Below are 144,179 nucleotides of genomic sequence, written 5' to 3' on the forward strand. Positions count from 1 at the left end.
TCCCAGAGGATTGGAATTCATTACATTATGAGGTTTAAAACACAGATATGTACTAATTCTATTCTACTTCAAACGACAAACCACATAATTTGTAAGAAACTTTGTCTATTTAGTTTCAAAAAAATATCACAAATTTTGATAAACCTGAACGGTTTAAATACAGGTGGAACGACCGATATCAAGTTATGGAATATATAGGGGTATTGAATAACTAAAACCATTATAAGAAGTCTTAATTTTAACTGGTTTGCCAATATTATATACAATTAACATGCCACAGACTAATAAAATGATCCTAGGGTTTCATCATTGTACATACCTTTCATACAATCACCAATCATATAGAGCAGAAAGCTGCAGCGAGTATGATTAAGTCAGAACAAACATTCGTGTCAAGAACACAATCAATTCCGTTCATCATAGAAAACATTGTTGATCAATTCGAGTACCGACCAGCGTCAACTGATTTGATGCAACATGATCAATTTGTTCTTCAGCAATCACGATCGAGTAAAGGGTATGACTGACTTCGGTTCAAATCGTATCATGTCAGTTCATAGCGTTGCGACGATTGCTTGAATAGAACGAATGTGTAACTGCTGATAAGCTAACAGTACAGCTTAAATCCTCTGCTGGATTGATTTTAATCATGTGTGGCGAAAAATGTATGACCTTTGAACATGTGCGCATGTTATAAATTTTTGATACATAAAAACATCTGTCAGCATATGGTATGTATAGTATGAAAACTTGCCACCAGAACGCTGACGAACATTTCAATCTTTCAGGTATGAGCATAAACTATTTACGGATATTTGACGGTTTGATTCGTGCACATGAATCGAACTGACAAAATCAGACAGAGTAACGGATCAATATTTGATTATGGAAAAATAAATGATTACTCGTTGCAGTTCTCTGATATGGGGTAAAGTTATGCTGATGGTCGAAAATCTCTTTATACACCTTCAACCAGTTGGCACAGAATATTATAGCAAACAAGATAGATATAGGGTTATATCTATATATATGTATATAAATGATGAAATCTGGTTGACTGTCTGTCTATCCGTCCGTGCAAGCTGTAACTTGAGTAAATATTGAGATATCTCGATGAAACTTGATATGAGAGTTCCTTATTACAAAACAAGTAAGGAAGGGCTAAGTTCGGGTGTCGCCGAACATTTTATACTCTCGCATGATAAAGTGATAATCGAGATTTCATTATACGTCATTTACATATTTTTCAAATACCGTATTTTTGTAAAGTTTTATTCCGCTATCATCATTGGTTCCTAATGTACATATTATACAGAGAAGGCATCAGATGGAATTCAAAATAGCGTTATATTGGAAGAAGGCGTGGTTGTGAACCGATTTCACTCATATTTCGTACATGTCATCAGGGTGTTAAGAAAATATTATGTACTGAACTTCATTGAAATCGGTGGAGTAGTTCCTGAGATATGGTTTTTGGTCCATAAGTGGGCGACGCCACGCCCATTTTAAATTTAAAAAAAAGCCTGGGTGCAGCTTACTCCTGCCATTTCTTTCATAAAATTTAGTGTTTCTGACGTTTTTTGTTAGTCGGTTAACGCACTTTTAGTGATTTTCAACATAACCTTTGTATGGGAGGTGGGCGTGGTTATTATCCGATTTTTTCCATTTTTGAACTGTGCATGGAAATACCTGAAGGAAACGACTCTATAGAGTTTGGTTGACATAACTATAGTAGTTTCCGAGATATGTACAAAAAACTTAGTAGGGGACGGGGCCACGCCCACTTTTCCAAAAAAATGACGTCCAAATATGCCCCTCCCTAATGCAATCCTTTGTGCCAAATTTCTCTTTAATATCTTTATTTATGGCTTAGTTATGACACTTTATAGGTTTTCGGTTTTCGCCATTTTGTGGGCGTGGCTGTAGGCCGATTTTGCCCATCTTCGAACTTAACCTTCTTATGAAGCCAATAAATACGTGTACCAAGTTTCATTATGATATCTCAATATTTACTCAAGTTACAGCTTGCACGGACGGACGGACGGACAGACAGACATTCGGATTTCAACTCTACTCATCCCCCTGATCATAATAGGGTATATATAACCCTATATCTGACTCTTTTAGTTTTAGGACTTACAAACAACCGTTATGTGAACAAAACTATAATACTCTCTTTAGCAACTTTGCTGCGAGAGTATAACAAAAAAAAATCGAGGCCTACAAATCGCCATTAACCGAAAACATATAAAGAGCCATAACTAAGCATTAAATTAATATATAAAACTTTAATATGATACAGAGGATTGCAGTAGCAAGGGCCCCCTGTGCGCAAATTTTTTTTAAAAAGTGGGGGTGAACTCGCCTTCTAACAAGTTTAATGCGTCCCAAATCACTTATGTAAGCTACAACAGCCAAATTTGTTGAGTTCAAATCTTATAGGAACTTCTATCTACCTTGCACAAATAATGTCTTTAGTGTGTGCCACCTTATGACCAAAAATTGTTTAAATCCGTGTTTTACTCATAACAGTGTATTTTTGTGCATAAAATAGATGAATTTGAGCGAAAACTTAGCCTAGCCCCTATATAACTAATATCAGGACTTTCGAACATCCAGCTAACTTTCCTCTATATGATTGGTTTTACACCTTAAAGTATTTCCCCGCCTTTGATTCTTGAGCATAAAACGATCTGTTTCACCCAACCTTAATTTTTCCTTACTTGTTATTAGTTATATTTTTTCTTTTCATTGAGATAACTCATTTCATTGATACTATATAATTCATACATATGCTGCTGAAATCAACCAAAAGTGCGAAAATCTTTATATTAGCTATACGGTTGCTTAGGAAGTTAACGCATTTTTGATACATACACTTTTAATTATATATCTCACACATTGACCGATATTTTTGGTCAAAATTCAACTATAGGTACTGAGATCCGCATATTCGGTACCTAGGGGATTGAACAGTGCTTGTTCGATTTGGACAATTTTTGATCATAAAGTGGCATGCTTAAAATGGACGTTACAATTTTTATCTCGTTATACGAGGTCTGTTCAAAAATTAAGGTGAATTTTTAAATTTCTCGGAACACGTACGCAGTTATAATTTTTTATACTCTTGCTACAGACACATTACATTTTAGTTTTGTTCATTATTGAGTAAAAATTGATATTTCTTAATGAAACTTAGTACAAAAAAAAATTACGAGTACGTGGGCTTAATCAGACCACGATCAGATGTTGCTTTAGCAAAAAGTGGTGTGTTTAGGTGGCACCAGACCTTTTTGGAGGGTTTTGAGTGATTGCTGATGAAGACCATACTGGGAGACCTGCGACTTCGGCAAACACCAATAATGTGACTCGTGTATGCAAAGTTTTGAGCTCAGACCGTCAACTAAGTATGTTAAATTTAACAAAATCCGTGGTTCATGACTTTGTGACTGTCACTTAATCACAGGTATCGAGTCATGGATCTTTGAGTATGATGCCGAGACAAAGAGGCAATCTTCCGAGTAATATGTAATATATTTTAGGAAAATTATTTAAAGCCATCATAATGGATTTACTATATTTAGTTATTGTCGAAAATGTGTGAAATGGTCAACGAATTACTTCAGCTCTCATACATTTTATGTTCATATACATACTTACATATGAAGTTATTGAAGGCACAAGAAAGGGGCCGACATATTCGGACAAAAGTCTGCCAGAATAACAAATATTAATGTACATATTCATGTATGTTTTTTAAACAGATGTGGTTTAGCGTTGAATATGAATAAAATAAAAAGCTCTTTTTTCTAATGCAATATTCTCGGTTTCGCTGTTTGACTTTTTCCTCATGTACCAAATATATTAACTTTAGCCACTTTGGTCAAGGGTTTCCTGAATTGTTTATTCATAGGGAAACAATTTTTATAGAAAGTTTTGTATGTGCTTGTATGTACATATGTATTTCAATGGTTTACATTCTGGCAAATTGCGAGAGTACAAAATGATCGGATACATCCAAACTTAGCGTTCCTTGCTTGTTATACTCTTGCAGCGTGTTGCTTCAGAGAATAATAGTTTTGTTAACCTAACGGTTGTGTCTATCACCTAAAATTAATCGAGATAGGTATGGAGTTATGATATAAATGTGGGATGGCAACTCTATCCTGAGCGAGCTGTTGCATCAACTCAATGAATGGAGGATGACGAGGAGTAGGAGACGAGGCGGCGAGCGCGACTGATCGAGCATTAAAAAGAAGCCTTGTTACTTTTGAATTTTTCGTTCACTTTTAATTAAAATATATTTTCTTGTTCAAATAAACTTAAAAGCTACTTTCAAATAAACTAAAATCTACATAAATGACTGGGATGTCCGCCCGCCCGTCGGTCACTTAACGGTTGTTTTAGCCTACATATACCTAATATCGAGATTTTCGAACTTTCAGCTGCCTTTATGACATAATATGTCAGCAAATGTGCTAGTTATATCAATGAAATTGAGAGAGCGTATAATAACAGTGCATCTTTGTACCTCAAATGAATTAAATCGAGCTAAAACTTTACTTAATATACGTATATATTTATAAAATCGCTTGAAAATCTATTTCTCAGCCTACGGTGATTTTAGTATAATTTTCGTTGATGGCAAGTAAGATACACTAATAAAACTAAGTGAGACTATATATGACCTTAAAACTTAGTATATATAATACCAAATTTGATTGAAATCTATTCACGATTTCGCCGCAAAATTTTCTAATATTGTCAACACTTGAAGGTATTTTCACAGCTTTGTCCTTGCAAGTTGCAAGAGTATGAAATGTTCGGTTAAACGCGAACTTAGCCTTGCTTACTTGTTTTTACAATACACGATTTATTACAAATATAGGGTAATTATTTCGGCTCCATAACTTTTCTCCCATAAATGAAATCAATGGCAATATTTGTGCAGAACTTACATATTCCAGAGTCTCTTTAATAGCTAGTTTGGTTTGGATTATTCCATCAAAACACCGCCGCCACATTGCTGCGTACCATCATAGTTGACATTCCATTGTTGTTTCCACACTGCCACATTATTGTCAAATAGCAAAGCTCCTGCAGAGTTGGCTATTGGAATGTACCTGTGCATACATGCACATATGTACAAATGTATGTATGTATGCACATGCTTGCACATACAAAACATTCCCCCTCCTTGGTTTCTTGTTCTTCGTGCTAAGTAGCGAATGCTTGATTTCGCTTTCCGTCTGGTCTGCTTGATTCCACGTCTTAACTTGGTATTTCGAGTTTCATTCCTGCCATGCCACATTTGATGAATGCTATGTTGCGCTATGCCACTCAATTTAAAGCCATTCTCTTCCAACTGCTTGCTTTTGTCCTCATCGTGAATTGGAATCTGTAGGGCTCTGTGTCCAGGCATTTCAATTTTATTTATTCTTTGTAGTACATGGCTTTTTTATTTCCACTTTTATTCGCACTGCTGGGACTTCTTTTGTGGTTGTTTTTAGCTGTTTTATTGCAGCTCCTTTGTGCTGACTATTGTTGCTGTTGGTTTTAATATAATCGTTTTTGTTGGTGTTGTATGCCTGTAAGCCAATTATCGGTTGCTTGTTTTTCAGAATCTTTGCATTAAGCAAAATTTTTAAAGTTTAGATTTTTTTGCCTCTGTATCTTATAACTCTTACTATCGATTATTGAATAGCGATATTGCGATTTATCAATAACTGTGATTTCAGTGATTGCTATTTTTCGATCGCAACTAAAATAACGAAAATATGGATACATTTGTTCTCTTTTTTCATCACATAAATAAAAAAAAATCATATTTGGTTTTAACCATAAATAAAATTAAAAATATCATTAATTTGAATATAAAAATTTCTTTAGTAGTTGCACCCTTCTGATTACTTCTTAAAACTTATATACTTAGAACATGTTTTTAACATTCGCATTTAAAAATGTTGGCAATTTGGCCTTTTCATCATCCAGGCGACCGTTAAAAATATTGGGCAGTAGTTCCATTGCCTATTTTGGATAAATTTCTTTAAATTGGTTAACGATGTTTTTTGATTTCATGTACAACTTCAAACATCTACCATACTTCATTTATATTCCCTGATAAATTACTTAATCATAAGAACGCTACACTTAAAAGTTAAAACCACTATGACAAAATTGGCATATGCGTATTTACCATATCTCCTACTTTTATGCTTTATTCTATTCTGCTATTACGATCGAAGTAACCCTATTAAACTGAACTATTAAAAATCGCAATTTCACAAGTTTTTTGTGAACTGCTATCGCAATGGTAATTTACAAATTCGAACTGCTATCACAATTCACAGAACTTACAGGATTGCTATTTAAAAAAAGTGATCGCGGTTGCAATATGCGATTTTTCAATAGCAATAAAAACAAGAAAAAACGTTAACTTCGGTTGCACCGAAGCTAAATACCCTTCACAGGTGCATTTCTGTTAGTAACTATGTGTTCAGTTTGTATGGAAGCTATATGCTATAGTAATCCGTTCTAAACAAGTTTTTTAGAGATTACATTGTTGCCTTAAAAATAACATATACCGAATTTCGTGAATATATCTTTTCAAATGTGAAAGTTTTCCATACAAGAACTTGTTTCCGATCGTTCAGTTTGTATGGCAGCTATATGCTATAGTTAACCGATCTGAACAATTTCTTCGGAGATTACATTGTTTCCTTAGAAAATAACATATATCATGTTTCGTGAATATCTCTTGTCAAATGTGAAAGTTGTCCATACAAGAACTTGATTCCGATCGTTCAGTTTGTATGGCAGCTATATGCTATAGTTAACCGATCTGAACAATTTCTTCGGAGATTACATAGTTGCTTCAGAAAATAATCTATACCAAATTTCTTGAATATATCTTGTCAAATGTGAAAGTTTTCCATACAAGAACTTGTTTCCGATCGTTCAGTTTGTATGGCAGCTATATGCTATAGCTAACCGATCTGAAAAATTTTTTTCGGAGATTATATTGTTGCCATAGAGAATAACATATACCAAATTTCGTGAATATATCTTGTCAAATGTGAAAGTTTTCCATACAAGCATTTGATTCCGATCGTTCAGTTTGTATGGCAACTATATGTTATAGTGGCCCGATATCGGCCGTTCCGACAAATGAGCAGCTTCTTGAAGAGAAAATGACGTTTGCAAAATTTCAAAACGATATCTTAAAAACTGAGAGACTAGTTCGTATATATACAGACAGACGGACAGACGGACATGGCTAAATCGACTCAGCTCGACATACTGATCATTTATATATATACTTTAAGGGTGTCCGACGATTCCTTCTGGGTGTTACAAACTTCGTGACAAACTTAATATACCCTGTTCAGGGTATAAAAATCACTGGTAGTGAAATATCGCTCATAACTACTATCGACCGATTTGCGTCTTCAGTGCAGTTGACACACTATTGCATATTTTTTTAACTCTAATATTTTTTATAAATTGTTTTAATTTCTTTATATGAGGTTTCTTATACATGTACGAACCGTCTTCATCGCGATATCTCAACTTTTATTCAAACTTTCGATTTCATGGGCGGACGGGCAAACAAACAGTTACCAGGATTTCAATTTGTATCATAATTATATTCTTGGTACGCCCGTTTCTTAGTAAAAAGGATGGGTGTAATCGGAGGACTGCCATGCAAATAAAGCGTTATTAACCGAAAACTTATAAAGTCCAATAATTAAGCACTAAATTGAGATATAAAACTGTAATTTAGCATAGGGGGTTGCAGTAGGCTTGTCCCCGTACTCTAATAAGTTTAATGTTCATATCTCCTAAATTACTTAACATACAAAAACTAAATTCGCCTAGTTCAAATATTATAAGAACTGACGGGATATAATTTTCATTAATAATTGCTTTCAAGTATGCCAACTTAGGACCAAAAATTGTCCAAATTCAACCAAAACTGTTCAAGTAACAATTCAGAGAGAATTCTCTCCTTACAATATTATCTTTGTCTATAACATACTTCCATGAGCCCCAAACTATGAAGATTTTCAAACTTCCAGGTGGCTTTATTCAATCACTGAACATATTTTACTCATAACAATATATCTTTGTGATGAAAAGATACAAATGGGCGAAAACTTGACCTAGGACTCATATAAATGCTCCACATGACTGGCGATTGTGTGAATGGCTTTGATTCTTTCAAGTTGAAAGAATATAAATGGTTCGGTTACGCCCGAACTTAGCCCTTTCTTACTTGTTTGCTTATATATAATTCTAAATCTAAAGTAAAGGCGAGTAAATATCTTCAGGAGTTATCAAAACTGTATACCTATTAAACTTTTCAGTCGTAAGCCGTGCCCTAAAGGCACTCTTTGCACAAAGTTTAATTCTGATGTATTTATTGGTGATTAATTAACTGTTAAGGGAAAGAACCATAACGGGATTTTGGGACAAATTAACACAAAGTTTAAATTGCTACCATTTTAATTAATTTTCACATTTGACTAAGTTAATATACAATTCCGACTATATTTTGCAGGAAATTTTCTGACTGCGACACTAGATATTCTCCATTAAGATCTGTATACTTTTGTATGTGTTTCAACCAATTGTCGAAGCACTACTCTGATACAGGTATCTCCAAAATATGCGTTCTGAACGCATCAACGCCTATTAAGATGTCGACTACGTAAATATTTTACTATTTACGCACGTAAATAAAAATAAGTCATTCGATGTCAACTCACGGGGGATGACTTATCAAATCGACGTTTAGAATGAATTCGCATTATCGTGGTGAAGGGCGATCCGTTTACGTCGGTTGGTTTTCCAGACTTTTTTTTAAGTACCAGGATTTACATTTTTCCCAAAAAAAAGAACAAGGAAACCATTTGCTTGAAAGTGCTTTTGTTGTTTCAACAACTGTTGCCATGATGCATCACCTGTCACAGCGAGTTTGGAAGCACTGCTATCGTATTTTTTTTACATTTCTCCCGTCTAATCGACACGAGCCTGTTTTTGAGCGATTGACAAATTGTGCGGGATCAAATTAGAACAAATGTTTTTACAGTCTTATGCTCATGTAATACTGAATGTATAGTATGCTGGCCAACTAATGGCTATAGTTGCTTAGTCTCATGATGGGCCAAATTACGATCTTGCAATATGAGTTTACGCTTATTATCAATAGTTTCTTGAACATGAACTGATTTTGGACAAACTTCACAAAATTATTCATGAAGTGATCTACCACCTCGATTGGATTCACCATACCATCAATAAACAGTGGTCCTTGATGGTGCTTCATCTTTAAAATTGAATTAAGTTCACCGAGAAAACCTCACAACTGATCTGTGAGGTTATTTTTGCTCAAACCTCACAAGAAAAAACCATAAAAACTCACCACATAAGGTGAAAATCTGTGAATCAGCTGTTTTACAAAAACAAACAAAACCAAATAAAGAAATGAACAACCAGTAAAAGTGAGTAATTTTGCAAATCTGTTAAATTTGGTGCATATGTAATAACTTCATTTATTTTTAGTTTTTTTAATTTAAAAGAATAACCCAGGAGAAGCTGCAGTGTGTATATGGGAGCTAGGGGTAGTATACACCAATTTAATCTAATATGCCATGAATGAATTTTATTAAGGTATCTCACATACCATCACCAATATATGTACATATAGAAGAAGTAAAGTCAACCAAAAATTTAGTTATACTGGAAAAAAGGTTAAAAATTTCATGCTACTGGTTATATTTATATATTAATTTCCAGTGAGGTTTAACTAACTTTCTTTGTTTCAGTAAATGCTTTAATTTATATCGGCTTTTTAGAAAAAGTATTATTCTATTATCCACTATAACATATAGCTGCCATACAAACTGAACCATCAGAATAAAGTTTTTGTATGGAAAACTTTCACATTTGACAAGATGTATTCACGAAATTTGGTATACATAGATTGTTTTCTAAGTCAACAATGTAATCTCCGAAGAAATTGTTCATATCGATTGACTATAGCATATAGCTGCCATACAAACTAAATGATGGGAATCAAGTTTTTGCATGGAAAACTTTCACATTTGACAAGATATATTCACGAAATTTGGTATAGATTGTTTTCTGAGTCAACAATGTAATATCGGAAGAAATTGTACAGATCGGCTCACTATAGCAAATAGCTGCCATTCAAACTGAATGATTGGAATCAAATGCTGGTATGGAAAACTTTTGCATTTGACGAGATATATTCACGAAATTTGATATAGATTATTTTCTAAGGCACTAATGCAATCTTTGAAAAAATTGTTCAGATCGGTTAACTGTAGCATATAGCTGCCATACAACCTAAATTATCGGAATCAAGTTTTTGCATGGAAAACTTTCACATTTGACAAGATATATTCACGAAATTTGGTATAGATTGTTTTCTAAGTCAACAATGTAATATCGGAAGAAATTGTACAGATCGGCTCACTATAGCATATAGCTGCCATACAAACTGAATGATTGGAATCAAATGCTGGTATGGAAAACTTTTGCATTTGACGAGATATATTCACGAAATTTGATATAGATTATTTTCTCAGGCACTAATGCAATCTTTGAAAAAATTGTTCAAATCGGTTAACTGTAGCATATAGCTGCCATACAAACTGAACACATAGTTACTAAAAGAAATGCACCTGTGAAGGGTATATTAGCTTCGGTGCAGCCGAAGTTAACGTTTTTTCTTGTTTTTTGCTGTCTTTCTCATAAAAAATATTTGTTCAAAAATGCGAACAGAAAATGATTTAGTGTACTTGTACGTGCAAATGTTCTGGTGGAGTGTTCTATTGATTGAAATGATTGTGATTTTTGCAAACACTTGTAAAAAAAGTTAATAGAATTGTTTGTTGATATGGAGAAGCAAAACTCTTAGCAATACAAGTATAATGGTTACTACGAGATACTATTTTTTTCCACGATTCGAGAGTAATATTGATTTTCGTTGGGCCTTTAGAAACTATGCACAACAATAACAAGTGGAATATTTCAGTAGAAAAGGAATCAACATTGTATAATTATAACAACCGGCCAAAAATAGAATATATTTATGTATTGATTGATGCTATCCCAACTTAGTTTCCTACCTATTACCGGTTTAAATTTCATTTTACTTTAAATTTATAGGTACTCTTCTATTGAATAATCAGCTAAGTGTAAGTTATAAACATTGTATACAAATATGTCAGCTACAATACCAAACTTTATCAGGAAAAGCGTAAAAAAATAATAAAAAAAACTAAACAAAATAAGCCACAGCCGGGTGGTTATCGCGCCGTTTGAAATACTACAAGTTCGATGTGAAGGCGCAACGAAGCTCGAACAAGTGGTCAGCAGGGCAGCAACAAAAAGCACGAAGCTGATATAAAAACTATTGAGAAGAAGTAAGGAGAACAAGTAGGAATGACTCATATATGTTATGCTTCTCTTGGCATTTTGTTTACCCTTCACACACCATGTACGTTATGCCCATTGGTTGTGCGTTTGAATAACAATAAAAAATGTTGTATGTAATTAAAGACGCAGCTGACTCTAGGTGCATGGCTGTATATGTGATTGTTGTTAAGTGTTTATTCAAAATATAAATCTCTTGGAGTAAGTCACTAGATTTCCACTTGAACTGCCTTAAGCAAAGGTTCCTGTGGCAGCTACATATATACATACATACATATGTACATATGTACATAGCTATATTCCTTTTCTGTCCTTTGCAGCATTATGCTTCATTGTTCAATGCATCCCATCGAATCTTATGGATTTTCTTTTCTACTATTTAAAAAATTTTGAAACACTTGGGCAGATTTTACATTTAATATATAAATAAACAAAGACGGTCTTCTTATTCAGGGCGTTCATGAACCATGTTTCATTAGGATATTTTAATTTTTATACTAGTTATCATTTTCACGGGTAGGCACACATATATAAGTATGTATATAGTATTTCTTGTCTGTGTGTCCGTTGGTCTGTTTGTAATCAGTAAATTTTAAGATATCTTAATAAAATTTGGTACACAGTTTCCTTGGTGACAGACAAAGTTTGATATTGTATATAGGCGTAGTCGAATCACTGTACGGATCAGATTACGCCCACAAAAATGTCAATAATAGAAAACCTATAAATTGTCATAGCTTAACCGCAAATTAAGATACAAAACTGCTTTTGGTACAACCTGTTGTTTGAAAATTTTAAATTTTTGTTACGTCAATATATTCCTGCGCCAATGCGCTGCAAAAATTGCCAACTTCTTGGTCATACAGCAAAGCGCTGTAGTCGTTCCTCTCTTTGTGTTAATTGCTCACTCCCCTCCCATGCCCCATCTGATTGCGAACGCATTTTTTGCATCAACTGCTTCCAACAACACGCATCATCCTCCAAAGACTGTACCAAATTCTTGCAAGCAAAGGAGATAATAAAAATTAAAACAATAAAAAAATGTTCAATGCGCGAAGCAATAAAAATCCATAAGGAACAAACAACACCAGCTTTTCTATCCAATAACACATATGCTTCAATAGCGTCCAATTCCAACGAAAATATCGAAGCAACAAACACTAACGTTGACTCTTCCACCACCATAAACACTAACAACATTAGTTCTCCCAGCAACACTCAAAGATCAAGTTGACCAAAAATCACCAAAAATAGCACTCAATCAAAAAGCATTTCTCCTTTACAGCAAACCAATATTTCCAAATCGCCCATAGTGGAATCCACTCAAGCATTAGAAAGGAACATTTCAACGACTCTACGGACAAACGGAACTAATCTCTCTCGCCGCTCCATAAACTCTGATAGTCCACCAAGACTCTCTGCCTGTTATGATCTCACCACTAATCTCACCACTAATAATAGCCCACCTCTTTCTCAATACAAGCCATCCACTCAAATGACTTCACCATACCAAACAAACCCACCACTCTCGCCGTCTTCTCAATTCCAATCCCTACCTTTCGAACCTCTTCCATCCCTTTCTCTAGTACTTTCCAACACTCAAGAATTAATTACATCCGAAGATGAAATTTAATACAAACGATATCCGAACATACTATATAGAGATAAACAAAAACTTTTTTTTTCTCTCTGTCTTATTAATAACGCTTAAAATCATCCAGTGGAACATAAACGGGTACAAGAACAATTACATATGATGAACTCTTATTACTCATAAAAGAGCAAAACCCAGACGTTATTTGTATTCAAGAAACACATATCTCAGTTAACCCCAGTAACAACATTTCCTGTTCTAGGCAATACAGCGGTTATTTTTCGAATTTACAAAACATCGAAAGCAATAAGCAAGGCGTTTGCATTTTAATAAAAAAAATCATAACACATGAAATTATCGATTTAAATTCCACACTATCAACAATAGTTCTCAAAATCAATTTAAATTTTAGCTTTACTATCGTTAACACGTACATACCACCACAGCAAGTTTTTACCGAAACTGATTTGAAAGATTTACTTTTCCAACTACCCCCACCGGTTTTATGGACGAGGGACTTTAACGCGTGGAATACACTTTGGGGTTCCCGAAAATCAAACACAAGGGGTGCATTCATAGAGAATTTCTTATTGAACAGCAACCTAATTCTTCTGAACAATGGCGCCCTCACACATTTTTCTACCCATTCCTCCATAACGAGCGTCGATCTTTCCCTATCCTCTCCCCAGCTCTCCCCCAGAATCAGTTGGGAAGCTTCCTCTATTCTCAGAGGTAGTGACCATATATCGATTTCACTTCAAACAAACTTCCACTTTGAAAAATATAAGCATCTCCCAAAATTTATTATTTCACGCGCAAACTGGAATATATTTCAAAGAGAAATTTTAAAAAGTTTACCCACCACTCCAATCGACAACATCAACCAAGCCACATCTGCATTCACAAAACTGATTCGTTCTGCGGCAAAGAAGTCGATCCCTCAAACCAAGCGCAAGTCTTTAAAAGTTTTTCCGATCTGGTGGATCTTGGTCATATGCGTGACAAAAAAAATGAATACTGGAATACTTTCAAGATAACAATGTCTGAATATAATCTGAATAATTATAAAAAAGCAAACGCCCTCTTTAAAAGAGCTATAAAGACGGCTAAAGGGAAAAGTTTGAGAAAGACTGCTCTGCGTGCATAATATAATTTTCCAGAAAGGATTCTACCCACAAAACTGGTGGATAGCCACCATTATCCCAATTATTAAACCAAATAAACCATCGAACCTAACTACTTCTTACAGACCAATCTCCTTGCTATCCTGCTTAAGTAAAATTTTCGAAAAAATCATTGCTAGGCGACTTTCATGGTTTGCTACAAAAAATAATTTTATAAATCACAACCAAACGGCTTTCAAAATTCAATGGATTCACTTATTCAACTCCAACACTATGTATCTGACACTCTCTCCACCAAAAACCATGCAACTATCTTGGTCACCGATTTCGAGAGAGCTTTTGATCGCATAGGAATTCATGCAGTGCTAAGCCAATTAGCAGCTTGGAAGACCGGTCCAAAAGTTTTTAAAATAGTAAAAGCTTTTATGATCCTAAGAAAATTTCAGGTTCGCATAAACAATGTTCTATCTAGTTTGCATCCTCTCAAAAATGGTATACCGCAAGGCTCGCCACCATCGGTGATGCTTTTTATTATAGCTTTTGATAAATTAACTGAAATATGCCTTAAAACTAAAGGCATTAAACTCATTATGTACGCGGACGACGCTATTATTTATTGCAATATAAAAGATCCCCAAACTGCTAACAATATTTTTAAGAAAATACTAACAGAGTTTAAGAAATGGGGCATGAAATCTGGTGCAACAATTTCCATTCCAAAATGTAAACTACTACACATTTGTATAAAGACAAAATGTATGTATATATCCACAGTAAGTTTTTGAAAATATTGTAATAGAATCCGTAAGCAATTTAAATATATTAGGAGTATATTTTGATAAAAGATTTAATTTTCGGTATCAATGTCTTATCCTAAGAAATAACTTAACAAAAAGACTACACATAATAAAATATTCAACTAGTAAACGATCTTTTATTCATCCCAACTCTCTAATAAACGCTACAAGAGCTTTAATACTCGCTAAAATCGACTACGGTTTACTTATTTTTGGATGGTGCGCAGACTCTAATTTGAAACTTTCGGAACCTCCTTATCATGCAGCGAGCCGTCGAAGTATAAACGCTTTCTCTACATCACCTATTAAGTGTATCTTGGCGGAATGTGGCCTACCAACAATAAAGGAAAGGGTATACGAACGAACGATGCAACTAATTCCAAAACTGATATACTCTCCAAATGCCAGTTTACATAAAACCGTAATTTACGCGTCACGACATAAACGGAACTTCAGGCTAAAATCCACTTCCACCAAAGTACAAGAGGGTCAACAAACAGCCGGAGTGGTTGTTAAAAAAAGAAACTATTAACATGTTCCTGCACACCTTCAAAAAGAGTAACACCAGTAATATAATATTTCAGAAACTCTTCTTAGAGTTAATGAAAACCTATGAAGAAAACAATTGGACTGAAATTTACACAGACGGGTCCAAAGCGATAAACACAGCTTTTGCTCTCACCAAACCAAATGGAGAAGTTATTACAGGCGGGATTCTTCCTTTTTACTCGTCGATATTTACAGCCGAGGCTTTTGCCGTTTTCAAAGCACTAGAATATGCGATACATAGCAAAGGGAAATTTGTTATTTGTTCGGACAGCTGTTGCTGTTTGTAACATTCGCAACACTGCCTCACTTATCTCGAATATTCGTGACCTGTGCGTTAAATACAGTCATAAAGGTGCACTACTCTGGGTACCAGGATATGTTGGTATTATGGGAAATGAAAATGCAGACCACGCAGCTCGATTTTTTGAATCAGCGCCAACCCTACAATATGAGCCACACGGCAGAAACGACCTCTGTAATATGCTGGACCGCTACGTTCACGGAATTAAACTTACGGAATGGAAACGTTTCGACCATCGGTACTCTACCTTCAATCCCACATGGACAGGGATATATCTCGCTTACTAGCTACCATCTTCACACGTCTAAGGATTGGCCACACGCAACTCACACATCAGCACCTTCTTACTGGCAAAGAAAAACCACCTTGCCCTCTCTGCGCAAGCACGCTATCACTTCATCAAATCTTTAACGAATGTTCGGCTTTAGCGATCATTAGGCAAAAGCACAACTTTTTTCCAAACTATCAAGAATTGTTAAAACTTCCTTCGTTTGCAAATATTATAAGCATTTATAATTATACTCTCGCAACAATGTTGCTAAGGAGAGTATTATAGTTTTGTTCACATAACGGTTGTTTGTAAGTCCTAAAACTAAAAGAGTCTGATATAGGGTTATATATACCAAAGTGATCAGGGTAACGAGTAGAGTCGAAATCCGGATGTCTGTCTGTCCATCCGTCCGTCTGTTCGTCTGTCCGTGCAAGCTGTAACTTGAGTAAAAATTGAGATATCATGATAAAACTTGGTACACGTATTCCTTGGCTTCATAAAAAGGTTAAGTTCGAAGATGGGCAAAATCGGCTTACTGCCACGCCCACAAAATGGCGGAAACCGAAAACCTATAAAGTGTCATAACTAAGCCATAAATAAAGATATTAAAGTGAAATTTGACACAAAGGATCGCATTAGGGAGGGGCATATTTGAACGCAATTTTTTTGGAAAAGTGGGCGTGGCCCCCCCTCCTACTAAGTTTTTTGTAAATATCTCGGAAACTACTATAGCTATGTCAACCAAACTCTATAGAGTCGTTTTCTTCAGGCATTTTCATATACAGTTCAAAAATGGAAGAAATCGGATAATAACCGCGCCCACCTCCCATACAAAGGTTATGTTGAAAATCACTAAAAGTGCGTTAACCGACTAACAAAAAACGTCAGAAACACGAAATTTTACGGAAGAAATGGCAGAAGGAGCTGCATCCAGGCTTTTTTTAAAAATAGAAAATGGGCGTGGCCTCGCCCACTTATGGACCAAAAACCATATCTCAGGAACTACTCTACCGATTTCAATGAAATTCGGTATATAATATTTTCTTAACAGCCTGATGACACGTACGAAATATGGGTGAAATCGGTTAACAACCACGCCTTCTTCCAATATAACGCTATTTTGAATTCCATCTGATGCCTTTTCTGTTTAATACGAGTATATACATTAGGAACCAAACATGATAGCGGAATAAAACTTTACAAAAATACGGTATTTGAAAAATATGTAAATGACGTATAATGAAATCTCGATTATCACTTTATCATGCGAGAGTATAAAATGTTCGGTGACACCCGAACTTAGCCCTTTCTTGCTATTTTTTTGTTTTTTTTTGCACTCTCGTAACTGCAACTGCGTTATTGCTGCTTGCCTTCATTGCTATTCGAACAATATATGGAAAGGCAGAGCTGGACGACTAGACTCAAATTAACCACAAAGAAATCGAGAGAGATTTGTTGACGTTCCAGACGATGTTTGTGCGTCTCAGAAATTTATACTTAGAATAACAGTTTGCTTTATTGTAATATATGAAGTGAAATGATCAGTGCAATTGCGAGGTGTATTTATTGTTGTACTTAAATGAAGTACAATACAATAAAACAAGTTTGGTGTCTACTACACACAGCACACTTGGTTTTGTACCTATCTTATGCACGAATTGACCAATTTATTTCCTTATAGCTTGCAGACCCCAAGTCCAAAATATGTTTGGCTGTAACCTTGCTTGTTGCTAAGTCATCAAATTAGTGCACTTTCACTTTAATGATAATTCGAGTGGTTGAACAAGGTGTGGCTCGTTCCGTGGTGTTGGTTGGCCGTGAAGAAGTGGATGGCGCACGTGATTCCACACAAGACAATCAATAAAGAACAGAATGTTTCTTTTCTCATATATGTATATTAAAATAAGTTGTGTTTTTGTCTGTTCGCTATAGCTAATTAAACCTTGCATGATATGAAAAATGACCTGAACTACTCTGAAGATAATCCAATGAGGACGGTTTACAAAAAAAAAAAATGAAGAAAATGTTCATTTTTAACCGACATACGAGCTTAAAATCAAAACAAGTCATTACTTATTTATAACAGAGATTATTAAATTTAAACAGAGAATGTAATTTAAAATCTAGCTAAGCTGGAACACACTAAAAAGCGCAACTTATAGTGTGAATACTCATAATAACAAAAACAATATTTCTTTTTGGATGCGCCAGGGCACTGGCAAAAACTTTCCTGCAAATTTAATACTTGTTAAAATAACACAATCAGGGAAGATAGCGATAGCAGTTGCTTCGTCAGGAATTTCTGCAATCAATATGTTCTATCCGCAAAAATGGGCCTCTTGATTACCTATTGCAAGACCCCTCATTGACTATGAGGGATAAATACACCAAATTTACGGACGAATATGAGGGCTCATCCTCATGGAACGACTGACGGTGATTTTCCTCAGCAACGGCTTAAACTTTGGGAAGGATTTTTTCCCACTCCAAACTTAAGGAGTAATTGTAATATTCTTATGGATGAGTTCTAGGCCAAATAGTCCATAGTTTAGAAATTTTAATAGATGCAGTATACCTTGACATCGAGAATTTGCACGAAAAGGAATTTCATTGATTGTGTTCTAGGGCAATAGTGTCACCCAGGAATGATAGTGTCAACGAAATAAACGATTTAATTATTCAAAAAGTTTCCGGCATAAAATAGAAATCGATAGACAGTCCGTTATCCACATGAGTTTTGAAATTCATGAAACCCTTGAGGACTGCCTCCACATGAATTGGCTTTAAAAAAAATGGAATTGTCATTCTCCTTTTGAGCAATTTAAGTCTTCCAAGCATGTGCAACGGGACGAGGATGCTTATTATGGAACTGAACGACAATTTAATCAAAAGCATATAGATAGATAGATAGATAGGATTATTGAGGTTCTGCACCGCGACCTAGGGTCTATTATGCCCTCTCCTGTATCACATGACCTCCCAAAGCCCCAGCAGTCTGAAAAATTCCAGTAGTTTGCCGGGCGCTAGTGTGGTGATGTGATCCCTGCTGATAAAGATGGAATCCAGGGCCTTAAGCCTTTTTCCACAGATTGCTGTGCAATCTAGGATAAGGTGTACTGGTGTTTCCTGTTCCAGGTCGCAGAACCGGCAATTAGCACAGGAGATCATGCCCATGTTGGACAGGTGCTTCCTGAGCTTGCAGTGCCCTGTGTAGACTGCGACGAGGATTCGGAATTTCTCACGGGGAGGTTAATTAATTCCTTAAACCTGGAGAGGTTATATCCTCCTAGGAGCAGCTTGGCGTGGCGCATACTTGCTGCCTGCCGCCAGTGCCGCTCCCTATCCTCTCTCTCCTCCGTGCGGAGCAGCTCCTTAAGAGTGTGGGGTCCTACTGCTACGGACGGCTCTGGTCCCCACATCTTGGACGCTGCCGCCGTGCGGGCCAGCTCGTCTGCCTTCTCGTTTCCTTCTACTCCCTTATGCCCTGGTACCCAAATTAGGTGCACCCGGTTGCACAGGGACAGGCGGTTTAGCCTTCCTATGCATTCTTCTACTAAAAGCGATTTGGTCTCGTACGATGAGATCGCTTTTAGTGCCGCTTGACTATCGCTGAGAATAGCTATGCGCTGGTTGCGATAGTTGCGGCTGAGGTTGATTTCAGCGCATTGACTGATGGCAAGAACTTCAGCCTGGAAAATGCTTGGGAAGCAGCCCATAGGTATGGATAGCTTGGTTCGCGGACCTGCAATACCTGCCCCAATGCCTTCCGGTGTTTTCGAGCCATCTGTGTACCACTGAATGGTACTGTCTTCCAGCAGTCTTTCCAGCGTGGAATCGTTCCACTCCTTCTTACTGCCTAGAGTTACTTTGAAATGCTTTTTGAAGTTTACTTTCTTTGTTGTGCCGTCTCTTGGGAGGAGGGCCAGCGGTGTGCTCTCCGCTAGAGCGTCCATCTGCCTGGAGGACATTATCTTCCCTCTCCCGCAGCCTTCTGCTGACATTAGCAGCATGGTGTGCTTTGCTGCTAGCTTGATCACCTTATGCAGCGGTGTGAGCTCTAATAAGACCTCCAGTGCCACTGTGGGGCATGTGCGCATTGCCCCTGAAGCACAGACACATGCAAGTCTTTGCAGCTTTGACAGTCTCTGAATCACAGAGGACTGTGCTGCTTTGGTGGCCCAGGCAACCGCTCCATAGGTGACGATGGGCCTTACTATCATGGTATACAGCCATCTCATGATGTTTGGCTTGCATCCCCATGATCTGCCGGCTAGGCGTCTGCAAATCATAAGTGCTCTTGTTGCTTTGGACAGCGTTAAGTCCAAATGCCTGCTCCATTTTAGTGTTGAGTCTAGGGTGACGCCAAGGAATTTGACCTCCTAGACATTTCCACCTCTGCGCCTCCAATTGTTAGGGTCCTCAGGCCCGGAAGAGATCTCCGCCTAGTGAATGGGATCACGGTGGTTTTGCTGGGTTGATGTTTAACCCTACCGTGTTACACCATTCCTTCGCCAATTTTAAGCCCCTTTGAACAATGTCACAGAGAGTGTTCTCAAATCTTCCTCTAGCCATTATGACAATGTCGTCCGCGTACCCTTGACAGCGGATTCCATTGCTGGTGAGCAGCTCGAGTAGTTCGTCTACTATCAGGCTCCAAAGCAGAGGGGACAGTACTCCACCCTGTGGGCAGCCCCTCGTGGTGCCAAGACGAATTTTACTTCCTCCAACTGTTGTTTCTGCAACCCTAGTGCGCAGAAGGGCTTCCGTCCATCTGCGTATAGAGGGATTTACGTTCCTTCTCTCGAGTGCCTTGATGACGCTAGTGTGAGACGCGTTATCAAAGGCCCCTTCGATATCAAGGAAGGCGCAGATCGCAACCTCGCCATTATCCAGCGAATCCTGTAGCTCAGACGCGAGTTGGTACAGAGCGGTATTTGTGGATCTACCTGCCCTGTACGCGTGTTGTCCGGCATGTAGGGGTGCAATCTTCAGCGCTTCCGATCTAATATGGTTGTCTATTACTTTTTCCATCCCCTTCAGCATAAAGGACGTGAGACTAATAGGCCGGAACGATTTGGCTAACGAATAGTCTCTCCTCCCTATCTTGGGGATGAAAATCACTTTGCTATTCTCCACGGTTCGGGGATATACGACATCGCCAGGCTGTCTCTCATCAGCCCCAGCAGGTGCGGTAGGAGGATATCCATACCTTGCTGCAATAGGGCCGGGAAGACGCCGTCCACTCCCGGTGATTTGTAGCTCGAGAAGGAGGCCAGTGCCCATCTGACTGAGTCAGCAGTGAACAGAGTCCTTGCCGTCAGCCAGTCTGAGCGATCCGGCCTGTGTGTGACCAAGGTTGGGGTTAGGTCAGCTTGAGCCGTCTCCGGGAAGTGCGTTTGTAGGAGCGTTTCTGCCCTCTGCTCCGCGCTTGTCGTATATGTCCCGTCCTGTCTCTTTAGGGATAATACTGTGTCCGTCCTACCCTTCGACAACGCCTTGTGCAGTCAGAGCTGCCTCCGGGGTCGAGGAGACGCTATCACAGAATTTCCTGAAACTGTTTGACTTGGCAAGCCTAATCTCCTTGTTGTAGGCTGTTAGGTGCCATTTGTAGTCCTCCCAACTGCCTGTGCGCTTGGCTTTGTTGAACAACCTACGCACCTTCAGTCTGAGGGCTGAGAGTTTACTGGACCACCATGGGCAGCCTTGTTTGCTGGTGGTCGCTTTCAGTGGACAGGCACAATGATAGGCGTCCACAATGGACTGGGTTATGGCACTCAGTCTGCTCTCCAGTCCATCTGTGGTGGACCTAACATCCGCCTGCTCCACTACACTTATGCTTCTACTTAGGGTCTCTTTGAAAGTGCCCCAATTTGTATTTCTGGGGTACGAGTTGGAGGTCGGTCCCCGACTACCACCCTCAGAGCAAAACGAATGATTCTGTGATCTGACAGTGAGGGCTCTTTTGATACCCTCCACTGCGAGATCAACCCGATCATGTTGTCATTGCTTAGGGTAATGTCTAGGACTTCCCTGCGGACACTTGTTACGAAGGTTGGCTCGCAGCCCACATTCTCTATGTTAATATTATTACTAAGTATAAATTCAAGCAGTGACTCACCCCTCATGTTGCAGTTCGTGCTACCCCATTCCGTGTGATGAGCATTTGCGTCACAACCTATGGTCAGGGGGAGATTGTTGGATTTACAATACTCCACCAGACCAAGTATCGATGGGGGGGGTGCTGTGGCTGATTCTCCCGGAAAGTATGCGGATGCAAGGACGAAGTCCGATCCTTCCTTGTCCTTCACTTGCACCGCCACCAGGTCTTGCGTTAGAAACTCTGAAATACAGAAAAAGTCTATATCGGCTCTAACGACTACACAAGATCGGGGTCTCTCGCTAGAGAGATCCCAGATTACCTTGCTCCTTCTCATGTTGAGGCCTCTTACCTCTCCTTTGAACACCCAAGGTTCCTGGATTAGAAGGATGCCCAGGTTATCCGAGATGAACCTCTTCACGATGACTGCCAAGGCTGCCGATGCGTGATGTAGGTTCACCTGGGCCACTTCTATGCCGGTGCTGGAGCCTACAGAATCGGTTCTATGAGAGACAGGTCCCCGTCTTCGTCCCCTTCATCGACCTGCTTCTCCAACCCTTCCAGAAGCTCCTGGGTGGATGGCATCTTTTCTTCTTGCCCGTTGCTCTCGTCTGCATCCGCGGCGGTGGTCGCAGCCTGCCCAGCCGAGATGAGTCCGCTGGGGGATTCGCTATCCTCCCCCGAAACCACAGATGCAGTCGCCTCCTGCTCCTGGGTGAATGACATCTTTCCTTCCTGCCCGTTGCTCTCATCTGCATCCGCGGCGGCGGTCGCAACCTGCCCAGCCGAGATGGGTTCGCTGGGGGATTCGCTGTCCTTACCCGAAGCCACAGCTGCAGTCGCCTCATGCGCCGCTGGGCGGGCTACGGGAGGAGCTGGTGCTACGTTCATCCCCGTCTTGGCCTCTTGGCTCGTGGACGCAGCCTTGGGCCTCCATGGCCGCATCACAATCTTGCCGAAGCGGAAATTCAGTTTGAATCCCTTCAGCCTTATAAACTTGTAGGACTCGTCGTCCATCGTGATGTTGAGGTTCCACCCGGAACCCACAACACTGCTTGCTACGACTTTCCACGCCGAGGTACTTAAACCTTCGTTCTGGTTCCTCACCAGACTAAGCACGAAGTCGTAGCTATCCTCTGCACTTCTCGGAAAGAACGCTACCATGCTGTGTGTTCGCGGTATTTCCTCCCTCTTTACACACAGGGCCGGGCCCTTCCAACCCTCGAGCCTTGGCGTGATCTCCTTCAGCCAGGTGGCCGACTTCTCTTCCTGGCAGTCGACCAGCAGCATGCCGCCCTTAAAGAATATGCCGTTAAAGGCACCGGTGAACTTATTGCCTATGGATAGGGCCTTTACCAGGCAGTTCTGTAGGGCTGTAAGTTGCTCAGACTCTAGGGCCTCTGCCGGGTAATTGCGGGGCACCACTGCCATACGGATGCTACTTACAGCCTCCGAGTATTTGCGGCTTTCGGTACTTATAGGCTGCTGGTTGGGGTAGGAGCGCCTACCACTGGCCTCTTGTGGTTTATCTTCCCGTATTCTCTTGGGCTTAGGTGGCACCTGAGGCGTTATTTGGCCACCCTTCCTCTTCTCCGATCGACTAGGTGCCTCCTGGGTCGCCGGCCTTGCTGCGCTCTGTCCCTCCGACGAGGCTGCTTTAGCACGACGACGCCTTCGGTTTCTGCGTTTTGTCGCGGCCGATCCACCGTTGGTACCTGCGTGTCGTACATTGTTAGGAGAGGGGTCTTTCCCACTGCTCCTGCCCAGAGCCCGCCTTTCGGCTGACTCCGGGGTCATGCCGTCCTCAAGGAATCTTAGGTACCACTTAAGAGTGGCTCCACTCATTCCCAATCTACGTGGGTCGTCATGACCTCCTGGCTGTCCTGGCTCCGGGGTACATGGAATGTTCCCTCGTTGCCGTCTTCTTTTACGTTCACCCCTTGATTCCACTTTCGTGAAACCACCCTCCTCTCCGCAGTCGATCCTGCTCGAGGGGGTTGCGGGGGTAGCGTTTGCGCGAATTGCGGTTGACGCGTTGCGTTGAGTGCCGCTGCAAGAGGGCACATCGTCGTCGTCGTCACGAGCGTGCTCTTCAAAGAGTGCACGTTCTTCCGGCGACAGGGCGTCCAAGAAGCTAAACTTACGCTTAGCCCCTGGGCCACTCTTGCCTGCGGTACTGTTGCTGCTGCTGTCCTTGTTCACCGTTTTTATTGTCGTTGCTTTGGTCGTTGCCGTTGTTGTTGTTTGTTGTTGTTGTTTTTGTGGTTGTTGTTGTTGTTGTTCTTTCATCTTGTTCGTACGACCGTTCGGCTCGTGTTGTAAGCCTCCCGGTCTAGTCTAAGGAAGGGGAGTCTAAAAGTCCACTGCGCCAGAGCCCCTTGACGCAGTAAGGCCACCGTTACTTCCCAAGGCGGCCCGGTGTTGGGAAGGCTCCGTGCGAATACAGCCGAATTTACCTCCTGGCTGCAAATCATCCAATGGGCACGGGTCGCATAACACCCTGGATTAGGAGGTGGTAGCTCTTGGTCACCGTGCACATGCAGCCTCCGACAGCCACCGGGGGCGATGCTCTGCAGCAACATCTCCGGTAGCTGAGAGATGCTGTGCTGTGCTGCGGTTTAAGCCCCTGCACCACGACAAGGTGCCTACCATTCGCAGGGGGATTCCGATGTTCCCAAGTTATCTTCCAATCCCATTTAAACGGCTTAAATTTCCAGTGAAAACATCTTTCACTCTAACTTCACACAAGACCCAAGGCCAAACTTTCGAATTGTTAGGGATTGACCTACGAAAAGAATGTTTTACTCATGGCCAACTGTATGTTGGTCTATCGCAAGTCGGAGGTCTTGAAAATCAATTTATATAGCTGCTATTAAACAAATTAACATCAAATATCGTTTACAGGATAGCTCTGACTAAATAAATTATTTTTCGGGAGCAGAGAAAGTAAAATCCTTTTTACAAAAAAAAAATAATAATAAAAATATAAAAAAATATACTCTAATGTTAATGACCCCACGCAAAAACGAGAAAGTATGTGTGGTAGAGTGTGTAGAAAATTATAACTTTTGAAATGAATGTTTAATGCCCGTGTGAAGCCGGGGCGGGCTGATGGTAATATATATAACTTTATTATAAACAAGTAAGGAAGGGCTAAGTTCGGGTGTCACCGAACACTTTATACTCTCGCATGATAAAGTAATAATCGAGATTTCATTATCCGTCATTTACATATTTTTCAAATACCGTATTTGTGTAAAGTTTTATTCCGCTATCATCATTGGTTTCTAATGTATATATTATACAGAGAAGGCATCAGATGGAATTCAAAATAGCGTTATATTGGAAGAAAGCGTGGTTGTGAACCGATTTCACCCATATTACATGTCATCAGGGTGTTAAGAAAATATTATATACCGAATTTCATTGAAATCGGTCTAGTAGTTCCTGAGATATGGTTTTGGTCCATAAGTGGGCGACGCCACTCTCATTTTCAATTTTTAAAAAAAGCCTGTGTGCAGCTTCCTTCCGCCATTTCTTCCGTAAAATTTAGTGTTTCTGACATTTTTTGTTAGTCGGCTAACGCACTTTTAGTGATTTTCAACATAACCTTTGTATGGGAGGTGGGCGTGGTTATTATCCGATTTCTTCCACTTTTGAACTGTATATGGAAATGCCTGAAGGAAACGACTCATATTTACCACGTCTGGATCGGACGAGATGTCGCAAAGGAAGGAAGGGGGCAACTTTTTACCAATTAATATTTGGTTGCGTTCGAACTAAAACTTCGATGAAGCAATCGCTCTGCCGACATAGACGTGGCAAAAGAAATTGTGCGGGGGGCGGCGTCAACATTCACTATAAATTGTCTATTATTTAAATAAGACTCCAATGTTTTATACAATTTTAAAAGTATAATTTTTTTAATCTTATAGATATAAAAGGCCTTCATGACACACTTTATTAAACGCCTGAACTACATCCAGAAATATTGCTGAAAAGTACTCCCTGCGCTCAAATGCTTTCCTTATTTCGTTAGTAATTCTAGTAATTCTATTTACTTGCTCTATCAAGATAATCTGCGACTTTTTCCATGAAAATGCATAGTATCCGAAAGAAGAATTGCATTGAAGAGCGAAGAGAGCACCTCTACTTTCTTCTTCTCTTATTTTTTTCCATGAAATTGGATGGTATCCGAAACTAAGGATTGCATGGAAGAGCAAAGAGAGCCCCTCTACAGCAATAATTGGTAACTTACTTTTTGGATTAAGTTTTTTTATGATTCCAATAATTTCAGGAGGTGAGGTCTTAAAAGACTCTTTAGCTGGTTTGGGTAAGAGTTTTTCTGAAACCAAGGAGCTTATAGTTTTTGTTTGGTTTTGCTAAGACAGCTGCGTTAGATATTTATTATATCATTGAGTTCTCTTATGCTTTCGTCAATATCTCTTCCTGTATTTATTTTGTTCTCAATATTATTTCTGCTCCTCACGTTTGTTTTATATTTTAGCTAATTCGTTTTATAAGATTTTAGACCCACTTTTGGATCAATGCATATGGGTTGTTCACATATCATTAGTACAGGAGAGTGATCAGAAGGTTGGTCAGTACATGTATCAGCTGTTATGTGCGATTTATCTATATTTATACTCTCGCAACAAAGTTGCTAAGGAGAGTATTATTGTTTTGTTCACATAACGGTTGTTTGTAAGTCCTAAAACTAAAAGAGTTAGATATAGGGTTATATATACCAAAGTGATCAGGGTGACGAGTAGAGTTGAAATCCGGATGTCTGTCTGTCCGTCCGTCCGTCTGTCCGTGCAAGCTGTAACTTGAGTAAAAATTGACGAAACTTGGTACACGTATTCCTTGGCTCCATAAGAAGGCTAAGTTCGAAGATGGGCAAAATCGGCCCACTGCCACACCCACAAAATGGCGGAAACCGAAAACCTATAAAGTGTCATAACTAAGCCATAAAAAAAGATATTAAAGTGAAAGTTGGCACAAAGGATCGCATTAGAGAGTGGCATACTTGGACGTAATTTTTTTGGAAAAGTGGGCGTGGCCCCGCCCCCTACTAAGTTTTTTGTACATATCTCGGAAACTACTATAGCTATGTCAACCAAACTCTATAGAGTCGTTTCCTTCAGGCATTTCCATATACATTTAGGATTGAAAACACGTTGTTTATACCTAATCTTTATTAAGAGCAATGAATTATAAAATTAACTTATGTTGCGATCCTCACGTGCGAAGCGATTGGCAGCTGCTATCCAAAAAAAAGGGCGAATATAGAGGCAAACGTAAGGACGAATGAATGACAATGCGCGAATACAAAAATAGCGTAATGTCAAAAACAAGTGTAATAGAGTGATTAGTGTTGTAAAGCGATCATAATAATAAAATTATAAGTTATTGTAATTAGAATGTAAAAGATCGAAATTATGAAAATATAATTTAAGAATCTCGTTATGTTGGTACGCCACATTACTCCCCTCTTAGAAGCCGGGCAAGGTAGCCACAAAGGCGGGCTTGAGCCTATCGATTGTGGTTTTGATATGCTTGCCTCCTATTTCAATGATGTAGTACTTTGGTGTCCTATGTAAAATTTTATAGGGGCCCTTATACGGCGGTGAGAGCGATGGTCGAATGGAGTCATCTCTAATGAAGACTTGCTCGCATGATTCCAATGACGGATGAACGAACACTTTGTGTGTTGAGTGCCACGAAGTGTCTGCTGGTTTTAAGTCCTGCATGACTCGCCGAAGTTCGGTAACCATCTCGTGTTCTAGTTATTTGCTGGTTTACTATTCACCCAAAATTCCGAAGGTAATCTAAGTGTTGTTCCATAAACGAGTTCGGCGGGGCTAGCCATTAAGTCGTCCTTAAAAACTGATCGTAGTCCCAGCAAGATCAATGGCAAATATGCCGTCCACCGTTCGTGTTTGTGGCAGAGAATGGCTGATTTTAGAGTACGGTGCCACCTCTCAATCATACCGTTTACTTGAGGATGGTATGGCGTCGTGCGAAGGTGGTTAATCCCGAGGAATTTCAGAAGTTCTCGAAACAGAGCGCTTTCAAATTGTCTGCCCAAGTCGCACGTTATATTTGTGGGGATACCAAATCGGGAAATCCATGCATTCACAAGGGCTTTTGCTACTGTCGGCGCTGTAATATCCGGCATAGGAATGGCATCGGGCCATCTGGTAAACCTATCGATTATCGTTAGGCAATAACGGCTGCCATCGGATAAAGGGAAAGGCCCAACGATATCAATGTGGAGATGCGAAAAGAGCTGTGTAGGCATTGTAATTCGCTGAAGCGTTGCTCTGTTGTGACGGACAACCTTTGACCTTTGGCACTGGATGCAATGTCGTGCGGATTCTCTGCTGTCACGTTGGATGGATGGCCATACGAAGCGCTCAGACATAAGGCGTGCAGTAGTTCTTGTTCCTGGATGAGCTAAATCGTGAATAGCATGCAAAGCGTTTGATCTGAACTTCTGCGTGATGAATGGACGCACCCTGCTGGTTGAAGAATCGCAATAAATTCTTCGCGAACTGGAAGGAACAGCAAATTTCGTTAGTTTAAGTGAATGAGGCTTATCACCTGACAACAGAGATAGGAGCTCTGTATCTGTGGTTTGGTCCTCAGCTAGTTGATCGTAATCCATGGGCGTGAAGTTTATTGAATTAATACGTGACATCAAATCAGCAGGCGCGTTCTTTTTACCATCAACGTGACGAATATCTGTTGTAATCTGGGAAATGAAATCAAGTTGTCTCACTTGGCCGGTCCGATGCGCTTTATCAAGGCGTTGTTGAAATGCGTAAACTAAAGGTTTGTGATCGGTGTAGATATGACACTGCCTACCTAAGACCATGTAGCGAAAATGGCGAAGGGACAGGTACAATGCTGTCAGCTCGCGGTCGTACGTGCTGTATCGCACCTCTGCCTTTGTAAATTTTCGGGAAAAAGAAGCCGAGCGGTTGGAGGTGGCCATTAACCACTTGATTAAGTACTGCTCCCGCGGCGAAATTTGACGCGTCCACCCATAGCGATAACTCCGCATTGGGAACGGGGTGTGCGAGCATAACACAATTAACCAGTTGCATCTTGCAGGACTCAAAATAGCGCGTAGCTTCGTCGGACCACGTTAAAGGAGTGGAATCATTACGCGTGTTTGCTCCTATCATGTCAAAAAGGGGCCCTTGAGTTTCCATTGCGTGTGGCAGAAATCTACGATAAAAGTTCAACATTGCAAGAAACCGCTTTAGCTCTTTTGCTATTTTTGGTCGTTCAAAGTTCCGAATAGCCTCTACGCGATTCTCTAATGGTCGAATACCATCCTTGGTGATGGAATGCCCCAAAATTCGAGTTTCGTAACACCAAATTCCGATTTCGCTGCGTTAATTGTGAGGTTATGCTCTCGTAATCTTTAAACACCTGTCGCAGATGTTTTCGATGTTCCTCATTCGACTTTGAAGCTACACATACGTCGTCTAAGTATGTAAAAACAAAGTCAAGGCCACGAAATACTTCATTTATTATGCGTTGGAATGTTTGGGCAGCATTTCGAAGGCCGAAAGTCATCTTAGTGAACTCATAGAGTCCGAACGGCGTAGTTATAGCAGTTTTGCACACGTCGTCGGGGTGTACAGGCACCTGATGAAATGCCTTCTGTAGGTCAATTTTTGAAAAAATTGTATTGCCTGCTAACACATTTGCGAAATCCTGCAGAAACGGTAAGGGGTAACGGTCCGGTATTGTCTGTGCATTAAGGGCTCGGTAATCCCAGCATGGCCTCCATGTTCCATCGGCTTTCCGCACCATGTGCAGTGGACTGGACCAGTTACTGCTGGATGGACGGCAAATGCCCAACTTTAGAAGATAGTCGAATTCGGCTCGAGCTGCAGTTAATTTCTCTGGCGAGAGTCGTCGTGGCCGCGAAAAACGGGCTGGCCATTCGTTAAAATCCGATGAGCTACAGCGGAGTTGGTTGACGTGCCCATTGGAGGCGGTCTGGTGATCTCTACAAATTCGTGAAGAATATCGGCGAAATTTGTGTCTGCGTTGATCGTCTTAACACTTACCCCAAGTGTTCTATAAATTGTGCAAACTGATTTTAAATCGGTCTTGCTATCACATAAACATCTCTGCTTGAGATCTACCAAAATACCGAAGTTACTCAAAAAATCTGCGCCGATAATGGCATGAGAGACGTCGGCGATCAGAAAATTCCAAACGAATTCGCGACGTAATTTTAAATTTAATTTTAATAGAACTTCACCGTATACTTTAATAGGTGAGCCGTTCGCGGCAAACAATTTCAATCCGGTGGTGTTGACTCTAGCTGTCTTCGTATTTGACGGTATTACGGACACATCAGCGCCAGTATCGATGAGAAAGCTAATGTTCGACGAAGAGTCAAAGATACGAAGTCGGTGGTTGTTGGCGACCTCAGGTTGCTTGCCAGTACCTGAAATCGTTGCAGCTGAGCAACATTATTGTGACGATGGCTTTTTTGACAAAACTGCAGGGCTCACGGCACTTCGTAGCTTTGTCAGCAAATTTTCGATGGTACCAACAAAAGTTCTCCGAAGTATCACGTTGTGCGCTATGTCGTACTCTTTTAGTTCGTGAAGGTGACCTTGAACGAATACGGTCATTCTTAAAGTTAAGGTGCTTTTTCATACAGCGCGTTAATTCTGCGATTTCGGTTTTCAGGATAGAAATGTCGTTATTTGCAGATACAATGTCTACATGACCGTTTTGCCAACCGATGGATTCCACGATGGAGTCGGCAATTTGTGCAATTTGTGCTGCTTGTACGTACGGTGGGAGACGCGTTACCCACAAATCGTTCAACAAACTGTCATTGAGGGTGGTGCCGGCAACACGCTTCATCTCGCTAAACAGCTCGCTGGGTTTTCGGTCACCCAGGGGCATGTCTTTTAAAACTTTTTGCAAGCGTCGTTGCTGACTATCGGTGAAATGATCAGTTAGCTTTTGTTTAATGAATATTTGTATTTGAATTTTTCAATGGAAGGCGCTGCTTCTATTATTGGCTTTAGCTCCAGAAGTTTATTTGGCGGAAGGCTCGCCAACACTATGTGAAATTTTCTAGTGTCGGAATATACGAGCGACGCCTGAAACCAAAATTCTAAAGCGTAGAAATAGGCCTCGATACTGTCTTCATTCATTTGAGGAAGCGGAATTCGAGGTACAGTGCTGTAACTCCCAGTAAGCGTAGCTTCCCCACCGCTGTTGCCAACTGCCATGCTGTCGTCCAGAGACATGATGTGGGAAATTTTCGAATTAAACAGATTCAAAAGCGAGGTTATACACGAGATGTTGCTTCAAAACGTAGGCTCTTGCACACGAATGGATGAATAGAAATACGAGTGAGAGTGTTCCTGCCACGTGCAGGCTCTTGCAATCGGATCAGCCGATGTAATTAGCGGGATGCGGCAACTTCTAACGAGCACCCCAAAATGTGCTTATGTGACTTTTTCTCAACCGCGCGCCGGCGAAGGCCTTTGCAAACGAGCGGCTTCCTTTTAATTGTGGTGCACAAACGACTGGGGGTCATCAATTTAGGATTGAAAACACGTTGTTTAAACCTAATCTTTATTAAGAGCAATGAATTATAAAATTAACTTATCTTTGCGATCCTCACGTGCGAAGCGATCACAGCTGCTATCCAAAAAAAAAAAGGGCGAATATAGAGGCAAACGTAAGGACGAATGAATGACAATGCGCGAATACAAAAATAGCGTAATGTCAAAAACAAGTGTAATAGAGTGATTAGTGTTGTAAAGCGATCATAATAATAAAATTATAAGTTATTGTAATTAGAATGTAAAAGATCGAAATTATGAAAATATAATTTAAGAATCTCGTTATGTTGGTACGCCACATACATTTCAAAAATGAAAGAAATCGAATAATAACCACGCCCACCTCCCATACAAAGGTTATGTTGAAAATCACTAAAAGTGCGTTAACCGACTAACAAAAAACGTCAGAAACACTTAATTTTACGGAAGAAGTAACAAAAGAAAGCTGCATTCAGGCGTTTTTTAAAAATTGAAAATGGGTGTGGCGTCGCCCCCTTATGGACCAAAAACCAAATCTCAGGAACTACCAAACCGATTTCAATGAAATTCGGTATATAATATTTTCTTAACATCCTGATGACATGTACGAAATATGGGTGAAATCGGTTCACAACCACGCCTTCTTCCAATATAACGCTATTTTGAATTCCGTCTGATGCCTTCTCTGTATAATATATTCATTAGGAACCAATGATGATAGCGGAATAAAACTTTACACAAATACGGTATTTGAAAAATATGTAAATGACGTATAATGAAATCTCGATTATCAGTTTATCATGCGAGAGTATAAAATGTTCGGTGACACCCGGACTTAGCCCTTCTTTACTTGTTTTATTACAGCAAAATCAATTAAATCTGGTATTTTGTTACGATCACTAGGCCAATATATCTGTTTACCAGGTTATTGTGCCTATTTATAATAGTTTGATACAGTTGTCGTATTTTCGGATTAATTAGTCGTTAGCCCCAATACATGTGTTTTACATTTTAATATCCAACAGCTAGAAATTTATGACCTAACGTTCCAAAAAACTCTTTAAATTGGTTGTCTGCAATTCTAAACCGAAGCACTCCATATACAAATGTTCAATACACTAATTTTTTACTTAAAAAAGTTTGCAACATTTGGTTTTGTGATTTGATTATCTCTTGAATCACATGTTTCATTGTAGACATAAATTGTGTCATACATTGGGTAAGGTTGAAAATCATAGTTTCAACGCTTCCATTTGGTAGGTGCCCCAAAAATTGCATTTGTGCAGTTTTGCCTTTCACCAGATTTGCATAGCTTTCTTGTGTAGCATTATTTTTAATAGTACCCTGTTTTGAAAGGAGAGGAGAAAGATTTCAACATTTTCGCTGGGAAGAATATTTATCATTTGATTACGACGTGCTTGAATTCCGACAGGCAATTTAGTTTTTAAGTCTTTATATATAGTTTGCAGTGTGATGTGCATCCACAATTACTACATTTTTTATTTAAATCCTCCTTCTTAAAGGTATATAGGATAGGATGCAATACGATTTCGTGTGTCCATACTCTTGACAGTTTGTACATTGTACTGGACTATTTTTTTGTATGGTTCCTTAAAGGTAACTCTGCGGTAGAGCAGATATTTTAGGTTGTAATTGGAATGTGTGGGATATGTAGTCACCGATGATCAGAGCATACTTAAATTATGAAGGGAACACTTATCCAGCCTGCTAAATGGCAGTGAACGTAGGCTGCAGAATGGCCAGGAAAAGGCGAACCCGATTCCCCAATCGATGACGATGGAGCATACGTTCCATTGCCCGACCATGAAAAAGTTCGAATAGCAAATACCCGCCTGAAGAACACCAAAGCGGCGGGGGCCGATGGATTGCCGGCCGAGCTATTCAAACACGAAGGCGAAGAACTGATAAGGAGTATGCTTCAGATTCTTTGTAAAGTATGGTCGGACGAAAGCATGACCAACGATTGGAATTTAAGTGTGCTCTGCCCAATCCATACAAAAGGAGACCCCACAATCTGCGCCAACTACTATGGGATTAGCCTCATCAACATCGCATATAAGGTTCTATCGAGCGTATTGCTTGAAAGATTAAAGCCCACCGTCAACAAACTGATTGGACCTTATCAGTGTAGCTTTAGACCTGGCAAATCTACAACCGACCAGATATTCACCACGCGCCAAATTTTGGAAAAGCCCCTTGAAAGGAGAATCGGCACACACCACCTCTTTGTCGATTTCAAAGCTGCTATCGACAGCACGAAAGGAGCTGCCTCTATGCCGCGATGTCTGAATTTGGTATCCACGCAAAACTGATACGGCTGTGTAAACTGACGTTGAGCAACACGAAAAGCTCCGTCAGGATCGGGAAGGACCTCTCCGAGCCGTTCGATACCAAACGAGGTTTCAGACAAGGCGACTCAATATCGTGCGACTTCTTCAATCTGCTGCTGGAGAAAATAATTCGAGCTGCAGAACTTAATCGAGCAGGTACCATCTTCTATAAGAGTGGACAGCTGCTGGCGTATGCCGTTGACATTGATATCATCGGCCTCAACACCCGCGCCGTTAGTTTTGCTTTCTCCAGACTGAACAAGGAAGCACAGAAAATGGGTCTGGCTGTGAACGAGGGCAAGACGAAATATCTCCTGTCATCAAACAAACAGTTGTCGCAGCCGGGACTTGGCTCCCACGTCACTGACGACAGACATAACTTTGAAGTTGTAGACAATTTAGTATATCTTGGAACCAGCGTAAACACCATCAACAATGTCAGCCTGGAAATCCAACGCGGGATAAGTCTTGGAAACAGGTGCTACATCGGACTGATTAGTCAATTGAGAAGCAAAGTCCTCTCTCGACGAACAAAAACCAAACTCTTTAAATCACTCATAATTCCCGTCCTGCTATATGGTGCAGAGGCTTGGACGATGACACCAACTGATGAGTCGACGTTACGAGTTTTCGAGAGAAGGGTTCTGTGAAAGATTTATGGTCCTTTACGCGTTGGCCACGGCGAATATCGCATTCGTTAGAACGATAAGCTGTATGAGATATATAACGATATTGACATAGTTCAGCGAATTAAAAGACAGCGGCTACGCTGGCTAGGTCATGTTGTCCGAATGGATGAAAACACTCCAGCTCTGAAAGTATTCGACGCAATACCCTCCGGGGGAGGCAGAGGAAGAGGAAGACCTCCACTCCGTTGGAAGGACGAAGTGGAGAAGGACCTGGCTTCGCTTGGAATATCCAATTGGCGCCACGTGGCGAAAAGAAAAAACGACTGGCGCGCTGTTGTTAACTCGACTATAATCGCGTAAGCGGTGTCTACGCCAATTAATAAGAAGAAGAAGAACCGTCAAACGTATTGCTATTGCCATTGCCAAATCTGTATGTGGGCATTTGCTATCATAATATAATCATTTGCAGAAAGGTGTAGGGTAGGTAGGTTCGAGCTGATGTAGCGAATGCTTTGAGCACTTGTATAATTTATTTTATCACTTGCTAAATGAATTCGGGTAGGTAGCTGATGTAACGCACGTTACAAATAACTTTTGTTGGATATATTTTGCCATGAGATGCGTATTTCAGGCGCTAGGTAGACAATTTCACGACTTTAGGCGAATTTCCGAAATTTCAAGGCCGTTGTTGGGGTTGAAGATGCAATCCGATCTCAAAACAAAAAGATGCATTGAAATCAGGAAGTACTAAGGCAACTTTTCCGCACTATTAGAAATCCTGAATCGAAAAAGTCCGGAATCGACCCACCCTAATGTACACCTTTTACACTGTAATCGAATTCTTTTGTTTAATATGAAAGGATTTACGTTCTCGTTAGCGCTTTTGTCGCTACAGAACCGGTGTACGCGTATATCGATGTACGTGTTCCAACTGAGCTAAGAAAACAAGTACAAGCCCAGTTTCACCTTCCCTCTTGTAAAAATGGAAGAAAAAAAGTGTGGTGTCCTCATCAGTGGTGACATGGTGTGTGGTTGTATATGTAGCGATGTGTGGTGCGTGGTGTTCCTAAGTGTGGTGTGGGGGTGTGTCAGTGATGTGTTTTTTTTTTCTGATTAGCGTGTTGATGTGGTAAATGCTGTGTTGTATATGTTTAAGTAGATGTCCACTTCACTTTTGTCTTTTGACACTTACCACTTCCACTTCTTTAACTAAAACACCCGGTTAACTTGTAAGGGTAATTCAAGATGGATTTAATTAGATTTTTTAATTTCTTTACAAATATGGAAAATGAGGTTCAAGTTACTTTTAATTCTTATTTCAATTAGAACAATATTGCGGAAATAAGGGGTAATCAACAGTTAATTTATCTCAGGCGGTTTATCTCATTTAGCCAATATTGAAGTAGGTTATTTCTGGGAGACTTAAGTACATTTCGACAAATTGTTTCCATCGTTACATCGTCGCGTGCAGTATTAATAAAACAAACACTTTCCAAAATTTCAAATGTTTTTGAAAAATTGTTCAATGTCATCTATTCTAGTCAATATATGTTTCATAATATTGCATCTGTAGTGAAATTTGATATTCTGTATAAAGCACTGGTCAAGGGGCTAAGAAACGGATGTTGTAATAGCAGGTAAAAAGATTAACTTTGCGTAATTAAGTTTAATATCTCGAGGGTGAGATGTGGCGTTATCAAAAACTAGTAAAATTTTTCGCTTTTGAGAGCCCATTTTCTTATCAAACGTTAGTAGCCCACATAATTTCACGAGACATCCAAGCTTTCGGATTTAATTTCCATTTAATTGGCAGACTTCTTACATAGCATGCTGCTTTTTATCTCCAGCCATATTGGCACACAATAGCACTGTCAATCTTTCTTTCAATAATTTACCTCCAACTCATTTTTCGTTCTTCAAGGCAAAAGTCTTACTTGGCAAAGCGCGGAAAAAAGTCTAGTTTCATCTGCGTTAAATATATCTTCTGCTCTCTAGCCCAATAACATGTCTGGCAACTTTTGTTTAAATTGATGCACTTCCCCGGGATTAACCTCAGCAGATTGCCGACATACGATTTTGAACGTCACATTATACCGTTTCCGCCATTTTCCCAATCATACATTTGATGCCGAAAAAGTTTGAACTCCTAATTGACCAGCAATTTTTTTTTGCTTTTTCCTTTATAATAATATATGTAGATATAAATGGTATATTTGGATTTCTGGGTTTGACAAACCACTCAAAACACTAATTAAAAACTTTTTCCCATAAGTGATTTTGAGACATATTCAAGCAAGCCATGTGATTGTGAGAAGATAATAGTTTTAGTGAGAACAAGTTTGAGTGAACAATGGAGGTGATTCCTGAAGTAGAGGGTATAATCATAAGCCAAGTTATTCACTGCAGATCACTGATGTGTACTTCTATTGGTAAGTATGCACTTTTGATATATCACATAAGTATACTATATAGTATACGTTTGTATGAGAGTAAAATGTTTTGATAATAACCCAGCGGGATAATGGTTCTCGAAAAAGCACATGAGAAGACTAATTAATAATTAAGAAAGTGAAGCACTTTAATGCGTTACTATTTGACAAGTTTTTCGTGTTTTTATCACTGAATGAAATTCATAACTATGTATATACGGTTTCAACTTTTTTTGTAGAATGTGTAAAAGTAGAAGCTACACCAAATCGGAATATGCCACTCGTTGCCTGGAAAAAACGAAAAGAGACTCAGTCACAAAATTAAAAGAAATTCATTTTTTTATACATAAATACTTATTTTCATAACGAAATACATACATGCACTTTCATAAATAAAGCAAAATTAATATGCACTTTTTTCTATTCTACTATTGAACTTGGCATAGAAGAATTCTTCATAAACTTTGGCATCGAAGAATTCTTCGTCCCTATGGTAAGCGAAAGGGGTGATCTGTTACTTTTCCTAGGACATCGCCGTGTTAATTTTTATCGATCGGAGTAAGCGATACAAACATGCTGCATCGCTTTCCTCGCTCTCTTACCAATGTCTACCATATCCCGCTGGGAAACTTTTAACTGCTGAACACATAGAGTGCGACACGACATGAGTGCACAAAACAACACAGCTGTCCATTTTGTATGTACACAATTTCGTTGTTGTCATACTAACACCATTCACTTCAATAGAATTTTAATATTTTGTTCAAAGTATAATTTTTTAGATTATCAATTCTTATTACAAACTAGCTGTTACCCTGTGTTTTTCGCTACACCTAAATCGATTAAAACTCTTAAGGGTTTTTACTTTGTGTTTTATTTATTGTTGTAAAACTGTTACTTATTTATAAAGCATTTATAAAACATATTGGTATACAACATTTTTGGTTTTTCCACCTGGCGCGTAAATGAATAAGCACCTTGGTGTTCCCACTCTCGAGCATGCGACGAACAATTGGCCGTGGGAGAAGCACGGTTCTTCCAAATTGACGCCGCACACTTGAAACGTTTTCCCTTGCGATTTGTTGATGGTCATCGCAAAGCCAAGACGTACTGGGAACTGCAAGCGCTTAAATTCAAACGGCATGTCCGTTGGAATCATGGGAATGCGTGGCAAGAGTACAACTTCGCCTGCTGCCTTGCCATTTAGTATTGTTGCTTCAATCAAATTTGGCCACAATTTTTTGACTGAAAGTCTTGTGCCATTACACAAAGTCGGTGGCTTCAGATTTCGTAGAAGTATAATGGGTGAACCGACTTTCAGAACCAAACGATGCTGCGGCAGACCGGGGGGATCCAAAGAATTCAAGAATTCAGTTGGATAATTGACTACTTCATCTTGATTCAAAACGCTATCCATCGATGTACATGTTGTAGCTTCTCCTGTCAGTTTTTCTTGAATGGCAAAATTGATTTCGTTGACGTGTACATTTTTCGGTGCCAATATTGCGTAAATAATCGTAGCGTTGATAGTGTTGAACAATATTCGGAAATACACTTTCAATCAATTCTTCTTTCGATTGTAAAAGTGTACAAAGGTTGTTCGGCAATGTGATCAAACCGGTATCAACGATTGGTATTTTGCCTTCGCCAATGTCCAACAACTGCTTCGACAACGCCGCTGCGGATCGATCATTTTGCAATTGGACTCGCATGTTGATGGTAAGAGTCAGCCTTTGAACATGTCTCCACAAAACTGACGATTTTAAACATGCGTTTATTTCGTCGGCAGGAGTTGATCGAGGAATGATTGACATCGTTTTCCGAAAATCTTCTAACAAACGCATTCGCTGACATGCTTCACGATACGTCGCACACAACTGACCGTCAACAGTTTTCAAATCATCAACCGATCTTGGTCCGCGCACGTTGACTAATAGCAGACGCAAATAGAAACATTCGGCGTTGTTCGGATGGATGGTGTAAATGCGTCTTATGGCATCGGTTTTACGGACATTTGGATAACCGTCATCACGCTCTCCTTGCTTTCGTCGTTGAAATGTTTTCGATGATGAATTCCAATTGAAATATTGTGGTATTTCGGAATATAGCAATGTTCTTGCAAATTCATCGTTTTCACACAACTCGAAAAAGGTAGTTAGTGTTGTCCCCGGTGGTCGTACTAGAGTATGTATATTTGAAGTACATAAATAAAAATGGAAAAATTAACTTAAAACTACATCTTAAACTATGTATTTTACCCTCACACGCATATGCAATAAGACCCACCAACAGTGTGATGTAAAACCAACAGTGTATTTGCAAACCGCATGAAAGCACTTACGAAACAATAACAATACTCACTTGCTTTTTGTGTGTTGCACGGTCAGCAGAAAAACACAAAATCGGTTCGAATAAATGTAGCAAATCGATGGAAATAAATCTGGAAAAAACACACAATGTTGAAACACTTTTTTTTTACACACACTGCGCATTTTCAAGCGACAATCGAACCGCATGGCATCACATACGAAACAACAACAATACTCACTTGCTTTGTGTTGTACGCAGAATGTTAATCACGTTGAAATCTGAGAAAAATACACACAATGTTGAAACATTTTTTTTGATGCACTCAGTGCAGCGGAACACTTACGTTCTGTATGTCTTGTCTGCTTGACAGTCATCCATAGAAAGAACGAATGACAGGCAAAAACGATCAACATGCGATGTCAATGTTTTTTATTAATTGTAAACAGCCGCCAGTTGTTTCTGTTTATTAGTAAAAGGCATTTGACAGGACTGCCAATCTTGCGGCAAAATATTATTTCATGAGAATTTGTATAGGCGGGATGTAACATTTTTTTTTTTTTTGCAAAACGTGCAATGTAACACACATTAAATTTCTTATGTATACCCTCCAAACAGACCCCAATCACCCCAGAAAATTTCATTGAAATCGGGCAATTTTATATATATAGATGATAGATGATATAACAGAGCTATTTTATGCTTCTCTTTGTAAAATAACATCAGGTGTGTTAGAGCTTTGAATAATTTTACATATAACATATTAGTGGTATACTCAGCTTTCTCCTCTTCTCTCTACTGTCGTTGGCAAATTAAGAAATATTTTTAAACTAGCGAGAGCGACAACTGACAGCCAACTGTCGTGTAGTCGTGCCGCTGTCTAAATAATTGTGTCCATAAGCATGTTCAGCACATTTGCTTAAGCACAATTGCTTCAGGTTAGCGGGTGACGTAACGACGAGTGGTGAACAACTGATTTATACCCGCCGTGAAATTCGGGCGAGTAAACACAATTGTGACGGAGAAGAAAATTAAAACAGAAGTAGTTTCTCAGTATATTTTTTTTCTCATTTTCACTTTTTCGCAAAATAATTTCGTAAATACGTAGACGACCCTTTTTATATTCTTGCAACCAGTTGCTACAGAGTATTATAATTTTGTTCACCCAACGCTTTTACGTATCACTTTAAACTAAGCGAGATAGATATAGGGTTATGTATATATAAATGATCAGGAAGACGAGAAAAGTTGAAATCCGGTTGCCTGTCTGACTGAATGAAACCGAACCGAAAATTTTCAAAGTGCCATAACTAAGCACTAAATTAAGGTATAAAACTCTAATTTGGTACAAAGGTACAGAGCAGCAGCAAAGGACACCTGTGGGCAAACATTTTTGAAAAAGTGGACATGGCCCCGCTCTCTAACAAATTTAATATACATATCTCCTAACTCACTTAAGTTAAAACAACCAAACTTTTTGAAGACAAATCTTATGAAAATTTTTCTGACAGTGTGAGAATGGATAAAATCGGAGGATAACCCAGCTCACTCTCCATATAACTGCACTGATAAAACTTACTCAAAACGCGATAAATCAGTAGCCAGATAAGACAGAGAAACTAAATTTTACAACCGAGATGGCATGAGGTGCTTTATAGTAACCGGCATAAAAATTGGACAATGGGCGTGGCACCGCCTACTTTTTTGTTGAAATCTTCTTTGGTGCATATGTTACATTGCGAAAATGAATGAAATCGGACACCAATCTCGCCTACTTCCCATATATCACTTGAGGCATTCAGTATCCAGTACGCAAATCAAGAAGCAAATATGGTAATATAACGGGATAAAACTGACCAAAAATTGTTTAAATACAATAAAAACTGTTCAAGCCTCTAGGTACCGAATATTTTGACCCCGATATCTATATTTGACTTTTGATCGAAAATGTCGGTCAATGTGTGATATATATAACTGAAATTAAAAGATAATTTTTCCCTTATAATAGTATGTCTGCATGCCAAAAACAGGCGGAATCGGACCAATATTTCCCGAAAAAGAATTTCGAACATCCGGATGACTTCGAACTGCATATATCGCCCAATATGTGAGTTATCCCAATGAAAATAAGATGGCGTGTTTTATTCATAACAGTGTATCTTTGTGCCGTAAGTAGATACATTTGAGCGAAAACGAAGCCTAGCCCTATATAACAAATATCTGGGCTTTCGATCATACGACTGACTTTACTATATAATGTATTATTGGTTTTACACCTTAAAGTATTTCCCTGGAATTGGTTCTTGCAAGTTCGGTTGCACCCGAACTTAGAACTTCTTTACATGTTAATTTGTCAAATTGGCACAACAGTTCGAAAAATATACTTTGAAACTGACGAAGAAAATAGAAATAAACTTAAGTACTGTTACACTCATACAGCAATGTCATATAAAAAACTTATAGCTGAAATTAGATGTATCGGGTGATTTTTTTGAGGTTAGGATTTTCATGCATTAGTATTTGACAGATCACGTGGGATTTCAGACATGGTGTCAAGGAGAAAGATGCTCAGTATGCTTTGACATTTCATCATGAATAGACTTACTAACGAGCAACGCTTGCAAATCATTGAATTTTATTACCAAAATCAGTGTTCGGTTCGAAATGTGTTTCGCGCTTTACGTCCGATTTATGGTCTACATAATCGACCAAGTGAACAAACAATTAATGCGATTGTGACCAAGTTTCGCACTCAGTTTACTTTATTGGACATTAAACCAACCACACGAATGCGTACAGTGCGTACAGAAGAGAATATTGCGTCTGTTTCTGAGAGTGTGGCTGAAGACCGTGAAATGTCGATTCGTCGCCGTTCGCAGCAATTGGGTTTGTGTTATTCGACCACATGGAAGATTTTACGCAAAGATCTTGGTGTAAAACCGTATAAAATACAGCTCGTGCAAGAACTGAAGCCGAACGATCTGCCACAACGTCGAATTTTCAGTGAATGGGCCCTAGAAAAGTTGGCAGAAAATCCGCTTTTTTATCGACAAATTTTGTTCAGCGATGAGGCTCATTTCTGTTTGAATGGCTACGTAAATAAGCAAAATTGCCGCATTTGGGGTGAAGAGCAACCAGAAGCCGTTCAAGAACTGCCCATGCATCCCGAAAAATGCACTGTTTGGTGTGGTTTGTACGCTGGTGGAATCATTGGACGCAACGTTACGGTGAATGGCGATCGCTATCGTTCGATGCTAACAAACTTTTTGTTGCCAAAAATGGAAGAACTGAACTTGGTTGACATGTGGTTTCAACAAGATGGCGCTACATGCAATTCATCTCAAGAAATGGACCCGTAAGTTGGCCACCAAGATCATGCGATTTAACGCCTTTAAGACTATTTTTGTGGGGCTACGTCAAGTCTAAAGTCTACAGAAATAAACCAGCAACTATTCCAGCTTTGGAAGACAACATTTCCGAAGAAATTCGGGCTATTCCGGCCGAAATGCTCGAAAAAAGTTGCCCAAACTTGGACTTTCCGAATGGACCACCTAAGACGCAGCCGCGGTCAAGCATTTAAATGAAATTATCTTCAAAAAGTAAATGTCATGAACCAATCTAACGTTTCAAATAAAGAACCGATGAGATTTTGCAAATTTTATGCGTTTTTTTTTTTAAAAAAGTTATCAAGCTCTTAAAAAATCACCCGATAGTTCCCTAATCGTCAGCTGACAGTGTTCCATTTTTAGTCTCTTAATAAAATATTTAATAAATTAGTTTATTAACTAAAATTAAATTAAATGAAGACTGCAGTGTAGAAAAAATCTTTAATTAAAAGAAAACTGTAAATTAGATAAAGTTCATGAAATTTTACAAAAGAACTTATTATTATTGCACTTAAACTAAAATGCAAAAAACAATTCACAAAATATATAAAAAAGTTCAAACTATTTCGACAAATAGTATAAATATATTCAGATGTAAACTAAACTGGTTATTTTCTTTTGATATGCAATTTCAATACATATCTAATAAGAAATCCTACTTTGTTTACAATAAAATATAACATATAGGATAATATATCATATAGACGATTACAGTTATTAAAAAAAATATACTAAAGTTAATATATTTCGACAAAATTAAAATATATGCAATATCAAATAAATTTAATACAAGGAAAGTTAAAAACTAATTTTGTATACATGTTGTTAGTGTAGCGTAGCAGAAAATCGTCTTTAAATTATTTTGAAAAATGCTGTAGAGTCAACTCATAGTTACGCCTTGATTCCTTTCTAAAAAAGAGAAATGAATATTGAAAAATTATTCTAAGAATTGATAGTCTCCGAATTATGCATGAATATTATTGTGGGTTATCGATAACATAAAAATCATAGGATGATAAGAAATTCAATTTTATTAAAAAGAAATTCAGTAGTTAGCTTTTAACTCAAAGTTAAAATCACATACATATATAACTCTGCTTGTTAAAAGTGTTGTGCGTAATTGGCGTGCTAAAAAAAATTAAATAAGTTTGGTGGGCAAAGACAGACAATTTACATAATCTACTCATCAATCCGGAGAATCCAAAGCACGGTCTTCAGGTGTATTGGAGTGCAGAAGCAGTGACCAGCGATAAAGGGATGTCCAACTTATACCAGTGTGAGAGCGTTTCAAAGTTAGCGTTTTTATAACATTTTCCGTTATTGCCAGATTGGACAAAATAATAATTTTTGGGCATTTAAATTAAAACACCCAACATTTCGTATGAATAAAAATCACTATATATGTAGTGGTTAATTAATATTTACAAGGAGCGTTCCAAAGTAAACAAGAAACTTGTTGAATCTAGCTCTATATGTCGACTGGTGCGTTAAAATCTGCTATCCTTATCGATTGTCTAGTGAGAATTTCATGACATTTCTTTGATTGGAAGTGAAGTTATTGCGTTTTAAGTGTAAGTTGGTTTGTGTTATCGGTGCGAAAATGAGCTTCGAACAAAGAGCCAACATTAAATTTTGTTTTAAAAATGATAAAACTTTTACCGAAACGTTTCGATTGATGAAACAAGTTTATGGCGATGATTGCCTATCCCCTAGCAAAGTGCAAGAGTTGTTTCAACGTTTTCAAAGTCGTGTGGACATAAATGACGATCAACATGGCCAATCAAAATCCGTGTTTACCAGAAATTCCATTGAAACTGTGTGTGAATTCATCAAAAATCAGCCGAAATCGTCATAGGTATGGAATTGAACCTCTCCAAAATATCGATTTATCGCATTTTAACTGAAAATTTGGGCTTAGGAAATGTGTGTGCACGGTTTGTTCCGCACAAATTGACTGACTACCAAAAACCTTCTCATCGATCGACGCTCCCCGTATTCACCTGATATGGCACCGTTCCACTTCTTCCTTTTCGGAAAAATGCATTTGCCCATGAAAGAAAAGCGTTATGCAGACGTAGAGACCATTCAAAAGACTTGCACCGGCATACTGGCGGCCATACCGGCCAGCGAGCTAAAACACTCCTTCGACATGCTTTTGAACCGTGCAAAAGCTGTATTGAAGCAGAAGGAGATTATTTTGATTAAAATAAATTGATTTTGCCGAAACAAACATTTGTTCTGTTTTTTTTGTAAGTCCTGTTTACTGTGGAACGTACCTTGTAGACAAACTATTTAAATCTTTTTATGGTGTGTTAATGACTTTTGACCTTTCAATACCCAATAAAAGCATTTAAGCTTATTAGCTCACAATCAAAAAATGTTTTTAATAATTTTCCATTAAAAATAATACTGTGATGCTTGACTTTACAAAACATTTCATCAAATACGTTTAAATTTCACAAATCCATTTAATATTCATTGTTTCACATTTTTTAAAAGTGGTCTTGAACAATGTAACAAATACTTCCATTTACATATTTTTTTGGTAAGATTTCAATCTGGCCATCGCTCGTATTCAATTACTAAACGTCAAAACCTCCTTAACTCGATCAGCTGTCAAAGTGCAGTTCAATACATCTGAATCCCGCGGTTTGGATTCTCCAGATTGATGAGTCGATTTTCTGCCTTTTTCCACCAAAATTATTTAATGTTTTTAGCACGCACAATTACTCACTCTTCTAACAAGCAAAGCTAGATACTTATGTATGTGATTTTTACTTTAAGTTAAAAGCTACTAATGAAAAATCACCTAACAGATATTAATCAATCATGCATTTCTTTTTAATAAAATTGGATTTCTTATCATCCTATGATTACTTATCGATAACCCACAATAGTAATTATACTACATAATTTAGTCTTCGAATTATTATTAAAATAATTATTCAACATTAATTTCTCTTTTTTAGAAAGGAATCAAGGCATAACTATGAGACGCAAAGCTCCGTTCGTTTTTATTCGGCCAAGGACTGTCGACTCTACAGCATTTTTCAAAATAATTCAAGACGATTTTCTGCTACTACAACAACAACATGTATAATTTTGGAATTATCAAATGTGATCGTATAGTGTAAAAAAAAGTTATTTTAACTTTCCTTGTATTAAAATTATTTGATATTGCATATATTTTAATTTTGTCTAAATATATTAACTTGATAATGCCGAGAGCTACCATCGTGACTCTTAAATATTTCGTATGCGTTATGTGCCGCCTCTCGCCAAGAAACATAATAATCAGGTTGTCCTGAAAATTCAGGTTGCGATACCACAGCAAGTGGTTCTTCGCATCTCCTACCAGAGATAATTTTTATTTTTTCAAATTTATTCACCACCGGTTCTTTTGACCAACTACCTATTTGATCTTGCAACCCTTTGAGTTTTCCTCAAATTCCCTTCTCTGAACCCCCAATGCCGCAGTAACAACTGCATTCACTATCTGAGTTAGACTTGATTCGTTCATTTCACTTTTTTATTTTGTTCTTTCTGATAAGTTAATATTCTCAAAGTTGGAAACTAGTTAAGAGAACTATGGGTTCAATAGGACAATCAACCAGGAAATGCATAATTAAAATAAAGCAGATAATCACAGTCCTCTAAAATATGAACTTTGTTGTACGTTTCAAAGTTTCTTTATTCACCAATAATTTGTAAACCGGGAAACCACAAAACTTTATATTAATTTAATCACGCACAATAATGAAGCATGAGTTTCTCAACTTACAATAATAGGTTTCCATAAATGCTGCATTTCCGTTGGAGGATGTGATCTGACAAGTTTAGCATCTTCTTCGGTTCTTCTCTGGTTTGTTGATAGCGATTTCTCTTAGATTTCACTAAAAAAATTTTTTATTAAACAGAACTTTCGTCTATGCCCCACTTTGGGCGCCAATTATTAATAAAAATAGACACTTTTTTGGTTTTATTACAAATGGCTTAATACTAATCATATTTCAGCCTAAAAAATCAGCAAACTACACTCCCTGAAGGCATCCGCTGCCAGCTGCACTGCAGTTTCCTGTTCTTACCGGCGAAAGAATGCCGACTCGGGCCAAGCGCAACTTTTGTCGTAACATTGAACTTTGTAATCATTATTTCGATAACTTCCGCTGACTCAGGCTACGCGCAACTTTTGCCGCAACATTGACATTTTCTTATGATAACTTCTGCTGACTTAGGACACACGCAACCTTGACGTTAAACAGTTTAACAGATAACAAGTTATCATAAGACTTGTATACACTTATGGAATCATTCCTGTAATTTTTGATCTTTTGGCTTATTTATTTATAGATTTATATGCAATCATATTTATTGATTTGAGTATAATTTTGTATAAATGCATTCAAAGTAATATTTATAGTCAATTTGGACTTGCATATTTAATAATTGTTTTTGGTTTTTTCATAATATAATTTATTTATAAATATTTTTGTATAATATTGCTTATTAATAGAAATTAAATTTATTATATTAATATATACATATATTTTCTATCATATTAATCATATGTATGCTCTCATGTATAAGCATATATAAATGTGTATATGTATGTATATGCGCATTCAGAAATTCCAATTAAAAATTTAATCATTGTTCTATGAAAAACAGCTATCGTTTCAAATATAAGCCTTCATTACAAGTGAATATGGAAGTCTAATTATAATAATAATATTTTACATAATTTTTTGTAATATTCACCTTTAATAAACTGCAAAAAAATTTTGTTCATTCATACCATTCCAAAGATATTAAATTTTTTGTACGCCTATCGCTCTTAAAATGTATGGAACAATGTATAATTTTTACATTAAGTAAAAATGAGTCAAAAGAATATACATATTTTGAGCTGCACCGAAATGTGTACTCTTTATTCATACTTTTAAGACTAACTTATTAGATGGTTCTTACTTCTATTTATACTAACTAGTATGATACTTAATTACTAGTTGATAGTTTGTTTAGATATAATACCATATTGTTGCGAATTTACTCCTTACTAGTTTACTTTATCAGGTTCGTATCTCTGGATTGACAAATAAAACCAAAACCCGTTTAATTCAATTTAACAAAATCTCTTTATTTCACAATTTGTCTACTACACCAGTGTTTCCCAAAGTGGGCGATAACGCCCCCTTGTGGGCGCTGCAGGTATCAAGAGGGGCGGTAAGAGACCCAGAAAGAAAATGGGGGCGTTGTGTAGAGGCCTGGGGGCTTATTTGTAATTTTATTTAGCTAGGAGGCCTCTTAGACAACGACTACATGAGCTCTCGACTCTCAACAACACCTTGTGAACATCAACTAATATGAATTAAAAAATTGCTCAAACTCGGTTCTATATTTCTCTCGCGCGTAGTTCATATATCTGTCCTATTTTATTGAACATAGAAAAAATGAAAATCATGTCAATCGGTCGCTCCGTTTCATAACGGGGCATCTCGACAGGATAGAATTTATAGAATACTAACTGTCAAACGTATTGCTATTGCCATTGCCAAATCTGTATGTGGGCATTTGCTATCATAATATAATCATTTGCACAAAGGTGTAGGGTGAGTAGGTTCGAGCTGATGTAGCGAATGCTTTGAGCTCTTGAATAATTTATTTTATCACTTGCGAAATGACGTCGGGTAGGTAGCTGATGTAACGCACGTTTTGAGCTTTTTAACTCCTTAAATCTTTTATGTGAAAAATAAAAAAAAGGATCCTTGTCCTTTCTTACAAATGTATTTCTGGGAAAAATAAGATAATACGAAAAGGAGAAAGATCCTTTTTATACAAATGTATTTTTAGGAAAAATAAGAATTCATATTTTTGGACTACTATATAATAATTGTGCTTAAGCATTCCTATATAAACAATGTAATATTTATTTTATATTCATTTGTGGTTTTGCGCGCAATAGATGAGCATTACTTACGCCTCCTTTACACTACTCGCGAAGTTAAACGTATTTCTCAAAGCAAAACAATGTCGGAAGTACAAAAAAAGAGACGGCAATACTGTGCGGAATATATTAAATTCGGATTCATTGAAAACCCCACAATCCCATCCTCGCCTTTGTGTCTTCTAAGTCTAAAAACAATGAAGCCTTCAAGACTGCAAGATCATTTGAATAAAATGTATCCAGATAAGAGAGACAAGAATGTAGCATATTTTCAAGACCTAGAGAAGAAGCATCTTCTATTCTATCTATATTATATTCGGCGGCTGCTAAGCAAGATGACGACGGACTTCGAGCTTCGTACAATATCTCTTTGTTAATTGCTCAAAAAGGCAAACCACATAACATCGCAAAAGAGTTAATATTGCCAGCAATAAATGAAGTAATAACTACCGTGCTTCATAAACCGGCCGCAGATATTATCCGAAAAATTCCTTTGAGTAATAATTCTCTGCAAAGACGAATTGATGAAATGGCTGAAAACATTGAAGAATCATTGTACGATCACCTGAGGTCAAGTCAATTTTCAATTCAGCTGGATGAGTCCACTTTACCAACTAATGAAGCATTGTTGTTGTCTTACGTGAGTTTTATTAAAGATGAGAAAATATGTGAGGATAGAAATTTAGAGACCGATACAAAAGGCGAAACCATAATCAATATATTGGAAAAGTTTTGCGATGAGAAAGAAATTCCTTTGAAAAATATTATTTCAGTTGCTACGGATGGCGCTCCGGCTATGACAGGGTGCCATAAAGGCTTCATAGCGTACTTAAAAAATAAAATTCCAGATGTCCTTGGTGTACATTGCGTTATTCATAGACAACATTAAGTTGCTAGAAACTTAAGTGAAAAACTATTTCAATCACTGCAATATGTCATCAAAGCAGTCAATAAAATCCGCAACAGCTCTTTGAATGATAGATTATTTCATCAGTTTTGTGTTACTAATGACGAGGATTTCAATCGTTTGTTGTTTCATACTGAAGTTCGTTGGCTATCAAGAGGCAATTGTCTGACTCGATTCTACAACCTGTTTGACTCTGTTATAGAGTTCTTGGAAACTAAAGATACAGAATTTCAAGACAAGCTCACAACATCAAAGAATGATATAGCTTACATGACAGACCTGTATAAATTGTTCAACGACATGAATCTCCAGCTGCAAGGCGATAAACTAAATTTAATTAAAACAAAAAACGTCGTTGCTGCTTTCGCAGCCAAACTGCTTCTACACAAAAAGAATCTGAGCAGACGTGAGTTTCACAATTTTCCGAATTTGTCAGTATCATGCAAAAACGACGAGTTGTTTGCCTACTGCCAACATTTGGAAAACATCCACATTGACTTCACCGAACGATACCAGGACATTTTGAACTTGGAAATACCAGACTGGGTGTTGGATTTGTTTTCAAATGTCAACACAGCAATGTCACCTCAGCTGGAAGAAGAACTTATAGAATTGACAACAAACGAGCAAATAAAAATCAAGTTCAAAAATGGTTACTAAGAATTTTGGCTACAAAAACCGATCTCGCAATTGTACCCTAGATTGTGGTCGGTCGTTCAACGATTCTTGATAGCACTCCCATCGTCATATTTGTGTGAACGTAGATTTAGTGCTGTGACAACACTGCTTGCTAAAAATAAAAATCGTTTGCTTGTTACCGAACGTGACGACTTGCGACTATTCTTGAGTAAATTGGAACCTGATATTAACAAAATTATTAAACAGCATCAGATTCATCCTTCATATTAGTTTTTATATAGGGATCCATTATTTTAGTTTTATTTTTAATAAAATATTCTCTGTTTTAATACTATAAAGTTGTGTTTCAATAATCATTCTTATTGGCAGGTGGAGCCCGTAAGAATTAACTTGAGACCTAAGCGCCGTTGTATGTTACCTACTGCGCTTACGTTTCAAGTTGCTGGTTATAGTAAAAGTTTCGTTTAGAATTCTCCGGTAATATACATACATAGGTCACAATAATTAATTTGAAGTTATAGTGGTTTTTAAATAGGTGAAAATATGGGGGCGCTTAAAAAAGTATTTATTCTCAAAGTGGGCGGTAGACAAAATAAGTTTGGGAACCACTGATCTAGAGGGTAGAGTTAGCAAGCCAGCTTTATATGTAGGATAAAGAAGAGCCACAAATGCCAATGGATTATATACATATAACCGGGAAATTGTCTCCTCCGAACTCATTTGGACAGCAGGATCCCATTAAAACTCAACTTAATAGATTAGACAGAAGGTGCGTTGACTACATGCTGCAGATTTTTAGCCGAAAAATCGGAACAACGCCTGGATATTTATTACCAAAATGTAAGGAGTCTAAACAATCATATTGCGGATATCAGATCAGATAAACTGGTTTGTTCTGTTGATATTTTGTGCTTTGCTGAGGCTTGGGCTTTATCTCAAGAAGAATTTCCAATAGAGAGCTATAATGTTATTGCACGCCTTGATGGAGAAACAAGGTCAGCCCGTCAACGCCCGGCCAACGGCCTTATAATATACTCTAAACAAGATCGGTGCAAATATCTATCAAAAGAATCATTCTCTATTAACGTCACAATTCAGCAAGCGTTTACCAACTATTAAACGTAAACAATTCGACAGTTTCTTTATCACTTGTGTACAGGAACCCCACGTATAGACTGCCAGAATTTAGAGAGCAAGTGGTAAATAATATCCGTCGGATAAATGACCATCAGTAGTCCTTGGAGACTTTAACATATGTCGCCTCATAGCAACTGACGATTTAGAGGCTCGATTACAACAGTAGGGATTTAAATTTACATTGGACAACGCCGCCACAACAAAACAACAAACAGCAATAGATTGGGTATGGACAAACATGAGTCCAGCAATGACCTCATGTATCACATATGAAACACCATATAGTGATCATGACGGAATATTTTTAAGTTTTAGAAATAGATATGTATGTATGTTACATATGTAGATATATGTTAGATTAAATATTTATATAACTTAGTATACTAACATTAGGTGTAAGTCATGGATATGAGTAATGTAATTTATATGGCATAAATATGTATTATAGAAATACATACATATATCTAATATATAAAATTCTCGTGTCACGGTGTACGTTATTGAACTCCTCTGAAACCGCTCGACCGCTTTTCGTGAATCTTAGCGTGCATATCGGCTAGGGTGGAGAATCGGACAAAATCTATTTTGCATCCTCTTAAATGTTAAGGGAAATTGGAAAATTACCAAAAAGTAACATTTTTCCATACAAATTTTTTTTTTCAATTTTTGTTTGTTTTGTTTTTCAATATTTTTATTTGTCAAATATTTGAATCATTCGATTTCGGTCGCATACTTTTTTTATTCCGGCTAAATACTTATACATACATAGAAAGTTGTGTTAGTTACACCATTTATAACTCAAGAACGGCTGAATCGATTTAACTGAAAATTGGTGGGAAGGTAGCTTAGAACCATGGTAAGGACATAGGATACATTTTATCTCTTTTTGTCAAAATTTAATTCAACTCATAAATATAAAGATTATATTTCAAATCATCCTCCTTTCCTTGAATATATGTATGCGTACAATTTTAAACAGATTCTTCCTCAAAACTAATACAATTGCTAAGTATTTGGAATAGTAGAAAAGAACTGCAACCAAATACGCAGTGAAATAGATTATAACTGGCTCAGTAATTCAGCCGATTTTTTCATCCTTCCACGCCTGAAAACCGGTTCATCATGTGCAGTCCACTAGAATGACTGTCGGTTGAACTCCAGTGAGAAATGATGGAGCTATGTTTCTATTGTCACACACCGACGCAAAAATTCGGTTTTATTTCAAACACTTCTCAAAATTAGTTATTCGTTGTTCTGTTGGATTATGAACTTGCGAGGCAACCACTTTGTATAGAGCTTTCTCCTCTTTAGAGCATCATTGTCCTCGGTTCCCCAAAAAGCAATGCTTTATTATTACACGAAATGCTTTATGATCCATTTTTTTGTAAAGTAACACAAGTTGCTTCAGAAAAATGCTATATCTTATTAACGAATAGTTATAATGCAACTAATAGAAATCGTATAGATGGTAGTAGTAGTATTATCTATGTATCAGCCACAGCGAAGCGTGGACGGGTCCTCTAGTTATTATATAAATATATATTATATTTGCTCGGTGTTTTTATAAAGCAAACTGTAAATATATACATGATATACATATATGTAATAATATATAAATATTATAATTTTTTCCATTAAGTTTATGTTAATAATAAATCTTCCTAAAATTTTAAATAACTATAAACGTCTGAAAGATCAATTTAATCAAATTTTCTTTATTAGATAATCTTAATGTTTTTTGCAAATAACTTGGCTAAAAAACCACTGGCCGGTTACGTCTTTAGATTTACTTAAACACATAGTTACTAAAAGTGACCTGTGAAGGGTGCAGCCGAAGTTAACGTTTTTTCTTGTTTTTTTTCTATTGGATGCGCATTGCATGTAAATGCATGTGTCTATTTATGTACATATGTATGTATTTAGTGGACTATATGTGTTTTTATATATTTATGTGTCTGATATTGTATATTATTTTTGTAATTTACGTCACAGCATTATCAATGATAAGCATGTTCAAAGATATTTGAACTTATTGCCGACGGAAAGAAGGTAATTATATAAAATGAGTGGACTGTAGGTGTTTAATACTTAAACTTAATTTTTTTTTAATTTGGTCTTCCTTTTCTGTTTGCAATATCGATGCTTCCATTCCTTGACTTTTGTACCCAATATTGCTACAGTCGTTGGTGTGTATTTATTTCCTCTACCACCAGCACCACGTTAAGGTCTTTTCCCTTTGGTTGTGGTTGCAGAATCATTCGAGTCATCATCCGCTTGTTTCTGCATTTTAATAGTTTCTCGAGCTATACTTATTGGCTGCTTTCAATAGTTTGCAAAATTTGAACTTCCTCATTCTTCCCATATGCTTCAGTATCATCTTCTAAAATGTGGTCGATTATTTCAGGTTCATCCTTATCTTCAAACGGACTTCACTTTCCCACATTTCTCCAAAATGTGAGCCTGCCGAAAGAGATAAATGCCAAGGTACCAATTCAGTTGGTTTTTCCTCAATTATTGAAGCTTCATGAAATTCTTTAAGGGATTCTTCTTCAACTTCATTTTTTTTCTGTCTTCCCCTTTACTTCTCTTGACTGTTCTTAGTTTCAGAAGATATATAAAAGATTGGAACTTTTGTAATATTTTTTAACTCCGAGCGAAAGCGGTAAAAAAATTCGGGTTCTTCTTCTATGGAAAAACTTCTAACAGCATATCACACTGAAGGGAACTATAAGTAATTTCGAGCAGAGTTTAAGATTTTTAAATACTCTGCTGTTATTTCAAAGTACAATTTTTCAATTTCAAGATAAATGTTTGTCAAGTACTTTGTGTGAAAATTGAGCATTTCAAGACACACAAATTTCAAAAGTTTGATATCATCACTTTTTATTGTAATTATTTTGCGGAGATTATTCATTAATTTTCTGAGGAGTTGAATTTTCCTCTTTAATATGGAGATTCCATTATTAAAATCAAGTGTATCTGATTTTATTCGGTCATTTGTCATTTCATTCCGTAATGGCTTTGTTGGAAAAGTGTTGAAAGTGTGCAACACCGTGGTTTTTAGGTGTACAATTCAATACATATGTGTGTGTGTGAAGATGGCTCACAATATATAAAATTGTTTAGCCGCCTTTACCCAGATGTTGCAATAAAACTCCCAACAACAAAATATAACATTTAGGCAGCGAATAAAAAAAGACCTCAAACATTTTTGACTCTTTTTGAGGGAAATTAAAAAAAATTATTCACGCTCACTGTCGACATATAGTTATCAACGATGATTATGGGCAGGAAAATCTTATTTACAATATTTTAACTAATGGCCCGGAATGTGCTTCGCTACGTATAAAGTGAAATAGTAAAAAAGCAAATGATAAACGCACAAGATATTGGAATCGTCGTAATCGTTTAAACATACTTCACCTTTTGATTAAGAAGTGAATATCGTATCTTCAATTAAATTTGGCAATAACTTTTTCTCTGCCAATATGGTGCCATAACACAGTTTTGGTGGATTAATATTTCGCAATAATATAATCAAAGGACCAACCAAGAATCAAGCAGTGCGGTGGCATACCAGCCAGTTCCGATGAATTTAAAAATTCAATTGGATAATTCATTGCCTCATCTTGATTCATAACACTAGCAATTGATTTATAAAAATAAAAAAAATACTTCACCTGGCAGTTTGGCTTGAATTTGAAAATTAATGGCTATCAATGCTATTCCTCGGTGCTAAAATGGCGCGCTCTTTCGACCAATCAAAATTTCTATAATTGTGAAAATTTTTGTATACATCTCCAAAAAACTGATGACTTCAAACCGGCATTTATTTCAGTTAAAGGTTTTGGAGACTTCCTTCTGGAACTTGCGCTAGAAACCAGAGGCAAATCACAAATTATGTATATGTGTTCGACCGCTTGGAGTAGTAGGCGCACAAACCATCGTGGTTACGATCTTGAATAGCGGCACACAAAATACTTTTCAAAAGGAAAACAAAGGCTCCATAATCGACCTCATGTTTGCCAACGACGCTTTTATCAAGCGCATTAAGTGGGCGGTGGCGGACATATTTACAAATAGTGACCACACGCCTATTATTGCTGAAGTCTCATATGCCGGAAGGACGAAACACCGCAGCAGGGGCACATGCCAAAAACGAATCTAGAAACAAAATTTTAGATGGAGTTCAGCAATTATACAAGGCGAAGAAGCCATATACTTGGTATCTGCGTACAATCACAATACATCACAACAACCGGAAGCCAGCGTATTAGTAGAATGAAGAAATAGCTGGACTAAGAAAGCTCTATAATTCAGCTAGACGCCGCCTACAACATAATCAACGTGAAGAAAATTAAAGCAATTTGAGAAAAGTATTTAAAAGTCAGAAGAAGCTTCTGAAGTCAGCCATTGGCCGCAGTAAAAAGAAGTGTTTTGAAAAACTCTGTGAGGAAGCAAACGAAGACTCCTGGGGAACAGCTACAAAATCTGTATGCCAAAATTCAAAAATAAGACACAAAAGCGCATCCTTTATGAGAAATGTCGTCGAAACTTTGTTCCGAAACAACTCATTATTTCTTATGCTAAGCCTCAAACCGAAGTCGTAGAGCCACCACTCCTCATTAGTGAAGAAGATATATTGGCCATAGCCGGAAGAATTGACGCATTATACGATATCGTTGACACTGCGAAATGCGCAGTAAGTGGCAAGCGATGGAAAGGCGAAAAAAAAAATATTGTGATCAGCGCACACATATGCGTGCGTGTGGATGTGAAGAATGCCTTCAACTCAGCAAAGTTGGCAAACATAATCAAGGTTCATTATGACATACGCGCTTCTCAATATCTTATGGAAATTGTTATTAGTTACTTTGAAAACGGACAAGAGTTAGTCTATTTCGAGTGGAGTACTGCAAGGATTGGTACTAGGCCCCCTTCTATGGAACATAATGTGTGATGGGGTGCTACGGAGACCCCAACCGAAAGCTATTAAATTAGTTGCATAGGCAGACGACCTTATTGTGGCGAAACATCTCGATGACCTCCAGAGCAAATGCAATGAGAGCATAAACGGTCTGCGCCAATGGTTCTCCTCAATGAGCTTAGAACTGGCTGAGCAAAAACAAAAGTCTTGCTCATAAGTACAAAAAAAGTGGAGAAAAGTATATCTCTCACCGTAGAGATTCATTCACAGCCACACCTAAAATATCTGGGAGGAATAGTAGACTCAAGGCTAATATTAAAGGACCACCTAGAATACACTGCAGGTAAAGCGAATAAAATTCTGAAATTATCAAAGCCATCTACAAGAGCCAAAAGAAGAGAGAAGGGTGCAGAATATGCAAAAAAAAACGATGAACTATGGGGTATAGGTATTTAACGCAGTTCTTCAGCGTTTCTAATGCAGTAGTCGGTAACTTGTTGTCTCTTAACTTTCGCTTCTGCCTCCAATTTCACTGCCAGTGATAAAGTTCACCTTTGTTCAAATAATGACGTTGTCATTTGAATCTATCTATGAAGCACTCAATAAAATTTTCCATTTGTTTGGCTTTCAAAGCACATACTTTTTCTGGAAGCAGCAAACTCAGTTGAAATCCATTCAATACTTCCCTAGAAAAGCGCGTCTTGAAATGATAAATGTACATACACTCAGATTCTGTAGTATTCTTCGCAAGTTTTCACACCGAAACTTTCGCGGTTTGTTTGTCGGCCGCGGATTCTTGGTTTTTCTTCGTCGACTTTCAGTTCTGCCACAATTATTTTCGAATTTGCATAAATGGATCGAATAATTCCTTAGCTAGTTGCCTTAGATTTCAGAACGTTACATACAGCGTATCTTAGTTAGAGATATCCTAGATAGAGATAGAATATCACATAGGTGAAAGATCCCAAATATGAATTCAAATTTGCACACGGCTGCGATGATTATCGTTGCTTTTCCCGCTGCCATTCATTCTCATGATAAGTATTTTAGGCGAGAAGTTCTAAAACGCTTTTTGTCCCTACTAATTTCTTAAAGTTAGTCGGTTGAGTAGTTCTCAAGCAATCTTGCCACCCGACCTCGAAAACACACGAGAAAAACGCGCTTAAAGACGGCGCACTTAGCTAGGACCAAAAGTTCTCAGGTCTGTATCTCTGAAACTATTATTCGGATCTACTTGAAAGTTTAAAGCAATGGTCTATACATCGTACATAATACATTACCTATGTATAAGTTAATAAGACAATAAAAAAAATTTAATTTTTTGAAACCTGTAACCCACGTAACACTTAAATGTTTCCTGGAGGCATACTTTCTTATTTCTTTACCACAAACATTTCTCGTAAAAAAGGGAATGTGTAATCTTCAGGTGGAACCCAGGGATTTTCGAGGAGAAGCTTTTTCACGTGATCGTCAATACTCGGCCCTAAATAATTATATGCCTACGTTCACTTCAACAACAGAAATTTGGAAATGAGTTGAGATATTCGAGGTAAAGGTACGTCACTGACTGTCACTGGCAAATTCTTCGTCTTCTCCTGCTGAAAGGAACTGTCTGCTTCAGTCATGATACTTGAGTTGTGATGCTGCTGGAAATGAACCATGCAAAACGTTTTCATCTTTTTCTCTTTTTTCCAGGGATGAAGTACGACGAAATAGATGAAGGCGGTACTGCAAATTAAGTGTAAAATTATCATTGTTTTGTTTCTAGCGTCTTACAATTGGATATCGCAAGTTACTTTGAAGATAACATGGGCTTTTCCTAACAGTGCATGCAAAAAAAACATAAGTACTTATCATTTCAGTGTTTATTGGTGTTCATATTGTTGTTTCTTCAAGATAAGTTTCCACTGTAAAAACACGCCCTAAAATGTCAGAATGCTCGACGCACCATGATTTTGGCTGTCAGCTTTTGCCTTTTCTATGTTAGAAAACTTGGAGGATAAACCGTGGAGAATATATCATTCGAATGCAACATCTTTTTCAAGTCCTCTATCAAGCCTCGTCGTTTCAAATTTAGCACTTTCAGTCACGGAGCATGCGTTGCTACAATTTGTAACTACAGTGGTATCTTAGCATTGTTTATTATATTCAAACTTGGAAACGGTCTATAATTTTGTTTCTGAATTATAATGGAAAATTTCTGGATTATATTTCTGTTGCCTTACTATATTAGAAATAGGAGACATTTCCTGAATCCGGGACTGGTATAAATTTGAACTATTCAAGACTCCACGTTTGGATGAATGCACTCAACAATATGTTTAACAAGTAAGGAGGGCCTACGTTCGGGTGCAATCGAACGTTATACTCTCTTGCAACTTACAAGAATCAAAGCCAGGGAAATACTTTAAGGTGTAAAACCAATCACATAGATTGAAATGAGCTGGGTGTTCTAAAATAATGATATTAGTTATATAGGGATTAGGCCAAGTTTCCGCTCAAATATATCTATTTTCAGCACAAAGATACACTGCTATCAATGAAACAAGGTGTGTTCCAAAGTAAGCAGGGCTTAAAAATAAAACATAACAAATGGGTTTTTCGGCAAATCAATTTATTTTATTCCACATAGTCTCCTTCTGCTTCAATACAGATTTTGCACGGTCCAAAAGCATGTTAAACGAGTATTTCAGCTCATTGGCCGGTATGGCCGCCAGTATGCCGGTGCAAGCCTTTTGAATGGCCTCGACGTCAGCATAACGCTTTCCTCTCATGGGAAAATGCATTTTTCCGAAATGGAAGAAGTCGCACGGTGCCATATCAGGTGAATACGAGGAATGATTAATTGTTAAAATGTGATTTTTCGTCAAATAATCAGTCCTTCGAATGTTGAATTCTGAGAAATTTTTGGTCGTCAGTCAATTTGTGCGGAACAAACCGTGCACACACATTTCGTAAGTACAAATGTTCAGTCAAAATGCGATAAATCCATGTTTTTGAGATGTTCAATTGCATTTCCATGAATTTCAATAATAATTTCGGCTGATTTTTGATGAACGCACAGATTCGATGGAATTTCCGATGATCACAGATTTTGATTGACCCACATGTTGATCGTCATTTATGTCCACACGACTTTGAAAACGTTGAAACAACTCTTGCACTTTGCTAGGGGATAGGCAATCATCGCCATAAACTTGTTTCATCAATCGAAACGTTTCGGTAAAAGTTTTATCATTTTTAAAACAAAATTTAATGTTGGCTCTTTGTTCGAAGCTCATTTTCGCACCAAAAACATAAACACACTGACACTTAAAACGCAATAACTTCACTTCCAATCAATGAAATGTCATGAAATTCTTGCTGGACAATCGATAAAGATAGCAGATTCTGACGCACTGGTCGGTATATAGATGGCGCCACCAGGGCGCGCTAGATTCCTGTTTACTCTGGAACGCAACTTGTATTTTCATTAGGATAACTCACAAATTGGCCGATTTAATGCGGTACAAAGTATCCCTAAAATTCGAAAATCTTTATATTAAGTTTATGGGGGCTGAGGGAAATATTGGTCCGATGCAACCCATTTTTTACACACAGATATACCATTATAAAAAATGGATTAGTCCCTTAATTTCAGTTGTATATATCACACACTGACCGACATTTCCGATCTAAAGTCAAATACATATAGGCACTGGGGTCTAAATATTCGATATTCGTGCAAAACTCCATCCCGTTATACTAATGCTTCTTGATTTGTGTATTGGAAACTGAACGAATCAAGTGGAATTTAAAGTTGTGCTATATGGGAAGTAGGCGTGGTTATGGTCCGATGTCGCTCATTTCACAACGTGACATAAAAATATTAAAAAATGCCACGTATCAAATTTTGTCGAAATCGGTCAGTGGGATCCCGAGATATGGGATTTCTCTAAAAAGTGGGGACCACGCCCATCGTCTAATTTTCACTCCGGCATTTAGTTATTGATTTATCGGGCTTTTAGTAATTTTTAAAAATACTGTTATATGGGGAGTGAGCTGGCTTACCCTCCGATTTTCTTCTCTTATAAGATTCGCATTCAGTGTTCTCGGTTATTGGCGATTTGTGGGCGTGGCAGTGGTCCGTTTACGCCCATTTACGAACTCGAATATTTTTTTGTACTAAGGAATCCACACAACAAGTTTCATATATCTCAATTTCTACTCAAGTTACAGCTTGCACGGACAGACGGGCGGACGGATAGACAGACAGTCAACCGGATTTCAACTTTTCTCGTTATCCTGATCGTTTATATATATATATATATACATAAATATATAGATATACATATATAACCCTTAACCCTATATTTATATCGCTTAGTTTAAAGTACAACCCTTAGGTGAACAAAACACTAATACTCTGTAGCAACTGGATGAAAGAGTATATAAATATAAACGCGAAGCAATAATTATCGCTGATAAATTGCTTTAATAGAAGCACTTCCGCAATGAAATGACCGCATGAATGACATAACAACATAACAATTTGACAGCTCAATCTTAAAAAAAATTCAATTTGACACAAAAATGCCCACTAACATTTATTAAATTCATTTGTTACAAAAAATAGGATAAACGAAGAACCGCTCAACCGATTTTGTGTAAACTCCACATAAGAAACCATCTAAAAAATAGCAAAAACATGTGAGTTGGATAGGTGAGCTCGTTCCTAGGTCATAAAATTACAACGAGAAGTGGCACTAATTTTTATATATCGTGTGGCGCAAAAGTTATCCTCCTATCAGAAGATGCTATAAGTTTTGCAATTGATCTCTAATGTTAGTTCTGTTTTGACATTTGTATAGTTAACACATGCGAAATACACGTAAATAAATAATGGTACGCTACACTGCGTGCCACAACCGATATGCTGAAGGATGCATTTCCCGGGCGCCTAATCTCCCGTTTTGGCGATTTGGCACTGGCCAGCAAGATCGCCTGATTTGACCGCTCCTGTCTTCTTTTTGTGGGGCTTGCAGCTCTTAAAGACAATATCCGTCAAAAATGTAAGGACCCATCGTCGGAAGTTCTAGCCAAAGTGATGGAAAATGCCATAAAAACGGCTCAAATGGCAATCTACTTTGACGGCAGCCATTTACATGAAGTCGTATTCGCAGCTTGATATATCTAAATTTAAAAGACCAAATAAAAATAATCTACAATCAAAGTTTTTAATTTTTTAAAAAAAGTTTTTCATTTTCCAAAAAAACGTCGGAAGGTTATTTTTGCGCCACCTGTTGCTACTTAACAACAACGAAAATTTAATTAAAATCATCCCTAAATTAGAAGTTTGTAATTAAAGCTAAACCGAAAAGGACAATTTTAAAATAATGAGTTGGTGTGAGAACGTCTACCCGATGATCGCATTTCACTAGATTAGGCACTTAACGTTTAGACCAAAGCCTCTTCTCCTTTCCGTTGCTTGGCGCCAATTGAGATTCCAAGCGAAGCCAGGCCTTTCATCAACTGGTTTTTCCAAAAGAGTGAAAGCCTTCATATTCTTCTGCTTTTGCCGGCGGATAATGCGTGAAATACTTTCAGTGCAGGAGCGTTTTGTCCGTTCGGACGACATGACCTAGCCAGCGTCCATGTCGTCGTTTGATTCATACAGCTCATCTTTTAATCGAATGCGGTATTCACCGTGGCCAATGCGCAAAAAACTATAAATCTTTCGTAAAACCTTTGTCTAGAAAACTCGTAACGTCGACTCATCACTTGTTATCAGCGTCCATATAACAGGACGGGAATAATGAGTGACTTATAGATTATTCTTTTTACTCGTCGATAAAGGACTTTACTTCTCAATTGCCTACTTAGTCCGAAGTAGCACCTGTTGGCAAGAGATATTCTGCGTTGGATTTCGATGCTGATGTTGTTGTTGGCGTTGATGCTGGTTTTTAAATAGACCAAATTATCTACAACTTCGAAGTTATGACTGTCAACAGTGACGTGGGTGCCTAGTCGCGAGGGAGACGACGTCTTGAGCTCTTTCACCACCAGACCCATTTCCTTCACTGCCTTATGCATTCTGGAGAAAGCAGAACTAACGGCACGGTTATTAAGGCCAATGATATCAATATCATCAGCATACGCCAGCAGCAGTTCACTCTTAGAAGAGTATACTTTCTGGGCTTAGTTCTGTAGCTCGAATTATTTTCTCCAGAAGAAGGTGGAAGAAGTCGCACGAAAGGGACTTGGCTTGTCTGAAACCTCGTTTGGTATAGAACGGCTCGTAGAGGTAGTTCCGGATCCCGGCGGAGCTTTTGATATTGTTCAAGGTCAGTTTACACAGCCGTATTTGTTTTGTGGGTATACTAAAATCAAAGCTTTTTTAACAGCAATCCATCGGCCCCTACCGCTTTGTTGTTATTCAGACGGGTAATTGCTATTCGAGCTTCCTGATGGTAGAATAGTGGAACGTTTGCTCCATCGTCATCGATTGAGGAATCGGGTTCGCCTTCTCCTGGCGTTATGTTTCCACTGCACTCAGCAGGCTGGAGAAGTATTCTTTCCAACTTTTAGTATGCTTTGGGCATTGGGCACAAGATCACCTCTAGGGGTTCTACAAGAGTATGCTCCAGTCTTGAAATCTTCCATTAGTCGCCGCTGTTCGTAAAATTTTCGAGAATTGTTGTGATGTGGTTGATTGTAACTTTGCGAGTTAGGCAGATACCTTCCTTGTCTACCCTGGCGTTAAAATCGCCAAGCACGATTTTGATATCGTCTTTCTTCCATCGCGAATCCCACACAGAATTTTCACTGCTTTATATGGCCACTGTAGTAAATGCTACAAGGATCTACTACTCTCAGTCCTTGTCCCATCCATCACATTGGCGGTGTTGTGAACCTTTACTTTTACGAAGACATCAACCAGCTGATTAGCGGCACCTTCCCAATTAAGAGACCGGACATTCCAGGTGTATTTCGGGAAATCGTAATCCTAAACCCTTCCAGCCATAATTTAAAAACATCATTTAAAAAGTTAAATACACAAAAACAACTTTAAAATACTCACCTTTTTGATCAATTTAAATTCGGGGAATAATAACATAATGGTTATGTCATAATCAATCATGTTAAAACTCATTAATCGAAGCAAAGTTGGGCGTGTCGGTCGTGCGAAAGTTTTGAAGCAGATTATTAAAAAATAATTAGAATACTTAGAAGATAAATTTCAAAAAAATAATTACACAGTTTTACGAACAAATAGTGAAATAAAAAAATAAAAATTAGAAAATATTTTATTATTGTACCGCTAGGAAATAAAAAAATTTGTTGAAGCAAAATGCAAACGGGGGATAGGTGAGGGGAATATTAGCTTACGGAACCAAGGGCATTAAAATCAATTACATTGCTACAAAACTTGATGTTCATCGCAGAATAGTTGCGGCAATACTGACACTGTACACAAATTAAAGAGAGGACATTTACTTCATATCGGATTGTAAAGTTGTGTGAACAAAAAGAGGTAAAAATATCTTGTAGGTTTTAGAGTTTCGCATTAATATTTGTTTTTATTTACCTTTGTATGGTAGAAATTTCTAATCACTGTTAGGAAAAAATTATGTAAGTTATACTTGTATCTATTTTATTCAATAAGAAAACAACACATTTTAAAACTTCACAATACTATATTGTTGTTCCTATTTTGTTCAAATCAATGTAGTATATGTGATAAATCTGTTAATGTTGATGATGCCAGTTGTAAAAATTCATTTTAGTTACAATTGGAAAATCTTTTCTCAAGTTGTGGGCTTTTATACGTACATACATATGCAAGGCAGTTTTATATACATATCTACATATATAAAATAAAAAGATATTTGTGACCATAATATATATTTTCTTTAAACATATTGCAGTTCCATTTAATGAAAGTGCTTATAAAAATATATGACTTGTGATATTTTTCAGTTTGGTTTTTTTGCCAAAATATTCAAAGAATTGAGGTATTTTCATAATTGTTTTATTAAATTTTAAAGATCTAAGTTGCCTCTGGAAATGTATTAAAATAATATTAGGTACTTTAGAAAGGGAACACATATGTTCAAAAAAATAAAAAGCACCAAGTAAAAATATATTTGCGCGGTATGGCATTATTAATTGAGAGTAGCTAAGCAAACAAATAGAATACAACCACTAATAGGTGTGTGCTGAGCGCTCATTTGTGCATTTGTGTTTGCAGAAACTGTGATTCATAAACTGAAGTTATTATAATTGATATCACACGATCTTGGTGGCCAATCATCAAATAGTAGGTTATTAATGGGTTGTCAAAAAAGTCTTGCGGTATTTTTATTAAATTTTTTTTTATTGAAATTGAAATGAATTTTTGATGACTCATGCCCAGCTCTTGACCGATGCTACGGCTGCTACTATGCCGGTCTCTTTCGACCAATTCAGCGATTTTATCGCAATTTTCGACGACCGGCCTTCCGGAGCGTGGCGCATCTTCAACCACCTCTACACCAGAGCGAAAACGTTGAAACCATCGTTGTGCGGTGGAAGTAGAAACTGTACCGGGTCCATAAACTGCATAAATTTTATTGGCGGCTTGAGATGCATTTTTGCCTTTATCGTAGTAGTACTGTAAAATATGCCGTACTTTATCTTTATTTTGCTCCATGTTTGCGACGCTATAACTCACGAACGACTTAAAAGAAACGACAATCAATCAAACATGAGTTAGCATGAAATGAGCTTTCCTCAAAGGGATAGCATGACCCGATGCGACGAATAAAACTAGAACTACGCGCTTTCAGCGCAAACTAGCGAAAATACCGCAAGACTTTTTTGACAAACTATTATAATGTAATAATGGTCGCCACTGACAGATGCGTTCTCATCGTCATCATTTTTGAAGAAACAAGGAGCGGTGATTAAAACGGTCCCCAAACCACACCAAACCGTTTTTTTTTTCTGGATGAAATGGCAGCTCTTGAGTCTCCTAACGTTGCTCCTTGTCCGAAATGCGGTAATTTTGCTTGTTTACATATCCATTGAGCCATAGCTCATCGCTGAACAAAATTTGGCTCAAAAACGTCCGATGTTCTTGGAAGCGATGTCGCTTGGGAATGTCGAGCGGCTTCGGTTCTTGCACAAGTTGTATTTTGTACGCTTTGGTGTTGCGAATTGCAAATTCAACTAGAGAATTGTAAAGAGGAAAAATTTTAGCGAAGTGAAAGTGTTTACAAACGATGTTTTATAACTTCCAGCCAAGCTATTACTATGAATAAATTTGTATAGAATAATGAAAGTGGTATTTTAGATATCGCTCACATTTAATAATTTCTATATTTGTACCTTTATCAGAGATGATGTTTTTGATAGTTCATTTAATTCGAACAGATTCATTGCCTTAAAATCATTTTACAGATTCGAGTGGAACATACTCTTCGTGGTTTCTGGAACAGTTCGGTTTTATACAACATTTCCTCATTGCAGAATATTTATCCCCTGGTAAGTATAATATATGTATACATATGTACTATTCGGACTAATAGTATTGTATTAAAATCCGGTTTTATTGGTAATAATGCCACAATATTCCCCAGAATTCCCAGCTACCTAATTAAATTACGATAGTTCATTAATGTACCTATATATGTACATATTCCGTGAAGTCGGATAAAAGAAGGAAACATGACCTAATTTATTGGAAAATACTCACCACTTTCTTTTCAAATCATACAATAAGTAAAAATGAAAATAAAAAAAGCCGAACAAATCAGTGTACGAGAGATCCCATTTATATGCGTTTCACAATATCTTATAAAAACAAGAAAAAAGTTAACTTCGGTTGCACCGAAGCTAATATACCCTTCACAGGTGTATTTCTTTTAGTAATTCAGTTTCCAGTTTGTATGGAAGCTATATGCTATAGTAATCCGATCTGAACAATTTTTGCGGAGATTATGTTATTACCTTGAGCAGTAATCCATGTCAAATTTCGGGAAGATACAACGACAATTGCGAAAGTTTTCCATACAAGCCCTTGATTCCGATCGTTCGGTTTGTATGGCAGCTATATGCTATAGTTAACCGATCTAAACAATTTCTTTCGATATTACATTAATTCTATGAGCAATAACTCCTACCAAAATTTCGTGAAGATATATTGTCAAATGAGGAAGTTTCCCATGCAAGCATTTGATTCCGATCATTCAGTTTGTATAGCAGCTATATGCTATGGTTAACCAATCTGAACAACTTTTTCAGAGATTACATTGTTGCTTTATAAAATAATTCTTACCAAATTTCGTGAATATATCTGAACAATCTGAACAATTTCTTCGTATAATACAAAATTATCTTAGAAAATAACCTGTGCCAACTTTTGTGAAGATACATTGTCATATGTGGAAGTTTTTCATACAATAACTTGATTCCGATCGTTCAGTTTGTATGGCAGCTAAATGTTATAGTGGTCCGATCGGCCGTTCCGACAAACGAGCAGTTTCTTGAAAGGAAATGACGTTTGCAGAATTTCAAAACGATATTTTAAAAACTGAGGGACTAGTTCGTATATATACAGACAGACCGACGGACGGACGGACAGACAGGCAGACGGACATGGCTAAATCGATTCAGCTCAACATACTGATCGCTTATATATATACTTCATAGGGTCTCCGACGCTTCCTTCTGGGTGTTACAAACTTCGTGACAAACTTAATATACCCTGTACAGGGTATAAAAATATTATTGTTTTTCATACAAATGATATTTTCTATGGTATATCGAGATGACGGTGGTGGTTGGCAAAAGAAAAAAAAAGGTGGCAGGTTGATGCAGAGGATATCAAACAATGAGAACTTGCAAATCGTATTTTGCAGCGATCGTAAATTACAGAGAAGGTCCAACTGCAGCCAAGCGTGTGAATTGTTAAGAGCTAACAAAATACGATGAAAGCTAACAGAGGCGCGTGAAGAGAGCTGAACATTGTATGGAAATTATGTTCAGAAGTTTGCATTGATATTACAGACGCATGTTAGCCTTTTGGGGTATATGTTTATAAGCAATCATTTGTATTGATATCAATATTAGTTTGTGTATATTTATGAACACGTGTCCATTTTATTACATTTTGTTGAAAATGTACTATAACGTGACGCCAATTTAAGATTCCAAGCAAAGATTCCCCTGGCGGATACTGCGTCGAATAATTTAAATGCTGGATCGTTTTGGTCCGTTCAGACGACATGAACTAGCCAGCGTAGCCGCTGTCTCTTAATTCCTGAACTGTGTTAATGTCGTCGTATATCTCATACAGCTCATCGTTCCATCGAATGCGGTATTCGCCGTGGCCAATGCCCGAAAAACCATAAATCTTTCGTAAAACATTTCTCTAGAAAGCTCGTAACATCGACTCAGCAGATGTTGTCATCGTCCTTGCCTCTGAACCATGTAACAAGACGGGAATAATAATTGACCTAGAGAGTTTTGGTTTGTTACTTTTCAACTTCCTACTCAGTCCATAGTACCTGTTGGCAAGAGATAGTTGGCCGATAGACGAAATTATCTACGACTTCGAAGACATGACTGCCAACAGTAACGTTGGAGCCTAGTCGCGAGTGCGATGCCTGTTGGTTTGATGACACCAAATACTTCGTCTTGCCCTCGTTCACTACCTGACCCATTTGCATTGCTTCTTTATCCATTTTAGAGAAAGCAGAACTAACGGCGCGGTTGAGGTCAATGATATTAATATCATCGGCATACGCCAGCAGCTGTACACTCTTATAGAAGATTGTACCTGCTGGATTAAGTTCTGCAGCTCGAATTATTTTCTCCAGCAGGAGATTGAGCAGCCTTGTCTGAATCCTCGTTTGGTACAGAACGGCTCGTAGAGTTAGTTCCGGATCTTGGCGGAGCTTTTAGTATTGCTCAACGTCAGTTTACACAGCCGTATTAGTTTTGAGGGACATTCAGATAGGGCGGCATAAAGGCAGCTCCTTTTCGTGCTGTCAAAGCAGCTTTGAAATCGACGAAAAGGTAGTGTGTGTCATTTTTCTTTTCAGGGGTATTTTCCAAGAATTGGCGCATGATGAATATTTGGTCGGTTGTTGATTTGCCAGGTCTAAAGTTACACTGATAAGGTCCAATCAATTTGTTGACGGTGGGCATTAATCTTTCACACAATACGCTCGACGGAACCTAATACGCGAAGGCTTATCCCACGGTAGTTCGCGCAGATTGTGAGGTCTCCCTTTTTATGGGTTAGGCAGAGCACTTATAGTATTTAACATATGACATATGATGGTTATATTTACATAAAATTACAATCATAATTTATATAAAATCATTTAAAACTTATATATATAAGGACATATCATGGACGTACGTACATATATACATAAGCACACCTTCGCGTATTCAAATAACGATATCATCACTCTGCAGTAAAAAGACATAGAGCGCATTGTTCTATAAGTACATAAGTGTGTATGACATTACCCATCAAATAATGCAAACGCAAACCTATAAACACATATGCATGCGAATGTAAATATGTAACCCACAAAAGCCCCAGACATTGTTAACAGTCAATATGGTCGACGCCCAAATTTATAGAAAAACACATAACAACAACATTTTCTTTCATGAACGCAAGCGCATTTTCAACAAACACACTCGTTTTATTCATAAAAGCAAACACCATTACATCTCCCCGAGCCTTTGTTTATGTTGCTGCTGATGTTTCTTCCAAAATTAAAGAAAGGGTTAAGTTGCAACATAGCTCTTGTCGATTTAAAATATTTTACGCTTGATTTACAATATAAAGAAAATATTTATAAATTTTATTCAGAATAGAATTTTTCTAGAATAGAAACTAGCATAATTTTTCTCATTTAACACTCAATTATGTGCCCCTGATTTACAAGTAACCTGTGGTGAAGCACGCGAATAATTTTTGTGTAATTGTGTCTCTTTATTATACTCTCGCAACAAAGTTGCTAAGGAGAGTATTATAGTTTTGTTCACATAACGGTTGTTTGTAAGTCCTAAAAGTGAAAGAGTCAGATACAAAGTTATAGATACCAAAGTGATCAGGGTGACGAGTTTAGTTGAAATCCGGATGTCTGTCTGTCCGTCCGTCCGTCTGTCCGTCCGTCCGTGCAAGCTATAACTTGAGTAAAAATTGAGATATCATGATGAAACTTGGTACACGTATTTCTAGGCTCCATAAGAAGGTTAAGTTCGAAGATGGACAAAATCCACCCACTGCCACGCCCACAAAATGGCGAAAACCGAAAACCTATAAAGTGTCATAACTAAGCCATAAATAAAGATATTAAAGTGAAATTTGGCACAAAGGATCGCATTAGGGAGGGACATACTTGGACGTAATTTTTTTGGAAAAGATTTGTACATATCTCGAAAACTACTATAGCTATGTCAACCAAACTCTATAGAGTCGTTTCCTTCAGGCATTTCCATATACAGTTCAAAAATGGAAGAAATCGGATAATAACCACGCCCACCTCCCATACAAAGGTTATGTTGAAAATCACTAAAAGTGTGTTAACCGACTAACAAAAAACGTCAGAAACACAAAATTTTACGGAAAAAGTAACAGAAGGAAGCTGCACCCAGGCGTTTTTAAAAATTGAAAATGAGAGTGGCGCCGCCCACTTATGGACCAAAAACCATATCTCAGGAACTACTCAACCGATTTCAATGAAATTCGGTACATAATATTTTCTTAACACCCTGATGACATGTACGAAATATGGGTGAAATCGGTTCACAGCCACGCCTTCTTCCAATATAACGCTATTTTGAATTCCATCTGATGCCTTCTCTGTATAATATATACATTAGGAAATGAAAATACAATTCAATACTCAAAGTACACAAATTGATCTAATCTAATTAATTTTACAGCAAAATAAAAAAAATATGTAAATTATTATCACTTTATCATGCGAGAGTATAAAATGTTCGGTGACTCCCGTACTTAGCCCTTCCTTACTTTTTTTTCTTATTTTAGTGTTACAAAACTAAAGAGTGCGAAATATATGTAAATTATAAATAAAAATAAACACTTTTTTGATTATATTACAAATGGTTTATTCAAATGGAAATGGACTTGTTTCCATGAGTACCAGCTTAATACTCAGCAAACTACACTCCCTGAAGGCATCCGCTGCCAGCTGCACTGCAGTTTCCTGTTTTTACCGCCGTAAGAATGCTGACTCGGGCCACGCGCAACTTTTGTCGTAAATTGAACTTTGTAAACAATATTTCGATAACTTCCGCTGACTCAGGCTACGCGCAACCTTGACGTAACATTATATTGTTAAACAGTTTTATGATTCTTCCCCCTTCCGAAGTGTGGTACGTCCGCGGACCCTCTTGTTGGCGGCTGAGTGATGTTTTGCACTAGTCTTACTATTGGAGCCTGCTTTCTCCGTTTTCTAGCAGAGGTTATTAGGATCAGAAACACGGCAATGACAGTTAATGCTATTAGGATCAATGATGTTGTTGTTCGTCTTGTCTTGTAACCATTGGTCAAACCATTAGTTGGCGATTTTCCAGAGTTGGGTGTCGTAAGTAAGGTAAACATATTATATAGTCCTGCCCAAGGAAGTCCGGCTACTCTTATTGGGATGTCGTTTCGATTTGTGTAGATCGTTCCATTAACGTTAGCTTTACTTGAAAATGTTACTTGGTAAGTACATCTTTTTAGTGAAACAGTAGCGTTGTCATGTGTTACTGTTGCGGTGTGATGGTTTTTAACGACCAGGCCATCATCAATTTCTTGAACAGGATCTAGTTGGCCAAATGATGTTCTGCATTTTGCTATAACCCTGGCTACCAACTTTTGAGCGCACGTCGTAATATTTAGTTTCCTGGAAAGTTTTATAGTTGTCTTAACACAATCGTCCAGGGAGTAGACAGCTACAGCGTTATTTCGAAGTTATAGCATTTTGTTGTTATGTGCACCAGGTGCTATAGTTTTCCTAATACAGATAAGCTTAGGTCTAGGAAACTTAACTAGGAAGTGGAAAAGGTTATTTTCATGAAATACTTTAAACTTAAAAACTAATAACAAATCAGTTACGGTGATCTTGTTGAGTGACTCGGTTTTCAAAATTGAATATATTTCATGGTTATCAAAAATAATCGGGTTTAATAACCCTAGTTGTGCCAGTGCGATTGCTAAAATGCAAGCGTCAAATCGGCATAGGCCGTGAGATTTGTTGTGTGCCTAGTGTAACCGTAGGAGTCCCATAAAACCATGTCATTATCCGTAGTCGGTAAATAGTCCGAGTGAGAGTAGTGTACAGTTTTGCCGTTGGTAAGTTTCGAAACCAAAGAGGGCGCAAGGATTGGTAGTCTATATAAAGAAAGACAGGTGAAGATGAGGAGAGAACTTATAGTTATTAGCTTTAACTAACGCAGATTATCCTTATGAACTATCCTACCATTTACCCTAACCGTGCAGCCCAAATCTTCTTCTTGGACCACACCTTCGGCGTACAAGGGAGTGAGTTTATGTCCTAGGCGTTTATTTGACTTGATGAGAACTGTATCGCCCACACCGAATGTTCTTGTTATGAATTCTTCGTGTTGCCTCTTGGGCTTTTTCCACGATATTTTTGGCCTGCTCAGTTTTTTCTACCTGCGAGTGGAAGACATCCACTGATTTCTCGCCTGTTACTGAGTGAATGCTCTTATTGTATTCGATTGTGGCGAGTAAAATGAGGTCCGTTGTGTCCTCAATCTCCGTTTCCAATTTCAGGTATTTAGCGATTTCTCCAATGGTACTGTGAAATCTCTCCACCTGCCCATAAGAGGTTCTGTGAAGAATACTACCACTTCTCTGGCCTTCTTCTCAATTCTAGCCAAAAAATAATCTTGCAATATTTGCTTAACGTTTTCCTGAGAAGCACGGTGAGCTCTGTTATGCTAATGTGCGATTATTGTTGGGGTCAAAAATGTCTGTAACAAATTTATTGTGTGTTTGGGAACGCAGTTATTAGCCAATGCTGGATCTGTGCTAGCAGAGGTAACTCACAATGAATACTATTAACTACATCATATTTTAATACTTCTGGCGCATTTTGAACAAAGTCTCATTTTCAGTAAATGTAAGGAAGTGACGTAATTTGTTTCCGAAAAGCACAAATGTCTTCTTCTAATGATGATTGCCTGATACCAGAATTTATGGGTTTCGATAGACATTTACCGGTTTAGAGACTATTTCCATAGTGTAGGTAAGTAATTGTTCACTATGAATAGTGGCTTTATCTGACTCGGGCTCAGGATCTAAAGAATGTATAAATTGGCGTGATAGAGCATCGGCTACCAAATTATCTTTCCCTGGCTTATAGAGCTTTCCACCTTTTTTATTTTTGGGTTCGGGTTGCGATCTGACACCGCAAAGGTAAGGGGTTGATGGTCGGTGCAAATGTTTAATTCCTTGACACCATACAAGTAATGCGTAAGGCTTTTGAGGGCCCACACAATGGCTAGAAGCTTCCGCTCATTAGTGGCAAAATGCTCTTCTTTTTATCAAGTGTTCTCGAAATTATTGTGATTGGTCTTCCTCCCTGGGAAAGTACCGCTCCAAGGGCGTGTGAAGAGGCATTGTGGTCAGGTCGTTCGCTTTTCTAAAGTCTGGATAAGCCACCATAACGTCTTCTGCCATAAGTATATTTTTTAGTTTAATAAACGCGTTCCTTTTATCTTGGTCGAATGAGATGTTTATTTTTTTTTTGATTGGGAGGCGGACACCTTACCATATTCGACTCTAAGGATATTGCTTAGAGGTTTTGCAATTTTAGCGTAGTAGCGAACAAAACACCTATAGTATCCTGGCATGCCTAGAAATGACCGAACACCCCTTAAAGTTGTTGGTTTCAGGAAGCTTCGGATTGCTTCAATTTTTTGTGAAAAAGTTTTTGTCACCCCATTTGATATCTGAAAACCAATGTATTGGAGTTCTCAATCATCAATATAAACAAAGCCAATATGTTCCCTAAGGGCGTCATCAATTGCCCTCTTCAAAATACTGGGCGCATTATTTAGGCCAAACACATTTTGGAACGGGGTATGCATCTTCTATTGCTTTTTCGTTAAGTTTAAGAAAGTCAATTACCAAACCGTTCTTTTTACTCCATCTTCATCGAAGTACTCTTTGTCTACTACCCAAATAGGATTATTAAGAGGCGACTGCGAAGGTCGTATAATACCATTTAGGAGGAGATCTCTAATCTCTGCTTTTACGAAATCAGCTACGCCTAAGGGATATGGGCATATACTTATGTTGGCTCGTTATCCCTAGTGCGGATTGTAGCCACAATGTTAACATTGTAAGATAGTTTCTCGTTTGGATCCGCGAATACCCCAGACACGCGCTGTATTATACATAGTATTAAAATCATCCCTTATGGTTACTGGAACGGATTCGGTCTGCAGCTGGAGACTGTCATCATTGCCCTTGAGGAAGTGAATTATTTCATTACCTGAGGCGTGGCGTACTTAATAACGTTTCCCTTTAGATTAATATTTGCGTGCACCCTATTTAGTAAGTCTAGAGCTACGATTCCGTCGAACATATTTAAATTAGGTAGAATAAAAAAATCTGACACTACACCAAAAAAGTCACTTTGCATTTGTTTATTAATCCATGTATTGATTTCACTTTAAATTCCTTATTGATTGGCTTAATACCTATAAGACCCTCCAGAGGCCTAATATAATTTTTAGATACGCCCGTGTCAATAAAAAACTTTATCTTCCGCCCGCCTAATATTTTAACAGCACAAGGCAGGCGAGGCTCTCCCCTAAAAAATTTAGTTCCTCTGCCTCCAAGTCTTCAACGACTGACTCCGCTAAGACTTCATACGATTCTTAGCTTGATTCACTGTCATTATTTTGGGTCAAATGATTTACCCTATAAAATTTTGGCCCTGTCTGACGGTCAGAAGTTGCCTTGGGCTTTTGAAACTGCGCGTTTTCGTTCTCTCTGAGGTTGGTAGGTTGCCGTGGGCGAGATGAGGAGGGATCTACATCCATTGGTTCCTGTCGTGGCTGTGAGTCGACTCGTCGCTACTGGCTCAAGTTGTGTCGGTGACTATATCCGTTCTCGTTCCTTTGGAGGAATTGCTCATTGAATTGGCGGTCAGTCTTATACTGCCTTATGAAATGGGGAGCTTTTTGCATATCCACATTCACCTTATCGTATGTGTTTTGACTGTTGACATATTTGGCACCCCTTTGGCTGCCATTTGTTTTCTTTGTCACGTCGGCCTCTTCGCAAAGCATTCTGCAAATATGTATCGTTCGTGGTTTGCATCGACCTCTTGAGCAAGTGCCAACGCGGATGGCAAGTCACTTGGTTTCGATGCAAAAAGGATATGGCACAGGGGTTACCTAAGTCCGGAAATGAAGACTCTAAAGCATTTGCGCGATAGTTTTCATTAATCGCGTCCGCAATATTACTTTCGTGAGACATCTTTGTCTTGTTGATTAGTGAAGATAGTTTCTTCTCGACCTCGTCGTAGAATTGCAGAACGCTTAAGGAGCCTTGCCTTAGGGTGGATAGCTCTTGTTCAATTAGGTACGTTGGTCGTTTGTCAGAATATGTGAAGTCCAGTCGTGCTATAATTGCCTCGAAATTTAAGATTGTGCTGAAAAATGATAATAGCGCAGCGGCGGATAGTCACAGCTTGATAATGCCGAGAGCTACCATCGTAACTCTTAAATATTTCGTATGCGTTATGTGCCGCCTCTCGCCAAGAAACATAATAATCAGGTTGTCCTGAAAATTCAGGTTGCGATACCACAGCAAGTGATTCTTCGCATCTCCTACCAGAGATAATTTTTATTTTTTCAAATTTATTCACCACCGGTTCTTTTGACCAACTACCTATTTGATCTTGCAACCCTTTGAGTTTTCCTCAAATTCCCTTCTCTGAACCCCCAATGCCGCAGTAACAACTGCATTCACTATCTGAGTTAGACTTGATTCGTTCATTTCACTTTTTTATTTTGTTCTTTCTGATAAGTTAATATTCTCAAAGTTGGAAACTAGTTAAGAAAACTATGGGTTCAATAGGACAATCAATCAGGGAATGCGTAATTAAAATGAAGCAGATAATCACAGTCCTCTAAAATATGAACTTTGTTGTACGTTTCAAAGTTATTTCTTTATTCACCAATAATTTGTAAACCGGGAAACCACAAAACTTTATATTAATTTAATCACGCACAATAATGAAGCATGAGTTTCTCAACTTACAATAATAGGTTTCCATAAATGCTGCATTTCCGTTGGAGGATGTGATCTGACAAGTTTAGCATCTTCTTCGGTTCTTCTCTGGTTTGTTGATAGCGATTTCTCTTAGATTTCACTAAAAAAAATTTTTATTAAACAGAACTTTCGTCTATGCCCCACTTTGGGCGCCAATTATTAATAAAAATAGACACTTTTTTGGTTTTATTACAAATGGCTTAATACTAATCATATTTCAGCCTAAAAAATCAGCAAACTACACTCCCTGAAGGCATCCGCTGCCAGCTGCACTGCAGTTTCCTGTTCTTACCGGCGAAAGAATGCCGACTCGGGCCAAGCGCAACTTTTGTCGTAACATTGAACTTTGTAATCATTATTTCGATAACTTCCGCTGACTCAGGCTACGCGCAACTTTTGCCGCAACATTGACATTTTCTTATGATAACTTCTGCTGACTTACGACACACGCAACCTTGACGTTAAACAGTTTAACAGATAACAAGTTATCATAAGACTTGTATACACTTATGGAATCATTCTTGGAATTTTTGATCTTTTGGCTTATTTATTTATAGATTTATATGCAATCATATTTATTGATTTGAGTATAATTTTGTATAAATGCATTCAAAGTAATATTTATAGTCAATTTGGACTTGCATATTTAATAATTGTTTTTGGTTTTTTCATAATATAATTTATTTATAAATATTTTTGTATAATATTGCTTATTAATAGAAATTAAATTTATTATATTAATATATACATATATTTTCTATCATATTAATCATATGTATGCTCTCATGTATAAGCATATATAAATGTGTATATGTATGTATATGCGCATTCAGAAATTCCAATTAAAAAATTTAATCATTGTTCTATGAAAAACAGCTATCGTTTCAAATATAAGCCTTCATTACAAGTGAATATGGAAGTCTAATTATAATAATAATATTTTACATAATTTTTTGTAATATTCACCTTTAATAAACTGCAAAAAAAATTTTGTTCATTCATACCATTCCAAAGATATTAAATTTTTTGTACGCCTATCGCTCTTAAAATGTATGGAACAACCATCATTGGGCAGTGCGCTGTATAATTTTTACATTAAGTAAAAATGAGTCAAAAGAATATACATATTTTGAGCTGCACCGAAATGTGTACTCTTTATTCATACTCTTAAGACTAACTTATTAGATGGTTCTTACTTCTATTTATACTAACTAGTATGATACTTAATTACTAGTTGATAGTTTGTTTAGATATAATACCATATTGTTGCGAATTTACTCCTTACTAGCTTACTTTATCAGGTTCGTATCTCTGGATTGACAAATAAAACCAAAACCCGTTTAATTCAATTTAACAAAATCTCTTTATTTCACAATTTGTCTACTACACCAGTGTTTCCCAAAGTGGGCGATAACGCCCCCTTGTGGGCGCTGCAGGTATAAAGAGGGGCGGTAAGAGACCCAGAAAGAAAATGGGGGCGTTGTGTAGAGGCCTGGGGGCTTATTTGTAATTTTATTTAGCTAGGAGGCCTCTTAGACAACGACTACATGAGCTCTCGACTCTCAACAACACCTTGTGAACATCAACTAATATGAATTAAAAGATTGCTCAAACTCGGTTCTATATTTCTCTCCGCGTAGTTCATATATCTGTCCTATTTTATTGAACATAGAAAAAATGAAAATCATGTCAATCGGTCGCTCCGTTTCATAACGGGGCATCTCGACAGGATAGAATTTATAGAATACTAACTGTCAAACGGAGGAGGATGGAGTCATGTGTAGAAGTTCACGCAAGTGAGGAAAGTTCTCTGATCGCCATTCACTTGGGAGTGGCCAGAAACGATTATTTTACACATGGCTCAAGCATTCCACTACTTCCGGTCTTTGACCAAGTATCCTCTGGGTAGCCTAAGAACATCCGTTCGAAGGCGAGCTAATGTGAGAAGGCGAAACATCCCCCTGCATAGGGTTTTGCGCTGGGTTTGGAACCCGCCACTTAAAAAAACACCCCTAATGAAAAGGAAATCACAGCCTCGAATGAGAGACCCCCCTTTTGATGACGACCTTGGCAAACGAAATAAGGACTATGATTTGAGGGCATGCATCTGGAATGTCCGGACCCTTAATTGGGAAGGTGCCGCTGCCCAGCTGGTTGATGTCCTCGCAAAAATAAAGGCTGACATCACCGCCATCCAAGAAATGAGATGGACGGGACAAGGACTGAGACGAGTAGGTCCTTGTGACATTTACTACAGTGGCCATATAAAAGAGGCGCAAGTTTGGTGTTGGATTCGTGGTGGTAGAGAGACTCCGTCGCCGAGTACTATCATTTATTCCGGTGAATGAACGTCTAGCCACAATCCGCATCAAAGCGAGGTTCTTCAACATATCGCTGATTTGCGCCCACGCCCCGACGGAAGAGAAGGACGATGTGACCAAAGATGCCTTTTATGAGTGCTTGGAGCGCACTTATGAGGGCTGCCCCCGCCACGATGTCAAAATCGTGCTTGGCGACTTTAACGCCAGGGTGGCCAAAGAAGGTATATTTGGCACTACGGTCGTTAAATTCAGCCTCCACGACGAAACATCCCCAAATGGGTTGAGGACGATCGACTTCGGCGAAATATGGTTATCTGTGGTACTAGATTCCAGCATAAAAAGATTCATCAAGCTACCTGGCTGTCTCCGGATCGAAAAACTACCAACTAGATCGATCATGTTGTGATAGACGGAAGACACGTCTCCAGTGTTTTAAATGTGCGTGCGCTCCGAGGTCCTAACATCGACTCGGACCACTATCATGTTGCAGCTAAGATTCGCACCCGCCTCCGGGCAGCAAAAAACGCACGCCACCAAACAAAAGGAAGGTTCGACGTCGAGAAGCTGCTATGACAACAGACAGACGAACGATTTTCTACTCGGCTTGCACTTCTGCTCACTGAGAGCACTCGTCAACAACTCGGTATAAGGGAACTGTGGGACTGCATTTCAAACTCCTTACGTACAGCTGCAACCGAAACCATTGGTTTTCGGAAAGAGCAAAAGAACAGCTGGTACGACGAAGAGTGCCGTGTCGCAGCGGAGAGAGAAAACAGGCTGCCTACCTCGCCACGTTACGATCGACCACTACACGTGCGGGATGGGATAGATACCGAGAGTTGAAGAGGGAAGCGAGACGCATTTGCAGACAGAAGAAGAAAGAGGCCGAAATGCGTGAGTACGAAGAGCTTGATAAGCTGGCCGACAGGGGTAATGCTCGAAAATTCTACGCAAAAATGCGGCGGCTTACAGAAGGTTTCAAGACCGGAGCATACTCTTGTAGAACCCCCAAAGGTGATCTAGTCACTGATGCCCAGAGCATAGTTAAATTATGGAGTGAACACTTCTCCAGCCTGCTGAAAGGCAGTGAACGCACAACACCAGGAGAAGGAGAACCCGATTCCCCAATCGATGACGATGGAGCAGACGTTCCATTACCCGACCAAGAAGAAGTTCGAATAGCAATTGCCCGCCTCAAGAACAACAAAGCGGCAGGGGCCGACGGACTACCGGCCGAGCTATTCAAACACGGCGGCGAAGAACTAATAGGGAGCATGCATCAGCTTCTTTGTAAAATATGGTCGGACGAGAGCATGCCCAACGATTGGAATTTAAGTGTGCTATGCCCAATCCATAAAAAAGGAGACCCCACAATCTGCGCCAACTATCGTGGGATTAGCCTCCTCAACATCGCATATAAGGTTCTATCGAGCGTATTGTGTGAAAAGATTAAAGCCCACCGTCAACAAACTGATTGGACCTTATCAGTGTGGCTTCAGACCTGGAAAATCAACAACCGACTAGATATTCACCATGCGCCAAATCTTGGAAAAGACCCGTGAAAGAAGAATCGACACACACCACCTCTTCGTCGATTTCAAAGCTGCTTTCGACAGCACGAAAAGGAGCCGTCTTTATGCCGCGATGTCTGAATTTGGTATCCCCGCAAAACTAATACGGCTGTGTAAACTGACGTTGAACAACACGAAAAGCTCCGTCAGGATCGGGAAGGACCTCTCCGAGCCGTTCGATACCAAACGAGGTTTCAGACAAGGCGACTCCCTATCGTGCGACTTCTTCAACCTGCTCCTGGAGAAAATAGTTCGAGGTGCAGAACTTAATAGAGAAAGTACCATCTTCTATCTATAAGAGTGTACAGCTGCTGGCGTATGCCGACGATATTGATATCATCGGCCTCAACACCCGCGCCGTTAGTTCTGCTTTCTCTAGGCTGGACAAGGAAGCACAGAAAATAGGTCTGGTAGTGAACGAGGGCAAAACGAAATATCTCCTGTCATCAAACAAACAGTCGTCGCACTCGCGACTTGGCTCTCAAGTCACTGTTGACAGTCATAACTTTGAAGTTGTAGATAATTTCGTCTATTTAGGAACCAGCATTAACACCACCAACAATGGAAATCCAACGCAGGATTGCTCTTGCCAACAGGTGCTACTTCGGACTGAGTAGGCAATTGAAAAGTAAAGTCCTCTCTCGACGAACGAAAGCTAAACTCTATAAGTCGCTCATAATTCCCGTCCTGCTATATGGTGCAGAGGCTTGGGCGATGACAGCAACCGATGAGTCGACGTTACGAGTTTTCGAGAGAAAAATTCTGCGAAAGATTTATGGTCCTTTGCGCATTGGCCACGGCGAATATCGCATTCGATGGAACGATGAGCTGTACGAGATATACGACGACATTGACATAGTTCAGCGAATTAAAAGGCAGCGGCTACGCTGGCAAGGTCATGTTGCCCGGATGGATGAAAACACTCCAGCTCTGAAAGTATTCGACGCAATACCCTCCGGGGGAGGCAGAGGAAGAGGAAGACCTCCACTCCGTTGGAAGGACGAAGTGGAGAAGGACCTGGCTTCGCTTGGAATATCCAATTGGCGCCACGTAGCGAAAAGAAAAACGACTGTCTACGCCAATTAATAAGAAGAAGAAGAACTGTCAAACGTATTGCTATTGCCATTGCCAAATCTGTATGTGGGCATTTGCTATCATAATATAATCATTTGCAGAAAGGTGTAGGGTAGGTAGGTTCGAGCTGATGTAGCGAATGCTTTGAGCTCTTGAATAATTTATTTTATCACTTGCGAAATGACGTCGGGTAGGTAGCTGATGTAACGCACGTTTTGAGCTTTTTAACTCCTTAAATCTTTTATGTGGAAAATAAAAAAGGATCTTTATCCTTTCTTACAAATGTATTTCTGGGAAAAATAAGATAATAAGAAAAGGAGAAAGATCCTTTTTTACAAATGTATTTCTGGGAAATATAAGATAATACGAAAAGGAGAAAGATCCTTTTTTTACAAATGTATTTCTAGGAAGAATAAGAATTCATATTTTTGGACTACTATATAATAATTGTGCTTAAGCATTCCTATGTAAACAATGTACTATTTATTTTATATTCATTTGTGGTTTTGCGCGCAATAGATGAGCATTACTTACGCCTCCTTTACACTACTCGCGAAGTTAATCGTATTTCCCAAAGCAAAACAATGTCGGAAGTAAAAAAGAAGAGACGGCAATACTGTGCGGAATACATTAAATTCGGATTCATTGAAAATCCCACAAACCCATCCTCCTTTGTGTCTTCTATGTCTAAAAACATTTTCGAATGAAGCATTCAAGACTGCAAGATCATTTAAATAAAATGCATCCAGATAAGAGAGACAAGAATGTAGCATATTTTCAAGACCTAGAGAAGAAGCATAATACTCAGCCAAGTGTAGCAAAACTATTTTCGGCGGCTGCTAAGCAAGATGACGACGGACTTCGAGCTTCGTACAATATCTCTTTGTTAATTGCTCAAAAAGGCAAACCACATAGCATCGCAGAAGAGTTAATATTGCCAGCAATAAATGAAGTAATAACTACCGTGCTTCATACACCGGCCGCAGATATTATCTGAAAAATTCCTTTGGGTAATAATTCTCTGCAAAGACGAATTAATGAAATGGCTGAAAACATTGAAGAATCATTGTACGATCAACTGAGGTCAAGTAAATTTTCAATTCAGCTGGATGAGTCCACTTTACCAACTAATGAAGCATTGTTGTTGTCTTACGTGAGGTTTATTAAAGATGAGAAAATATGTGAAGAACTATTATTTGCTGGAAATTTAGAGACCGATACAAAAAGCGAAACCATATTCAATATATTGGAAAAGTTTTGCGATGAGGTAGAAATTCCTTTGAAAAATATTATTTCAGTTGCTACGGATGGCGCTCCGGCTATGACAGGGTGCCATAAAGGCTTCATAGCGTACTTAAAAAATAAAATTCCAGATGTCCTTGGTGTACATTGCGTTATTCATAGACAACATTAAGTTGCTAGAAACTTAAGTGAAAAACTATTTCAATCACTGCAATATGTCATCAAAGCAGTCAATAAAATCCGCAACAGCTCTTTGAATGATAGATTATTTCATCAGCTTTGTGTTACTAATGACGAGGATTTCAATCGTTTGTTGTTTCATACTGAAGTTCGTTGGCTATCAAGAGGCAATTGTCTGACTCGATTCTACAACCTGTTTGACTCTGTTATAGAGTTCTTGGAAACTAAAGATACAGAATTTCAAGACAAGCTCACAACATCAAAGAATGATATAGCTTACATGACAGACCTGTATAAATTGTTCAACGACATGAATCTCCAGCTGCAAGGCGATAAACTAAATTTAATTAAAACAAAAAACGTCGTTGCTGCTTTCGCAGCCAAACTGGTTCTACATAAAAAGAATCTGGGCAGACGTGAGTTTCACAATTTTCCGAATTTGTCAGTATCATGCAAAAACGACGAGTTGTTTGCCTATTGCCAACATTTGGAAAACCTTCACATTGACTTCACCGAACGATACCAGGACATTTTGAACTTGGAAATACCAGACTGGGTGTTGGATTTGTTTTCAAATGTCAACACAGCAATGTCACCTCAGCTGGAAGAAGAACTTATAGAATTGACAACAAACGAGCAAATAAAAATCAAGTTCAAAAATGGTTACCAAGAATTTTGGCTACAAAAACCGATCTCGCAATTGTACCCTGGATTGTGGTCAATCGTTCAACGATTCTTGATAGCATTCCCATCGTCATATTTGTGTGAACGTGGATTTAGTGCTGTGACAACACTGCTTACTAAAAATAAAAATCGTTAGCTTGTTACCGAACGTGGCGACTTGCGACTGTTCTTGAGTAAATTGGAACCTGATATTAACAAAATTATTAAACAGCATCAGATTCATCCTTCATATTAGCTTTTATATATGGATCGATTATTTTAGTTTTATTTTTAATAAAATATTCTCTGTTTTAATACTATAAAGTTGTGTTTCAATAATCATTCTTATTGGCATGTGGAGCCCGTAAGAATTAACTTGAGACCTTAGCGCCGTTGTATGTTACCTACTGCGCTTAGGTTTCAAGTTGCTGGTTATAGTAAAAGTTTCGTTTAGAATTCTCCGTTAATATACAAGTTAGCACAGGTAACCAAACATCCGGCAAAAATATCACTTGCACCGAATTCGCTGACGGCGCGTCTAAAACTTTACACGTTAAGAAGAACTCAACACCGCATTAAGTATGCATCCGGGCATTATGCTGATCGAACACTTTTAGTCTTGCGCGTGACAACAACAAAATAAACGCAAGACAGCAAAGAATTGGGTAAACAGGTGCTAGTGTAAGCAACTAAGAAGTCACGCGGTCAATAACGTGCAGCTACTAAAGTTAGGGCAAAGTAGTGTAGGTATTTAGACGCTAACGTCGCTCTTATGTAGTCAGTTATTTCAACTCTTCCGCTGAGACCGGCTGCCCTTGGGATTACCAAGGGAAATAAAACTTTCAAAAAACCAATTCTAAAGGAATTGTATTACTGGCGCCCAACGTGGGGCCAAACAAAAAAATCCTTATAAAAGGACACGCGAGTTTGGCCGTGGGTTCGGACCCACCTCCTTACTAGTTTAAATAAAACTATCAGTGCCACCATAGAAGTGCCACCAAATATTATGAACAAAAAATTTTTAAATAAAACTATCAGTGCCACCATAGAAGTGCCACCAAATATTATGAGCTAAAAATTTTAAACCATCAGTGCCACCATAGAAGTGCCACCAAATATTATTTTAAAACCATCAGTGCCATCATAGAAGAAATATTATGAGCTAAAAATTTTAAATAAACCATCAGTACCACCAAAGAAGTGCCACAATAAATAAACCGCCAAGCATTGCGAGAAAATTGTTTAAGTGGAATCATCACTGCCACCATAAAGGGACTACAGTAAAAAAACTACCAAAAAATTTTTTCTGGCGAAACTTGTAGATAAGAACGTTAAGCACCACAATAAAATCATCAATAAATCATCAAGCCACCTGAAGCGTTACTTTCGAGGGTCAATAATCAAGCATCAATCATCCACTGAAGACCGAAAGCAGCTTAATATAGGAATATTTATATAAGTAGAAAGTTCAGCAGCTACTATTCTGAGAATTCCATTCGAGAGTAATATAGTATTCGAATCAGATAATTTGTGTTAAAATAAATACAATTACAAATACAAGATCAGAGATTTTTTTTTTTAATTCTAAACGATGGACTCCCAAACCCTCCAGATCCTTCTTAAAACCGCAATCCGTACGGCAACGGAACATTCAAGGCAGGAATTCCAGACCCGCATAGATGAGTTGACAAACAGGATAGCCAGAATTGAAACTCCAACCCAGGCCGCCAATATGAACCAGTCACAATCCAACCAAACGTAGTGTATGACGAATCTTTGGATCTGGTAAAAACCATGCCAGAATTCAAGGGCGACCCTATTAGCTATGTATCTTGGAGGCAAGCCGCGCACACTGCCTATAAGGTTTTTGAAAATTTCCAGGGTAGCTCTAGGCACTACCAAGCCATGGGCATCATCAGGAATAAGGTGGTAGGCGCAGCAGATGGTGTTCTGTCGTCCTTCAACACCATTTTAAATTTTCATTCAATTATTTCACGGCTAGACTTCGCCTACGCCGATAAGAGGCCTATCCATTTAATAGAGCAGGAACTCTCCACTTTGAAGCAGGGTAAACTTTCAGTGATAGGATTCTACGATGAGGTTGAAAGGAAGCTGACCCTAATAATTAACAAAACCATTATGACCCATGGTGGAAATGCCATCCTAATAGAATCACTCAATAATAAGTATCGCGAAGACGCTCTTCGTGTTTTTATCTCAGGACTCAATCGTCCTTTGTGCGACATATTGTTTTCCTCCAGGCCTAGTGATCTCCCCTCTGCATTAGCTTTAGCACAAGAGCTTGAATCAAATCAAGCTAGGTCAATGTTTGCCCAGTCCTTTAACAGGCAAACAATTCAGGCTCCCAACCAATTTTCATATTTATCACAATACCGAACGATTCGGCCTGACCAACAGCGACAAACTCAGGCACAAAGGGTCGTACCAATGGATGTAGATCCATCGCTCTCAAGGTTCAGACAAAATGGACCCCCACCAATAAACAGGAATGACGAGAGGGTCCATCAAGGAGCCTATCCAAGGGCTCCTCGTCCGGGTATTGGCAACCCCAGTGGCTTGTCCAACCGAAACACCACTCTAACCTTCCGAAAACAGGCACCAGATTTTTTGAGTAGGTAAAGGCCAGAGAAAAGACCACATGGGAGTGGCCAGCAGGCACTAGCAAAGGTACAAAGGATAAACAACCTTACCCATGAGCAGGATGAGTCTGAAGGAGAATATTGGAATAATGACAATAATGATAATTACTACCAGAGCGAGGCTTATGAAGAATTTAAACCAGTCGAATACTAAAACGAAGCAAATGACGAGGTGAATTTATTAGGGCAAAATCCCTCTTACCCTACATCGAGCGGACAATCGCGGGAAGAGATATAAAATTGCTTATTGACACTGGTGCCGCGAAGAGTTACATAAGATATCTCAACGATCTAAAGGGAATCAAACCCGCAAACCGCACCTTTACAGCCAAATCCATCCACGGCACAACTGAAATTGACAAATATTGTACCATCAATATTTTTAACAAAAATTCTTGATTTTTTATCCTACCCAACCTGGACACTTTCGACGGTATCATAGGTTTCGACCTATTAACCGAAGTGAACGGTAAAATAGATTGTAAAAACGGTCTTCTTAGTTATAATGGTGGACAGGAAAGGCTCTTTTATCACTATTGCCCGGACGTGAATAAATTAATAGAAACAATCGTGAGCGAGTTGGATATCCTTAAGCTATTGCAACAACATGCTAAAGTTTTCGCGGACCCCAATGGAGCTCTACCCTAAACACCAATATCATAGGAACAATAAGGACCACCGATGACCTTCCGGTTTACTCAAGAAGCTACCCATACCTCATAGCTTCAGCCGAGTTTGTCAATAAGGAGATTTCGAACCTCTTGCGTGATGGTATAATGAGACCATCCCGCTCTCCTTATAATAATCCGATTTGGGTTGTAAGTAAAAAAGGCGTCGATGAAGATGGCAATAGGAAGTCCAGACTCGTAATAGAGTTTAGAAAACTGAACAGCAAAACGGTTAGTGACAAGTATCCACTCCCGGATACTTCTGTAATTCTGGCTAACATTGGAAATGCCAGGTCTTTTTCAACAATAGACCTCAAGTCCGGCTTCCACCAAATTAAGTTAGCTGAAAAGGATCGGGAAAAAACAGCATTCTCAGTCAATAACGGCAAGTACGAGTTCTGTAGGCTCCAGTTTGGCTTAAAAAATGCGCCCAGCATCTTCCAGAGAGCTATCGATGACGTATTAAGAGAACAGATCGGTAAAATATGCCATGTCTACGTGGATGATGTGATAATTTTTTCAGAAAGTGCTGAGCAACTTTCAAAGGACATAGACCAGGTACTACACAAACTTCAGGCCGCTAACATGCGAGTGTCCGCTGACAAATCCAAATTTTTTCAGAATAGCGTCGAATTTCTGGGCTTTACAGTGTCTAAAGAAGGTATAAAGACATGCCCCGATAAAGTTAGGGACATTTTGGACTTTGCTGTTCCCAAATCCTTGAGAGCCTTACGCTCATTCTTGAGATTGGCCGGCTATCACAGACGATTCGTAAAGGACTACGCTGCGATTACAAAGCCCCTAATAAAATACTTGCGTGGGGAAAATGGAAATATCGGTGCTAACCAATCCCGGAAAATCGAAATAACATTAGATGAAGAAGCACTTAACGTCTTTGGTAGAACCAAAAAGTTCTTGCATCAGAGGATGTACTGCTCCTTTACCCATACTACAAACAGCCCTTTGAAATCCATTAAGCAATGTGTTAACCCGAACTTCTTTAACGGGTTGCTATGCGAACTCCCCACTCTGGCACTAATCCAAAGCGAACTTACCACATCTTTCCCGGGAATAAAGTTCCGTCACACTACAAAACAGGTTATCGACGTTTTCAATAAGGAAGACCAAAGAGAAATCCTCCAAACCGAACACAGTCGCGCACATAGATCCTGTCGCGAAAATGAACAACAAGTCCTAGAGAATTACTACTTTCCTGACTTAAGGAAAATGTTAAAAGAAATAGTTTCAAACTGCAAAATTTGTCACGAAGCCAAATACCGACGACATCCCGCAAACCCTGAAATAGGGTCCACCCCCATACCTTCCTACCCAGGAGAAATCCTTCACGTTGACATTTATTCAACAGACAAAACGCATTTTCTCACAACAATATATCAATTCTCTAAATTTGCAATAGTTTTTCCAATAAAATCTAGAGCCATAGTAGATATTAAGGAACCAATCTATGAACTCCTCAACCTTTACAAAAACACTAAAGTTCTGGTTTGCGATAACGAGAGGTCATTGAATTCTGAGACTATTAGAGCAATCCTAAAAAACCACTTCGGAGTCACGATCTACACCACACCACCGGCTCATAGTACGACTAACGGCCAAGTGGAAAGGTTCCACAGTACATTAACGGAAATTGCACGCTGCCAAAAGCTCGAGACCTGCATTTCCGACACGGCCGAATTAATCCTGCTAGCCACGGCTAAATACAACCGCACCATACACTCCGTAACAGGCAAGAAACCCATAGATGTCATACATGCAGCGCCTGACGGACTTCTTAACGAAATAAAAAACACACTTATATGCACCCAACAAAAGGACTTAAGATCATACAATACAAAAAGACAAGCAAGACAATATAAGTCAGGAGAAAAAGTTTTTGTAAAGACCAACAGGAGAATAGGAAACAAATTTACTAGACTTTACACCGAAAAGTCAGTCCAAAACGATTTAGGTACCTATGTTTTGATAGACGAAGGAAAAGTTCACAAATCCAACTTAAAAAACTAAAACTTCTCCCTCCTCCTTAGGATAACCCTTCTTTTGGCAAAGAACCATTGGACTACCGCAAGGATATTCAACTATACCACCTCTCACTACCATTAACAACAGGAAAAGTAATCCTTCATGAACAATACGAGCTTTTACTACACAAGACAAACTTATCAAAATTCGAGACGATAGCCGAAGAGACGGACACAATATTAAAGCAATTTCCGCATTCCCACGCCAGGCAACTACTTCGAAACGACGCTAACAAAATATTAAAAACTACTAGACGCGGTCAGAGCACATCACCGACATGCGCGAAGCATCAATATCCTAGGGACTGCATTAAAGTACATAACCGGCATCCCGGACTTTGAAGACTTTCAAACAATTGAGACCAGAGCCGAAGCCCTAATAGAAGCAAACGAACAGCAGGCAACAATTAATTTAGTTATACAGAAACAAATAAACGAATTGACGGTGACAGTTAATAAACTTTTAGCACAGGCAAAACGGACACAGATCGACACTGGAAATCTCTTTTCTTTAGTCAGTGCTAGAATTAGAGCGGTGATAATGGAATTAGAAACAATTATAACGTCGGTAGATCTAGGAAAAGTAAATGTTATTAACCCCATTCTGCTTAATGGCATGGAAATAAATAAAACTAGTAATAACCCCCGATAATCGGGGGACTCCGTTATTTAAAATGAAAAAAGTAAAAAAAAAAAATTTTATAAAAACTCAATTTATTCAGGTACTTCATGGAAAACTACATTCGTAGTGGTTTTACTTTGGTCGTAAGTCTTAACTTTGATATCTTGAGAAGATCGTACTCGACTCAATGCGACATACAGCTGGCCATGCGTAAAACAATCCTCCTTGAGGAAAACACCAACTCTTGCTAGAGTCTGCCCTTGAGATTTGTTTATTGTTATTGCGATTGCTACAATTATTGGAAATTGGCGACGCTTTAAAATAAAAGGAAGTGTTGATTCGCTGGGCTGTAAATTTATACGGGGCAATAAAATTTGTTTCCCTTGTGATTCACCGGTTAAAATTTCGACCTCCAAACAATTACAATGTAGTGCTTTTACTATCAAGCGAGTCCCATTGACCAACCCTTCATATGTATTAAGATTGCGGATTAACATCACAACTGTTCCAACCTTAAGCCTTAACTCATGAGGCGCTACTCCACTGAAATTAAGGGAGTTTAGAAATTCTGTAGGGAATCCGACATGCTCTTGAGGATCTTCAGAAACGACAGTATCCACGCTATAATATACCCTTTCTTCACCGGGCAACATATTTACTATTTCGCTATTTATTATCGTACAGTGATCATTTTTTGGACACAAAATTGCCCGATCCTTCAAATGGTATTGACTAATAACACCAGACTGAGGCTGAAATCCCCAATCCACTAAATTTTCATTTAGCAAAATTATCTCTTCTGGTATATTGATTTTCGACTCTGAAGAGAGCTCTCGACCTTCTCCAGCACGCAAAAGAAAACTGTTGTATAAGGATTCTTTAGAACGCATATTCGTTGAGAGTTTGAGACACCTAAAAAATTTCCAAAGTGAGCACCGTTTCAAACAATTACCAACTATAGCGGCGCGTGAGCTATTGGGCACCATAGGAAGAACTTTCCTGAAACCACCACCTAATAAAATAACCTTTCCACCAAAAGGTATTTCATTTTGGTGAATATCACGTAATAATCGATCTAAGCAAAAGTAGCATGCTAATTCGGCGAGCATTGCGATTTTCTTCTCTGGCCCTCTGTTCCTCTTCGCGTTCAACCTGCGCCATATGCTTATACTCATTTGCCAAGGGGTTAATATTTGAAAGCATTTCGTGGATTTCTCTCAGCAAATACCTATCGCAGTTTGAATTATGTTGTGCCCTTACTTATATCAGTTGCTTGATCTGTGTCAAGAATAAACAGCTGGGCGTAGGAGGATTCTGAAGGATGATCTGCATGCAATGGACCTACCCTATGATATATTGATCCATGTATTCAGAAGCAATTTGGTCCGCGCCCTGTAGGCTCCGCAATTTTCGCTTCGAATGATGCAAAAGCAAACGAACTATTTAGCTGCCGAATATTCTCCAAATAGTGTCCCCGCCAAGAGCTCAAATCATTTTCTAACACAGCTTTCAAAAACTCAGGTACACGTAATTCTTGAAGTTTAACTTTTCCGCCATGACAACATGTCGTAAAGCCATTTCCTACCTAGTAACAATTTCAACCAAATATTAAGACAATAAGTTTGTATATACATATATTACGAATATAAAACAATGAAAAGTACAGGTACCTTTTCACTTCCGAAATGTTTTGCTTTACAGTGTAAAGATATATTAGTCAAACCCCCAAGCGAACTATACTCCGGAAGAACTACGGAGTTTAGGGCAGCTTTGAAATAACTTGCCATAGATCCTGCATGACTACGGCTCTAATAAAACAAGTCAATTCATATACATACATACATTAACAATTAAAAATTCCTTTTTATCTATAACATTCACCTCTTCTCTTCGACCTGTTAAACTATTTTTTTGTCTAATTCGCCTTTGGTTTGGCATTTTATTTTTAATAATTAATCTGAATCTAAACTGAAATTCGATGTAGTATGTATGTATTCGCTGGTAATAGCCGCCTTGACTTTTGGAAGAAAACTGAGCTGACTCAAAGCTTACCTAACGCAATAACACTTCTAATCAAAATAACGCCGACAACAATATTTCTGTTAGATTTTCCACTTGCGTCTTCGCCCATACACATGTATATACATACATATGTTTGTAAGTATGTATGTGTGAATATAAAACAAAGTAGAGTGCGCATGTCAAAGCGCAGTGTTCCTTAGCTCGTACATACATATTCGTGCAACATAGAAGAGAGCGCATGTCAAATCGTAGATAGCGCCTTAGCGCATGCATATGCACATGCCAAAGCAAACATTTGTAATTTGTAATATTCGTCATTCTCTTATTGTCATAGATAACTTGATTAGAATCTCTTTTCTTGCTCTCTCGCTTGCAGCTGATCTGTTTTCTGAGCTGGCAAACAAAACACAATCAGGGTGCCGTCAACCAGCAGTTAGTGAAAAGGGCGGGATGCCAGAAAAGCAGCGCTATAATTACTTGACGAAATTAGTGTGAAATGAAACTGTGCGAACATATTTTGGCAAAATAAATGTTTATGTAAATTAATTAATGATTTTGCATTTTAGGATTTACATATATATGTATGTATGCATTTTCAAAGTGTTTAATTTAGTGTTTTTATAATTTATTAAATACCCAAGTTAATATTTTTCAGCAGTGGCATCATTATAAAAAATGCGAGTTTTGACAGCTCTCTCTCGAACCAAAGAGTCTCGTATCAATTATCTATGCTTATTGTCATTTTGCTACCGAGCAGACAACATTGTTGTTGTTAGATTTCGCACTTGCGCCTTCGCGTATGTGGGTATGTGTGTAACGAAAGCAAATGACAGAAACATTTGTAATTATTCATTCTCTTACATATATGCACTTTTCTGTAGAAGCGCTGCTTATATTAGCTTAATGTAAAAATTGAAGAACTTTAAACGCAAATATATCAATAGTGGTGCAATGAATTTAAAATCTGTAAAATTTGTGCAAAGTTTCAGATCGCACACTTTAATTTGATGTATTATTTGTCTCCGTACATTTTGTAGATCTCTGGAAATAAGCGCCTTGTCTTAGAATAATATATAGATATAAGCTGCTGAGCTCTCTACAAATACCAGTATAGCTGACGTACTTTCTGTTTCTAAACTTAAGATATTTCAAAATACACAATTTATTTATTTCATTATTAAATACCCAAAAATAGCTAGAGTTTGTAATAAAGTAAAGTTGCTGCCCGTAATCCAGGAAGGAAAGATTATTTTCTTAGAAACAAATCTTATTGCCGAATGCAACAGAGAATACATCCCACTTTATAATTGCAAGGAAGCCATAATAGCAAACTTCTGCCAACCCTTGAAAGAGAGTCCCTGTGTTCGACAACTATTGAACCAGCACTTCGCGGAATGCAAATCCAAATCCGCCGATCACGTTCCTGCTCTTGAGAAGATCGATAACGGCGTAATTCTAATTAATGATCAACCCGCTGTAATAAAAAATGAAAATTTGACAAGATTAGCTAGAGGAACCTTTTTGATAACATTCAAAGGCGAAATTACGATAAACTCCACCGTTTATAGCAATTGGAATGAGGTAATACTTTCGCATCCTGAAGCAGTACCCGCGCAGCACGTTAACTTTACAGAACATATCGAGTTGTTATCACTCCTACACCTACAAAGAGTTAATATAAAAAACCTCGCACATAGCGCACCTACAGAATCTTATTGAAACCCGCTCCATACAATCGGGAACCACCTTGCTCCTAATCCTAATTGCCACAGCTATGAGCATAGCAATATTTCTGCGAAAACGACAAAGAAATATTGCTATGCTCATAGCTGTGGCAATTAGGATTAGGAGCAAGGCGGTTCCCGATTGTATGGAGCGGGTTTCAATAAGATTCTGTAGGTGCGCTATGTGCGATAACTTGATACGAGACTCTTTGGTTAGAGAGAGAGCTGTCAAAACTCGCATTTTTTATAATGATGCCACTGCTGAAAAATATTAACTTGGGTATTTAATAAATTATAAAAACACTAAATTAAACACTTTGAAAATGCATACATACATATATATGTAAATCCTAAAATGCAAAATCATTAATTAATTTACATAAACATTTATTTTGCCAAAATATGTTTGCACAGTTTCATTTCACACTAATTTCGTCAAGTAATTATAGCGCTGCTTTTCTGGCATCCCGCCCTTTTCACTAACTGCTGGTTGACGGCACCCTGATTGTGTTTTGTTGCCAGCTCAGAAAACAGATCAGCTGCAAGCGAGAGAGCAAGAAAAGAGATTCTAATCAAGTTATCTATGACAATAAGAGAATGACGAATATTACAAATTACAAATGTTTGCTTTGGCATGTGCATATGCATGCGCTAAGGCGCTATCTACGATTTGACATGCGCTCTCTTCTATGTTGCACGAATATGTATGTACGAGCTAAGGAACACTGCGCTTTGACATGCGCACTCTACTTTGTTTTATATTCACACATACATACTTACAAACATATGTATGTATATACATGTGTATGGGCGAAGACGCAAGTGGAAAATCTAACAGAAATATTGTTGTCGGCGTTATTTTGATTAGAAGTGTTATTGCGTTAGGTAAGCTTTGAGTCAGCTCAGTTTTCTTCCAAAAGTCAAGGCGGCTATTACCAGCGAACACATACATACTACATCGAATTTCAGTTCAGATTCAGATTAATTATTAAAAATAAAATGCCAAACCAAAGGCGAATTAGACAAAAAAAGAGTTTAACAGGTCGAAGAGAAGAGGTGAATGTTATAGATAAAAAGGAATTTTTAATTGTTAATGTATGTATGTATATGAATTCGACTTGTTTTATTAGGAGCCGTAGTCATGCAGGATCTATGGTAAGTTATTTCAAAGCTGCCCTAAACTCCGTAGTTCTTCCGGAGTATAGTTCGTTTGGGGGTTTGACTAATATATGTTTACACTGTAAAGCAAAACATTTCGGAAGTGAAAAGGTACCTGTACTTTTCATTGTTTTATATTCGTAATATATGTATATACATACTTATTGTCTTAATATTTGGTTGAAATTGTTACTAGGTAAGAAATGGTTTTACGACATGTTGTCATGGCAGAAAAGTTAAACTTCAAGAATTACGTGTACCTGAGTTTTTGAAAGCTGTGTTAGAAAATGATTTGAGCTCTTGGCGGGGACACTATTTGGAGAATATTCGGCAGCTAAATAGTTCGTTTGCTTTTGCATCATTCGAAGTGAAAATTGCGGAGCCTACAGGGCGCGGACCAAATTGCTTCCGAATACATGGATCAATATATCATAGGGTAGGTCCATTGCATGCAGATCATCCTTCAGAATCCTCCTACGCCCAGCTGTTTATTCTTGACACAGATCAAGCAACTGATATAAGTAAGGGCACAACATAATTCAAACTGCGATAGGTATTTGCTGAGAGAAATCCACGAAATGCTTTCAAATAACCCCTTGGCTTAACCCCTTGGCAAATGAGTATAAGCATATGGCGCAGGTTGAACGCGAAGAGGAACAGAGGGCCAGAGAAGGAAATCGCAATGCTCGCCGAATTAGCATGCTACTTTTGCTTAGATCGATTATTACGTGATATTCACCAAAATGAAATACCTTTTGGTGGAAAGGTTATTTTATTAGGTGGTGATTTCAGGCAAGTTCTTCCTGTGGTGCCCAATAGCTCACGCGCTGCTATAGTTGGTAATTGTTTGAAGCGGTGCTCACTCTATAAATTTTTTAGGTGTCTCAAACTCTCAACGAATATGCGTTCTAAAGAATCCTTATACAACAGTTTTCTTTTGCGTGTTGAAGAAGGTCGAGAGCTCTCTCCAGAGTCGAAAATCAATATACCAGAAGAGATAATTTTGCTAAATGAAAATTTAGTGGATTGGGGATTTCAGCCTCAGTCTGGTGTTATTAGTCAATACCATTTGAAGGATCGGGCAATTTTGTGTCCAAAAAATGATCACTGTACGATAATAAATAGCGAAATAGTAAATATGTTGCCCGGTGAAGAAAGGGTATATTATAGCGTGGATACTGTCGTTTCTGAAGATCCTTAAGAGCATGTCGGATTCCCTACAGAATTTCTAAACTCCTTAATTTCAGTGGAGTAGCGCCTCATGAGTTAAGGCTTAAGGTTGGAACAGTTGTGATGTTAATCCGCAATCTTAATACATATGAAGGGTTGGTCATCGGGACTCGCTTGATAGTAAAAGCACTACATTGTAATTGTTTGGAGGTCGAAATTTTAACCGGTGAATCACAAGGGAAACAAATTTTATTGCCCCGTATAAATTTACAGCCCAGCGAATCAACACTTCCTTTTTTTTTTAAAGCGTCGCCAATTTTCCAATAATTGTAGCAATCGCAATAACAATAAACAAATCTCAAGGGCAGACTCTAGCAAGAGTTGGTGTTTTCCTCAAGGAGGATTGTTTTACGCATGGCCAGCTGTATGTCGCATTGAGTCGAGTACGATCTTCTCAAGATATCAAAGTTAAGACTTACGACCAAAGTAAAACCACTACGAATGTAGTTTTCCATGAAGTACCTGAATAAATTGAGTTTTTATAAAATTTTTTTTTTTTTACTTTTTTCATTTTAAATAACGGAGTCCCCCGATTATCGGGGGTTATTACTAGTTTTATTTATTTCCATGCCATTAAGCAGAATGGGGTTAATAACATTTACTTTTCCTAGATCTACCGACGTTATAATTGTTTCTAATTCCATTATCACCGCTCTAATTCTAGCACTGACTAAAGAAAAGAGATTTCCAGTGTCGATCTGTGTCCGTTTTGCCTGTGCTAAAAGTTTATTAACTGTCACCGTCAATTCGTTTATTTGTTTCTGTATAACTAAATTAATTGTTGCCTGCTGTTCGTTTGCTTCTATTAGGGCTTCGGCTCTGGTCTCAATTGTTTGAAAGTCTTCAAAGTCCGGGATGCCGGTTATGTACTTTAATGCAGTCCCTAGGATATTGATGCTTCGCGCATGTCGGTGATGTGCTCTGACCGCGTCTAGTAGTTTTAATATTTTGTTAGCGTCGTTTCGAAGTAGTTGCCTGGCGTGGGAATGCGGAAATTGCTTTAATATTGTGTCCGTCTCTTCGGCTATCGTCTCGAATTTTGATAAGTTTGTCTTGTGTAGTAAAAGCTCGTATTGTTCATGAAGGATTACTTTTCCTGTTGTTAATGGTAGTGAGAGGTGGTATAGTTGAATATCCTTGCGGTAGTCCAATGGTTCATTGCCAAAAGAAGGGTTATCCTAAGGAGGAGGGAGAAGTTTTAGTTTTTTAAGTTGGATTTGTGAACTTTACCTTCGTCTGATGTATTATTTGTCTCCGTACATTTTGTAGATCTCTGGAAATAAGCGCCTTGTCTTAGAATAATATATAGATATTAGCTGCTGAGCTCTCTACAAATACCAGTATAGCTGACGTACTTTCTGTTTCTAAACTTAAGATATTTCAAAATACACAATTTATTTATTTCATTATTAAATACCCAAAAATAGCTAGAGTTTGTAATAAAGTAAAGTTGCTGCCCGTAATACAGGAAGGAAAGATTATTTCCAAATCTACAAATCTTATTGCCGAATGCAAAAGAGAATACATCTCACTTTATAATTGCAAGGAAGCAATAATAGCAAACTTCTGCCAACCCTTGAAAGAAAGTCCCTGTGTTCGACAACTATTGAACCAGCACTTCGCGGAATGCAAATCCAAATCCGCCGATCACGTTCCTGCTCTTGAGAAGATCGATAACGGCGTAATTCTAATTAATGATCAACCCGCTGTAATAAAAAATGAAAATTTGACAAGATTAGCTAGAGGAACCTTTTTGATAACATTCAAAGGCGAAATTACGATAAACTCCACCGTTTATAGCAATTGGAATGAGGTAATACTTTCGCATCCTGAAGCAGTACCCGCGCAGCACGTTAACTTTACAGAACATATCGAGTTGTTATCACTCCTACACCTACAAAGAGTTAATATAAAAAACCTCGCACATAGCGCACCTACAGAATCTTATTGAAACCCGCTCCATACAATCGGGAACCGCCTTGCTCCTAATCCTAATTGCCACAGCTATGAGCATAGCAATATTTCTGCGAAAACGACAAAGAAATATGGTAGTACTGAAGAACATCATAAAGGAAACCGGGGACGCTTTCACTTCAAGAGGGGGAGTAGTTAGCACAGGTAACCAAACATCCGGCAAAAATATCACCTGCACCGAATTCGCTGACGGCGCGTCTGCAACTTTGCACGTTAATAAGAACTCAATACAGCATTAAGTATGCATCCGGCCATTATGCTGATCGAACACTTTTAGCCTTTCGCGTGACAACAAAAAAATAAACGCAAGACAGCTAAGAATTGGGTAAACAGTTGCTAGTGTAAGCAACTAAGAAGTCACGCGGTCAATAACGTGCAGCAACTAAAGTTAGGGCAAAGTAGTTTAGGTATTTAGACGCTAACGTCGCTCTTATGTAGTCTTCCGCTGAGACCGGCTGCCTTTGGGATTACCAAGGGAAATAAGGTAGGTAGGAGTGCAGCCCTATCGGGCTCAATTAGCACTTGATGTGCCATTTTGATACACTATTCGTAGAACCTCCTGTATCTGCTATTACGTTTCACCTTCTCTCTCAAACCATTTTGAGGTTTCGATGAAACTACTTATGTCCGATATGCTTTTGGTGGAAATCCATTCAAGGTTTGGTGCTTGGTGGATTCCGAGTGTTTTGTGTCGGATCTGTGCTAGAGCTGGGCATTCGCAGAGAAAGTGGAAGATTGTTTCCTTGTTCCCTGCTACTCCGCAGCCACGGCAGATGTCGTTGTAGGGCAATCCCATTTTGGACGCGTGTTCCCCAAATGGCCAGTGCCCTGTTGTGGTAGCTGTTATTCTGTAAATACTTTTTCTTGACCTATTTAATAAGTCACTGGTTCTTTTCCTGTCATATGTTGGCCATAATTGTTTAGTTATGACGCATTTTGTAATGTTTTTCCACCTGTTGTTTGCAATTTGCTGAAATTGTCTATTGATCTCTCCTTTTATCGATCCTAGCGGGCTTGGTATTAGCTCCGCCATGGATTCATTGAGGAAAGCTCCTGCCTTTGCCAACTCGTCTGCTTTTTCGTTACCGAAAATGTTCCTGTGGCCGGGAACCCAGATCAAGTTTAGCTGGAGCTTGTCTTTTATTGAGCTTAGTGCTCTCTTGCAGTTGTGAACTGTACTGGAATTTATCATGGGTGAAGACAATGCCAGGAGGGCCGCCTGGCTGTCCGTAAATATAGTTGCTTTATGTATATTCCCGTGGTTTTCTAATAGAACTTCGCAGGCTTTTTCTGTGCCTAGTACTTCTGCTTGGAAGATGCTAGCCGAGTTCGGTAGACGTATAGAGAGAGATATGCCTAGATCAGCGGAGAATACCCCGTGCCTACTCCACAGTCCATTTTGGACCCGTCGGAATAGATTGAGGTGGTATCTTCCTCTGCTACCATTGAACCTCTTCTCCATTCTCGTCTAGATGGTATCCTCACCTGGAAGTGTCTATTGAAATCCAGCTTTGGGAGAATGTAGTCTGATTTATTAATAGTGAACTTGTTTAGAATTACACTATGTCCGTAGTTCTGCTGATTCCAACCTCCCAATTCTTTTATTCTTATCGCCGCAATAGCTGCTGTTTTGTGAATAAAAATGTCCATTGGTAGTTGATGCAGGATCACATTGAGCGCATCAGTCGGACATGACCTGATTGCACCCGTAACACCCGCACATGCTGCTCTTTGTTTTCCATTTAATTTTCTAATATTGTATTGTTTGTTTAGCGCTGGCCACCATACCAGAGCTCCATATGTAAGTATAGGTCTTATGACAGCCCGTATACATCCACATGATTATACTTGGTTTAAGGCCCCAATTCTTGTTTACGATTTTCTTACAAGTATAGTAGGCCATGTATGCTTTATTTATTCTTTTTCTATATTTATTTTTCCAGGACAGTTTGGTGTCAATCTCCACCCCCAAGTATTTAGCTGTGGGGGATAGAGTGAGTGTAGTACCGTTTAGTACCGGAAGTTGAAACTGAGGTATTTTGGTTCTGCTAGTGAATAGCATCAGTTCTGTTTTGTTCGGGTTAACTCCTAGACCATTGTTTTTAGCCCATAGGTTTAACCTACGAAGTGCTCTTTCCATAATCTCGCTGACACTATATCGTCTGCATACGCTACTGCTTTCACTCCTCCGCCGTTTAGTTGGAGTAGTATTTCGTTCAGCGCTGCAGCCCATAGAAGCGGAGAGAGGACCCCCCCTTGAGGCGTTCCTCTACTCACATAGCTTGTTTGTGTTGCAGCGCCGTTTGAAGCTATAATCTTCCCATTCTCAAGCATCGATAGTATCCATCTGCACACACTGTCGTCTATCCCACCATGTGCCAGAGAATTAATTATCGCATTTACTTCTATGTTGTTGAAGGCGCCCTCTATGTCTAGAAATGCAGCCATGGTGTATTGTTTGTGATGTAGTGATTTTTCAATTACACTTATCACCTCGTGAAGGGCGGTTTCGGTTGATCGGCCATTCATGTACGCATGTTGGGACTTCGATAACTTCTCCGCCATTATTGTTCTTACGTGTAGATCTATTAGCCTTTCTAGTACCTTCAGCATAAAGGAGGTAAGGCTTATAGGTCTGCAAATCTGGCATTCTCGTGTGTTCTTCTGCCTGGTTTTGGGAGGACACAACTTTACTTCTTTTCCAACTTCTTGGGATGTAAGATAGTTGTATGCTTGCTTTGTATATATTTTCTAGCCTTACAACCATTGGTTCTACCAGTTTTGCAGCATTATGGGCATAATCCCGTCAGGACTGCCGCTTTATATGGTGCAAAGCTATTTATATATGCGTATTTGATTTTTCTTTTGTCTACTATTTGGCTTCGATAGTCAGCTGCGTTCAGCGGTGGTTCTGGTTGAACCCTCGTTGAAGGTATTTGCTGACTCCCGGGGAAGTGCGTTGTGATTAGTACCTCCAGAGACTCTTTTGCCGAGGAGGTCCAATCACTTCCCTCCGCCCTTATGTAGGCAGTATTAATATGATCTTTGGATAGCATTTTACTCAGCCTGGCGGCTTCTGTGCAACTTTCTATCGATGTACAGAAAGATCGCCATGAGTCCTTTAGCTTTCCTGACTGCTTTTTTGTATTCTTTCATACTGTCTTTATATGGCTGCCAGATTTTGGTTCTAAAACTCTCATTGAAAGCCTTCCTTAGTTGTGTTCTCAAATTCTTGAGTTCACTGTTCCACCAAGGAAGAGACTTTCTCTTTTTCAAAACTGTTAGCGGAGTAGATTTATTAAAAGTTGTGGTTAGGATTTTTTCCAACTTCTCTACTTCTAAATCTAATTCCTCAGGATTTCTGAAGCTCTTATTGCCTCCCTTTTTAAGGCATTTTGTTGCTATACTGGTAAATTTTCCCCAAGCCGTTCTTCTAGGGTTCCGGTAAGTGAGAGGCGCACTGTACTTCTCGCGGATGCTGAAAAGTATCCAGGATTGATCCGACATGGAAGGCTCATCGGATACCCTCCAGTTATCCACAACGAGACTGTCTGTGTCTGTTGATAGCGTGAGGTCAAGCACTTCCTCCCACCCCGGAAACCTATCCGAGCTTGGGAAAAGAAAAGTTGGCTTATCGCCCTTGTTGCAAATACTTAGATTACTATTCAAAATATACTGCAAGAGTGACTCACCTCTGGTGTTTATTCTGGAGCTACCCCATACGGTGTGCCTTGCGTTTGCATGTCCTAATAGCATCTTCCTTCCTGTTCTCCTCTACTAGTCTGGTGAGCGGGGCCGGTGGTATGTCTTCGTCATGGGCCAAGTAGGCCGAGACCAAGAAGAAGGGCTTATCCTTCTGTTCCACCTTTACCACTGTGATATCTGCTGTGCTGTAATTAGGACAAAGAAATGCATTTATACTTTTATTGATAAGAATGCATGCCCTAGGTTTACCTCTGTTCCGTGTGTAAAACAGGTTATGGTTGCTGCTGTTTAGCCCTTTAATGGTATCTTCATTGACCCAGGGCTCCTGTACTAGGCTGATGTCGATGCCCCCCTCATTCACGAGGGTTGTCAGATTCGCTGTAGCACTCTTCGAGTGTTGCAGGTTTATCTGCACGCATCTTATGTTATTGGGCATCTCGGGTTTCTTCGATGCCCACATTCTTTAGCAACTGGCTGGCGTCGTCGACCTCTTCCGTGTCGTCTTCGTCAGCCGCTTTGTCGCCTTGGAATATTTTTAGTCTGGCTTTGCGGATTCCGAAGCTGATTTTGTAATCAGTCTTCTTCAGAGCCTCAATGGACTCATCACAAATGGCCACTAGTATTGGCTTGCTTGCTTTATTCGGTTTTTCCTCCTTGATTAGCTGCCAATCATCTATACTAGGTATAGATTTGATCTGCAGCTTGATGCACCGCAGGAGTTTTTCGCCTGGCTCCTCTAGAGGGGGTAACCAAATGCGAGCACGAGGTCTCTTCTGAATGTCCTTGGCGGGTATAAGCCTCAATTGGAGGCCTACAAAGGCGTTGTTAATTTTAGCCACACTACCCGTCAGGAAATCCAGCGAGGCCTGGTCCGCGCACTTGATGACCCTGTAGCCCCTGAGGGTCTCAGAAGAGTCAAACTCCGGGTGAGGACCCGCAGGATTGTCGAGTACATAGCTTAGTACCATACTCGACAATCTGACGTCGATCTCCACCCATCTCTTCTGCATTGTGTTCGGAGAGGAGGAATTTCCGTCTATGATGGCCACCTGCAGGCTATCTCTGGCAACATCGCAGAAATGCCTTGCCGTTGTTGTGCTGCTGTGTTCACCTTCGCTTCGCCTCGGTTTTTTGGGCTGAGTTCCGGGTACTTCTGTGATGGAGAGATTTCTCTTCTGAGAAGTGCTCTCTCGCTTGCTCTCTTCTTGAGGTTGTGATTGCTTCCTTTTCAGGTAGCCTTCATATTCCTCTACAATAGTTTTGAGGCGCTTTGTTTCGGCCTCATCAACTGGGGTACCGGCTGCCTGGTCTTTGGCTATCTTCCCTAGTATGAAGACTGCCCTCTGGTACCGGTTTTTCCTTAGCTGATTCTGGGATTTCTTGCGCTTCTTTCTGTTTTCTCCTTTAGCCGCCAGTGCACTTTGGTTGGTGCTCATGGCAGCCTTGGAGGTGGACGCTTCCACCCTTATATCAGGGCTTTACTGCTGTATCTACCGGTATACTTTGGTTGGTATGTCCGGTAGTACTCTTACTCGTCTCCTGGCTGGAGGCAAGTAGCTCTTCTTCTTCGGATTCCGTAATAGGATTCCGATAGTTCATGTCCTTAGTCGTTGCTGTTGTCGTCAATTTGGTTGTTGTAGTTGATGTTGTTGTTGTTGTTGCATTATTGTTTTCGTTCATGTTTGGTCCCACGAGTAATCCGGATAGGGTTGGTCACTCGTCCGCAGAGCCGGTATGCGGAGAGAAGGAAATAAAGTTTTCTAAAAACAAATTTTGAAGGAATTGTATTACTGATATAATATGATAAATTTATGTGCATGATATGCACAACATATGTACACACATATTTTTAAATGCTTACGAAAACAAAACAAAAAAGCATGCACTATGTAACTTTATTTTATTTAGGACTTATCTACACTTAAAAACTTCATCAATTTCGTGTGGGTTTGTGTTTTAGTATCTCGAATATTCCTTGATCAACAACCGCCGTGTATTCAAAGTACTGATGGACCATCTCCAACGCACTAAAAGCTAGCTTCATTGGAATGATTTTTATTTCTGTTTCTGAAATCTGTGCCTCGTCGTCACTGTCATTTCCAGCAAAACAGGTGTCCGCACAATTCTTAACGATATTGTCGTCGGTTTGTTCTCCAGCGGTAGTTACGTCGTCGTCAATTTGAACGAAATCTTCGAAGCTCGGCACTAACATATTGGATTCGTGAGACACGAGCTTAGACCATTCCTCTTTGTTAGGTCCAACTTCAACATCATTTTCCTCTGGCAGGTCTTGTTTATCTGTACTTTTCCAAAACCCAGCTTTCTTGAAGCAGTTTTTAACAATTACGTCACTTACTAAGTACCATGCTTTTCTGGCAAATTTCATAGCTAGAAGTAGGTTAATGTCAGGGCTACTGTTTTCTTCCAGACTCTTAAGAACATGTTTAGCGACTTCTCTTCGATAAAAGCGTTTAAAAGTATGAATGATGCCTTGATCTAATGATTGAACTTTACTAGTGGTGTTAGCAGGTAAAAACATTACTTTTACGTTCGAAAGTGTTGGAAAGTCCGTATGGGCAGCACAGTTGTCAATGAATAACAGATTTTTTTTTCGTTTTATCTTCATTTGTCTGTCAACTTTTTTCAGCCAATCTTTAAATAATGTCTTGGTCATCCAAGCCTTTGTATTGTTGGCATAATCAGCGGGAAGAGTCTTGACACCTTTAGGTCGCTTTGATTTCCCGATGATGAGAAGTGGAAGTTTGTCCGTACTACTCATGTTTACACACTGGAGATGTGTAAGGCGTTCCTTACTTTGTTTTCCTCCATGGCATTTTTAGCCTTTAAACGTAAATGTTTTGTCCGGAAGGCACTTGAAAAACAAAGCAGTTTCATCCGCGTTGTAAATATCGTCTAGTTCATACCCTTCTAAAAGATTTGGCAGATCTTCAGTCCAGTGATTGCATACACCTGGGTCCACAAATTTACATTCCCCAGCTGCTTTTTTGAAAACTATTTCATGACGCCTTTTAAAACCCTCTAACCAGCCGTTGCTAGCGGAAAAGTTCTGGATTCCCAGTTTTGTAGCAAACTCTTTTAATTTTTCTTTAACAAAGGTCCATCTATGGGAATGTTTTTATCGAGAGTTTGTTTTATCCATTCCAAAAGGTACTTCTCGATATTGGGAAATGCGGAATCTCTACTCCTCTTAATATTTCCATGTCCCTCAGAGCACTCTGACTTTATAGAGTCTTTTGATATTATAATCACCGACTAAACCTCGTACTGAGCAGTTGAGTTAGCGTCTTTCTCTGAGGTTATAGCTATTCATATAGCTCTCTTTTGGTGTTTTTTTTTTTGCACTACGGTCTGCTTACTTAAGTAACGCGATTAATACTTATTTTAAGTGAGAAATATAATTCAATACTTATATCAGTGTATTACAATTTTTCCACTATGCTCCGGTGGGCTTCCAGTTCGGGGACAACAGGTTTGCTGCGCTGGCCCAAGGTCCCCAACCAAAACGTAAAAATCGTATCAAAAACTGCAAGATGCTTTTCCTGACTTATCGCCAATAAAAAGTGATGACCCAAAGTATATTGTGATTAAATCCGACGAGAATTCTACACCCCTTTCGAAGGTTTCTTGTTTTCGTGTTTACAATGCCTTACCGTGAGCAAAAACATAAACAAAATTAGTGAATTACGCGACGGCAGCCTATTACTGCTAGTGAAAAATAAGCAAGTAGCAGAAAAGTTTATAAAAACGAAATGTCTTTTCAACATTGGCACTGTTAGCGCTAGCTATCATCAACATCTTAATTGTAACAAAGGCACCATTTATGCTCCGTTTTTAAACGATGTGCCTGAAAGCGAAATAATAGAAGGACAGAGTTCTTACGAAGTTTCCGCGGTTTATAAGTTCACTTGCAAAGTTGAAGGTGTTATAAAGCCTACTGGTGTTATGCTAATATCATTCAACAGTTATTCCCTTCCAAACAAAATAAACATCGCATGGAGGATGACCTCTGTGCGACCGTACGTGCCTAATCCAATGCGCTGCAGGTCATGCCAAAATTGGGTCATACGCAAAAACATTGTAAGGGTTCCCCAACATGCGAAATTTGCAATTTCCCTTCTGCACACGATAATGATTGCATCCGAGTTATGTGTGCAAATTGTTCTGGCGAGCATTGTTCTTCTGACTATACGTGTCCAAAGTATATGCAAACCAAAGAAATTTTAAAAATAAAGACACTAGAAAAGTGCAGTATGCACGAAGCCCTTAAAAAGTATAGAGAAAATACTTCCCTCCCTTCCCTCACTGCTAGCTTTGCACATGTGCTTCAACCTACAAAAGAGGTATCTGTATCCACCACACCAACAAAAATTTCAGCCATCAACAATTCCACAAAATCTAAAAATACTCATAGAATTGCCGACAGTGACTTGCCTAGTACATCAAAACAAAACGCAGAGGTCACCTCTGCACCCAACTCATCAATAAACTCTTTAACTAGAAAAAATCACTCATCAAACGCCAACAATAAACATATTTCCATCAACAAGCCTACATCGATCAGTTCAGACTACAACAACGTCTCACATTCAGCTAAAAATATCAGCGACATCTGTACCCAACAAGCCTCATTCTTAAATCCCAAACTTTTCAGTCCAACAACAGCCTCTCTCATTTCTAACTTAAACAACTCCTTAAACTCGCTTAATAAATATACTGACTTCAACAATACTACTACCAACACTACTGTGCAGTCTAATCCACCTAATCACGAAAATCTCTTTCCAACAACAAGCATTTCCAACGATAATCAATACTCTACTGAACATACTGAACAAATAGAAATTGACTCTGAAAAAATACGCTTAGCTTTTACTCTCTTTTGAACTAGTACTCAATTGGTGACACTCAGCTTCAACTGACTGCTCATACGAGTTGATATTCTAGCTCTTTTCTGTTTCCCTTTTTCTTTTTTTCCTACATAGATCTTATGATTCCTTTATTGCAATGGAATTTAAACGGCTACACTAATAATTACAATGAGCTTCAATTATTAATACAAGATGCCCCAGCTATTATACTCTTAAATGAAACTCACATCTCTTTCAACTTGTCGGCTTTTACTCCTAAGCAGTACATTGGCATGTTTCACAATCTTCCACATATTATTATCTTAGTTAAAAAAATCACCATTATCTGCACCTATATTGCACCAGATGAACATTTTACCAGTACAGACATCCTGCAATTAATCAACCAAGCTTCTACTCCTTTAATTTTCGGTGGTGATTTTAATGCATGGAGTCCACTATGGGGCTCTCCAATAGCCAACAAGAGGGGCAAATGCATTGAAGACGCTTTACTTTCCTCTAACTTAATATGTTCGAATAACGGATCCGCGACACACTTTTCCACTCACTCCACTTTTTCCCATGTAGATCTTACAATGTGCACCGACACACTTGCCACAGAGTGCGAATGGAGTATACTCCATCACTTGCATGGAAGCGATCACTTCCCCATTTTACTAAAATTGCACCTAGGTTCAACAACTAAAAACCACAAAATAAATAAGGTATTCAGAACTGATTACGCTGATTGGGAGAAGTTTCAGACACATTGCGAGATAAATGGCAATAATACCCCAATATCTGACAACCCTAACCAAGAAAGTGCGAGGTTAACAAAAATTATCCGTTCAGCAGCGAATGTTAGCATTCCTCATACAAAGCCAACAGCAAGTTCAAAGAGTGTTCCTTGGTGGAATAAAGAAATCGCTGAATTGTGGGCAAAAAAACAGACAGCTTGGTATGAATACAAACGTGCTCGATCACTAGTAAACCTAATATCTTTCAGGACAGCCAATGCTCTTTTCCGTGGTTCCGCGAAACAGGCCAAGCGTAAATGTTTTCAGGATTTCACAAGCAAAATAAATCCTTCGTCTAGTCCTAAGTTAATATGGAACGCTTTAAAAAAACTTTCTGGAGTGCCTAGAAATCTAACCATTCAATGCGTAAAGGGGCCAACAGGTTTGGTAACCAATCCATCCGATATTTCTGAGTTATTTGCAAACCACTATTCTGAAACAAGCTCAGATATTTCATTCAGCACACAATTTCAAACACACTTCCTACTCTGTCTCCCCTCTTTCTTTTTCTGCTAAACAAATAGAAACCAGCATTTCACTGTCTGAATTCGAGTTCGTTGCATCTACCGTTAAGGGTAAGTCCCCGGGGCAAGATAAAATTTCTTATCCCATTATCAGACATATGCCAAAAAGTCTCAAGCTCCGATTGGTAAAGCTTTATAACAAAATTTTCAATACTGGTGTCTACTCCCAATTTTGGAAAACGTACTGTGTTATACCAATACTTAAACCACACAAATCCTCCGATGAACTTGCTAACTATAGGCCGATTTCCCTCCTTCCATGTATGGGTAAAATTTTGGAAAAGATCGTGGCTAACCGCTTGATGTGGTATGCTCAGCGAAACAAGTTCATATCACGGAATCAAGTCGCCTACAAAAAGGTCAAGGCACGTTAGATGCTTTAATCCAACTAGACTACTTCATTACTAACGCTTTGTCCAGCAAAAAACCACGTGTCCGTACTATCTCTGGACTTTCACAGAGCTTTCGACAAAATTGGAGCCCATATTATTATTCGACAACTTAGAAAATGGAAAATAGGCCCAGAATATGATACGTTTTATTACTAACTTTCTCACAAACAGAAAACTCAAAGTCAACGTAAATGGTTTTCTTTCTTCAACACTCCCGCTTTCTAATGGTACGCCGCAAGGCTCACCTCTTTCAGCCCTCCTTTTATCATTGCTTTCGATGATATTAGTAGGATGATAAAAAATTACATAGGAGTTGAGCACCAGATCTATGCTGACGATGTCCTAATCTACACAAAAGTCTCTGACGTTAATTTAGCTCAATCCTTATTTACTAATATACTCGCCAGAATTGAGACTTGGTCACTGGAGTGTGGTGCTTCACTTTCCTTAGACAAAACACATATCCTTCATGTATGTAGGAAGCAAAATTGCAACGGTATTTCACTAACCCACAACCAAACTAACATCGAATGTTAAACACAGCTGAAAATACTAGGATTAATTTTTGTATTTTTTCCAGTTGTGGCTCCGATTTTATTTAAGAAATTAATCCCAGTTAAGATATCGCTCTTTAGGTTATCAATTTCATAAAACCTTCTTGTGCGCCCAATAGATTACATAATATTATAAAAATATTTTATGAAGGTCGAACCATTAATGGTTCTTACCCTCTTCTTAATTACTAAAGTGTTTTTGTTATTATGTATAAATTCCAGTTCGTATATATGAACTGGTTGCCCCGTATCTATGAAAATTCTAATGATTTGCTCGGTTTTCGTATCTGTTTTATAATATGGGTCAAATCAGACTTTACCCTAAAAAATGGTTTTCACCTATGTTATTAATTCTCTGAATTTTTGGTTCAGCTGTGTGCTTACTTGTGAACTTTCATTTTGTTTCTTTAGTATATTTATTGCTTGATAATTGGTTTGGAAATTGTAGCTGTTACTCCTGGCCTGTGCTTAGATAGTTTGTATAGCCTGTGGTTATTTATTATTTGAATTGATTGATCGACGTCTGGTTCTGAACAATTGGGATATTTTTGGTTCGTATTAGTATTCCTTTGAGGATACCTCAAATTATTTTGAAAGTTTCTATTAAATTGGTATTGTTTTCGGGATATCAATTTCTTGTTCTCTTTACTAGTATTAGAAAAATCAGTAGGCGTAAAAGTAAAAAGTATTTAGTTTAAAGGATAATTTAAACCAGTTATGAATGTTTTAAGCGCAGTTTCTCGATTTTTAATATTTATTTGCTTTGTTATAATTTTTTTTTTTTAATTTGAATTTGTTCCGTGCGTCATTATTGTTTTATTAATTAACAATGTCAAATTCTTATTGACATCATTGTAGTAATCAATTAAGTATTGCGATTCTGTCTCAGTATGCTCATTTCTTGTTCAATTACGTGTAAGAAATATGGCCCCTAAATTTAAAACTGTGGTATCGTGGTTCGCCAAAATGTCGTTAGCAACCCTAACAATATTGTTTCCCCAGTATCGTTAGGGCTAAAAAATATCTCATAATCCTTTCTATATAGAGACTCATTAAATTTTCCGCGGCTTCCCTCCTGCTGACGTATGATCTTCCTGAAAATTCTGGTAAAGATTTTACAATTTCTATATTTTCATTGCATATAATTGAGTCATTAATTGTCTGTGTTTCGTTTCTGTCACCTGCGTAACGGTTATTATGTTTTTTATTTGGTTATTTAGCTAAGCTATTTCAGCTCTTTAGTTTGTAGTCGCTATCAGTCGAGCTACGTTTTCTACAGTAAAATTACAAACCATCATTTCTGAAAATCGTTAAACTTTGTTGTCCACTTGAAAAAAATCCTTATTTCGTTTTTATATATTTTTAATGCAATAATAAAGTTTATCTCGTTTTCTTTTTTATTTATGGTATATATATTTAATACATAAGAATTTATCCCGTTTTCTTTTTTCCTAAACAAGGGAACTTGTGAGTGTGATAATTATTATTCTTGAAATAATCCAATGGAGGATGGAGTCATGTGTAGAAGTTCCCGCAAGTGGGGAAAGTTCTCTGATCGCCATTTACTTGGGAGTGGCCAGAAACGATTCTTTTAATATGACTCAAGCAGCTCACGACTTCCAGTCTTTGACCAAGTATACTATGGGTAGTCTAAGAACATTCGTTTGAAGGCGAGCTAAAGTGAGAAGGCGAAACATCCCCTTCGCACAATTGTGCACTGGGTTTGGGACGCGCCACGTAAAAAAACATCCGCAATGAAAGGAAGCAACAAGCCTCGGATGAGAGATCTCCCTTTTGATGACGACATGACAAACGAAATAAGGACTACGATATTATGGCATGCACCTGGAATGTCCGGTCCCTTATTTGGGAAGGTGCCGCTGCCTAGCTGGTAGACGAGTTTAACGCCAGGGTGGGCAAAGAAGGTATATTTGGCACTACGGTCGGTAAATTCAGCCTCCACGACGAAACATCCCCAAATAGGTTGAGGCTGATCGACTTCGCCGGGGCCCGAAATATGGTTATCTGTAGTACTAGATTCCAGCATAAAAAGATTCATCAAGCTACCTGGCTCTCTCCGGATCGAAAAATTACCAACCAGATCGATCATGTTGTGATAGATGGAAGACACGTCTCCAGTGTTTTAGATGTGCGTGCGCTCCGAGGTCCTAACATCGACTCGGACCACTATCATGTTGCAGCTAAGATTCGCACCCGCCTCCGGGCAGCAAAAAACGCACGCCACCAAACAAAAGGAAGGTTCGACGTCGAGAAGCTGCTATGACAACAGACAGACGAACGATTTTCTACAACTGCAACTGCTGGCATATACCTATGACCTTTATATTCGGCCTCAACACCCACGCCGTTAGTTCTGCTTTCTCCAGACTGGATAAAGAAGCAAAGCAAATGGGTCTGGCAGCGAATGAGGAACAGACGAAATATCTCTTGTCATCAAACAAACAGTCGTCGCACTCGCGACTTGGCTCTCACGTCACTGTTGATAGTCATAACTTTGGTCTATCTTGGAACCTGTACGAACACCACCAACAATGTCAGCCTGGAAATCCAACGCAGGATAACTCTTGTCAATAGGTGCTACTTCGGACTGAGAAGGAAATTGAGAAGTTAAGTCCTCTCTCGACGAACAAAAACCAAACTCTATAAGTCACTCATAATTCCCGTCCCGTCTTTCTTCAACAAGTGAGGAGTCCATGTTGCGAGTTTTCGAGAGAAATGTTCTGCAAAAGATTTATGGTCTTTTGCGCGTTGGCCACGACGAATATCGCCTTCGATGGAACGATGATCTGTATGAGATATACGACCACATTGACATAGATCAGCGAATTAAAAAACAGCGGCTACGCTGGCTAGGTCATGTTGTCCGAATGGACGAAAACACTTCAGCTCCGAAAGTATTCGACGCAGTACCCGCCGGGGGAGGCAGAGGAATAGGAAGACATCCACTCCGTTGGAAGGACCAGGTGGAGAAGGACCCGGCTTCGCTTGGAATATCCAATTTGCGCCACGTAGTGAAAAGAAGAAACGACTGGCGCGCTGTTGTTAACTCGGCTGTAATCGCGTAAGCGGAGTCTACGCCAGAAAAGAAAATGAGTTTTGTGCATTTAACCCGTTAGAGGCGGGGCTAAGCCCATTTTTTTTAATTTCAGACCACAAGTGCCCCTTGCTACTATATATTATTGTTTGGTAGCTCATACCTCCAACGGCACCCTACATGGAGGAACTCTGGAAATCAGAAGAAAAAAACTTTAAGCCTCATTTAAAGAAAACAGCTTATTTGAACCTAAATTTAAGGTGTACGGGCTCAAGGTGTACCGACCTTTACGGTTTTGTAATTTGCTCCAAACAAATTAAGTATAATAAACATAAACAAATAGTGTACGAGACAAATAGAAACAAGTAAGGAACGGCTAAGTTCGGGTATAACCGAACATTTTATGCACTTGCAACTTGCAAAAATCAAAGCCACGGAAATACTTTAATTTGTAAAACCAATCCTATGGGAAGTAAAGTAGGTAAATCTTGATATTAGTTATATCGGGGCTAGGCCAAATTTTCGCTTAAATTTATCTATTTTAGGCACTAAGATACACTGTTATGAATAAAACACGCTCTCTTATTTTCATTGGGATAACTTACATATTGGCCGATTTATGCGGTACAAAGTCACCCTGAAGCTCGAAAATCTTTGTATTAAGTATATGGGGATAAGGAAAGTATTTGTCCGATTCAACACATTTTTGACATACCATTATAAGAGAAATTTACCATTAATTTTAGTAATACATATCGGGTGATTTTTTAAGAGCTTGATAACTTTTTTTTAAAAAAAAACGCATAAAATTTGCAAAATCTCATCGGTTCTTTATTTGAAACGTTAGATTGGTTCATGACATTTACTTTTTGAGGATAATTTCATTTAAATGTTGACCGCGGCTGCGTGGCCTTAGGTGGTCCATTCGGAAAGTCCAATTTTGGGCAACTTTTTCGAGCATTTCGGCCGGAATAGCCCGAATTTCTTCGGAAATGTTGTCTTCCAAAGCTGGAATAGTTGCTGGCTTATTTCTGTAGACTTTAGACTTGACGTAGCCCCACAAAAAATAGTCTAAAGGCGTTAAATCGCATGATCTTGGTGGCCAACTTACGGGTCCATTTCTTGAGATGAATTGTTCTCCGAAGTTTTCCCTCAAAATGGCCATAGAATCGCGAGCTGTGTGGCATGTAGCGCCATCTTGTTGAAACCACATGTCAACCAAGTTCAGTTCTTCCATTTTTGGCAACAAAAAGTTTGTTAGCATCGAACGATAGCGATCGCCATTCACCGTAACGTTGCAGGTCCAACAGCATCTTTGAAAAAAATACGGTCCAATGATTCCACCAGCGTACAAACCACACCAAACAGTGCATTTTTCGGGATGCATGGGCAGTTCTTGAACGGCTTCTGGTTGCTCTTCACCCCAAATGCGGCAATTTTGCTTATTTACGTAGCCATTCAACATTTCTGGTTCATCGCCTCATCGCTGAACAAAATTTGTCGATAAAAAAGCGGATTTTCTGCCAACTTTTCTAGGGCCCATTCACTGAAAATTTCTTGATTGGACTTTCCGAATGGACCACCTAAGACGCAGCCGCGGTCAACATTTAAATGAAATTATCTTCAAAAAGTAAATGTCATGAACCAATCTAACGTTTCAAATAAAGAACCGATGAGATTTTGCAAATTTTATGCGTTTTTTTTTAAAAAAAAGTTATCAAGCTCTTAAAAAATCACCCGATACATACTTCAATGTATATTGCAAAGAATCGAAAAGATTTCTGTATATCTAAAATTATAATAAACCTTTTTATCAACACTCCAATTATTCCGCTTTATCTTTACGTTAGATATCGCGTTTGGTTTGTTATGAATGCATTTGCGTCCTTGACCAATAATCTAGCAAAGTATCCGCAGTGCCTTGACGATGAAAATTCCAATGCCATTTTTTGTTGTGATATTAAATATATCGGACGGGCTCGTCTTAAAAAAAAACTACCTGGTTAAGAAGCAAAATCAGTATAACCCATATACTAAGCATGTTTGGAAATGAAAATTTTTACTTATTTCTTTCTATTTTTGAATGACTAAAATTTTCAAATGATTGTTACATAAATTTTGAACAAATGCTTATGATTTGAAATATAATTTTTGTATTTATGAGCTGTATTGAATTTTAGCATAAAGAGATAAAATGTATCCTATGTCCTTACCCTGCTTCTTACGTTCTTGAGTTATAAACGACTTTCTTTTATATACCAACTTGTACCATACTTGTAAATGCCAGAAAATAGCAAAAAAGAAAAAAAAACAACAAACACATTCGGGAGCTGTAGCACATGAAAATTTTCATTAGCTCTGCTGTGCTACCGCTCCCAATTTTTTTCTACCGCTACGCCAGAGCATAGCGCAGAATTTAATTTTTTGCTCCCGCTCCAGCTATAGTTTTTTACCTAACAAAACTCGGAGCAGAGTAGAGCACATACTTTACATTGTTATGCTACGGCTATGCTGCGGCTCCCGACAAAGTGAGAGTGGTAGCAAGAGTAAAATGAAATGCTACGAGAGTAGCGTAGTTTTTCAAACGCTGGTTACAAACCACCCAAATGGAGAGGCACATGGTGGAACAGCAGTGTTGGTTAGAAAGCAGATTGAATTTATTTTGCTTTAATTAAAAATAAATAATAAAATAAATTTAATTTGAAGCAAAATGCATAAATAAATACATAAATATAGAATAATATCATGATCGAAATGAAGAACAAGCCCACCTTTTCAACATGTATCCAAATTCCAATAGAAATAGACCTAAAGATATCGAGAGTACGCCCAAGACGGTTAGAATATACCAAGAGTCTCAGCTCCGAGAACGCAAAGGAGTATACATACTATACTCGTATGTACATCTAGCCAACCTCCTCACACCAACACATCCATGACGTCGTCAATCGCAGCGGTCGCAGAGACACACGATAAACGGTAATTTTACAATCAGGAGCAATTCTCAAGTGTTTGGTTGATGAATCATGCCAATTCTAGTCTTTCGCAAGGAACCAATCCAAACATCACGCTCGTCATTTCTAATACCTACGGAATAATCGTCATTGTCAACATAGAAGTTCAATGGGGTGCAGTTCTTTCTAGACGATTTGTGCAACACAACGTATCAGGGAGCACATCACTCAAGCTTGCACAATTGTTTAAAAATAAAAATGTGCGTTTATTGTTTTGTACAATTTAGTTAATTTTTATTGTTATTTTTTTTACAAAATTCCAGATATAAACTTACCAAGTTTACCGATATGAAGGGAGCGTTAAATACAAATGTAATGGTAGAAAAAATGTGTTGTCTACGAGCCTTAATTTTTTCCCCGTTTGGATGGCTTGACATCTGTCAAACATGTTAAATAATCAAACAGTCATTAACAAACAACATCAGAGAAAATGATGGAATAATTTGGGCCAACCATCAACATCGACTTTAAGAACAGATCGATTCAGTGAGAAGTCAGTGCTCTATATTTGGAGGGTTTAGAAGGGTGTGTTATATGTATCTTGAGTTTCTAAAAATTGGTGAAACTGTTAATACTAATCGGGCTAGTAGAGACGTCAATGAAATTACTTGGCTTGGAGTCTAAAATTGGGTGCCAGATTGGTTTGCTTAAAAAGACAAACATTTCTGTTAACATGGTATCCACCACTTGTCAGAAAGGTGGTCAAAATGTGTCAAAATCATTGGGAAATACGTTGAAAACATTTTTTTTACTCTCCCATTCAAAATTGGTATTTCACTTTTGCAAAAATATCGGTACAACCGGTATGTTTGGGGGGAACGTATTTATGCCACTGCCGTTTATCACGCATCAAAGTACTAATTTAAATGTACCTTTAAATATAACCATGCTAATTCGAGTGTATAAATCACAAGCTGTATACGTAATTATTATGCTCAATTTCAGTTGCAAGTTATTCTAATATGCAGGCAAATACATATGTATGTACGCTCTTACTACTTATTATTATAATTTTTGTTATAATAAATGTTTTAAATACTTTTACAATTCTAGCTTAATTGGACCGATTTATTACCATATAAATGGAATAACCCTATCGTGGTTCGAAGTCCAGATTATATAAAAGCAATTGAAGAATTGCTTGTCAAATATTCTACACGCGTTGTACATAATTCGATGCTAATTCTTTTTACTCTTGGAATATTGCCACCAGATAATCCAAATCCAATAATATGTACTCGCGCTACAATGTGGGCTCTACCCGATGTAACTTCTGCAATTTTTGTGACTCACCATTCTACAAGAGATATTAAAAACGCAATAAAAAGAGTATAATATAATAATACAACTATTTTCAGTTTATATACATACATATTATTTATATTCTAGACCAATCTTATTTTCAAATCACTCAAAGCTTATTTAAAGCGTGCGCCTTCACTTAAAGGGGCAGCATTAGTTAAACTTTCGTCACTACGAATACAATCTCAACCTTGGAATGGCTTTACTAATATTACTTATGCAGCAAAAGATTTGGACTCTATGGATATATCCTCAGACGACTGGTTTGAAAATATATTAAAAATATTTGGCAGAAATAAAATCGACCCCACATCCATAAAAATTGATAAAAATTCTCACGATACGTAAGTACACAAAAATAAAATTGGTTAGTTATTCTTGAACATTCTTGGCAGCTTGTATGTCTCTTGTTTTAGCAATAAAAAAATTTTTCAATATGTTATTTTTCATGTAATAAAAATTATTATGTACTTTAATAAGTAATAAGTAAGCCATACGTAGATACTGAAAAGCCTTATTTCATTTAACTTTGTAAAAAACCCATAGTGTTTCCGTCAAGTCGGTAGTTTCGTCACCATTACACGAGTTTGGGTATACCATCATCATAACATATGTAGAAAACTTTGGTAGAAAGCAAGAGAACAAAGTTAGTTATCACGAAACCACAACAACAACCTCGGAATAATAATCGATCCCAACGATGTAAACCACAGCAAAAGTTAAGGACCAACGATTAGAGACTTTCGACAATATTGAATATAAGGACAATATTACAACCCAGACAAATGGCAGAAATTTCAAATGAACTCATGAGATACGAAATAAATAGTTCATCACCTGTATGCCAACATGGAGAAACATTCTCCTCACAACATCTCGTAGACCGGATAGTGCATATGTGTAACACCTAAAGTTTAAACATCTCTAAAAACTTCAAATTCAATGTTGATTGGTAATAAAATATACCATATCGTCTTAAGCCATTCCTGAACATATTCCAGGAAGTACCGTTATATATGGTATTTCTGTCATTAGCGTTTTTTTTTTTTGTTTTTTTTTTTTTTCATTGGTATTGTTTTTTACGTGGCGGGACCCAAGCCTTCTCACATTAGCTCGCCTTCGAATGGATGTTCTTAGGCTACCCAGAGAATACTTGGTCAAAGACCGGAAGTAGTGAGCTGCTTGAGCCATGTGTAAAAGAATCGTTTCTGGCCACTCCCAAGTGAATGGCGATCAGAGAACTTTCCTCACTTGCGTGAACTTCTACACATGACTCCATCCTCTCGTTTACAAAACTGTCTGTTTGTCAGTTATGTTGCGGCCAAAATTTTTTAAAGATTTTACGATTTTTTTGCAAGATGCATATGTAGTAAGCTAAAAATAGTGATTATACATACATATATAGTAGTATTGCAACGTTTGTTTACACTTGTGTTTGAGAAGTGTTTAAAAAAATGCAATGGTTTTGTGTTTATTTCAGTGTATGGTACCTATATGTATGTACAATAGTAGTACATAGTGTACTTTCCCATTTCTCGAAAACCTATATATTAGGTATATGGGGACTAAGGGATGTATTTATCCGATCAACCCATTTTTGACACAAAGGCATTTTTTAATCAAAGAAACATTTATTTTGTACAGGATTTATTCGGAAAGTAATAGGACTGATTTTCTCTCGCCGCGACCGTACTTCGGAGCGTGGGCCCACCGACTGAATTCGGTAGAGGGTGTTCCTAGCTAACGAACGAGCTGCTGTTCAGTTGTCTTCGAGCACCTGAAGAGTCAAGTGCTTCAAACCGAGAATGCAGCGGTCGTTAGAGAAGAGGTACGCGGTTAAATTCTGTGTGAAAACTCGATAAATATGCGACAGAGGCGTTTGATATGATCCAACAGGCTTACCCAGATGTTGCTTTAGCAAAAAGTAGTGTGTTTCGGTGGCACCAGACCATTTTGGAGGGCTGGGAAGAGGTCGCTGAAGAAGACCGTGCTGGGAGACCCGCGACCTCGACAAACACCGACAGTGGGACTCATGTGCGCAAAGTTTTGAACTCAGACCGTCGACTAAGTATTCGTTTAATTGCCCAGATGTTAAATTTATCAAAATCTGTGGTTCATGACATTGTAACAGAGCACTTGAACATGCACAAGCTGTGCGCGGAGATGATTCCAAAAGTTCTCGCAGACGACCAGAAGTTGTGGCGAGTGGAAGTGTGCCAAGAAAATTTGAACATGTGTGAAAACACCCCCCATTTTTGAACAACGTAATCACAGGACACGCGTCATGGATCCTTGAGTATGATCCCAATATAAAGAGGCAATCTTCCCTGCGGCAGACGCCGCAGAGGGTATCCAAACAACATGTACCTCGGCTCCTAAGGCTTTTCCGGAGAATGCCTTTCGTGACGCCTTCAATGCTAAGAAATCGCGCTGGCAGCACTGCATCGTCGAAGGAGGAGCTTATTTTGAAAGTTTTTAAATAATTGTAACGAGTGGACAAACCCTGTGTTTTATAATTGAAACCACCACGTTTTATTACTTAACAATAATGAACATACCTTGCTGGCGTATGCCGATGATATTGATATCATAGGGCTCAACACCCGTGCCGTTTGTTCTGCTTTCTCCAGACTGGACACGGAAGCAAAGCAAATGGGTCTGGAAGTGAACGAGGGCAAGACGAAATATCTCTTGTCATCAAACAAACAGTCGTCGCACTCGCGACTTGGCTCTCATGTCACTGTTGACAGTCATAACTTTGAATTCGTAGATAATTACGTCTATCTTGGAACCAGCGTAAACACCACCAACAATGTCAGTCTGGAAATCTAACGCAGGATAACTCTTGACAATAGGTGCTACTTCGGACTGAGTAGGCAATTGAGAAGCAAAGTCCTCTCTCAACAAACAAAAACCAAGCTCTATAAGACACTTATAACTCCCGTCGTGCTATATGGTGCAGAGGCTTGGACGATGTCAAGAACTGATGAGTCGACGTTGCGAGTTTTCGAGAGAAAAGTTCTGCAAAAGATTTATGGTCCTTTGCGCGTTGGCCACGGCGAATATCGCATTCGATGGAACGATGAGCTGTATGAGATATACGACGCCATTGACATAGTTCAGCGAATTAAAAGACAGCGGCTACGCTGGCTAGGTCATGTTGTCCGAATGGACGAAAACACTCCAGCTCTGAAAGTGTTCGAAGCAATACCCGCCGGACGCAGAGGAAGAGGAAGGCCTCCACTCCGTTGGAAGGACCAAGTGGAGAAGGACCTGGCTACGGTTGGAATATCCAATTGGCGCCACGTAGCGAAAAGAAGAAACGACTGGCGCGCTGTTGTTAACTCGACTATAATCACGTAAGCGGTGTCTACGCTAATTAAGAAGAAGAAGGGATGTAATATGAATGTGTTTCACCGTCAAATGTTCATGCAATATTAAATGTATGCTGATCCTTTTAATGCCTTTAGTTGCCTCTTTCTCAGGATAGCTCACATGACAATCATCAGTTTGTGCACAGTAACAATAGTTTCCGTAAGAAAAACTAAATTTGGACGACCTTCACGAAATCCGACTTGCAGTGATCTACGATCACGACTGAATTCACCATACCATCGATAAACATTGGCTCTTAATGGAGCTTTGTCGCCAAAAACTGAATTAAGGTCATCGCTGCACTGTTGCTGAGTTAATCCACGTCAAAAGTTATAAAAAGTAATCGCTCGAAAATGTTCGCGGTTTAATTTTGCGTACGTATTTTTTGTACAGTAAGCAACATAAATAGCGGTCGTATGTCAAAACGTTTTGAGAATAACATCAAAAATTTAAAACTAGACGATATAGTCGTGAGTTGCCAAAATGAAACATTAGGATTACCAAATTCCGAAAAATAAAAGGCTATTTGTGTACGTCATGGAAGACGGTTTACTAGATAAACAGTGGAAAGGTCAGCAGCTATGGTCGTACCGAGAAATATGGAAAAAGAAATGATATGAAACGTTCACAATTTTGGTCACATGAAATCGCAAGCAGCGGTACATGTGAAAACGTGTAAAAAGGTGAGCAGCACATATTAGTACACAATAGCATTACATAAATAAGGGTATCCAATTGCAACTGACAAATCGAACACTCGGGCATCTTCGATTCCAGGTCGAAGAACTATAAAGCATTTGAGCACATAGGTTATAATTTTTCGAAATCAAAAACCAAATTTATTTAGACATTTTGGTAGCGAAAATAAAATTGAGTATATGAAAAAAACAACAGGCGTTCCATTGAGTAATCCTTTCAATGTTGGCGAAGTTGTCAACTACCATAATTATGTAATTATCTATGGCAGAAAAAACTTTTAACGTACTTGTTCTTTCGTCAACAAAATTTAAGCCGTATACGATCAGGTTTACAGTGAAAATAAAAAGAAAAATGTCAATTCACCTTATAAAAGTTCTCCTAGATGAATTGTTTGAGGTAAATGTCACAGTGATTGGTTCAGCTGGAATAGGATATAGCATTCTTAAATTAAGAGCTTTTTATTTTGATGGAGACTACTTTTTTTTTGAACGTATGTTATGTTCGGGTGCAACCGAGATTTTATACTCTTGCAACTTGCAAGAATCGAAGTCGGGGAAATAATTTAAAATTTTAAAATCAATCATTTAGAGGACAGTCACCCCGCAGTTCGAAAATCTTTATATTAAGAAATGAGGGCTAAGGGGGCTAAAGGGAAGAATTGGTCTGATTCAACCCATTTTTGACATACAGACCTACAATTATAAAAATAGAACTACCTTGAATTTCAGTTACATAAATATACCACACATTAACCGACATTTTCGATCAACTATAGGTACCAGGATCTAAATATTCGGTACCTAGGGGCTTGAACAGTTTTTTTGGATTTAATCAAATTTTGGTTATAAAGTGGCACACACTAAAGAAATTATTCGTTCAAGGTTTAATCCCGTTATGTTAATTACTTCTTGGTTTGTATACTGGAAACTGAACGAACGAACAAGTGGAATTTCAAGTTTTGCTATATAGAAAGTACTGCTAGTAATAGACTACGTTGTCATTGTCCGATTTCGCTCATCTTCGCAAAGTAATATAAGAATATGAAAATAATGCAACGTACTAAATTTTATCTTAATCTTTTCGTCGGTTCCCGAAATATTGGATAACCAAAAAGTGGGCGGCGCCACGCCCATCCTACAATTTTAACACCGGCCCTTATAACAGGTGACTCAAAAATAACTTTCCTATGTTTTTTAGAAAATGAAAAACTTGTTTAAAAAATGAAAAACTTTAATTCTGCTTATGAATTATTTTTACTTGGTCTTTTAACTTTTTTTACACCAAGTTAAGAATATGATATCATGTAAATGGCCGCCGCTGCAGTTGATTGTCATTTGAGACTTTTTTATGTAATTTTCCATCACTTTGGCCAAAACTTCCGGCGATAGGTCCTCACATTCTTGACGGATATTGTCTTTAAGAGCTGCAAGAGTCTGAGGCTTGTTGACATAAACCCGCGACAAAAAGCCCACAAAAATTAGTCTGGAGCGGTCAGATCAGGCGATCTTGCTGCCCAGTGCAAATCGCTAAACGGGAGTTTAGCTGCCCAGGAAATTCATTCTTCAGCATATCGGTACGCAATGTATCGTACCATTGTTCATATACGTGTATTTCGCATGAGCTTACTACGCAAATGTCAAAACAGAACTGACATTAGAGGTCAATTGCAAAATTTGTAGCATCTTCTGATCATCTTATGACTTTTGCGTCACCCTGTGTCATACCATACTGTCGTTAAATTTTAGTGTTTCTGGCGGCTTTAGTTGTTGATTTATCGCGCTTTTTGTAGTTTTGAACTGTTAAAAGAGGAGTAGCAGGGCTTGCCTCCGATTTCATCCATTTTCACACTATCAGTTGGAATTTCGATAGCATTCGTGCTGGGCGAATTTAGTTATAATAATAATACTCAACAATTACCCTCCTCCTGCTCAACCGACGCGAGGGGCGCAATCCCCGAACGAGCGAAATTAGCCGAGTCATAAAAGGCAAGAGAGTTATAAGCGTTGCAATCTTAAGCTGCTCAGCTACAGAAATAAAATTTCAACAGCCAAAATTAAGAATTAAATTAAAGTTTATAATTTTTAAATGTTGCTTGTTAAGAGTAGATAAAATAATTTTTTTAATGGTAAAGAGTGAGTCTGTTAGATCAAATGTGCTGGAATGAGAATTGAAATCATGACATATACGCCGGAATGGTTATTGCGCCGAGTCATTTCCAATTTGTTTTTGCTGCTACTTTTTAAATAGTGCAATTGTTAGTGTTAATTTATGTATATTGCTTACTTAAATTTCTTTCTTGGTTTTTATTCATTTCCATCTTTGTCCACAGCTGTTCGCGAGTTTCTCACTTTTCGCGTGTTACAGTGCATCTCGCTACATTGGTTGTTATCTTTGATAACCAACTATTTTATTGCATTGATTTGTTATAAATATTTTTGTCATTGTGCTTTTTACTTCTATTATCCGTATTTAACATTTTTTTATATTTTTGTTTAATACTGTTTTTGTTCATTAAGACTTGTAACTTTCCGAACTGCTCTGTGAAAGGCGAGTCGGAACGCTTTGTGTCTTGCTGGCTTTGTGATGGGCTTGCCCATCTTAAATGTGCTGGACTGACAGGTAGGATATTGGATTCTATTCTTGACAGTATGGGATTGCGCTGGTCTTGCTTGAAATGCAGACCAACTGAAATTGAATTGTTTAAAGTTTTTAAGCAGGCGCGCAATGGTTTCAAGGAGATTAGTCGTGAGCTTGAAAACCTAACTAAAAAATTTAGGTGTTATAAAATGCTGTTTCAATCATTTCAATGCCTAAATATTCAGGAAGAGAATCCAACACCTAAACGAAAACATCCGTCTGATGAAGATACCACTGTATCTTCCTTAAAAAGAATGCCCCCACCCACTATTGACCTCATTAATCTTGCATCCCCTTGTCCGCAAGGAGAGAATGTTCCGTCTGCTCAGGACACTGAGAAAACTGTTACTGAACACGGTAAGCGGAAAACATCTCAAGATCCGAATCCAAATACCTACAAGTCAGCTAATAAAAACTTAGTTGTAATACCGCGGAAAAAGGCAATTTTTGTCTCGAGACTTTCTGCGGATACCACAGTCGATGATATAAAAAGTTACATCTCGTCGAAATTAAAAACGGTAGATACAGACATCCGTAAATTTAATTTCAAGTACAACCGGGATATTTCGTCATTTAAGATCGACGTATCCGCTGACAGTTTTCAATTGATACTTGACAACTCATTCTGGCCATCTAGTTCTAATTTATGGTTTTCGAAAGGATTATGAAAATTAAAAAATAGAAAATCTCGTGCTTTTAAACATTTTAAAAAAACTGGTTTAGTTGCTGACTATTCAAAATATTCTAAATTGCGTCGACAATTTGCTGAACTTAACAAAATATGTTATAATAATTATATAAATAAAATAAAAAATAATATTATACGTAATCCAAAATTGTTCTATGGTTTCGTCAACTCCAAACGCAGGATTTCTAACTTTCCGTCCGCTATGAAATATAAGTCTAGTATGTCTAGTGACAATCACACCATTTCTATTATGTTCGCTGAATTCTTTAAGTCCAATTATTCTCCAAAATCTCCAAAAAATGTTCCGCATCAGCACAAGTTATGTCCGATTTCTGTTATTAATGCACCTACCTTTCCCGAAGCAGACGTCTTATATCAGTTAAATATGTTAGAACAATCATACAATTACGACCCAGATATGATCCCTTCATGCTTTCTTAAGAAATGTGCCAAATATATATACCAACCCCTAACAAAACTATTTAATTCATCTCTTATGCAAGGCTTATTTTGTTTAATGGTAAAGAGTGAGTCTGTTAGATCAAATGTGCTGGAATGAGAATTGAAATCATGACATATACGGCGGAATGGTTCGTTTAACTCAGAATTTGTTCTAGAAAATTTTAAAAGTAAGGGTCTAAAATGCCTGGTAGAGCGAGCGGGAATATTAAAATTAATATCAGATAAGAGAGATGGGCTACAGACTGACCCATTCTTGAGTTTTACTAGAAATAATATATCAAACATCTCCCTACGACTATCGAGTGTCGGGAGATTTATACATAAGTTTTAAACGGTTAGTGTAAAGGGGAAGATTTAAACTGGGATTGGATTCCAATGCAAATGATTTAAGGCAAAAAGTAAAAAATGTTTTGAACGGACTCTAACTTATCAGAATGGACTTGGTAACTAGGGTACTAAACCACAGATGCATACTCTAATATAAGCCTCACCAGAGATGTAAAAAGAATTTTTGTGGTATGCGGATCTTTAAATTGTTTAGACCAACGTTTAGCAAAACTAAGAGCGCCTTTAGCTTTAAAAACCGTGGAAGATGCGTGAAGATTAAAATTGAGTTTGGGATCCATAGTTACTCCCTGATCAACAAAACTGCATATTTTCTCCAACCTAAAGTTTTGTATTGCGTATGAAGTAGGGTCTACAGATCTACGTGAAAATCACATCGTTTTAAATTTTTCAAGGCTCAATGGCAGGTCGTTTCTACTCGTATCACACCCAGAAACTAGGTTGTTAGAGTCTGTTTGCAACTGACATCTTTCACTGTTTGAAGAATACGTTTTAAAAAGTTTTACATCTTAAGCATATAATAAAACTTTTGAAAACTTAACAACAGATAATATGTCATTAATAAATAACAAGAACAGAATTGGACCAAGATGGCTGCCTTGAGGAACGCCTGAAGGAACACCGATGATGTCAGAAAAAGTATCGTTAAATATGACTTGTTGAATTCTATTACAGTAGACGCTCACAAATTAGAACTCTCAGAAATTAGAACATCCAGAAATTAGAACAAGAGTTTTTAATGCATTGGACGCTCTGAAATTAGAACTTGAAGTTTCTCAGTTTTAATTTCTGAGCATTTTTTTTCATTTTTTAAACAGGAGAATTCCCATTCTTGATTTTTATTTACTGAACAAATGTAAAATAGAAAGGGGAATCCCAAGTTATATTAAGTTTTTGTTTTGCCTTATTTTCCTAATTTCTGAGAATTTTTTTTCATTTTTAACACAGGGGAATTCCCATTCTTGGTTTTTATATTACTGAACAAATGTAAAATAGAAAGGGGAATCCCCAAGTTATATTTTAGTTTTTGTTTTGCCATATTTTTGGTGTTTTTGTCATTCGTATGTGAAATTTGATACGCGTGGATAAATTTTGCTAGACTCTACCGAAAACTAAAAATAACTTACCAAAAATGTCAAATAAACGTAAAAAAACACTTTATCTTTGGAAACCAAAGTAAAGATATTAGAAAAGCTGGACAAAGGTGTTCAAGGGAATCGTCTAGCGCTAGATTTCAACGTGAGCAAATCTGCCATCAGCTATATCAAGTCAAATAGGTCATCTATATTAAATGCTGTTTCCAACACTTATCAGGAAGCATCAAATAAAACTGTGCATAGTGCCGAATATCCGAAAATGGAAAGTCGTCTTTATGAGTGGTTTTTAAAACAACGCGAAAGGAAGTGTACATTGACAGCAACAATATTAAAGGAAAAAGCTAAACAAATTTTTGGTGAAGAATACCCCGATAAAAATAAAAATGCATTCCGAGCAAGCGATGGATGGTTTACTAAATTTAAAAAGCGACACGGCATTCGTTTTTTAAAAATTGGTGGCGAGATTCTTTCTAGTGATATTGCCTCCATCACTCCATTTATTCACAGATTCCGTGCAAAAGTCACTGAGATGGGGTTAATAGAGTCGCAATTATATAATGTGGACGAAACCGGATTATTTTATCGTTGCCTACCAGATAAAACATATGTCTCTGCTTGTGAAAAAAGTGCGCCTGGATACAAAATTCAAAAAGAACGAATTTCAATTTTACTTGGTTCAAATGCTGATGGGTCTCACAAATTAGTGCCCTTAGTTATTGGAAAAGCTAAAAATCCCAGGAGCTTCAAAGGTTTTAAAAATCCACTTCATTACAACTTTTCCAAAAATGCTTGGATGACGTCTCGGATATTTCATGATTGGTTTCACAAGATATTTATTAATGGAGTAAGAGAAAATAATTTTGCTTTTAATTTCTTTAATTTTAAAATATTTTTTTGTTTACAGGTCATCCAGTTTTCTCAAAAAATAACTTGCCTCCGAAGGCTCTTTTTTGCTTATCGATAACTGCTCGCATGCACCGATTGAGCATCTTCAAAGCAAAGATGGCAACATAGTTGCATATTTCTTGCCGCCAAATGACAGCAGCTGTGCAACCAATGGATCAAAATCCCATAAAGTTAACAAAACTTGTTTACAGAAGTAAGTTACTTGCTGAAATAATAGCTGAAGGTGGTGCACTGAATAGTCTGTTGAAATCCCATTCCATCCGAAAGGCAATAATATTTCTGAAACAAGCTTGGGATGAGATAACTCCAAAAGTGATGAGGAATTCTTGGTCAAAGTTGCTAAATTGGGACTCTGACCAATACGACAGCGATGATGATGTGCCACTAGCAGAGTTGCTTAACAAAAATGAGGACTGCAATGAATCTCTCCAAGTAAATCAAACTCTTTTAGCAGAAATTGATCCAAACAGTTTCATGTGTATTGCTGACATCGAGAAATGGAATGAAGATGAGTTTGAAGACCGAACTGGTGATGACCTAAGTAGCGATGATGAGTTTTCTGATAGCAGTGAAGACGATGTTGTTGATGACACACCAGTTATTTCAAATGTTATAGCTATTGAAAGCGTTAACAATTTAATAAATTGGTGCAACAAGAGTGAATTGTCTTCCAGTAAGCACATGACCAATCTTTTGGCCTCCGTAACGATATTGTTATATCGGATTTAAAGAAACCAAAAAAACAAACAAATATTACTGATTATATGTCAAACAAAAATTAATTTTGAACTGAGCCCTTATCCTGAGTTTTTAATTAATTTCTGAAATTTTTAGTTGCTTTTTTTTTAATAATTGTTATGTAATGAACTGAATTGTTATGTTTAAAAAAAAATAAGAAAAGAAATAAAAAAAATGTTTTTATATAGTTTTGAAGGAAGTGGCTTAACTCTTAGTTTTATTATTCACGTTAAAAAAAAAACCGTCCAGAAATTATAACATTTCGGAAATTAGAACTACCCCAAAAACAAAGTGGTTCTAATTTCCGAGCGTCTACTGTACTAAGATAAGAAGCAACCCATTTTAGAAATATTGGTTGAAAACCGAGAAGATCAAGTTTATTCAAAAGAATTGAAAGGGATACTTTATCAAAAGCTTTGCTAAAATCTGTGTATAAGTTAACATAAGTTGCCCTTTGTCAACAATAAAGTCCGCGCGAGTTACGTCAGTAACAACGACGGCAGCTCCAACTCCAAAACCACAGCTAAGGCTTAGCCTCCACAATTAAAAAGCCAATGCACGAAAATACATATAAACAATCAAAAACGAAATATGCCGATTAAGCATAAACAGCAGTTTTAATTATTGTCGCTTATTACTTTGTAGCGACACTTACACTATTTATGTACAGAACGACACTTAAGCAATATGTTTGCATAAGGGTCGTTCACTTTATTATTGTTTATATTAATTTTCGAGCATTGACCAGTAAATTCTGCATATGCAGAATTTGTACACAAACAAATAAACAATAAGTTATCGTATAACAGCTTAGCAGCTGAACAATTTGATTATTATAAATAGCAGTGACATCGACATTTCAAGTTTAGTTCAGAAGAACCAATAAAGTAGAGTGCAGTTAATTATAACAACTTTGTGTTTTTATTTAATCTTGGCTCTACACACTTAACTGGCGCAGTCACGGGGTTACTTCTCTCAAGAAAAGTAACTAAAACGAACGAAAGCTAAACTGTTCAAGTTAAATTTAAATAAAATAAAATAAAATTAAATTAAAAGTTAAAATATAACTGGCAGTCGAACGCCAATACAAAAAAATACAATTAAATTAAAAGTTAAAATATAACTGGCAGTCGAACGCAGTCAAAAAAAAAAAAAAAAATGGAAACACATAAAACAGAACAAGCAACCACATCGGCAGTGTCAATAGAAGCTGCAGCAAATCAAACTCCATCTGCTGCAACACGTCACTTGCCACATAACAATCCAACTTTTCAATTACCACTATCGGAAGCACTAAAAGAAGCAGCGAGAATCCAGGAGTTCCGAGGAGATAATACATACGACGTCACATCATTTATTAATGAAGTCGAACTTTTCATCGACTTGTTTGCCGGTACCAACGTGGAGAGTATTTTTATAAGCGGCACGTCCAAAAAATTCAAGGAGAAGCAGCTAACGCAATTAGAGCCCTCGACAATCCAAGCTGGACAGAAACAAAACAAGAACTCCTGAGGAATTTTGGAGTTCGCGAATCGTATCATCAACTGTACCACAAGGCGCTGAACGTAAGAAATTATAATGTAAGTCAATCTTTTTATTATCTTAAAAATATATTAGATAAATTAAACAATAAATATTATCAAGACCCGGGAAAACCAAAAGAGTTTTCTCCGGCAATAAACGAGGCAATGATATTAAAAACATTTTTGAGCAGCATGCCAGTGCATCTAGCCAGCTTAATACATAGTAGAAGCATAGGGAATCTTAGAGAAGCATATTATTGTCTGGAGGAATGTGGTCTGGTACAGAATAAAATTAGTACAAATAGCAACAACACACAATCAAATAATAGCAATAATTTTAGGGCCAAATCGCAACCCAGTAGATCAAAATAATTATCAAGGCAGGCAAACAATTAACCGGTTTCAAAACCAAAACAATAATTCGAGCAAGATAATCCCCAAACACAACAACAATTTTCAAGAAATTTAGGAGCATATAGAAATCCAATATACACAAGTAGAAACCAAAATAATGTCGCTCATCTTCAAGAAAATAATACCGATACAGAAGAAACTGGTGAAGTAAATTTTCAATTAACCAGCGAGAACAACAGTTACCGATAGTAAATTTAACAATAGGTAAAAATATAATTAAATGTTTAATCGATACCGGTTCTACGACAACCCTGATCGACGAACATTCGTTAAAAGAATATAAAAGGACTAAATTAGTAAAACCTAACATATATAGTACACTATCAGGACAAACAAAAGTAGACTTTGAAATTATAACAGAAGTACCTCAAGAATTCAATGACCCGAATAAAATGGCTTGGAAGGTAACGTCATTCAGAAATAAAAACTTCAACGGACTAATTGGTCAAAATATACTTAAAGCATTAAATGCAAAAATTAATCTTGAAGAAGATTTTCTTGAAATTAATAACAATAAAATAAAATTCATAAATACGAAAATCCCTACACTGGAACCTTCAACCTTAAATTTGGAAAACGTATCAAAACTCTATAGAGATGATATGAATGAGGAAGAGAAAAAATATATAGATTTGATTTTGCGAAAATATTCTAATATGTTTTACAGAGAAGGAGAAAAGTTAACCCACATACATAATATAAAACACCAGATAATAACAAATACGAATAAACCTGTATATTCTAAAATATACAGGTACCCAAAGATACACGAAGAAGAAATTAAAAGGCAGGTGAATGAAATGTTGAGCAAAACATTATTAAAGAAAGCTCCTTACAATTCCCCAATTTGGATAGTCCCCAAAAAATCGGATAATTCAGGGAAACAAAAATGGCGTATTGTTGTAGATTATAGAAAACTCAACGAAATCACAGTCGATGATAAATTTCCTATTCCTAATATAGAGAATATATTAGACAAATTAGGAAAAGCAAATTACTTTTCAACAATTGACTTGGCGAAGGGATTTCACAAGTATTAATGGATGAAAACGATCAAAAGAAAACTGCCTTTTCTACCCTCTTCGGGCATTACGAATTCATCCGTATGCCATTTGGATTGAAGAATTCCCCTTCCACCTTCCAACGTTTGATTAACTCGGTACTTAGGGAATATATTAACAAAATATGCGTTGTATATCTCGATGATATACTCATTTTTATGCACTTCCATAGAAGAGCATATGAACAGCATAAAACAAATTTTTGCAAAAGTAAGGGAGTTCAATCTTAAAATCCAAATAGACAAATGCAATTTTTTTTGCAAAGAAACTGAATATCTTGGTCATACTTTGACCACAGAAGGAATTAAACCTAATTCAACAAAAGTTGAAGCCATTCAAAAGCTAAAGCTTCCCCACACTCAAAAACAAATAAAATCATTCTTAGGTATAACAGGCTACTATAGAAATTTCATAAAGGATTATGCTAAAGTAGCCCACGGACTTACAAAGTACCTAAAGAAAAATACCACAATTAATATAAAAGATACTCAATATATAGATGCATTCGAAAAATTGAAAAAAATGCTCATTAACCCTCCGATTTTGAAATACCCAGACTGGTCTAAAAATTTTAAACTAACAACAGATGCTAGTGATAATGCAATAGGTTCAGTCCTTTCTCAAGAAAATCACCCCATCGCTTACGCTAGTAGAACCTTAAAGACCACGAAAAACATTATGCTGCAATCGAAAAAGAATTGCTTGCTATCGTCTGGTCAGTCAACTATTTCCGACCATATTTATATGGCAAACCATTTGAACTCTTAACAGACCATCAACCACTTGTTTGGTTGCACACAAAGACAAAAGGAAAAGATATTAACCCAAGACTCCAAAGGTGGCTCTTGAAACTTGGCGAATATAACATACATATTAACTACATAAAGGGTAAGGAAAATAAAGTAGCCGATTTTATGAGCCGAATAAATAGTCAATCAGGCAACATATTAAATACCGAAAACGTTGAAGAAGATAACACCACCTATCAAAATTTTACACCACTCAATACAGTAGTTAACAGATTTGCAACTCAAATTATAATTACAAATAATAAAACGCAAGACACGAAAGTAGCAAACGGTAAAATCAAAAATATATATAAATTCAAATGATATTGAGACTAATTATATGGCCGATTTGTTTGGGCAACATATAAAGTCGAAAAGGGTAGGAATATATACCGAACTTCCCGATAATTTATACAAGCAGGTTCAATCCAAGTTAGTAGAGTTATTTAACACTGAAATAAAATTTTATAAATGTAGCTTTAACGCGAAAGAAGTTTGCAGTGAAGATGAATTATTTAAACAAATTGCTAAATATCATATTAATGAAACAGGACATGCAGGAATAACAGAAAATTATTAAGGTATCAAAACAAAACTTTACTACAAAAACCTCAAAGTTTCGTGCAAAAATATATATAATTGTGATATTTGCAACAGATCAAAATACAGTAGGAACCCTATTAAAGCAAAATTTAATATCACAGAAACACCATTTGATGTAAATGAAATTTTACATATGGATGTTTACACTATAAAGAAACATAGCTTTATCACATTCATTGATAAGTTTTCGAAACATGCAACAGCCATACATTTAGAAGACAGAAATAGTAACACAATTATAGAAAAAATTACAATGTACTTTTCAATGAGAAGTAAACCAAAAAAAATAATTACTGATAACGAGTTCAACTCAATAAATGTCAAAGATTTCCTAAAGTCAGAAGATATTGAAGTACATTTTACGAAACCAAACAACCATACCGGGAATGCAGACGTAGAAAGGTTGCACAACATTATCCGAAAAATTTAAGAACACTTGAAACACAAAATTCTCAATGGTCAACACAAGAAAGGGTATACAAGTGTATCGAGTGAGTACAATAAATCCATACATTCCACAATAAAAACAACACCCTTAGACATAGTAGAGGGAAAGATAGAAAAAGCATAATTAAAAACAGAATATTAGAAGCAAAAAACAAAATTATAGAAAAAAAGAAATGAAAATAGGGAGGAATTCAACAAAATAATCACGAAGGTTATGTAAAATTACAAAGCACTTAGGCATAAATATGAGCCTCGTTACAAAAAATTAAAACTAGAAAACATATACCCAAGCAACATTAAAAGAAAAAATAAATTTTCAGGGGCAATGGACATCAACAGGTATATTAATCCTGATGATAATACCACTAGTAATGTCAACATTAATAATCCAACCCATCAACGAAAACCATAATGGATATGTCGAAATAAAATTAACTAATGTACAACTAATTGCGGACTATACAACTATACTACATATTATAGATCTTACTGAAATCGAAAAGACAATAGAAAACCTCCAAGAAAACGTAGAACAACTTAAAATAATAGATAATAAGGAACTTCTCTTATCAGAAATAAAGAAAGCTAGGACTAGACTACATACCCTCCAGATAAACAAAAATAAAAGAGGTCTACTCAACATCGTAGGTTCAGGTCTCAAATGGATAGCTGGTACCATGGATGATGAGGACAGATCCGAAATAGAAAATCATATAAATACAATAGATGAGAATAACCACAACATGATAGAAGCTTTTAATAACAATATACTAATAAATAATAATTTCAACGAAATTATGAGAAAACTAGCTAAAACAATTGAATTGGATAGACAAAAAATTACAGAAAAACTTAATAGCATAGATCAGTCTAACAACGATATTCTTTCACATTTATTTTATATGGATTTTTTGTTAAAAATAAAAATTTTAAATGAAAATATTGAACATATCCAAAACAATATCATTGCTGCAAATAGCAATATTATGGTAAATAATATACTAACATCAGAAGAAATACAAACTTTAGAAATCGACTTCTATAAATTGCAAAATATTAAATTAGGCGTAGCAAAATTTAAAAGTAATAAAATTTTGTTTTTAATGAAAATACCCAAAACAATTGTAAATGTAAAGAGATATTTTCTATCACCACTTGCAGACAATAATAAGTTTGAAATTAACTTTCAAGAAACAGAAATTGTATATTACAATAATAATACATATGAATACTTCAATAATCCTAATGTAAATAAGCTAAGAAAAACAAATCTTTGTATATTCAACAATAATGTATGTCCAAAAATCACAAATGTAAAAGAAGAAATAAAAGAACTCGAACTTGGAGTCATTCTTGCAAAAAACATAAATAACACAAAATTAATAAATACTTGTGATGAATCAAATGTAACATTAAATAATAATAATTTAATAATTTTTAGTAATTGTAAAATAGAAATAAATAATGTAATTTTTTCCAACTATGATACATTTAAAAATAGCTTCGTTAAATTACCCACATTTATGTAAACAATAATACAAAATTAACTTTATCATTAGACGAAATAGTCTTGATGAAATAGACAACATCAAAAATATCAAAGAATTAAAATTCGATAAAAATATTCACTCAACATCAATCATTATAACTTTTGTAATCATATTATTGATAATAATTATCACTGTGAGTGCTATTGTCCACATTATACAAAAAAATTCTCATACTTAGAATAAAAAAGAATTTTCAATCAAGGAAGGAGGAGTTACGTCAGTAACAACGACGGCAGCTCCAACTCCAAAACCACAGCTAAGGCTTAGCCTCCACAATTAAAAAGCCAATGCACGAAAATACATATAAACAATCAAAAACGAAATATGCCGATTAAGCATAAACAGCAGTTTTAATTATTGTCGCTTATTACTTTGTAGCGACACTTACACTATTTATGTACAGAACGAGACTTAAGCAATATGTTTGCATAAGGGTCGTTCACTTTATTATTGTTTATATTACTTTTCGAGCATTGACCAGTAAATTCTGCATATGCAGAATTTGTACACAAACAAATAAACAATAAGTTATCGTATAACAGCTTAGCAGCTGAACAATTTGATTATTATAAATAGCAGTGACATCGACATTTCAAGTTTAGTTCAGAAGAACCAATAAAGTAGAGTGCAGTTAATTATAACAACTTTGTGTTTTTATTTAATCTTGGCTTAACTCGCGTGGCCTGAGTCAACGAATTCACATTCCCACGCTGACGGGTAAGGCACAGCGGCAGCGGCAAACTGCCAACGCAAGCGTCGGTGTCGTATCCGCTGTAATAACTCTACAACTACTACTAACAACGAATTGCGGGACACAACAACTTAGACAAGGTGCAGGGACTTATTTAAGACATTAGCTTTAGAATGTAAGGGTCAGTTTGTAACAGAGAACTCATCAGACAGCATGGTCTGATTAATAAAGTGATAATAATAAAGAAACAAGACGGTTATTCGTAATTGGCGCCCAACTATATGGCAATAAAAAAATTAAAGTTCGATAAAAAATAGTAAAAACTATTCGGGAACAAAAATTAAAGTTCGATAAAGAATAGTAAAAACTATTCGGAAATAAAAAGTTCGATAAAAAATAGTAAAAAAAAAAAATACTATTCGGGAATAATTGTACGGACCCATCAAGGAGGAGACGTCACAAAAACAGGAATCACGGACCAAAGGGGATCGAAAATTTCTACAAAAAATTGAACAATAGAATTAAGATTCAAAAATATGTAAGTAGAGTGCAAAAAATATAGTATGTTGAATTGCTCTAATAAAAAAAGTAGCTAAAAAAGAAAACTTGTGTTAAATATAACTGTAAATCTTTGCACGAGTTTTTGAAAAATAAATTTTGCGCAGGTCAGCTTATTGGTATCGGTTTTACTTCAAGCTCATGAGTGATCTGGACTTGGACAAAATATTTGAGAGCCTTAACGGGATAGAAGTTAGTAAGAGACAGTGCAACAATAGGGATAATACAGAAAATTGGTGGACAGCATATAGAGTGGCAGACAAAAGACAAGAAATGGCGCTGGAACCAGACCAATTAAGGGCATTAGTGGAAAGTGCAGTTTGTAGTGCACTTGACACTCAAAGAGAAAATTTCGAACAAAAGCTTGCAAGTATTAATCAAAGACTAAATGACGTTAAAATCGACACACCGAACATAGAAACATATAGGAAAACAAAAATTGTACTCGGGATTAGATGTGAGAAGCCACTCGATATTGTAAAGTCCTTACAGGACTTTGACGGCACACACCGCCTACAAAGTTTTTGAAGGCTATGAGGGTAGCAGCAAACATTATCAGGCTGTTATAGGCAAAGCTGACATGGTTCTGGCCTCATTTAATACCGTTCTAAATTTTAAGGCCATAATTAATCGACTCGATTTTAGTTATTCCGACAAACGACCAATTTACTTGATCGAACAGGAGATATCAACTCTCCGCCAAGGAAGTTTGTCACTACTACAATATTACGACGAGGTAGAGAAAAAGTTAACCCTTTTAACTAACAAAACGATAATGACTTACGAAAAATCAATTGCTGCATCACTAAACGAAAAATACAGAATGGATGCATTACGCGTATTTATTTCAGGGACTAAGAAACCTCTTAGTGATGTGTTATTCTCAGCCCGGCTCTAGCGTTAGCACAGGAGGTGGAATCTAACCATGAGCGATACCAGTTCGCAAGCACATATGCCAAGAGCCTGGAAGACAAAGCCCAAAGGCTAATTATTGAGCAATCTAGGCAAAAAGATACAAGTAGTAGATATCAGACAAATGACACGTATCTTGCGAAAAATCCCCATTTTAACAGAACGCGGGACTTCAACAGCAGGACTCCGCCGAAACTAGAGCCAGTACAGCCAATGGACGTTGATACCTCGCAACGCTTCAGAGAACCTACAGCACAACAGAAAAATAGTGGATACTCATCTCGATATCCTAATAATCAAAATCAAAAATACGGACAGACAGTGAAGAGACCAAGTAATGGTTCTGCAAAATTCACAGGACCAAAACAACAACGGGTTAACTACCTGCCAAACGTAAATTCTACTTCTAATCAAGAAGATACGACGTATCATGAGGTAGCAAATTCAGAGGCCTCATCAATCGAAGACGACCTTACTGAACCTAACCAGTTAAATTTTTTAGACAGGACTCCTTGCTACCGTTTATTGAAAGAACAATTGCAGGGATAAAACTAAAATTATTGATTGATACGGGAGCATCAAAGAACTACTTAAAGCCTCTAAAAGTGCTTAAGCACATCGCACCTGTCGAAAATTCTTTCTTGGTAAAGTCAATCCATGGCTTTACTCACATTAAAGAAAAATGCACGGTAAACCTTTTCAACACAAACAGTACCTTTTTTATGCTCCCGTCTCTTTCAACGTTCGACGGAATAGTAGGTCTGGATTTGCTAACGCAAACAAACGCAACAATAGATCTAAAATCAAAAAAAATAATAACTAATAATGGCTCAGAAGAAATAAAGTTTTTAAAGTGTGAAAATGTGAATTTCACACGAGTAGAGGACATAGAAGTCCCCAAGGTTGTAAGGGGCAAATTTCAGAAAATGGTGAAAAATTTATTACGCGTTTTTTCTGATCCTAATGAGGCCCTACCATTTAACACAAATATTGTCGCCACTATTCGCACCGAAAGTGACGACCCGGTGTATTCTAAGCTATACCCTTATCCAATGGGTGTAGCGGAATTCGTGAATACTGAAATTCGCGATTTACTAAAAAATTGTATTATCCGACCATACAACACCATAGATAAAAAAGGAATGGACGAACAAGGCAATGTGAAGAAACGTCTTGTAATAGACTTCAGAAAATTAAACGAAAAAACCATCGATAACAAATATCCCATCCCCAATGTAACCGTAATTCTATCAAATCTAGGAAAGCCCAAGTATTTCACAACACTCGACCTAAAATCGGGCTTCCACCAAATAACTCTCGCAGAATCCGATAGAAAAAAGACCGCTTTCTCGGTAGGCAACGGAAAATACGAATTCTGCAGGCTTCCTTTTGGTTTGAAGAATGCGCCCAGCATTTTTCAAAGAGCTATCGACGACGTATTGAGAGAACAAAAAGGAAAGTCCTGTTACGTTTACGTCGATGACGTTATTATCTTTTCAGAAACCGAAGAAAAACATGTCGAGTATATCGAGTGGGTGTTAAAGAGGTTACATGAAACTAATATGAGAATTTCGCGCGAGAAATCACAATTTTTTAAGGAAAGCGTTGAATACTTAGGCTTTGTTGTGTTTAGGGGAGGCATTAAAACGAGCCGCAGCAAAGTAGATGCTATACATAACTACGAGAAACCCGCCACTCTTCTCAATGTCAGATCCTTTCTAGGTTTAGCAAGCTACTACCGTTGCTTTATTAAGAACTTTGCGGCAATAGCAAAGCCTTTAACAGATATTTTGAAAGGAGAAACGGCAAGGTTATGGCCACACAATCGAAAAAGATAAAAGTGGAATTAGACGAAAAACAATCACTTGATTTTAACAAATTGAAGGAAGTCCTTACATCGGAGGATATTATGTTACTCTACCCAGACTTCAGGAAGCCATTTGATCTAACGACAGACGCTTTATCTTTGGGTATAGGGGCAGTACTGTCACAAGACAATAGGCCAATCACCTTTATTTCAAGGGCTTTGAAAGATCGTGAGCAAAACTTCGCAACTAACGAACGCGAGTTACTTGCCATAGTCTGGGCCCTAAAAAGCCTTAGAATCTCTCTCTATGGCGTAAAAAATTTAAACATTTTTACAGAACATCAGCCACTTACGTTTGCGGTTTCAGACCGAAACCCAAATGCCAAAATTAAACGCTGGAAAGCGTTTATCGACGAGCACAACGCTAAATTTTTTTACAAACCGGGCAAGGAAAATCATGTTGCTGACGCGCTATCACGACAGAACATCCACGCTCTAGAGGATGATGCCCAAACAGATTTGGCTACAGTCCACAGCGAAATGTCACTATCCTATACGATAGAAGGAACTGAGAAACCATTAAATTGCTTCCGAAACCAAATCGTTTTAGAAGAAGCAGACATGACTTTAAGACGGAATTTCATATACTTCGGCAATAAAACTCGTCAAATAATTCAACTTACAAATAGGAAGCACCTTATTGAGGAGATAAAAACTGTAAACCCAAATGTGGTAAATGCCATACATTTCGATCTACCAACATTGGCCAGCATACAACATGAATAGGTAAGGAGTTTTCCGTCAACAAAGTTTTGGCACTGCAAAAACATGGTGTCTGATATTGTCAACAAAAACGAGCAGAGGGAGATTGTTGTTGCTGAGCACAATCGAGCTCACAGAGCAGCCCAGGAGAATATTAAACAAATCCTCAGCGATTACTATTTCCCAAAGATGACAAATTTGGCGAATGAAGTTTTCGCGAATTGTAGGATCTGTGGTAAGGCCAAATACGACAGACACCCACGTAAGCAGGAACATGGTGTAACTCCAACCCCCTCCTAAACCGAATAATGTTGCACATTGATATCTTTTCGACAGATAACAGGTACTTTCTTACCTGTCTGGACAAATTCTCAAAATTTGCGGTGGTGCAGCCTATACCTTCTCGAACAATTGTGGATGTAAAGGTCCCAATCATTCAGTTAATGAATATATTTCCAAACACAAAAACTATTTATTGTGATAATGAAGCTTCTCTAAATTCTGAAACGATAACCACATTGTTGAAGAATAATTTTGGTGTAGACATCGTAAACGCACCACCCTTTCATAGCACGTCGATACGGAAACGGTTAACAACATCATTAAAAACTGAAAAGCTGGACAGATCGACACTGGTCACTTGTATGAAATGTTGCTTGCAAGAAATAGGATCATTATAAACGAAATTGAAACTTTAATTTCAACTACTACCCTTGCAAAGATAGGGATAATAAATCCCATGTTGTTAAATGATATAAAAAACATTATTATCATATATTAAGGTTCTATTAGACGGTAATCTTCTACATTTTATTATCAAATATCCCAAGCCACTACTAGTCTGTAAGAAAATTATTATCTTTCCCGTCCAACACAACGGAACAATCCTGCACCTTGGGAATGACAACAATGTTGCCGATTGTCATAATCAAATTTTGGCGATTGGAAATTGCAGCGCAACGCTCACATCAACGTTTGCAAAAAATTACAACATCCAACGTGCGCGCAGCAGCTTCATTCTGGTAATGTTGCCCACTGCAGCACTCGCCCTAGCCACCTTGAACCAATTATGGTGGTCAATGATGGCATAATCATCATTAACGATAATACCGCTTTAGTCAAGACTACCGCAGACACCGAGAAGACCATAAAGCGAACTTATTTACTTTCCTTCGAAAATGAGATTCAAATTAATGGATCCTACTTCAAAAACGTAAACGGCATGTTTAAAAAATTACCACGATCAGCAACGACGGGGCTCCTCAATATCACCAGTCATCAAGAGATTTTGAGTCTTCCATACCTTCACAAGATAAGTATGGAAAATATGCGTTTTATCGGGAAAATCGAAGGGAGGACTATGATAGGACCAACGATATCAGGTCTCACTAGCATTGTCATACTAATTTCCTGTTACGGTCTAATTAAACTATACCGAGAGCGAAAAAGAAGACGCAAATCCCAGAATCTTCAGAACGTCATAAACAATCTTAAGAAGTCCGTGGACGGCCTTCATTTAGAAGGGGAGAAGTTTATATAAGCTGCCCTTTGTCAACAATAAAGTCCGCGCGTGGCCTGAGTCAGCGAATCCACATTCTCACGCTGGAGCTAGCAGTAAACATAAGCAGCACTTTGTCAACAACAAAGTCCGCGCGTGGCCTGAGTCAACGAATTCACATTCCCACGCTGACGGGTAAGGCACAACGCAAGCGTCGGTGTCGTATCCGCTGCAATAACTCTACAACTACTACTAACAACGAATTGCGAGACACAACAACTAAGACAAGGTGCAGGGACTTATTTAAGACATTAGCTTTAGAATGTAAGGGTCAGTTTGTAACAGAGAACTCATCTGCGAACTGATCTGATTAATAAAGTGATAATAATAAAGAAACAAGACGGTTATTCGTAATTTATGTAACATCAGTATTCTTATTCTCCCTAAAGCGTTGATACATGTGATACAAATTCAAGGAAATTAGTTATTCTAGATTTCCCTTTACGAAAACCGTGCTGAGAACAAGAAATTAGTGGAGAGATCCGGATGGTTATGTCGTCTGTTATAATTGCTTCAAAAAATTGAGGTATTGCAGACAACGTTGCTATTCCCCTATAGTTTTCAATAGATGACCTAAATCCACTCGTATGTGACGGAATTATAAATGACTTTTTCCATATGGAAGCAAATTAGCCTTGCATAAGAGATGAATTAAATAGTTTTGTCAGGGGTTGGTATATATTTTTGGCACATTTCTTAAAAAAGCATGAGGGAATCACATCTGGGCCATAATTGTATGATTGTTCTAACATATTTAACTGATATAAGATTTTCGCTTCGGAAATGGTGACAGAAATCGGATATAACTTGGACTGATGCGGAACATTTTTTGGAGATTTTGGAGAATAATTGGACTTAAAGAATTCAGCGAACATATTAGAAATGGTGTGATTGTTACTAGACATACTAGACTTATATTTCATAGCGGACGGATAGTTAGAAATCCTGCGTTTGGAGTTGACGAAACCATAGAGCAATTTTGGATTACGTATAATATTATTTTTTACTTTATTTATATAATTATTATAACATATTTTGTTAAGTTCAGCAAATTGTCGACGCAATTTAGAATATTTTGAATAGTCAGCATCTAAACCAGTTTTTTTAAAATGTTTAAAAGCAGGAGATTTTCTATTTTTTAATTTACATAATTCTTTCGAAACCCATAAATTAGAACTCATTTTTTGAGTACAACACACTTCGGAACATATTTTTCAAATAAGTTTAAAATAGTTTCATTAAAGTGGGAAGCACTAAATTCAATATTGCCGCTGTAATCTGGCCAGGTTACTTTAGAAAGTTCGTAATTGATCTTCTTAAAATTAGCTTTTGCAAAGTTGAACCGAAAACAAAGGTCTTGTGTATTATTTTGAGCAAAGTTGGCTATGATTTCGATATTAATTTCCAAAGCAGGATGATACGGGTCCTCTGGCCGAACCAAAGGATCACATCGACAACGAAGAACATTGAAGCGTTATCAACATAAACCAGATCTAAAAACTTACCAAAATCGTTTGAAATTAAATTAATTTGGTTAAGACCCAACTCCGACATTTCATTTAAGAACTCGTTAAAACATAAGCGAGTACTAATAGGGATGGCGCAGTCATCAATAGATTTCCATGATACGCACGGTAAATTGAAATCTCCCAAAGCAATCATGGAATCAGTATTATTAGCCATTGAGAAAACATTATTTATTAATGAAGCATGCTGCATATAAACAGATATATCCGAGTGAGGCGGTATATAAGATAAAGTTAGGTAGATATGGCGACTATTAGCGCAAATACGAATGCACTTAAATTCTATGAAGTCTGCAGGCAGAACATCAACTTCTTCAGATGGAATTGAAGAATGAACAGCAAACAAGACACCACCTCCTTTTCTGTTCAGCCGGTCATATCTAAAGATTTCGAATTCGCTGTTGCATATTTCATTATCAAAAATGTGAGGCTTTAGCCAAGTCTCTGTGAAAGCAATGATTTTAAAGTTACAATGAATGATGTTAAATACAAATCAGTAAGTTTTGTATTAAGACTTCTAACATTTTGATAATAAATAATCAGCGAATTATTGTTAATTAGTTTTTTGTATTCATGGGATTTCTTGGCCTTTCTGTGATAACTACGGGGGGCTTATCACGTTTGTGTTCGAATTCGCGCGCAAAGACCCCAGATCTCCATAATGAGTTGTCAAGTATCAAATGAAAACTGTCAGCGGATCCGTCGATCTTAAATGACGAAATATCCCGGTTGTACTTGAAATTAAATTTACGGATGTCTGTATCTACCGTTTTTAATTTCGACGAGATGTAACTTTTTATATCATCGACTGTGGTATCTGCAGCAAGTCTCGAGTCTCGAGACAAAAAATTGCCTTTTTACGCGATATTACAACTAAGTTTTTATTAGCTGACTTGTAGATATTTGGAGCGGATCTTGAGATGTTTTCCGCTTACCGTTTTCGTTTAGGTTTTGGATTCTCTTCCTGAATATTTAGGCAATGAAATGATTGAAACAGCATTTCATAACGCCTAAATTTTTTAGTAAGGTTTTCAAGCTCACGACCAATCTCCTTGAAACCATTGCGCGAGTTAATCGCAATTGAATCACTTTATTATGTACTTTGCACCGTCAGGGCAAGTTCTTTTATTAATACGAAACTATGACTAAATACATTTTGATAATTTAGTGCTATTTATACTACTTTATGGTACTAGTTTCTATTTGCTGTCTGCTATATTATTTGAAGATAGACACACTATCTACAGTCGAATAGCGTGTAGGAGATAACACTCGTTATGTGTGATACCATTTCTATTTCACACCATATATTGGAATTGCTTATCACTATTTGTTTATGCGTGGTTCGACATAAACAAGAGATGTTTCGGTTTTTTTGTGAAATGAAACGTTCCTTAACTCTCCCCTGTGTTAAGATGAAATGTCCTAATTTCAAGTCGTCTGGGCTTGGAGTCGACGAAGTTCGATCTCGTATGTCTGGCGGAATAATCGTTCCTTTTTATCTTCTAAATGTACTCGATAGCATTCGCATAATTTTACAGCAGTATAGATTAATAAAGCTAAAGGTATTACAATAAGTATTAGGTATAATATGAACTTTTCTGGTTGTTCTTCAATAGGAATCATGTATTTATACTTTTTTTGAATATTTGAAAATGTATAATCAGAAATGGAGGTTGATATTTTTAGAACTTCTAATTGTTCATGTTGGTGGGCATGAATCACATCTTTAATTTCTTGATCGTGATTGAACCTTACCTTACGTATACCTTATTATCTAAATTTGTATGGTGATTAAATTGTAACAGGTTTGGACCGTTAACACGTTGTCCGTTCCACAGATGTTCTCCATCAATAATTATATTTCCGTGATCTAACACAATAAGTGGTCTATTATTTTCTTGAATAACATTACATTTTGCCTTATTATTTTCAAGCAATGGGATGGTACAGTTGTCGGGAGACTCCTGTTTACAAATATTTAATCCCAGATAATTTTTACATTTGGAAGTTCTTTTGAAATTCGCCTCACATTTTGCAACTTGAGAGTCCAATCGGGCTTTACCGTGTTTGTATGCTAAAGATATTAAGTTATATAATTTACAGCGGTTATTTATTACGGGATATTTGTATATTGTAATTACAGCATCTTTGTACATGCATACATGAATATCAGAATATTCTAATATATTAATTATGGGTATGTTAAAATCTTCTATGGAGGCAATTTCTTGAATGTCTTTGAGGTTTAGATAATCGGAATAAAAGTTTCCTGTTTTAGCAAAATTAATGGTATTCGTGATTGTTTCTAATTCCTTGTAAACTTATGTAATAATTAATTCTTCAGTAATTGACTTTGGGTCTAGTGTTTCTAGTATTTTTTCAAATTGACTGTTAATCTTCTGTTGTTCATTATTGTTTTCTATCAACTGATTGAGTCCTGTCTTGATCTCTATAAGGTCGTCATGGTCAGGAGTGCCGGTGATAAACTTGAGAATAGAACCTAAAAAGTTTAATGAATGTGTCTTAAGTCCCTCTATTTTATTCATAATAATTATTTCTTCTTTGTTTTTTTTCTGCAACGTATTTGGATTTCATGATATTCTCGTAAGGACCTAGGATAATTGACAAGTTTGCTACGTGGTACAGATAAGACGTATTTTCAAATAGGTAGACTGAATCGGTCTCTGTTAAAACATACTTCTTGAATTTAAGATCTGTGATTAGATCAGAATGGGATACAACAAATAATAAAAATTGATTAATTAATACCGTCTCGGATCGCATTGTGTGCCTTGTTTGCGGATGTTGTCTTTATGAATAATTTCCCCCCTCTCGTTGTAAGGATCGTGTCCCCGCGATCTTCCTTAACTTTGTGCTGATTATATCGTTTAGCAATTTTATTCCTACGATCTGTTTTGGAATATATGATATCTCTTGGTTTATACGTGATGTTTCCTCGTCCTTTGTTGTGGTATGGCAATAGCTTCTCCTGATTGTTCTGAAGGATTTTTTTAATCTCGGAATATTTTTCGCGATTAAAGAAAACTACTTCAGGTTTGAGTCCTGCAGACGAGTGAATTGTAGAATTATATTGTCGGATGGATATTTTCACTAGCTAAACTTGTACTGATTTCAATCAACGTACTGTGCAACCGTTTTACTTGAGCGTTAGTTGTCAAGTGATTTAATGGTGTGGCAGTATGTTGTATATGTAGTTGAGTATAAACGGCCTTTGCCATGTTGCTGATAAATACATTTTCGTTATCAGTCATTAAATGTTTTGCATTTGGATACACTTGCGTAAGTATTTCTTCAATATGTTCGTGACAGTTTGCTTTAGTATGAATTTTTCGGAGATAGCAATACTTCGAATATTTGTCGGTAGAGCTTATATATGTACATACTACAACTATTCATGTGAAATTTGTCCATCTGTATATATTCTCCAGTTTTTGTTGTTATTATGGTTTTTCCAATAGGTTTTCTGTTTGGTTGTCGTTCTTATTTGTTTGTCGAACAAATTTGACAGTCTATCGCTTCTTTCTTGCACATTTCTCTGATGTTAGGCCAAAAGTAGTTGAGCAATATTTGTTGCACATTGTTTTTATAAATTCGGTGTGCACGACTGTGTGTTTTTTTTTTTGCTAATTCTAATTGTTCGTTTTGGTTAGTAATGTCAATTAGCAAGTTTGGTGCTATCACAAAGGTACAATTGGGAAAGTGGGAAAGAATATCGTCCTTAAAGTGGAATATTAACTCTTCATCTATTCTTAGTGCGTTAGTTCCATTGGATTTAGCTACTTGTTGTTAGGTTAGGTTAGGTAAAAATTGCTGATCGATGATCCCACGTAGACTAACAAATTAGTCCTTTGTGATGCCATTAGATGAAAACTCCCGTATTCGGACTTACAGA

General features: G+C 37.8%; 1 protein-coding gene and 1 long non-coding RNA gene across 3 annotated transcripts; one reads left to right on the forward strand and one right to left on the reverse strand.

Moving 5' to 3' along the window:
* Positions 1-29,492: 29,492 nt before the first annotated feature.
* Positions 29,493-31,142, reverse strand: LOC120781945. The gene is made up of 4 exons (XM_040114108.1): positions 30,740-31,142; positions 30,373-30,672; positions 30,287-30,296; positions 29,493-30,225 (listed from the first exon to the last, which is right to left on the reverse strand). The coding sequence occupies exons 1-4, from the start codon at positions 31,140-31,142 to the stop codon at positions 29,493-29,495; spliced, it is 1,446 nt and encodes a 481-aa protein (XP_039970042.1).
* Positions 31,143-45,869: 14,727 nt separating this feature from the next.
* LOC120781946 lies at positions 45,870-115,510 on the forward strand. Of its 2 annotated transcripts, XR_005706196.1 has the most exons (4): positions 45,870-46,024; positions 65,869-65,952; positions 114,868-115,143; positions 115,204-115,510. It is a non-coding gene; the product is annotated as an uncharacterized LOC120781946 (long non-coding RNA). The 2 variants fall into 2 exon arrangements; XR_005706195.1 differs by lacking the exon at positions 45,870-46,024 and having other exon boundaries at positions 65,751-65,952; positions 115,204-115,508.
* The last annotated feature ends 28,669 nt before the right edge of the window (positions 115,511-144,179 follow it).

This window comes from Bactrocera tryoni, unplaced genomic scaffold (genome assembly GCF_016617805.1).
Source record: "Bactrocera tryoni isolate S06 unplaced genomic scaffold, CSIRO_BtryS06_freeze2 scaffold_760, whole genome shotgun sequence".
Lineage (NCBI taxonomy): Eukaryota > Metazoa > Arthropoda > Insecta > Diptera > Tephritidae > Bactrocera > Bactrocera tryoni.

Bases quoted from the DNA above. Each gene is read 5' to 3' on its own strand.
- LOC120781945 (XM_040114108.1), bottom strand. From the start codon at position 31,142: ATGCCCCTGGGTGACCGAAAACCCAGCGAGCTGTTTAGCGAGATGAAG. The intron at 30,673-30,739 runs GTGAGCCCTGCA...CAACGATTTCAG, and splicing joins TGACAAAGCTACGAAGTGCC to GTACTGGCAAGCAACCTGAG.